General features: G+C 37.4%; 6 protein-coding genes across 9 annotated transcripts; 3 read left to right on the top strand and 3 right to left on the bottom strand.

Moving 5' to 3' along the window:
- Positions 1–5,165: 5,165 nt before the first annotated feature.
- LOC128205908 (uncharacterized) lies at positions 5,166–23,252 on the top strand. The gene is made up of 5 exons (XM_052907965.1): positions 5,166–5,417; positions 19,452–19,536; positions 19,796–19,824; positions 22,514–22,624; positions 23,229–23,252. The coding sequence occupies exons 1-5, from the start codon at positions 5,265–5,267 to the stop codon at positions 23,250–23,252; spliced, it is 402 nt and encodes a 133-aa protein (XP_052763925.1). The 5' UTR covers positions 5,166–5,264.
- Positions 23,253–32,083: 8,831 nt separating this feature from the next.
- On the bottom strand, positions 32,084–33,298 carry LOC128205906 (protein PIF-like). Its single transcript, XM_052907964.1, has one exon. It carries the CDS (start codon positions 33,296–33,298, stop codon positions 32,084–32,086), a length of 1,215 nt encoding a protein of 404 aa, XP_052763924.1.
- A 6,257-nt stretch (positions 33,299–39,555) lies between these two features.
- Positions 39,556–41,400, bottom strand: LOC128206960 (protein PIF-like). The gene is made up of 2 exons (XM_052909716.1): positions 41,358–41,400; positions 39,556–41,158 (listed from the first exon to the last, which is right to left on the bottom strand). Exon 2 carries the CDS (start codon positions 41,151–41,153, stop codon positions 39,939–39,941), a length of 1,215 nt encoding a protein of 404 aa, XP_052765676.1. The 5' UTR covers positions 41,154–41,158; positions 41,358–41,400; the 3' UTR covers positions 39,556–39,938.
- A 9,002-nt stretch (positions 41,401–50,402) lies between these two features.
- Positions 50,403–52,452, bottom strand: LOC128206381 (protein PIF-like). 2 transcript variants are annotated; one of them, XM_052908780.1, is made up of 2 exons: positions 52,344–52,452; positions 50,403–52,165 (listed from the first exon to the last, which is right to left on the bottom strand). In XM_052908780.1, exon 2 carries the CDS (start codon positions 52,158–52,160, stop codon positions 50,952–50,954), a length of 1,209 nt encoding a protein of 402 aa, XP_052764740.1. In that variant the 5' UTR covers positions 52,161–52,165; positions 52,344–52,452; the 3' UTR covers positions 50,403–50,951. The 2 variants fall into 2 exon arrangements, with proteins under 2 accessions (XP_052764740.1, XP_052764741.1); XM_052908781.1 differs by having other exon boundaries at positions 50,403–52,162; positions 52,344–52,387.
- A 5,247-nt stretch (positions 52,453–57,699) lies between these two features.
- LOC128205905 (U1 small nuclear ribonucleoprotein 70 kDa-like) lies at positions 57,700–58,176 on the top strand. The gene has a single exon (XM_052907963.1). The coding sequence runs from the start codon at positions 57,700–57,702 to the stop codon at positions 58,174–58,176; it is 477 nt and encodes a 158-aa protein (XP_052763923.1).
- Positions 58,177–60,599: 2,423 nt separating this feature from the next.
- LOC128205635 (phosphatidylserine synthase 1-like) lies at positions 60,600–109,487 on the top strand. 3 transcript variants are annotated; one of them, XR_008256298.1, is made up of 15 exons: positions 60,600–60,796; positions 79,856–79,870; positions 80,889–80,980; positions 90,155–90,199; positions 90,607–90,725; positions 92,110–92,268; positions 92,595–92,746; positions 95,632–95,773; positions 96,613–96,725; positions 97,572–97,637; positions 99,167–99,266; positions 99,456–99,515; positions 101,982–102,006; positions 102,412–102,477; positions 103,104–103,171. XR_008256298.1 is itself a non-coding variant. In XM_052907439.1 (14 exons), the coding sequence occupies exons 1-14, from the start codon at positions 60,648–60,650 to the stop codon at positions 103,206–103,208; spliced, it is 1,383 nt and encodes a 460-aa protein (XP_052763399.1). In that variant the 5' UTR covers positions 60,601–60,647; the 3' UTR covers positions 103,209–109,487. The 3 variants fall into 3 exon arrangements, 2 of the variants coding, with proteins under 2 accessions (XP_052763399.1, XP_052763400.1); XM_052907439.1 differs by lacking the exon at positions 101,982–102,006 and having other exon boundaries at positions 60,601–60,796; positions 103,104–109,487; XM_052907440.1 differs by lacking the exons at positions 79,856–79,870; positions 101,982–102,006 and having other exon boundaries at positions 60,603–60,796; positions 103,104–109,487.
- The last annotated feature ends 814 nt before the right edge of the window (positions 109,488–110,301 follow it).

Raw genomic sequence — 110,301 nt, 5'->3', positions numbered from 1 at the left:
TAGAATACTTTGGAAAATTTTCATATGAAACGGATTTGTATTTTAAATTACATTTACCTTTTCCATATGCAAAATTTAGATGTGTGGTGCACTTCTACGATTTAAACAGGTTGTTACCGGACTATTCCAGTAACAGAAAGGGTGTTACCTGTCTGATATAAATATGCTCTTTTTCATTGTTCGAATAACACTAATCACAGAAAGGCAAAGAACGGATAAAACAATATGATTTGTTCGTTTTAAATTTTGATAGTCGAAAAGTTGTAAAGAAGATTGAACTCTTGTTCATCCAACCGGATTCACTAGGGCTAACGCCAAAGCAGTTTAAATGTTGTCTCCTCGAAATACCATGTTGTGTAGAAGCATTATGTCAATAAAAATGATTGTTTATAAATTAATATTAGTATCAGTAATATGTGTATGTGTGTTAGGGGGATGCCAATACGACAAACAAAAATTACCTACTTTTTTTGAAGGGGAGGATGGCGGGGGACAAATATCACCAACCATTGACCTACGTCTTAGTGTTGTTGCAATCCGCATCTTAATTAGAGTGAGAGAACCATATAATGCGATTTTGTTCAACTCTCACAATTATAAAAAAGTGTCTCATAAAATAAACATTGGCGAACACACAACGACCGCAACAATAGTGATGTTTCGAACAAAGTTATTTTTAAATTTAAAATATAGTTTTCTGTAGCCTTTTACTGTCAAAGTCATTCAGTAAGCGCTCCCTCTGATGACATACTTTTGAAATGAACATTTCGTTTTAGTTCCGTTGCTGTGTTCCACCTCCCTCTTGTAAAGAATGGCCATCATAAGTGTTTGTGTGATAATAAACAATAATACAATGAAAAATACATGTCGTAGACCACATTTTAAGATGAACTTTATCATATAAACCTTATTTTTACCATCTAGATTGTATATATAAACAGTCTTACAAAATAACTTTAATTAATTTAAATCACAAGTATCTCATGACCAGGGTATGGTCATGCGTTGCAGTGACACTCAATCAAATCAGTCTTAAATGTAGATCTCACTCCCTATTGCGAGTCTGAAGCGAATTGATTAAACAGATGTGTATGGTTGAGGGTCATGTCGGTTCTGGGTAGTGTTGAATTAAAGTAATAGTGTTCTTGGGCCATGGTAGTTTGGGTCTTAGTAGCTTGGGGCCATGCGGGTTATGATACACAGAGGTATTGTTGGTTGTGCGTTATGGTAGTTTGGGGTCATGGTGGTTGTGGGTCAAGGTAGTTGTGGGTCATGGTAGTTTTGGGTCATGGTAGTTGTAAACCATGGTAGATAAGAGTCATGGTAGTTTTAGGTCATGGTAGTTTTGGGTCATGGTAGTTTTGGGTCATGGTAGTTTTGGGTCATGGTGGTTGCGGATCATGGTAGTTTTAGGTCATGGTAGTTTGGCGTCATGGTAGTTTTGGGTCATCGTAGTTTTGGGTCATGGTGGTTGCGGATCATGTTAGTTTTAGGTCATGTTAGTTTGGGGTCATGGTAGTTTTGGGTCATGGTGGTTGCGGATCATGGTAGTTTTGGGTCATGGTAGTTTCAGGGCATGGTAGTTTCAGGGCATGGTAGTTTTGGGTCATGGTAGTTGTGCACCATGGTAGTTTAGAGTCATAGTAGTTTTAGGTCATAGTAGTTTTGGGTCATGGTGGTTGCGGATCATGGGGTCATGGTGGTTGCGGATCATGGGGTCATTGTGGTTGCGGATCATGGGGTCATGGTGGTTGCGGATCATGGGGTTATGGTGGTTGCGGATCATGGGGTCATGGTGGTTGCGGGGGATGATATTTCGGGGTCATGGTGGTTGCGGATCATGGGGTCATGGTGGTTGCGGATCATGGGGTCATGGTGGTTGCGGGGATGATATTTCGGGGTCATGGTGGTTGCGGATCATGGGGTCATGGTGGTTGCGGATCATGGGGTCATGGTGGTTGCGGGGGATGATATTTCGGGGTCATGGTGGTTGCGGATCATGGGGTCATGGTGGTTGCGGAGGATGATATTTCGGGGTCATGGTGGTTGCGGGTCATGGTTCTTTTGGGTCGTGGTGGTTGCAGGTCATGGTTCTTTTGGGTCGTGGTGGTTGTGCGTCATGGTATTTTGGGGTCATTTCGGTTGCGGGTCATGATTAGTTTGAGGTCATGGTGATTGTGGGTCATGGTGGTTAAGGGGCATGGTAGTTGCCGGTCATGGTGGATGTTGGTCATGGTGGTTGCAGGTCATGGTGGTTGTGGGCAATGGTAGTTGCGGGTCATGGTGGTTGTGGGTCATGGTGGTTGTGGGCCATGGTAATTTTGGGTCATGGTTCTTTGTGGTCATGGTGGTTGCGGGTCATGGTTCTTCGGGGTCATGGTGGTTACGCGTCATAGTATTTTGGGGTCATGGTGTTTGCGCGTCATGGTAATTTGGGGCCATGATGGTTTCTTGTCATGGTAGTTTGGGGCCATTTTGGTTGCGGGTCATGATTAGTTTGAGGTCATGGTAGTTTGGGGTCATGGTTGTTGTGGATCATGGTAGTTTGGGATCATGGTTATTGTGGATCATGGTAGTTTGGGGTCATGGTTGTTGTGGATCATGGTAGTTTGGGGTCATGGTTGTTGTGGATCATGGTAGTTTGGGGTCATGGTTGTTGTGGGTCAGGGTAGTTCAGGCCATATTAGGGGCATGGTGGTTTGTGGTTATTGTTGTTGGTTTAGTGTCAGGGTGTTTACGGGTCATGGTGGTTAGTTTTGTTTTGGTTTGGTTAAGTGTCTTGGTGGGTACGGGCCATGGTGGTTTGGGGTCATTGTGGTTTGGTTTAGTGTCATGGTGGTTACGGGTGATGGTGGTTAGTTTTGTTTTGGTTTGGTTAAGTGTCATGGTGGGTACGGGTGATGGTGGTTTGGGGTTATAGTGGTTTGATTTAGTTTCATGGTGTCATGGTGGGTACGGGTGATGGTGGTTTGGGGTTATTGTGGTTTGGTTTAGTTTCATGGTGGGTACGGGTGATGGTGGTTTGGGGTTATAGTGGTTTGGTTTAGTTTCATGGTGGGTACGGGTGATGGTGGTTTGGGGTTATTGTGGTTTGGTTTAGTTTCATGGTGGGTACGGGTGATGGTGGTTTGGGGTTATAGTGGTTTGGTTTAGTTTCATGGTGTCATGGTGGGTACGGGTGATGGTGGTTTGGAGTTATTGTGGTTTGGTTTAGTTTCATGGTGGGTACGGGTGATGGTGGTTTGGGGTTATAGTGGTTTGGTTTAGTTTCATGGTGGGTACGGGTGATGGTGGTTTGGGGTTATAGTGGTTTGGTTTAGTTTCATGGTGGGTACGGGTGATGGTGTTTTGGGGTTATAGTGGTTTGGTTTAGTTTCATGGTGTCATGGTGGGTACGGGTGATGGTAATTGGGGTATAGTGGTTTGGTTTAGTTTCATGGTGTCATGGTGGGTACGGGTGATGGTGGTTTGGGGTTATTGTGGTTTGGTTTAGTTTCATGGTGTCATGGTGGGTACGGGTGATGGTAATTGGGGTATAGTGGTTTGGTTTAGTTTCATGGTGTCATGGTGGGTACGGGTGATGGTGGTTTGGGGTTATAGTGGTTTGGTTTAGTTTCATGGTGTCATGGTGGGTACGGGTGATGGTAATTGGGGTATAGTGGTTTGGTTTAGTTTCATGGTGTCATGGTGGGTACGGGTGATGGTGGTTTGGGGTTATTGTGGTTTGGTTTAGTTTCATGGTGTCATGGTGGGTACGGGTGATGGTGGTTTGGGGTTATAGTGGTTTGGTTTAGTTTCATGGTGTCATGGTGGGTACGGGTGATGGTGGTTTGGGGTTATTGTGGTTTGGTTTAGTTTCATGGTGTCATGGTGGGTACGGGTGATGGTGGTTTGGGGTTATTGTTGTTTTGTTTAGTTTCATGGTGACATGGTGGGTACGGGTGATGGTGTTTTGGGGTTATAGTGGTTTGGTTTAGTTTCATGGTGTCATGGTGGGTACGGGTGATGGTGGTTTGGGGTTATTGTGGTTTGGTTTAGTGTCATGGTGTCATGGTGGGTACGGGTGATGGTGGTTTGGGGTTATTGTGGTTTGGTTTAGTGTCATGGTGTCATGGTGGGTACGGGTGATGGTGGTTTGGGGTTATAGTGGTTTGGTTTAGTTTCATGGTGTCATGGTGGGTACGGGTGATGGTGGTTTGGGGTTATTGTTGTTTGGTTTAGTGTCATGGTGGATACAGGTCATCGTGGTTGGGGTTTATTGTTGTTTGGTTTAGTGTCATGGTGTCATGGTGGGTACGGGTGATGGTGTTTTGGGGTTATTGTTGTTTGGTTTAGTGTCATGATGGATACGGGTCATCGTGGTTGGGGGTTATTGTGGTTTGGTTTAGTGTCATGGTGGATACGGGTCATCGTGGTTGGGGGTTATTGTGGTTTGGTCTAGTGTCATTGTGAATATGGGTCATCGTGGTTTGGAGTTATTTGGTTTGGTTTAGTGTCATGGTGGGTACGGGTCATCGTGGTTGGGGTTTTTTTTGTGGTTTGGTTTAGTGCCATGGTGCTTACGGGTCATTGTGGTGTAATGCTATAATAGTTAGAGGCAATGGCGAATTGGGGTCATAGTTGTTTAGGCTCATGGTGGATTGGGTTCATGGGTTGATTTGGATCATAGTGGCTCTAGCCATGGTACTACTATGGTATGTGTGTTCCTTTAAACACATGCTGTTTGTATTTGGTAAAATCTGACACACTGTATCCAACGGTTAATCTGTTCGCTTTTTATCTAATAAGAGATGATGCTTTGTGTATTAAAATATTTCTAATATACACTTGTTTAGAGAACCAAACATATGTTATTTACATTATAGCCTTTGAAATTTCAATACAGTTTAGGAACGAATGCACGTGCGTAAATGACTTGTTATTCTCCAGTAATTCTATAACATAATGGCCACACGCATATTGTATGGTATTTATTTCAAATTTTGTATGAATATGAATTATACGAAAACAATAAAACAATTGGTTTAAAAATAAATATTTTGATTTAAACCGTTTGTTTCTTTAAAAAGTTGTTTATCAAACGAAACTATACATATAATCCTTATAATGGTAAACGGAAGTTTTTTTTCAAAATATTAGAACCTTCCCATCTGTCATTCAAACATTTTGTTTTGTATACTGTTTTGTGGTTGTTCGTGGAAAAGTGACTGGACATAGCTGCACCAAACTAAGGTTTTAATTATACGGAGAATTGACTTGTGAACATGGCCAGTGGAATAGAAAATACCGACAATAAGGTCGCACCGACCGATTTGGACAGCGAGTTCAATGATGAAATAGTGACCTGCAGCCATTGTTGGAGAGAGGCTAAACGTTCTTCGGGAGAAACAAGCATGTCAGAGGCTTTACTTCAGGAAGTAAGCTTTACTAACAGACACATTATGTAACGATTTACCTATTACTTATACATGTACTTTCTGAGTCACACACTATTTTTTATTCCGCAGTACACAGTTATAAGAACAATTAAACAGTATTTAATGAAAAACGAACTGGTGATTTGAATGAAACGCTACAATAATCTATATATGGCTGTATTCAATAACTAACACAAGACAATAAACAACAAAAATAAATAAATAATAAAAAAACAATCCTACATGACCTCCATGATTGGTGAAAACTGACTCAAGTCAACGCCTTATTGACTCACTTAACCCGCGCACAACGTTTATGTGAATGCCGTCCCTCTCTTCCTGAAAATCAAGTGGCATTTAGCGATCCTTTTACGTTGCGTGGCTGCTGCGAACACTGACGTCTGACGTAAACGACGTCCAAGGACACATATGTTCTATTGGGTAGCAGTCAGGTTAGACACCAATCTCATTAAAATCATATCGTGACATTCACTTCATTTCATTACGTTATGAAAGTTTCATCAAAACGACACCATTCTGAGCATACGAATTTGCTATATTTTGTAAAATTGCCATATACTCACAGCTTAATTCGGCCATGACGTTTGGAGAAAACTTCAGCTTCGTGTCTGCCTTCGACGCAACGAGCAATTTCATTGGCTAGTAGAGAGGTCAATCTGAGGTGACCCCTTACGCGAAGTCCTCAGATCCACAAAGCGTAACGTTGTGAAGCGTGTATTGTGGATCTAATTTTAATGAGAATGGTTAGACACAGGGCCACTGGAGAGTCTATACGCCGTAAACGTTGAAAAAGTTTCTGGCAAGCCTTGCTGTATGCGGACGTGCGTTGAATTGCTGAAATATTGACTCAGGGCGTTGACGTACCATAGGCACGACTATCGGTTCAACAATCTGGTCTATGTACTCTCGTACAGTCACTTGGTCACTTAGACTAAATAGATGTCAAATTTGAATGAGTGATTGATTGCGTCCATACCGTTACACAACCGCCACTCAAATTGTTATATTGCTAAACGCAGTCATGTGTATTGCGTTCCTGACGCATCTGTTTTATGCATCCGTGAGCGTTCGGTAGATTTAATCGTGATGCATCACTAAGTATCGAGAAACGCTATCGACGAGCACGATTGTCGACCGCCCACTAACGTCGAACTTGACCGTGACGTTGCGTGAAAATCGCGATACGGTCTCCTGCAGTGTATGCCCCGTCCTGCTATTGCCTAGACTTGTTAAGAGCTTAGATAACGTTGTCATTTGAAATGCAGCAACAAATATATAAGGAATTAAAATTGAGTGTGTTGAATTGATAAACATATCACATGATTCATATAAATTAAGGAAGGTATTACGTTGTTTCTTACTTAAAGGACCATCTCATAAAAGAATTTAAACACTTCTCAATCCTTCAATTAATCTAAAAGCTGCACTCTCACAGGTCGACAGTTTTTGGGTTTTTTTTTAGTTTTTGTCTCAGAATCAGCAGATTTTGGCATCAAACGTTCAATTCAGTCATTTAGAATAACTCACAAAAGAACAGATCTCAATTGATTGGAAATCTGTCGAAAATTAAATATTTCTCAGAGCGTTAGATGCCAAAAAAGCATTGATTTTCGAGCCAAAATATAACAAATGGCGATCTAATCTTTCTTCAGCAGTCTTGAATTACTGATTTCCAAACATATATGCAAAATTGGCACATTCAAAGGCAAAAATTTAAAAAAAGTTGTCAAAACGGTAAATATGTGAGCGTGCAGCTTTAAAGTACACTGGGAAGTAAAGTTGCGATCTCCTAAGTCGTAGAAGTAATTATGTTTCTTAACGATTTCCCGACAAAGTATACTCATTAAAAACTACGATATGAACAGTTAAGAGACCATGAAAAAGAACTCCGCGTCCGTGATTCTAGAACTGTCTTTTAACATGTTCATCATGTTTGCTGACATGCACGGGATGATTCTTAGCCACGCCGTCCCAAGCCATATGACCGTAAATGCAGATTACTATAGCAAGGTAGGATTATTTCTTTTATACTTGATAATAAGTTGTTATTCAATTTTTGAGTTTTGATATAAATATCACTATGTGGTTCAAATATTTCCTCATGTTTGAAGTAAAAACTATTTAATTGCTATAAGTAGTCAGAGATGCCTCTTGAGATCAGATTGACCTACATTTTTTCTTCTTTATCTATATAAAGCGGCCATTTTGGATTGAGGGAAAAATGAGTCGTGTTTTGAGACCGCTCTTGCGTAACCGGATCGAACCGGCGCAGACGAATACCGACGTTATTGCAGACGATGCTTTTTCCACGTTATACCAAATAGTACATACCGCCCGGGTTAAATTTATTAAAGCAAACGAATTGTCTTTATGAGTTTAGTAGGATAACGGACGTTATTTTTAATGTTTAACTGCGTAGGGATATTTATTTTGCGGAGCTGCTTAAATCAGCATAGCGAGGTTAAGTATGTATTATATTCATAACGAGTTTCAGTATGTCCGCATCTTATAGCAAACGGCAGAGTAACATGTTCAGACGTGTTTATCTATTTCAGAGTGTTGTGCAATCGTTTTCATTTAATAACCATGTTAGTAAATAGTAAACTTCATTCATACTGCAGACACCAAACAGTCAACATCAGCTCTTTATACACTGCGCTTTTACCTATATTTTATCTGAGTGCCCTAAATGTAAACTTCATTGCTACATCGGACATTGAGCGTTAAACATCTAACAGCGAGGAAAGACGTCTTTTGGTAAGTGCACAAGTATTTTATCAATTGTACAAATCGTCCAATCAGAAACCAGCATGTTATAGGATAGTAAACAATTCGTTCAGTCGCTGTTTAACCATCATAGAGTTAACATAGGTATTTTAGTAAAGCGTTTAAACCACTTATTAAAGGTAGTGTTTACAAGCAGACGATACACTGCTCAATGACAATGTATTTGGTATTACCAATGTAAACAGAGTCTGACTCAATACAGGTAGTTTATGTATGGCTCGGAAAGATAGATTCCTTATTTCAAGTTATTAGGTGTAACTTTATAAATCAATGCATTGAGTCTCATGGAAAACAAAGATATAACAGTTTAAGCATTTATTTACAGCATATTTATAATACATAACATACACTACATATTTACAACAGTATATGGTATACATTCATGATATACATACAGTATTTAATATAACAAATTACCTATTCATCTTAATCACTCGCTTTAATCCAACTGTTGAATTTACGAGGGTAGAACTTCCATTTGACAAAATACTGTCGATTTAGTCCTTTGCCTTTCGTTTTCAATATTTTCTCAATTTTGAATGTACTGTTTGGATCGTACGAGATTCTCTGTAGCTCACTTTGATAAAATGTTCCTTTAATATCTTCATCTTGTAAATCACGTAGTCTATTAACAGGTAGTGTTCCTCTGTGGTAACGTTTATACACTCTAAACACTTGGCCACTAAATGTCTCGTCATACGCTCGAGTAAACGCAGTTTTCAGATGACTGATGCGAACGTAGGCGCCAATTTTAAATTTGAAAGGTTTAAGTTTCTTCTTTCTGGTGCTTTGGTTTTGTGAAAAATACGTTGCGAGTCGCACAGTTTCTTGATTGGTGTCTTTCACGTCCACAGGTCTCATCCCAATGGTTCGATGATAGGTGTGATTATAAATCTGCAAAATCTTGCAACACCGGTAAATATGTGGCCGTTTCCTTATACGAAAAATAGCGCATAAGGCGAGTCTTGATGGTAAGAATAGCTCTTTCAGATGTGGAAGCCTTGGTTTCGTTTTGGGTCGGAAAATATCGAACTTCTTCTTTCTTCATGAGATCTTGGACCTTTTTGGATCTAAATTCCTGACCTGAAAAAATAAAAGAACATGTACAGTATTCTGGCAACACCAAAACTATTGTCTATTTAACAACTGTTTTTAAATTTTAACTAATAATGAGTAAGGAAACATACCTTTATCAGTAATTAGTTTTGCAGGGGATCGTTCTGAAGAATCGAATATCTTTTGAAAGGCTTTAGCCACTTCCTCCCCGGTCTTGTATTTTAGCGGCTGTAACCACACGTACTTGGAGAATGTATCGATCACCAACAAGATGTATTTGAAACCTTGGTTCCAATCGGCAAATTTTACCATGTCGATTAAATCGGCCATCCATAGATCGTCTTTACCGGCGCTCACGACATGATTTCTTTGAAAGCGTCTTCTAACCGGTTTATGAAGACCGTATGATTCCTGGTCGTGTAAGAAACGTCGTATTCGGTGCATGCCGATGTTAAATTTTCCTTCATTTTTCACCACTTTGTAAAGTTTCTGCGGTCCCGCAAATGCTGCTGCGTGTTCAGTGTTATAATATATATTCTTTAAATATTCCTTCCAATCATCCATGTTCACCGTGCAGTGTCCACAACAAATGAACATTCAAAAATAATCGTATCTATTTATACTGCCTCCTCCTCGCTGACGTCAGTTTCATCCCCACTTTCTTCGGATAATGCCACATCGAATAAATCCTCAAAATATTTCTTGTGCTTTTTTACAACCTTTGATACCGCGGAAGTGGTGCTATGTCCCTTCGAAATCATTTTGTCTATTTGTGACATAATTTTCTTGTGCATGTCACTGTTTCCGAGCGGAAGAATATATCGATCGATCAAAGATTCGTATATATCCAAAAAAAACTTTTCGTCATTGGGTTGTATGCTCTCATCAGCTAATTCCCGCGCTTTGTTACTGTCCTCGCCATTGTCTATAAATTATTCCACCACACGGGTATCTCTTGCTCGCTATCGCTTATATCATCGTGGGGGCGTTTCTTAGACTCCCTGTGTTCGGGACACCAACCATTTTTAACGTGTCTCTGCACGTCATGCGTGGTATCAAATAACTGCCCACAATCGTCGCAAGCTTGTCCTTTATCCATATTTTCTGGCTCTTCCGCGATGTTATCCGTCTGAGTACTCGTTGATAAATGACCAGTATCTCGCAAATTTGCCTCATTTATAGTTTTTTCACCGGTCACGTGACTGATTGCATTCCATTTCGTTGATGAACCGCATTTCAATCTTGCATTTTCTGGGGTAAACGGCTTTAAATCCACCAATAAATGTCCGTAAGGATACTTCGTAGCCTTTGAAAACTGTTTCATGAATAGGTCAGATTGCCCGGGATACATTTGTCTGGCCAATGTCATCACTGATTGTTTATCCACGGGGTTATTAAATAGGACTAAATAATGGCTATTTCGGCGCTGAGTCGGGTCTTTGTTGCCAAATAAATTCTGGTTGATTGAAATCACGGATAAAGACCTGTGGTGGGAACCCTCTGTGAATAAATCTGTGACCCGCTTGTCCCTGCCAGCTTCGGAGAATAAATCGTCCAATATCAACAAGTTATTGATTCTCGAATTAAAGAAATCATCGTCTTCCAGATCGGTGGGAATGCCTTGAATAAACTCCACTCTCGGTAACACGGTCTCCTTGATAATCGAGTACAATGGCTGCCATCTTTTATATAGCCAAACTACGCGCTGAACGTTTGGCGTTATTTTTGTGTTATGATTTTGCAGCAAATCACTAACCATCGTCGTTTTTCCACAAGCTGTTGGCCCAGAGATCATCATAGTAAATGGATGTTGAAATACAGCATTATTGCTGTCTTCTGATGGCTGCGGTAGTGGTGGCGGCGGAGAAGTTTGTATATTAACTGTATGTGAGGGCGGGAATAGTGGCGGCGCTCCTCCATGCGCTCCTTGTGCTCCTAAATGCGCGCCTCCATGTGCTCCTAAATGCGCTCCTATATGCGCTCCTATACGCTCATGCTCTCCTGAAACTTCTACATGCGCTCTTATGCGCTTATGCGCTCCTCTATGCGCTCTTATGCGCTCATGCGCTCCTAAATGCGCTCCTGGGTGGGGGTAAATCTCTTCATAATGGAACTGTTTCTGGTGTCTTAACATATTGTATCTACTGCAAAACGATTTGTTACACACTGGGCAAGTAATATTATCCATGTTGACTCTTTCGAAGCTTTCTTACTAATGACGCGATACTGTTTATCACCCTTATTTATACCAAGTTTCAACTAATCAAATGCTTTCATCCAATTCTTAAAGAGTATAAAACGCATGTAGTTATCAGAAAAAAATCAGTTATATTCTGTGAGTCGAAACGATAAGACAGATATTTGGAATAATACAGTGGTAAAAATAATATTTTTATGTTGTCTCGCCTGGGTTTTGTAGTCTCGCCTGGGTTTTTTGTAGTCTCGCCTGGCTTTTATTGTCTCGCCTGGTGTCTTAATATTTTGTTTTGTAAAACAAGAAACAAATGCTGAAAAATATGTTTTGTATTTGATGTATATAAACTCGAGACTAATATAACGAGTTTATTCTTTTTTCAGGACATGGCAGTTCACGCGTGCGAAGAGTGCGGGGCTAACTTCCCGAAATTGAGTCAACTACTCAAACATAGACGAGTGCAAAATCACTGGAAGCACAAGTGCGAGTCGTGTAAAAAGTCGTTTTCAAGAAAACAGAACTTTGATCGACATATGGCGAGACACAAGGATGAAAGAAACCAGCACTGTCCAGAATGCCTCAAAGTCTTTAGGAGGGAAGATGCTCTAAACGAACATTTGCGCCAAGAGCATGGCTGGACAGGTGGAGCAAAACGACAACATACCGACCAGGAAGGTGGTGGGGCAGCTAAGCGAAGAAAGTTGGACGAAGAAGACCCGAAAACATTTTATAACATTGAGAAAGTAGCTGAACGAAAAATAGAAAAATTCAAAACAATGGCAACGTACTACAAAGTGTTTATGAAAGACTTAGAAGTAGAAGGACTGTCAAATATTTTGAAAACATTGAAACAGATTTTCCGGTCCATACTCGATACCATTACCGAGGACATACCCGAGACGGATCTAGTACGGATATCCATCGACAATCCGGAGTTAGATTTCCCCATCACGCTCGAATTTATGCGGCGCGGCGAACTGACAGTGGACAAAATATAATCGCAAATTGAACGAGTGCTCCAATCTTGCCAGCAGTTTGTCGTAGACGAAGCGTTTCGCATTGACATTGTGCATGTCCAAAATCCTTCTGGAAAAGGGTATAAAAGAAAGCCATTTGTAGATTTAAACAAAATGCTACAAAACAAACGTAGTGTGATACAGATAAAGAACAATGACGAACTATGTTGTGCACGCGCCATTATAACAGCGATTGCGCAAATAGAGAATCATCCACAGTGGAACAGCATAAGGCTGGGTCGTGCGATACAGGGACAACTTGCAGAGACTTTGCATCAAAAGGCGGGTGTTCCATTACAAAGATGTGGCATTGAAGAAGTGAAGAAATTCCAAGCTGTATTACCCAACTATCAAATCCATGTGTTGTCAAAGGAGCACTTCAATGGTATTATATATGACGGCGTGGAAGGCGGTGAACCCATTTATCTCTATTATCACGATCAACATTTTGACGTTATCACCAAGATGACTGGATTTTTAAACCGAAGTTACTTCTGTGAAAGTTGTAAGAAGGGTTATTCTAACAAAGAGAAACATTATTGTAACAATCCATGTGTTTACTGCCACCAGTTACATTCAGAGGAAGAGGACAAATGGACATTTTGTTCCAAATGTAACAGGAATTTCAAGAGTGACGTGTGTTTTAAAATGCATTTAAAGACAAGTGATGCGGGCAAAAGTACGTGTAATACTTACTTCAAATGCGAGAATTGTGACCAAACTATTAATATGGATAGACACAAGAAAGCGCATGTGTGTCATGAAGTTTATTGCAAAACTTGCAAGGATTTTGTCACAGAAGACCACATGTGTTATATGCAGCCAGTAATAGAAAATACTTCGTCATGCGAACGGAACAAAATTAAAAAGGACAAGGTTGCTTCATACATATTTTTCGATTTTGAGTGTACGCAGGACGAACGATTGCAATGTGAACAAGGATACACTAAAGGACAGAATGGCAAATGCGGGAACTGCAATAAGTCTTGGTGCGGTTCTTTTGAACACAGACCGAACTTTTGTGTCGCCCAGAAAGTATGTGGAAAATGTCTGCAAAACCCAGTATCACCACAGTCAACTTGCCACGCATGTGGTAAAAATGAACAAGTGTTTCGAGGAACGGAGACTACAGATAACTTTTGCAAGTGGCTGTTCTCAGAGGAAAATGCAGGAGCCACTGTCATTTGTCACAATTTTAAAGGGTATGACAGCTATCCTATTCTCCAATATCTCCATGACAATGCCGTCCTGCCGAAAGTGATTACGACCGGCTCCAAGTACATGTCGATCGAGGTACCTTGCTGTAACATTCGGATGATAGATTCCCTTAACTTCATCCCAATGGCACTTGCTGCTATGCCGGGGTCTTTTGGTGAAACAGAATTGGCCAAAGGGTACTTTCCGCATTTGTTTAATCGTAAGGAAAACCAACAAGTTATATTACCCTGCCTACCGGACCTCAAGTATTACACGCCGGACAGCATGAAGCCAGAGGCTAGACAAGCTTTCCTGAACTGGTATACCGAAAACAAAAACACCGTGTTTGACTTTCAGAAAGAAATCTTACGTTACTGCCGATCCGATGTGGACATTTTAAGAAAGTGTTGCCTGAAGTTCAGGTCTTTGCTTATGGACTTAACCAAAAAGGGGGACAATAAAGGAATAGATCCTTTTGAGAAGTGCATTACGATTGCTTCAGCATGCAATCTCGTGTTTAGGACAAACTTTCTTGCTCACGAGAGCATAGCTATTATTCCACCACACGGGTATCGACCGGAAGAAAAACAGTCTGTAATGGCTTACCAATGGTTAGCATACATCTCACACCAAAATGAAATTAACATTCAGCACGGTAGAAACTATGGTGAGAAACAGATAGGCCCATACAAGGTAGACGGCTATTACGAAGAAAATGGCGACAAAGTAGTACTCGAGTTTCATGGGTGCTTCTGGCACGGGTGTCCAAAATGTTTTTCCAAGACAACACTTAACCCAGTCAGCAACCTAAGCATGGGTGAATTGTACAACAGAACGATGGAAAAGAGAGCATTTATTGAGGAACAGGGTTTCAAATATGAATGTAAATGGGAGTGTGATTTCAAGAAAGAAATGGATACAAATGATGAAATGAAAGACTTTATTCATGCTTTGGAATTTGTAAGCCCATTAGAACCACGAGATGCTTTCGTTGGTGGACGAACGGAAGCTTTTAAATTGTATGAAGAAGCTACCGCCGATAAACAAATAAAGTACTACGATGTTACATCACTTTACCCCTGGGTAAACAAAACGGGGAAAATACCTCTGGGACATCCACAAATTATAACAGAAAACTTTCAAAATATTTCCGCGTATGAAGGCCTCATTAAATGCAAGGTTTTGCCACCTAAATCTCTCCACATACCCGTCTTACCTATGAAGTGTAATGGAAAGCTGATGTTCAGTTTATGTCGCCTGTGCACTGAGACCTATCAACAAGAGAAATGTCTTCACAGTGACACTGAGAGAGCGTTCGTTGGTACCTGGGTTACCGATGAGGTAAAAGAAGCCGTGGCACAAGGATACACCATAGAACATATCTATGAAGTGTGGCACTTTGATGAGGTTTCCCAGTATGATCCAGAGACAAAACAGGGTGGCCTTTTCACCGAGTATGTAAATACATTCCTCAAAATAACACAGGAGGCGAGTGGTTGGCCAGACTGGTGCGTGAATGAGGAAACAAAACAAAGATATATTAAAGAGTACTACGAGAAAGAAGGCATTCTACTCGAATATTGTAAAATCGTTAAGAATCCAGGGTTGCGTTCACTAGCCAAGTTAATGCTTAATTCTTTTTGGGGAAAGTTTGGACAGCGAACAAATCTCACGCAATCATCCTATATATCTGACCCTCTTGAATTCTTCGATATGATGACTAGTGACCAACAAAAGGTGAAAAATATACACTTTGTCAACAATGAATCTGTCAAACTAGAATGGGTGTACAACGATGACTTTGTAGAGCCCTCCGCAAGAACCAATGTCATAATTGCGGCATACACCACATCACAAGCTCGATTAAAGCTCTACAGTTATTTGAAGCCTTTGGATACACGAATGACCTACTGAGACACTGATTCGTTGGTGTTTACAACACGCCCGGGGGAATGGGAGCCCCCTCTCGGTGATTATTTGGGAGATCTACCTGACGAGGTGCCAAGAAATACCATCACAGCGTTCGTTACTGGCGGGCCAAAAAATTACGCGTATTCCCTTAGGCATCCGACAAAAAACGGACACACTTCAATTTGCAAAGTGCGGGGCATTACTCTGAACTTTAAAAATTCGCTAGATATCAATTTTCAAACGGTTAAAGACATGGTCACTGGAAAGGGCAATGTTTGTGTGACGGTGATAGACGAAAACAAAATAGCAAGAAACCCCTCGACAGGACATATCATAACTAAACGAGAAAATAAAGACTATAAGATCGTGTTCGATAAACGTGTCATTGGAAAAGAATACCTAACACATCCATATGGATATTAAATTATGAAATACCTTTGCTGTACATGTACATATCAAGTAATTGTATTATAATTTCATATTGTTTATAACGTTTTATGTGTCACATTGTTATTACATTTAATGTGTTGTCATATAAATGGTAAAATGCCTTGTTTTAATGTTGCTATATAATGTTATGCATATATGTAAATAAAAATATTAAAATGATTCAAGTTTTGTTCAATTCACTGATTTGCAAATGTTTACTTCCTGAAGCGATAGAGCATGTTAACCTCATTTGACCTCAATACAATAATAAACACCACCAACAGAATGAGTTTTAGCCTAGTTCTCACGTATGTACATTCCTGAGCGATGAAGTGTTAACCTGACCAAGTTGGTAGTTTACTATCGTTCACCGCTGATTTAAGCGGTTAGTTATCTGTTGTACGTTGTATCTTATTCAAGTTTGACAGTATTATTGATTATGCTTTAATAAAGAGGATTGCACAATCGATTGAAATACATAAACATGTATGGACATGTTGAAACTCGTTATGAATATAATACATACTTAACCTCGCTATGCTGATTTAAGCAGCTCCGCAAAATAAATATCCCTAAGCAGTTAAACATTAAAATAACGTCCGTTATCCTACTAAACTCATAAAGACAATTCGTTTGTTTTAATAAATTTAACCCGGGCGGTATGTACTATTTGGTATAACGTGGAAAAAGCATCGTCTGCAATAACGTCGGTATTCGTCTGCGCCGGTTCGATCCGGTTACGCAAGAGCGGTCTCAAAACACGACTCATTTTTCCTTCAATCCAAAATGGCCGCTTTATATAGATAAAGAAGGAAAAATGTAGGTCAATCTTATCTCAAGAGGCATCTCTGACTACTATTAAGCACTTTATGTACCCCTTATTAATTTTAAATGAACAAATATTATGTGTTTTTTTTTTAAATATGTGATAAAATACTTTTTATCTAACGTAATTTTGTAAGTTGCATATAGCGAATCGTTTCTTGTCACACTTATTATCACACGTAATGTCTTTTTCACTTGAACAGGTACTCCGCCGGGACCTCGTGCACGCATTGCAGAAAAAGAGACCGGGGATTCCCCTCGAGAATTTCATTTTGCATATGGACAATGCATCGTTCCATACTACATAGACGACACGTTTCGAGAAAATTTCACACCCACCATATTCCCCAGGTTTGGCACCTTTTGATTTTGCCATCTTCCCGGCAATTAAAACACAATTAAAAGGAAATCGTTTCGATTCGCTGACAGATCTACGCACGGCAACATCACAAATTATCAAACAAAATGACTCTGAGTGGTATAGGGACATATTCTGACATCAATGGATTCATCACCACCAACGGTGCATCCAGTGTGACGGCGATTATTTTGAAAAAAACTAGGATGACGTCGATTACGCTGTTAACGTCATTCCAATGCATCCGGCGCGCGCCGGGTCTGCGTTAGTGACCTTGTTCAGAGCCCTGTAACTTTTGCAACATACGTACAATTTTCATGAAATTGTCAGTGTTTGTAGCGGATACTATCCGCGTCTTGTTAATGTATATTTTGATGCATAAATATTAAACCATATTGGTTATGTGAGAACAATCCTGTTTATTTTGGATCATCCCTCGTATTCCCGACGATTGTTTAATTATCGAATGTCACTGAATTATTTTCTTTCCAAAAAAATATTTTTGGATTTTTGTCTTGAGCCTATGGTTTTGAACGTTTATTTAATGACGCTGTCGGAAAATTCATCCAGTGAGGGTGATAGCCTTATTAGGTTGAGGTCATATTCATGACAGAATTTAACCGTGGGTAGAGCTACGCTTGTTCTTTAAAACGGATAAGTGTAATGCTCCCCTTTTAACGCCCCCCCCCCCGAAAGTTATGTTAACATTACATTGAAGTTTAAGACCAGTCTATTGACACCTTTGCCGAGTTCGTTGCTAGGTGATGAGCTCGCTAGGTGTAAACACATGGTCGGCAGTGGGGGTGGTAAGATCGTAACGTTAGCAATATTCAGCAAAATACTGGTTTAATTGATTTTCATCTGTTTTAACTAAAGCAGACAACTTCAAATATGTACTTTTCGCGTACATTTAATTACACAACTGTGTAGATCAACGGTCTGTCATATCTGGGAAAAGCACTGCTAAGACAAACATTTCATTATTCCAGCTTTAGTTTGAAAGGAATGATATATATACCTAACCCCATGCAAACATTCAGTGGGGAAACATGCAGGATTGCAAACAAAATGGAGGATTCAAAAGGAAAATTAATGATTCTGGTAGCAACTTTTCCCAGGCACAAGAAGTCGAGAGATAACCATCCAGTTTGAAAAAAAGAAGAGTTTATACATGCAGGCTCAGTTACAACATACCCATACAGGCCTTATTTGAAAAATACATAAACATTTGGATACGAATCTATCGTGCATTTGTAAACATTGCATCCTACCTTCAATCTGTTTTGATTTGTTATTTTCTAAAGTCTTTGAAGTATATTTATGTTTTTAAATTAAGATGCCAATCGAAGAATATGCTCTTCGCCACATACTGGATGTATACATTTCTCAAAATTTAAAGAAACAGTCCACTTACCAGACAAAAAGTGCTACCAGAATATTTTCCTTAAGAATCCGCCATTTGTTTGCGTTCGAAAATTGATCTCTCTCGTAATGTTTGCATCAATTTTTCGCACCGAGATAGATTAATTATTCCTTTCAAACTTAAGCTGGATTAAGAAAAGAATGAAAAGGTAACAAATGCCCCCCCCTACTAATACCTGGTACCTACGTTGACCTTTGAGCATTGCAATTTTTGTGCTGAAAATGGGGTAGATTTTTTCACCTGGTACCTAGGTTGCACCCGGAGCAATCTGTGTGCTGACAATGCTTCAAGGTATTTTTATCTGATACCTACGTTGGTATTCAAGAAATATAATTCGCGTGCTAAAAATAGTGCACGGTTTTTGTAACTTGTTTCTACGTTGATCTCGGAGCATTGAAATATGTGGACTGACAATATTCCAGTGTATTTTGTGTGTGTGTTTAACGTTATCCCCTAAGCATTGCAATCCGTTTGCTTACAAGGTGAAGGATATGTATAGCTAGTACCTACGTTGGCCTCTAAGATTTGCAATATGTGTGCTGAAAATGGTCACGGAAATTAGTATCGGGCACTTAAATTGGTTAGAGCATTACGAACTTAATGACATAAGAAGGCATGAAAATGGTGTTTTAAAGTGGTTGACTCATATTTGAACGTGATAAGTGTGCTAATGTTTGTTCAGTTTTAAATCACTTTCTTTGCGTTGTTTCCAATATAAAAGCGAAGAAGCCTGAGGAAAACAGTTTCTATAACGCCTAAGGAAGCCTTCCGATATGGCATAAATCATCGCTTTAGGAGCATACATTTCACTTTTCAGGGGCTCGAAAATGCTAAGAAAATATGTAGTTGTTTTGAAACGATGATTGACAAAGCACATATGAGAGAAAACCCAGGCCGCAAAGGTATGTGATTTATTATAATTTACTTTTTGATTAAAATATAGTAAAACACAGAAATAGGTTATGTAAAACTTGTTTTGGGCTCTTTCGTTCAGTTACTTTTGTGGCCTTGCATTGTGCCTTTAAGCAAGGTATATTCTTATACATGTGACTTCTGGGCTTGTTCCTTTTGGTTTGATTGTATTGGTGTAAATGCCGCAGACACACCACATTTGGTAACTACTGCGTTAAATCCCTATAACAAATCCTTTTCGGTTTTCAGATCGCCAAGACAGCGGCATTGGCTCTAAGGTAATACTCAGTTTTATGCACGGTGTACATATCACGCGGTTTTAACTTATCTAAAATCATTAGGAACGTGATGGCTATCACTCAAAATTAACAGTCCGACAAGATCGATTTTCACTCGTTTGTTGCCAGATGCACTTTTAAGCGACACATGTATGCTAGATTGTATGGTTAACAAGGGCACATTATTACTAAACACTGTAGTGTAGCGGAATGATTACTTTTAAAATGGCGCACAATTTGCTCGTCTGATTTTGTAGCTTCGTTCATATTGATTAACAAAAAAACATGTCCGCCCGCAAAATGTTCGAAATACGCAGCCATATTCTGTTTTAATATGGCTTAAAATAGCGTAGCATGTACGTCGTGTTTATAAAAAAAATATGCAGGCTTGTATGCTCATAGTTTCAAACAATGACTGCATCGTATCTTTAAAAAAATGTTGCATTAGGTACCCTGAATTTTATTCATCCGTCTGTAGATAGAGTTGGGATCTCTTATCATTGAACTACTTGGGGTTTTCCTATAAGTTTTATTATTATTTGTTTTATTATTAAGTTTCCTCGAGTTATAAGATTTACCTTTTACGTTTTTTCGTTATTCAGGATTGTTCTGAAAAGAGTCAGGTTTGTGCACGTAAACTGGTTTAAATCCCCAGTAAATTTACATCTTACTAACCGTTCCACGGCGGAACCTAACATTTCTTGATAAACATACCTAGATTTTTATATAGTCTATATGCACTGTGCTGTTTATGGAGTTTTCCTGTTGTCCCATGTTTCTGTTGCCATTAAACGGGGTTTATGTTTCAACTTTTGGCCACTGAGCTTGTTTCTGTAAATTTTCACATACATATTGTTCACGCAACGTTAACTTCTACTCTGTTATGACCTTACACTACTAATCTAAGGTACATTTCCATGCAGAGCTTGTTCTATGCAAGAGGTTAGCTTATTCTACTAAAGGCAAGCTAGTTCTATTAAAGATGCTCTAAATGCTTCCATTAGTATCCTGGCAATATGTCGTTTCGAAACTAAACTGTACTTATTGAGCATAATATATGTTCCTAACTAGCTCAAAACAAACATAAGACGTCAGCAAACGTTCGGCAAGACAAACTTAACCAAATATGCTATTGACTGGCTTTAATCGAACTTAGTAGGAACCAACCTGATTTGTTTTACTTATTTTCAAAATAACTTTTACCCACACATTCAAAACACTGTATGAACCCTTGGTTATATATGTTACACAGACCAACACGCTCCAAACACGATATACATCCTGGCCTCTATATGTTACACTGACGAACACACTCCAGTCTTGCTTATATGTGTACCATTGACACACACACACACATCAAAGCCTTGTGGCTATGCTTGACATTGACTTACAGACTCCAAACACTCTAAAAAAACATGCAACAGTATTTACTACTCTAAAAACCGGTCCGCAAACAAACAACCCTATTCATCAAAGAAGGAAATTACTGTTGAATAAATGAGATACAATTTTTGCAAATATACGCGTGTCACTTGATCAGTGTTAAAACCAAAATATGTATTATCATATCATTATCATTATGGTCTCGGCTTGGGGCAAAATATTTAGCCAGGGCTTTACCCAGTAATTATAGAAGGGCAAGGTGCTGCAGAAAAACGACACGGTGCTGAAATAGAAAAGGACATGTTGATTCAGTTGGTGAAGAACATGTTTCAACTACCAAATATATTAAGTTGTGTATGTCATGTATAGTCATATAAAATAAGTAATCTATCAAACACAAATGCTGGTCACCATGCGGGCGGAAGGGTGATACCAAAAATGATCAGAGTCCATCACCCTACTTGAACTCTTTAGTTAAATCTCTACTGAGGGAGACGCAAAGTCCGATAAAATTATGAGTTATAATAAATCAATGGTCCAGAGGTGAATACCTAGTTTATTTATCCAGATGTCCTGTGGTCGAATCCTGCTGCCTACCTAAACTTGCATTCTCTTTATATGTCTTTGTTTGTTTGTTTTCAATATAGAATTCATATCGTTTTCCTTTTTCTTTCGTCAATGATAAGCTTTGCAAATATATTTATATTCGATAATTTTAATACTACAATGAACAACTGTGGGCCTTTAGAAGCGTTTATTCTTTCACAAAACTAAGGAAATGTATATGCTATAACCTTTTTTCCCTCTTCGTTGTTTTCATTTTTGCCACTTCTATGTATTCGATTGTTCTACTATTTAGTTTTTGTAAGTCGATATCGTGCTAACTTTTATTTCTTCTGTCTAAATCTGACTCATTCCTAAAACAAATAAAGCAATCAAATCGAGTTGTTATAGATATATCTTAAAAAAGTGCGGTAAACGGCAGTATTGCAAAAGATACTTATTTAAATAGAACTTTTTATTTTAAACAACAACTAATTTTATAATTGTTCATTGTCTAAAATTTACACATATTTGTTATCTAGACATGCAGAAGTTTGTTATGCATATAATTTTATATACCAACAGGCCATTGGAAATGGTTCCAAAATATTTCAGAGAACAGAACAATGATTTGAATTAAACCTTTCATTTACGGTTTCCTACCAAGTTAACGTATACAAACAAATTTCTCAATAGAAATAACCCATACTATGAAACATAATCGTCAACGACAACATAATTATCAAATAGGTTACGTTTTCAGACATCCTTAGAGATCATTCATCCAACAGACGACACTGCGGAATTTGGCTCCCGCCTTTCTGCCAGTCATGTGGTGGCAACCAGCATGTCACGTGCATGCATTACACTGGATGTAAGTTATTGTACTGGTTTTTTAAGGTGTAATAGCCCTAATATCAAACATGATTAAAATCTCATTTCTTATAGTACAGTGTAGATACTCTTTCTTTAAACACAACCCTTATTGGTCATTTTCCAATAAAAAATGCACAGGAATCTTGACATCCTGCTGTGTCACCAGGGCAATAAACAGGGGATGTACAGCAGGGGATTAACATAACAGACATTCCATAAACTAGGCCTTAAAATGAACAATGATTCAATGCAAACGTTTGACAAGAGGTCATTTTAAGAGTGTGACATCATGCTGCAATGAATTTAAACTTCATTTTCGCCACTAACGATTTATAGCTCACAGTATTTGATAAGGCCAGCCAGCCAACTCAGACAGGAAGTTTATCTCTAGTAGCTGGTGCTGTACCATCCTCACAATGCTACATGTACATCTTTCAATATATATTTACAACACATGCAATTTTGTCGTTCTAAATAACATTGCAAAGAGTAAAAAATTAAGATTCATAAATATAAATCATTCTTTTTTATCAACCTATTTGCTTTCAGCCTAAAGCTGGTTATGGAAGAAACATCAATTATTTTTGTTCTCCTTTTTTCAGGAAAAGGAAGAACCGACGGAATAATAATTTCCGGCACTACATCTAACACTTAATATCATTTCATCTTTATACTGTAAGACTCGTAGACGTTCTTCATGATACATGTAGCTTAATACATGTTGAGACAAATTCGTGTTGAACTTTCAAAATCCGTTTCACTTCCTAGTAGTTTCAAAAGTGTTTATCTACCTATAGTACAGGGGGAAACTGCAAACATATATTCAAACTACACTATTGTAAATCGTAGATGTCATTAATGTCATTAATACATATTATTTTCTGAATTGATATCGTCATAACTACTGTTTGCAATCGAAGTTATTGAAAAGTTGTACCGCCCAACCCGCGGCTTCGATCAGTCAGTTTCAATACTTCAAAGAGTTTCGTCTTTCATCTCGACGTGCTTGCTAGAGACACTCAAAGTTGCAATTGTATTTTGGGTTTCAAAATAGACCGACGCAAACAATACAATGAAATACAATGACTTTTACCGCCTTACGCCGTAACGTGATCCTTCTGCAGCCTTGAGACAAAAGTTAACTCGCAAATAACTACCTTCTATTCGGTATTCCTCAGCAGCTATCAGTTTCATCACAGAAACCCGTGTCCCTGAAGACGACATATGCAGTTTCTTTATCGAATTATTGAGTGATGGCATTTTAACATTCACCAATCGACAATATGGCGGAAATGTGACATCACGGCCAATGTTGCTATCAGCAGCCAATTGTATAAACAGATTTACCCAGGGATATATTTTACCAGCGGTAATCTTTCTGGTAAATTGACGGTAAGCAATTGTATAAAACAGAATCAAGATTTTACCGAGCTATTTCCCGCGGTAATATTTACCGTCCTCCAAGAGGTGGGTAAATGGATTTACCGTCTCAGTTACCAGAATCAAGATGGCCAACCAGACATAAACAAACGCTCGATTCACAACTCATTTCGTCGATTTTAAAGACAAATTGAAGCTTCGTGAACAGAAAACTGTTCCATTACATCCATATCAATAATATGAATGACCAAATATATGAAATGCTATCAAACACTCACTGATGTTTGTTTTTTAAGAACTGACCCGATTAATATGCACTTTGATTCATTTTGCTGTTCGGATCTTACTACGTGTGTAATAAAAATCATTAGTGATAGTGATTAGTGATAATTAGTAATATTGTTCTTATTGCCTATCATCATGATTATTATTTTTTTGTAAAAAATATATAATCTTAAAGTTAACTTTTGTGAATTCTGTACATATACATTTAGCTCTTAGATTAACTAAAAGTGTTTATTTTGTTCCTAAAAATTTTATTTATATAAACCATTTATAATTGAGCACCTTTCATAACCTGGGTTCCTTATTCTTCAAGATCTTGAAACAGGTGCGACGATGTATCTTGTCTTCTGTAACCTCTTCAATTACTGGCGTTTGCTGGGGTTATGGCGGCAGTACACTAATAAAGGTGTGGTTGGTTCGCAGTAGATATGGATTGACCTAGTTACTTGATCAACCATACCTTTGTACATGACTACTTTCGATTACCCCAGGAAACTTGGCAATATAATGAGTTCACAAGATCAGTCGTAAAACGAATGTTGACTAAGTTTCACAAAGTTAAAAGTACTACTTCACTTTATACATGTTAACCAATTATAACATGAAAATGAAATGATTGATGTTTTTTAATTGTTAATAAAAATTTGACTTGAGTAAACATGGCAAAATATTTATATGTGGGTTAAAACAGAAACTCCAACATGTATGTGTACAGAATTAGAATGGAGAGGAGACATGTGTACCTTTGTGCAGATTTCAAGTTACAAATATAATAGTATGTTGTCAAATTTGCAACCTTTTGAAAATCATTAATGAGTAAATAGCCCAAACATGAGTCTATACCTGCTTATGTTAGAACATCTCATATATGCATATATATAAGATCTGTAACCGCGTTCTACTCAGGATGATATCAATGTATGTGATGTTCGTTATATATGTGTTTTTTATTAACTTGCCTACTTGTTCTATATATATCTGCGACCAACGATTGATAGCTTGATATTTGTATATATACATGTATGTTATTGATGTACTCTCATTCACCGATGGTCATTAGCATCCGTTATAAAGTATTAAAACTTCACACAAATACTTGTATTAATATATTGCATACTGCATTATTGTAAATCGTAGATGTCTTAAATGTAAGTAAAAATATTCTTCTCTGTATTGATCTTGGTGTTCTTAATGATTGTTTGCAAACACCGCAAAAACACTGCTAGTCGATCCGTTAAACAAAGCATGATTGGTTTGCATCGTGATGATAAAATGCCTTCCATTACGTTGCCATGACACCCAGGGTTTTTCATGAAACCATTTGTCATTAATGAATCTAAAAGAAGACCACCCAAAATAACATTCCTGTGACATTTGGTTGAAATTGTCCCAGTAGTTTAGGCGAAGAAGTTGTTTCAAGGGAAATGTTGACGACAGACGGACGACGACGAACGACGGACAATCATCCTATCACAATTGAGCACGTTGTGCTCAGGTGAGCTTAAAAAAAGTAATTTTGCAATCAAATTTACGGGACAGAAATTGAGATGTCATCAACTGTTCTTGGTGACTTCTATGACCCGGATAGCGACCCAGAAGATCTAACATTCGAAGAAGAAGACTGATTTGTCAATAACGTTTTAGTTTATTTGTTCATTTCACACGTCAGAAATCGTGAAAACAAATTCAAGAATTGGTAATGGTAAATAAATGAACCTTATAAATCGGTAAAATGTCATGGTTCGTTTAACACGCAATGCATAGAGGTTTTTAAAATTGAAGAGCGGCGACCTGTTATAAGTTATGAGTGAAGGTGTCCTTGACATCTTTACCAAATAAACAGATTATAGGTTATTGTTCCATTTCAGGTGTTGGTCTTAGGCAGTATCCTCATTTTGATGTTTAGATCACTGACACAGGGAGGGGGACCTGGGGCAAAGTGATAAACGGCTCTGTCTACCAATTTATGGTGTGCATGATCGAACTCATACTAGTATAGCACTGTCTGTTAATGTTTTCGTCAGGCCGTTTTTTTCATAGTAATATACTCGAGTCACTACCCTTTCAATGTAAAATATCAGTATAACACTTGGGACATATATTAACGATCAAACGCCAACTTGCATTAGTAGACAGTCATGGAGAATGGCAGTGTGTCTTTTCTAATACAGAACCTAATGAAAATAGATGAAACCCCACGTAGCCTAGTAAAAAACATCTTCTATAACAATTATTCATGATGATCGGCCAAAAAGTGCAGTCTTCATAACACATCTTCAAATTATTCAAATTAGTCTAGATAAATAAAACAAAGATGGCACGTACCCAAGAGAAGACAACCAAGATACAGAGGAAGTGGTGGGGGCGGAGGCAGAGGTTACCCTATTGCCGGAAAGAATGTTCAACCAACCTTCTATATACTTTAAAGGACACGTGCAAATGAGTTACCCAACAATGTTACGACATGTGGTTTGCAGCTTGAACATGTAGAAGGGCCACATAAGTAAAGAAAGCCTGAAAGCCTATGTGCTCAGATAAATTGTCATTCTTATTAATGATGTTGAAATTAGTTTTTAGACAAGGGTAGTTCTGTAAGTGTTGATGCAAAATTTTCAACAAGAACATTTTTAACTATAATTGATAAAACCACAGTTTGTTCCATTATACGTTACACCAGATGCTTATAACGCCTCAAGCATCACTGTCATACTTTATACCACTATTTCGCAAGAGTTCTGGGATGTATGTAAAAATAACGTTAAGGGCACAATATTTACAAAAAGTTAACACATGGTATCTAAGCTTCTGGTGTATGGCCATCCGTGTTAAGCGAAAAGAGCAAAAAAAGGGTACGAAAGTAGTGGTTAAATGTGCGTTTTCAATAAAGATTAATTCAAGGCCCAATCAGTGCACGGATGTGACAAGAATATATAAAAAAACAAGATTGCCCGGCCACAACTGCTATGTTGCACGATACAAATGAAGATACACTACAACCTTTAATAGACGTTACATCATCATTAATATGCAAAATATTAGAGGAATGGTGAGGTTAGTGTTAGCTTCAATAATTTGTCAACAAGGATGTTAGGGTGACTTCCAGACGAAAACTCCTTTAACTTTGCTTTCATTTTTCCAAAAGTATTACTATAATGTAACAGCTTTTATAAAGGATGATCGTTTGTTTCAGTGTTAAAGAATCAAGACAAAAACATCACAACAAAGAGCAAGAATTTTTCTAACAAATATGTTGAGTAACGGGAGCGAATTAACTATTTCTAATAAAATTCTGTATGAAGAGGTTTCGAATTAATAAACAAATTAAACACTAAAAATAGTTTATTTCAATGTAAGATGGCTAGGAACAATTCCCATCGTGAACATTAGATAACTGACATACATGTATATAGATAAACACAAATACCAAGCTTAATCGAGGCCAATTTCATTTAATAAATAAAATGCATTTAAAAGGTTTGATTATTTTCGCCACTTTTTTTAGATATATTTTTTAAACTTTCAAAATTGAGATACTGTTTGGAACTGCCCGCAGTCAGTGATAAATTGGGTATGAAGACAGTTATTCTCATAGTTGTAAACCTATTTGGATGCTTCTGATTTACTGCGATCATTCTGATTTATTTGGAATTATAAGGAAGTACGACACGTTAAGGATGTATGATGAGGAATGATGTATGTAATGTCAAAGAGAATGTTTAGAACGAGAGAGAGAGAGAAACGAAGAAGAGGGGTGTGTATAAATGGAAAAGAGGTGTGTGTATAAATGGAGAAGAGGCGTGTGTATAAATGGAGAAGAGGCGTGTGTATAAATGGAGAAGAGGGGTGTGTATAAATGAAAAAGGGGTGTGTATTAATGGAGAGGAGGGGTGTGTATAAATGAAGAAAAGCGGTGTGTATAAATGGAAAAGAGATGTGTGTAAAAATGGAAAAGAGGGGTGTGTATAAATGGAGAAGAGGCGTTTGTATAAATGGAGAAGAGGGGTGTGTATAAATGGAGAAGAGGGGTGTGTATAAATGGAAAAGAGGGGTGTGTATAAATGGAGAAGAGGCGTGTGTATAAATGGAGAGGATGCGTGTGTATAAATGGAGAAGAGGGGTGTGTATAAATGAAGAAGGGGTGTGTATTAATGGAGAGGAGGGGTGTGTATAAATGGAGAAGAGGGTGTGTATAAATGGAGAAGAGGTGTGTGTATAAATGAAGACGGGGTGTGTATAAATGTAGAGGAGGGGTGTGTATAAATGAAGAAGAGGTGTGTATATAAATGAAGAAGAGGGGTGTGTATAAATGAAAAAAGGAGTGTGTATAAATGAAGAAGAGGTTGTGTATAAATGAAGAAGAGGGGTGTGCATAAATATAAAGAGGGGTGTGTATAATTAGAGAAGAGAGGTGTGTATAAAAGGTGAAATGGGGTGTGTATAAATGAAGAAGAGGGGTGTGTATAAGTGGAGAAGAGGGATGTCTTTGAATGGAGAAGGTTGACCGGTTAGCGCAGTGGTTAGTGCACTCGCTTCTCACCTAGGCGACCCGGGCTCGATTCCCGGACTGGGCGCATGTGAGTTTGGTTTGTGGTCACCAAGTCGGACAAGTGGGTTTCCTCCGGGTACTCCGGTTTCCCCCACAACACAAGACCACACTCTCGCGCAATATCGTGCCAATGAGAGTGATTAATATAAGTTGCAATACCTTGTTGCACAATCGTTGTAAATCAAATAAGTTTAAACTCAAGAATGATGAGAGAAACAGAAAAGACTGTTTGCATTGCATGCGCGCCGATCTATGCAAAAATATTGATTGCTCTGTGAGCCAAATAAAAGGAAGAAGAGAAACCAGATCTCGTACCATGTACGACCACATAAACGAGAGGTGGAATGTGATGTTGGTGGGTAAAATGTTGTTAAAATTAAATGAAAATTAGAATAAATTTCTGGAATTTCCCAATAATTTTGCCAAATTTTAAAATAAAATTACACAATTTACTGTATTTAATAGATCACATTTTGCACAATGTGATTGTTCAATACTTTAAGTATATAATATGTGGTGGGTGATATGACACAAATCTACCAAAACTATTTCTGGGCATGTATCCCCCATTGCTTTTATTTTCCCTGGACTAATAACTTGTTTCATTATCGGATAAATTTTGCAAAATCAATTAACATTTCGACTAACTTGAGCCAAATCCAAAAAAAATGCGGGTTTCAACAATTGCCTGCGAATACATTAACACATGGCAGTAACATTAACGGTTAACCATCATAGAGTGGTTGCGAAACACAACGTGTACACGCACGCGAATCTACACGACCATATAAAAGATGCAGTTTTATTAAAAAATCCTTCGCGAAATTCCTCTTTAAACTTATACTTCTAGGCTCGCATAAACAACTTTCCTCCTTTTCCTCATGCTATCGTACATTTAATTATGAACGTGTACACTGCACACATACGTAGATGGATTAGTGCTCAAAAAGAAGTCCACTCGTACACGTACCCGTACACAAGAAGAAGTTCGTTAGTACACGTACCATTACACAAGAAGACGCATACCCGTAAATAAGAAGAAGTCCACTCGTACAAGTAACTTTACACAAGAAGAAGTCCACTCGTACAAGTAACCTTACACAAGAAGAAGTCCACTCGTACACGTACCAGTACAAAAGAACAATTTTAACACCATTCTAAGATACCTTTTAGGTTTATTTTAATACCACCATTTATTAATAGATTATTCACGATATTTCGATCATCTTAAAGATTTAGTGTCGTTTTAAGTTTCAATTATCAATAATACAAGGAAAAAAATCAACACTTAGTCAATGCAAAATAAGTTTATTTTTCAGAAATGCATTTTATTGTTCAGTTAAACTATGTTAGGAAAAGAGATGAACTATTTAGCAAGCCAAGACCTTTTAAAGTTTTTAACAATGAAGTAAATAAGTAATAAATAAAATAATAAATAAATAAATGAATAAAACATGCAATGAGACAAACACATGTAGCAAAACAAGCAATAATAAATAGCATTCACAATTTGTCAGGTTTAACTTGCTCATAATGGAGAATACGTAACGGAAAGGGACTATATGACAAAAAATAAGAATCAAAAAATATAAATACGTACAAAAAATTTAAGAAACTACTTTAACCTTACTTAAACGCTACCGAAAATATTCATTTTAAAGTCATAGACAACTTATATTAAGTAAGCAGAACCAGGCGACAATAACTGTAGAAAGAATTGGCCAGTACTGATTGCTACCCAGGAAATGGACACGAGTGTGATGTGATTCGAATACCAGTCTTAGTATTTTCACTATCGAGCTAAACTTGGTTTGAACACTTATAAAAGGGTGAGGAAAAATATAACAGAAATAGAAAAAAGTATTACATGTAATCACCTCGACACAGTTCAGTGAATATTACACACACATATACAGGCTCAGCTCATCAATGACTCCAGTGTTCTTGTAGCATCCGTGACCACATACATGTACGCATGTACGATGGTGGCTCCTAAACCCAGTGAGTAGGAAAGACAGAAGAGAGAAGACAGATCTCGTACCATGCACCGAAAGTTCCGGTACAAATTCGTCCAAGATTTGAAACCCTGGGAGATTGTGTCAAAATATAAAAAAATTGAGGTTTAAACGACAGATTTCTATTTTCCTTTCCGTGGTAGTGTTATTCATATAAATGTTCGCTGTGGTGCACAGCAAACCTACATCTAATAATTTGGTATTTTTAGAGCTTCTTTCTGGAGCGATAATTCTTAAAAATTGAGGTTATCGTCCTATATTAGCGATTTAGTAATATTTTTATGTCTTCCGGTTTTGTTTTGCTCAGTCTATTTATATTATTTATAAATTGAATAGATAATAAATGTTTATTATAATAACAGTGCTTTCCTGTAACGTGTATCGCATTACAATAAAAGGTGAGAAAGGATGGCGATGCACGAACTCGTATTCAAGAAGAAGTCCGTTCTGACACGTGCCCGTACACAAGAATACGTACCCGTATACAAGAACATATTTTTCGTTATTCTTAGGAACCTTGTACGTTTCTTCAAACACCAAAATTGATTAATAGATGGTTCACGATTATGTCGATAATATCCTAGTGTTAGTTACGTTTGAAGTTTCAATTATCAATAAAACAAAGAAAATATCAACACATAATAAATGAATAAGTAGTTCATTTTTCAGAAATTTATTTTATTGGTCATTAAATCTATGACAAGAAAGAAAATTGAACTATTTATCAAGCCATGTCTAGTTAAACCTTTAAACAATGAAGTAAATTAATAAATAAATAGATGAATAAAACATGCAATTAAATGAGACAAACACATGTAGCAAAACAAGCAATAAATCACATTTATTGTCTATAAAACTGTCCTTTGTAACTTATAATTGGGAAATACATATCGGAAAAGGAATATATGGATTATGACAAAAACATGAATCACAATCTCTTTTTAAACATACGGTAAATCTAAGAAACTACTTAAACCTTACTTAAATGCTGCCGATAATATTCATTTTTTAAAGTCAATAACATGGTAGAAAAATGCCACATATCTACAGAAAGGACACCCGTACTTATTGCCACTCCGAAAATGGACAGGGGTGTTATGTGATTCGTATGCCAGTTTCAGTATTTTCACAATCGAGATAAAAATTTGTACACTAACATAAAGAAGAAGAACAAGTATAATATAAATAAAAACATATCACATGTCATCACGTCGACACAGATCAGTGAATATTATACACACATAGACAGGCTCAGTTCATCAATGACTCCAGTGAAGTTCAGTCCACGGTTCGCATCCGCGCTGCCAACATGGAGGGCGCAGTGGACCCGACTGATGCCACTTCCATTTATCATCATGGTAGTCTTGATCCCGTTGACCTGACCAGAGAGGATGCCATTGTGATATGTTAATACAACGTCCTTCTCATTTGTGAATGCCGGCTGGTGAACGGCCAATGTCCTTTCGCCCAAATCAGTTCCCACTGTGAAATATACATATTTGCTGTCTTCCGTAAGCAGAATGGACGGGGTGATTCCACAGTCGCTGTTCGATACGATCGCCTGGGTCTGCGTGAGGCTTTCGTGATCGGAATAGTACTTCACATGAATGGTCAGACTCGCCATGCCGACATTCGTGTAACGCGGAATTATAAGTTGACTTCCCTGATCAGCTTCAAAAAAGGCCTTGCCGTCCATTACTTCAACATTTTCACTTAAAATGTAGTTGGCAAAATAGGACTGGTCTTCGACACCGTTCTCGAAAGAAAGGAAGAGGTCAGGCTCGCACTTCTGCTGTACAACCACTCGCAAGGTACAACCGCAGTCCCTTTGTACAAACAGGAGACTTTTGGGACACCCTCTCTGGATCCAGCCCCATCCCTCGATCCACTCCTCATATACGTCCAGTTCGGCGGCCACCGGCCTTTTATTGTAACAAGGACTTGGTGTGGTGGTCATTTTCATTGTATCTTCGTAGTATTCGTTGAAACATTTATCATAACACTCGTGGCCGCCATCAGTTGAATCGCAGTTGCCAGTCATGCTATTGAAGTAATAACCGATCGGGCAGCACAACGGTACGGAGTCACCATTCTTGCATTCCCAGTAACCGCGACAGTTCCCCACCCCCAGGCGTCTAATATAGTTAGGCCGTCCGTAACAGACGTCTTGCGTGGCGCCGCAGGTCGAGTTGGACGGGAGAACGCATGTCAGGAGGTCTTGATTCCACTCCGTGCCGAAGGCGCACGGTTGAACCGTGCCGTGGACGACGCCCTGTGCGTCTTCAGCGCAGTGTACGTATTTGGTACAGTCATTCAAGAACCCCGTCAGGCCAACGCCGTTCTTCAGGGGACATCCGTCGCAAAGCCCCGAAAAAGTTGGGGCTGTCTGTGTTCTGTAGACAATTCCAAACAACAGAACGGTTATTGTCAGACCTTGATGCACCATTGTAACTGAAAAATGAATGGTCACATTAATATCATCTTCCAAATTTAAGTGTAATATTCGAATGAAACTATATATTGTAAAATAGCTATCCTCCGAAATGTATGCCCAATAATTGACTGTATCAAAATAAACAATTCTATTCGATAATTGTGCAAAAGAAAGTATTACTGATTGACTGTAATATGACTATCAAACTTCCTTACCTTTTCGGATGTTTATTTATTATGTTTTTAATTTTATGTTGTGCTCTTATCCAGTTCGATTTGTAAAGTAACTGTCATAGTTCTTTATATACACGAAGGATAACCCCAAGCGAGGTGCGGAGCCGCAAGTTACGTCAAACGTAACAAATAAATAGGCGTTCAAAACAGATATACAACGTTCCCTACTTTAAGATATAGTAGTATGTTACATTCAAATACTTTTGGCTTTTAATATTTATTCTTTAAAAGGGCGGTTCGAACTGACTGGTAGTCTCGTGTGTGTGGTTTTAGCAAGTTGTTGTGCATTTAATGAATGAATCAATTGCAATATGACGAAGTAGGTCCGCGAGGCTATGATATTCAAAACAAAACAATAAACAAACAGAAATGCTTTATATTAATTGTTCTGTTCCAGTGAATTATATGTATTGCCGTGCAATTTTGCGCGTGTTCGAGTGAATCATGCTAACGTTCCCATACACAGCAACAACAACTAAAGCAACAACAACAATGTGGCAGAGACATTATTCACATTGGGTGGATTCGGCGTTCAAGATTGCTACCTTTAATTGTCATTTCAATAAAAACGTTTTGTTTGAATATAGGAACTTTCATTGAATAAGAACAAGGATAAGCATTTATAAATGCACCAGCTAAACGACGAATATAACAAAAGTCGTTTTATAATTAACAATAATAATAATGGAAAATATGTTGTATGAAATATCATCACGTCCTTACAGAAGAAATATGTCGACAGTTAAGGCAGCTCATGAAATAAGGCAGACTGTAGCGCTCTCGGTACGTCCACGATCATGACACCGTCGTGCCCTCACACTGTTAGATTCCTGACGTGCATCTGGTGTCAATCACCGTCCACTCTCGGCACTTCCATGACTGTGACGCCGTCGTGCCCCCACACTTCTAGATACCTAGGCTAATGAAAAGAATACAACAAACATACAGTGCATACGGCCCACTTTCCGTATCTCAGCGGTTTTCTTCTACCCTTACCACAAGCGGATCTATGTGTGGGGTAAACTCGGCGCCGCGGCGCCACCTGACCCTTAAATCGTCCAAGTTAACTTTTTTATTTTAATTAAAGAGAAAAAAGTAATTTAATACACCCAAAATATAGTAGGGGCAAATCCCCAACCCCACGCCCCCCACGCACACCCCTACCAACACTTTAAACAAATATATTTCGGCTCTGAGAAAGGGTCGCAAATCAAAAGCAAATTTAGCGTGGTAATGTCTATAAAAAGGGAAATAAGAATAATTTACATGGTACTGTATGAAATATAGATATATCATAAGATATGAAAAGTATATTGGCCGTGGAAATGTCTTCAGAATATGAAAAGTACATTTGCCGTGGAAATGTCTATAGAATATGAAAAGTACATTGGCCGTGGAAATGTCTTCAGAATATGAAAAGTACATCGGCCGTGGAAATGTCTACAGAATATGAAAAGTGCATTGGCCGTGGAAATGTCTATAGAATATGAAAAGTACATTGACCGTGGAAATGTCTATTCGGCTGTTTTCTTTTTTTTCTTGACTTTACCGGCGTGGGTTCAAACCCAACTAAAACCAAAATACTTTTTAATGCTTAAACTGTATATTTTCTGCAATTTCGATATCGTAGAGTAAAATAATGATAAAATAAGTGCTTTCAGATGCACTACGGGGGAAACTTTCTTTTGGTCCAAAACCATGAGCGAGTCACTTTAACATTGGGCAATATAGAATAAGTTAACAAAGTAAACATAGGAATTAATATATAGGTACACACATGTACATTCAACTATAATTTTTGGATTTTGTAACCCCAATTGTTAATCTTATGATGGGTCATCATTTTGATTAGAACTAATAATTTTAATAGTACATGTATATGTAGGGATTTTTAACATTACTGAAAGGAGGATAATTAAAGGTGTTACTATATATGATTATTATTACAAGTTAAATATAAGAATCGCTTTGTAACCACATTTACGAAACATAACTAGAGGTTTTTTACGGCAATATGTTAATATGTTTTTCGTTCTAACAGTATATATAGATCAAATACGGTATTATTAATGGTTAATAATTTATAGTCAATGCAGCTACAGTCAGTGTTATTAATTACCGCTTATGTGTATTCTAGTCAACGTATGCACGTATACACCATACTATATAGCTGTTTGAACTTTGCTGATACTTGTGGAGACTGATGGATTTTATGCAGCGAGGATGAATACAAAAGAAAGCATTTGTAGCTTTCCGTGAACGCGTGTTATTTAAATCCGCCCTTTTGGAAAATGCCTATGTGCGTAATTGATGAAACCTGCGTTATTTCTTGATCACCATAAATAATGCATATTTGTGGGGACTGGGCGGGATTAAGGGCGTACGATGACGTAAGATTTGGCGACATTAATATCTACGCACCAACTTTTGCAGTATCCATACATAATATTGACTTTACGTTGCAGCTTTTATGGGGATAACGATAAGCGTGTGATATCGTCGGCAAGTGTTGGGCTGCCGCAGTTGACAGACATAAGCCGAGAGCAATGGTTTTATGTCTAAGTCTTGTAATATCGAGAAAAACGCGATTGTCAAAACTGGACAAGACTCCCCTTGGCGCACGTTACGTTCTACGTATCTGAAAAACACGTACAGTATATTTGAGTGATTTATATGAATACTTGATGACACTTAGTATTTTACCTTTGAGCCCAAGTCCACCAAAGTTGTAAAGTAATGAAAGGTATCGCACTGTAATCTGTTTCTTGGATAAAAAGGGGTGTGGTCACACAACTCAGACCCTTTTGGAATCCGTTTTGTTGTGGGTTTATGAAGATGTTTCTTGTTGACGACACGGGAGAATTGATCCCCTCGGCCATAACTTTTTCGAAAATTATACATAAACAATTAATGATAAATGCCTGTAGCTGGAAAGGTGACGTTTGTATTTGCTTTTATCATTTATACATGGATAGTAACGCTGGTTTTCTAATCTACTGGTATGTTTTCCTGCGTCAGGACTGAATGGATTTAATAGAAGTGTAAGCGCTTTTATAACAACAAACTCATCAAATAACACATGCCCATTTATAAATCCATCATGACCAAGACGTTTTCTCTTAACAAGGGATTTGATTTCTTTGCTCACTTCAATTAACGGGAGTGTCAGTGGTGTAACTGATTTTCATCGGAGTTAAGTTCGGCTTATCATTTTCGTATAAGACTTCAGTTTGACACATGTGAACAAACGTTTACCAATCCGTGAGCGGACAGTAATGCACTGAAAATATACATATTCTTTTTGACAAATATGAACACATGTTTACCAATCCGTGAGCGGACAGTTATACACTGGTAATATTCATGTTCAGTTTGACAAATGTGAACAAATGTGTGCCAATCCGTGAGAGGACAGTGATACACAGTCAATATGCATATTCAGTATGACAAATGTGAACAAATGTGTGCCAAACCGAGAGAGGACAGTGCTACACTGGGAATATTCATATTCAGTTTTGACAAATGTTGGCCAATGCCCGGGAGGACAGTGATACACGTTGTATAAACAGTCGGTTTACCAACTATGCACAATTGTTTGTCAATCCGTTTCAGAACATTTTATTACTTTGAAACTTTCTTATGAATATTTAAGAAGTGACTGGAAATTAAGTTGAAAATATAATGAAAACACTTGAGGGTTACTCCTGTTCAACCTGCAAATAGAATGTAATTGCCATTCAAATAAAATGATAAGATCTGACTTGGTGTTTTTCTTTTTTGCCTTTAACTTTCACTTAAACTAATTAGTATTGCCTTTCATTTAATTGCCACAGAATCACTGGATCAAAGATTTGCTGTCTGCTTGAGGGGCGTCTTTAACCAAGCTTATAATTAACTTGACGCCAAACACCCAGCTGTGTACACAAACTCACCAAATGTAGAATAGTCAGTGGAATTTTTCGCTTTTAGGAAAAATAACAGTTCTGAAAAAGTTAGCAATTCCAAAGTTATTGTACCCATTTAGAGTACTAGAATCACCTTCACATACATTTTTAAATGATATTAAACAAAAAATCTTTAAATATTTATGGGACAATAAACCTGATAAAATTTCGAGAAATTAAATTATATAAAGTAATGAAAATGGAGGTTTAAAAATGCTAGCCATACTAAAATTCGAATGTGCAAAAGAATCAAGTTGGGTTAAAGGACTGCTGTTTCACAAAATGGGTAAAACATATGACCGAGCTGGGTGAAATTAAGTCGACGGTCCTTCGACGGTCGCATTACATTGGGTCAACCCGGACCCAAAACATCAACATCACGAATGAACACGGTACAACACGGAGCCAACACGAATTACCCCAGTAATACCACGGCAGTGCCACGGACCTCCCAGAATGACCTGGACCATCCAAACGAACACCATGTCAACATGGATGACATACCGGACCATCCAGGATCAGCTGTGGATTGTTCCAGACACAAAACGGGGTAGTCCGTGTCCAACACGACATCTCAGATCGCTCAGGGGCAACAATGTGTCACTACGGACCTTCCCGGAGCCAACACATGGGCGCTACGTGCACATTGATGGACTACCACGGATTGAAAAATCCTCCTTGATGGTTCCGGACGGTACCGGATCACAACGGCAGTTTTAAACAATTTAAAATTGTCAGGGTGGTATCCCGGATCATCAAGGATTTCCCGGTTCCAGAACAACATGGACCCAACACGGACCCAAAACGTACAGTCTGGGAGTTCGATAACACTGCAGTTAAAAACAATACGATTTTTTTGCCAATAAAATAACATATAAATAAGCTTATAACATTATTTTGAGTTAATTTGTTATGCAGATTAGTTGTAAAAGCATTGGGTTGGTTTTAGATTTTATCGTGCAATATCCATAGCTAATGGACTTTTAATGTGTTCTTAACATTTGTATGTTTTATTCTTTCTGGAACAAAATATCTCGCAATCTTTCATGACCAATAAAGCTCGTTTGTAATATAGTTTTGTTTCATTTTTGTCCATACACATAAGACCCTTTCAAATGATTGCTACCAACTATCCAGAATGAACATACAAGTCACGTACTTGGTAATCGGTGACCCCAAATATTACATTTCACAAAAGATTCTGATGTACACAAATTTCAGAAGTTCAAACTTTTGTTTACTATTACTAAAACTAATATAGTCTTAATTTTAACTGGTAGCATTTGACCAATTTGACCTTATCCATTCTTGGCCAATTGCATATTTAGTAAACTTGCTCAATATACGTATTTGAAAATTCAATCGGCCAAATCTTGAATTATGGCTTTTTGATTGTTATTGCTTTCTGTCTTACCCGATCATCTTTCAGTTCTGATGTTTTTGTATTATAGAGTAATGGCATTGATCTTTTCAACTCCTAACTATGTGTTTGTTCTTTTTTTTAAATTTCAATTGTTTATATCAATGTTTTAATTATTATCAACATCGCTGTAGTCGTCAGAAGGGTTTATAACATGGGGGTGGGAGGATAAAACAGGTGGAGAAGGGAGAAAAGGGAAAGAAGTCTGAAGAAGTCAAGAAGGAGTTCAATATTACGTTATTCTTAGTAACCTTTTACGTTTGTTCAAATACCACAATTGATTCATAGATGATTCACCATATTTCGAGAATCTTTTAGTTTTAGCGACGTTTGAAGTTTCAATTATCAATAAAACAAAGAAACTATCAACACTTAGTCAATGCAAAAGTATTTTATTTTTAAGAAATGCACTTCATAGTTCGATAAAAGTATGACAGGAAAGAAAGGTGAACTATTTAGCAAGTCAAGTCTGGTTTTTAACAATGAAGTAAATAAATAAATAAATAAACAAATAAATAAATAAATAAATAAATAAATAAATAAATAAATAAATAAATAAATAAATAAATAAATAAATAAATAAATTAAACGCAATCAGTAAATGAGACAAACACATGTAGCAAAAAAAGCAATATATCACATTTATATAGTCTATCAAACTTAGTCCTGGAAACTTATAATTGGGAAATACTAAATGAAAATGTACTTATATGAAACTATATGGATTATGACAAAAAAACATTAATCAATATATACTCTGAACGTACCATAAAACTTCTAAAAAATTACTAAAATCTTACTTAAACTTTACCGAAAATATTCATTTTTAAGTCATAGACAACTTATATTAAGGTAGCAAAAGCAGACGACAATACTTGGCCAGTACTAGTTGCTACTCAAGAAATGGACTTGAGTGGGATGTGATTCGAATACCAGTTTCAGTATTTTCACTATCGAGCTTAACTTGGTTTGATAACTTAAAAATGTTTGAAGAAAATTATAAAATTATTACATAAAGAATTACATGTAATCACGTCGATACAGTTCAGTAAATATTACACACACATAGACAGGCTCAGTTCATCAATTACCCCAGTGAAGTTAAGTCCGCGGTTCGCGTCCGCGCTGCCAACATGGAGGGCGCAGTGGACTCGACTGATGCCACTTCCGTTTATTATCATGGTATTCTTGATCCCGTTTACCTGACCAGAGAGATTGCCATTGTGATACGTTAATACAACGTCCTTCTCGTTGGTGAGCGCTGGCTGGTGAACGGCTAATGTACTTTCGCCCAAATCAGTTCTCACTGTAAAATACACATATCGGCTGTCTTCCGTAAGCAGAATGGACGGGGTGATTCCACAGTCGCTGTTCGATACGATCGCCTGGGTATGCGTGAGGCTTTCGTGATCGGAATAATATTTCACGTGAATGGTAAGACTCGCCATGCCGACATTCGTGTAACGCGGAATTATAAGTTGACTTCCCTGATCGGCTTTAAAAAAAGCCTTGCCGTCCATTACTTCAACATTTTCACTTAAAATATAGTTGGCAAGGTTGGACTGGTCTTTGATACCGCTCTCGAAAGTAAGGAAGAGGTCAGGCTCGCACTTCTGCTGTACAACCACTCGCCGGGTACAGTCACAGTCCCTTTGCACATACTGGAGACCTATTGGACATCCTCTCTGGATCCAGCCCCATCCCTCGATCCATTCTTCATATACGTCTAATTCGGCGGCAACTGGCCTTTTATTGTAACAAGGACTTGGTGTGGTGGTCATTTTCATTGTATCTTCGTAGTATTCGTTGAAACATTTATCATAGCACTCGTGGTCGCTATCAGTCGAATCACAGTTGCCAGTAATGATATTAAAGTAATAACCGATCGGGCAGCACAACGGTACGGAGTCACCATTCTTGCATTCCCAGTAACCGCGACAGTTCCCTACCCCCAGGCGTCTAATATAGTTAGGCTGTCCATAACAAATGTCTTGCGTGGCCCCGCAGGTCGAATTGGACGGCGGAACGCATGTCAGGAGATTTTGATTCCACTCCGTTCCGAAAGCGCAAGGTTGAACCGTGCCATGGACGACGCCCTGTGCGTCTTCAGCGCAGTGTACGTATTTGGTACAGTCATTCAAGAACCCCGTCAGGCCAACGCCGTTCTTCAGGGGACAACCGTCGCAAAGCCCCGAAAAAGTGGGGGCTGTCTGTGTTCTGTAGACAATTCCAAACAACAGAACGGCTATTGCCAGACCTTGATGCATCATTGTAACTGAAAAACGAATGGTCATTTTAATATAATCATACAATTTTAAGTGTCAAAAATAGAATAAAACTAAATATTTTAAAACAGCTATCGTCCATAATATATGCCCAATAATCAACTGTATCAAAATATACAATTATGTTCGATAAGTTTACAAAAGAAAGTATTACTTATTGACTGTAATATCGCTATAAAACTTCCTTACCTTTTCGAATTTTTATCAACTCTGTTTTTAATTTTCTGTTGTGCGCTTATTGAGGTTGATTTGAGAAGGAACTGACATTGTTCTTTATATACACGAAGGATAACCCCAAGCGAGGTGCGGAGCCGAATGTTACGTCAAACGTAACATTTATATAGGCGTATTCTATATCGCGTTGACGACAGCAGATTTAACCATGCGTTTCAATACAGATATACTCCGTTCCCTTCTTTCAATTATAGGTTACATTCAAATACTGTGGCTGTTAAATTTCATTCATTAAAAGGGCGGTTCAAACTGCCTGGTAGACGCGTTCTTGTGGCTTGTGTTCTTGTGCATTTAATGAATGGACCAATTGCAAAATGGCAAGGTGCGTGCGCGAGGCCATGATATTCAAAACACAACAACAACTAAACAAAAATGTTTAATAGCTGGGACACATAACCAATTCCTACTCCAAGTTTATAGTAATTGTTCTGTTTCAGTGAAGTATATTTATTGCAGTGCAATTTTGCACGTGTTTGAGTGAATCATGGTAACATTCCATAAAAAAATATCAACAATAGCAACAACAACAACGTGGCAGAGACCATAAAGCTGATAAATCAAAGACGGCGTTTAAGATTGCTACCTGTAAATTGCCAATTCAATAAAATGTTTTGTTTGAAGATATCAACTTTTCTTGAATACGAACAAGGATAAGCATTTATAAAGGCACCAGCTTAAAGACGAATATAACGAAAATCTTCTATAATTAACAATAATATCTAAAACCTGTGGAAAATATGTTGTAAGAAATTTTCAAATATCACAAAGTCCTTACATAAGAATTATGTCGACAGTTCAGACAGTCTTGTGGAATAAGGCAGACTGTAGCGGGAGAGTTGTGCCGCCGCAGGCCGGACGTGTATCTGGCCCCAATTTCTTAAAATATCTTAATTCCCTTATAACAGGACCAAGCTCAATATTTTGGGTGGGTATAATTTGTGTAATATTGATATTCTGAAGGCTTTTTGGACTTTAAAAGAAAATTATCGTTATGTTAATCATGATTATTATTTTTTTCTGTAGGAGATTTCAAGATTAAGTATGACATTTCACTTAATGAAATAAGCTTCTTAACACAGTTACGCTTAAGAGATTTCTAGAAATCGGGACAAGGTGTAAATCTCCGTCCGCTCTCGGTACTTCTACGACCGTGACGCCGTCGTACCCCCACACTGTTAGATTCTAGGACGTGCATCTGGTGTCAATCTCCGTCCGCTCTCGGCACTTCAACGACCGTGACGCCGTCGTGCCCCCACACTGTTAGATTCTTGGACGTGCATCTGGTGTCAATCTCCGTCCGCTCTCGGCACTTCTACGACCGTGACGCCGTCGTGCCCCCACACTGTTAGATACCTGGACGTGCATCTGGTGTCAATCTCCGTCCTCTCTTGGCACTTCAACGACCGTGACGCCGTCGTGCCCCCACACTGTTAGATTCTTGGACGTGCATCTGGTGTCAATCTCCGTCCTCTATCGGCACTTCAACGACCGTGACACCGTCGTGCCCTCACACTGTTAGATACCTGGACGTGAATCTGGTGTCAATCTCCGTCCGCTCTTGGTACTTCCACGACCGTGACGCCGTCGTGTCCACAAACTGTTAGATATCTGTAATATGTTATAATGAATGCTTTTTGTTACCATGATTAATATGTGTTATTATGAATGCTATTTATTATCGTGAATGCTATGTGCTATCATGAATGTTATGTGTCATCCATCGTGAGTGCTATGTGTTATCATGAATGCTATGTGTTATCATGAATGTCATTTGTTTCCATAAATGCTATTTATTATAATGAATGTTATTTGTAACCACGAATGCTGTGTGTTATAATGAATGCTATTTGTTACCATGAATAGCATTTGTTACCATGAATGCTATGTGTTATCATGAATGCCATTTGATATCTTGAATGCTATTTGTTTTCATGAATGTTATTTGTTAACATGAATGCTATTTGTTGACATGAATGCTTTCTGTTTTCATGAATGCTATTTGTTATAATGAATGTTATTTGTTACCATGAATGTTATGTGTTATAATGAATGCTATGTTATCAAGAATGATATGTGTTATCACGAATGATATGTGTTATCAATAATATTATTTTTTATCATGAATGATATTTGTTATTACGGATGCTATGTGTTATCTCGAATGATATATGTTATCATAAAGGCTATTTGTTATCCTGAATGTTATTTGTTATCATGAATGCTATGTTATCATAAAGGCTATTTGTTATCCTGAATGTTATTTGTTATCATGAATGCTATGTTATCATAAAGGCTATTTGTTGTCATGAATGATATTTGTTATTATAGATGCTGTGTGTTATCTCGAATGATATATGTTATCATAAAGGCTATTTGTTATCCTGAATGTTATTTGTTATCATGAAGGTTTTTGGTTTTCATGAATGCTATGTTATCATGAAGGTTATTGGTTTTCATGAATGCTATGTTATCATGAAAGTTATTGGTTATCATGATTGCTATGTTATCATTAAGGTTATTTGTTATCATGATTGCTATGCTATAAAGAAGGTTATTTTTATCATGATTGCTATGTTATCATTAAGGTTATTTGTTATCATGATTGCTATGCTATCATGAAGGTTATTTTTTATCCTGATTGCTATGTTATCATGAAGGTTATTGGTTATCATGATTGCTATGCTATCATAAGGGTTATTTTTTATCATGATTGCTATGTTATCATGAAGGTTATTTGTTGTCATGATTGCTATGCTATCATGAAGGTTATTTTTTATCATGAATGCTATGTTATCCTGAAGGTTATTTGTTATCATGATTGCTATGCTATCATGAAGGTTATTTTTTATCATGAATGCTATGCTATCATGAAGGTTATTTGTTATCATGATTGCTATGTTCCCTATGACCGAGATAGGCTCCGTAACGTCCTTTCACTAACAATTGGCCGAGTACAAACCCCAGTCCGTCACTTCTGCCACGTGCATCAAGGTGTGTGCAAACTAGAGCCACAAAGATGCGGACACGTACGTCGGTACGTCTAGTATCACTGCTTAGTAAATGTAAAGCTACAGTTACACCAAAGCCAGACGGGGCGGTCCGGGATGGTCCTGGGTGAAATTTAGTCCACGGTCCTCCGGTGGTCGCATTACATCGAACCAGCCCGGTCCCAACACGGCGAGATATAATAATGGATGAATACGGAGCCAACACGGAATCACCTGGTAACACCTCGGCAGCGCCACGGACCGTTCCGGAATGACCACGACCATCCCGGGACAACACTAAGTCAACACGAATGACATCCTTGACCATCCCGGATCAACTATGGATTGTACCGGACCCAAAACGGGGAAGTCCGTGCACAACACGACATGTCGGATCGTTTATAATCAACACTGTGCCACTACGGACCTTTCTGGAGACGACACGGTCGCTACACGGACCTTCCCGTAAGCCTTAAGTATTTTCAATAAAGTGATACATATATTTTGTGGTAATGTCATAACATTGTTTTACTGTTTTTGAAGAGAAAACACATGTTATAAATATATCACACGTGTTTTAGCTCGACTATTTGAAGAATAAGGTGGGCTATACTCTTTGCTCTGGTGTCGGCGTCCGGTTAAAGTTTTAGGGCAAGTTGTGATTTTCACTTATACGTCCAATACCCTTCATTCAATTGACTTAATACTTCACACAGTTGTTCAGTGCCATCACATAATGAGGTAAGATAACTCCATATCATATTTCATACAAAAAATGGCCCCTGATGGACTATGGAACTTAGGTTAAAATTTTAGGGCAGGTTGGGATATTTATTGATAACTTCTATACCATTCATTCAATTGACTTAATACTTCACACAATTGTTCAGGACCATCACATAATGAGGTTACATAGCTCCATATTATTCTTAATACAAGTTATGGCCCCTAATTGACTTAGGTTAAAGTTTTTGGGCAAGTTAAAGTTTTAGGGCAAGTTGGGATTTTAATAAAAAATATTCTATACCTTCATTCAATGCACTTAATACTTCGCAGAATTATTGACGACCATCTTACAACAAGGAACATAACTCATGTTAGCCCTAAATAGAAATTACTACCCTTGAATGTTATTTTTATTTTTAACTCTTCTTTTAATTTCCTTTGAAAGGCACATTTTTATATTCCTAACCACATTTTCATCAAGGGAAGACAAGTTATTTGAATGACCTGTGTCATTGTTCGGGCGGGCTGGTGTTAGGGCAGCGTCAAAGTCACCTTATAAATGTATCGAATAATTTTAGCTAGGTTTGACATAAAGAAACCAGACTTGGTATATGCAAAGAGTTTATGGAGACCTTTTATGGGAATGCGTTTGAGGCCCTTATGATCAAGGTCAATGTTACTATTAATAGAAAAAGGGTTGGTTATGAATAACTTTAGTAAGGTTCTTCATATTGGTACCAAATTTGGTATAAAGGAAGAGTTTATTGAGACCTTTCTTGAGATTGTGTTTTTGTCCCCGAGAGTTATGGTCTAGGTCAAGGTCAAAATAGAAATATGGTAAGTACTGAATAACTCAAGTAAGTGTTGACATAGTGTGACCAAACTTGGTATATAGGACAATTTTATGCAGAGCTATAGTGGATGCTTTTTGGCCTCCTAGGGTCGAGGTCACTGTTCTTAAAAATAGATTACTGTTACAGTTAAGGCTGACATACTGTGACCAAACTTGATATATGTAGGAAGAGTTTATAGCGCGGACACGAGTATGTGTACTCTGGCATTTGAATATCTCGTGTGACCTTGATCTTTGAGTTATGGACCCTGGTCAAGGTCACTGCTCATCGTCTCAATGAGGACAACATTTGCACCAAGTAATATGGTAATCCATCAATGCATAGGTAAGTAATAGCACGGACACGAAATGTTACAGCCAGACGGACAGACATACTGACAAAGTGTTTCTATAATCCCCTCCCCACTCCATGGCGGGGGATTTAAGATTTGATATTTATGAAATAGTGTACTTCCAGTTTTGCCATTGTTGTGTTTTACCATTATGTCAATATGTTAAGTTAAAGTTGTGACAATATCTTACAGTCATCATTTATGACTTTACAGATTCGTAACATTATTTAATAACCTCATCATAATGATAACTTATCTAATTATGTACAAAACATGATCCTAAAATCAGAGACATTTGTCAGTATTATCAACTCCGAGCGCTGATGTTGACATAATGCTTTGTAGATATCACTATGCTTTTTGCTAAGTTTAATTCCCATTAATGTTTAAATAAATTTCTTATATGTACATATATATTCATCAATGTTCTGTTTTTCAACATCTCACTTAAACAGTTACAAAATATTAATTTACAAGAAATACTTGTATTTATATCACTATGTCAATTTGCCATGTCACCCTTCTTTACTACCTGTTATGCTTAAAACTGCACTCTCACAGATTTACCATTTTTACAACTTTTTTATTGTTTGTCTTGGAAAGTGCAAATTTTGTGTAAATATCCAAAACAAATGATTTAAGATTACTGACAAAAGATCAAATCACAGATTTTTATATTTACATTTGAAAATAAATGTCTTATGGCTTAAGCTTTACTAACAGTTTAAGAAAATTGCATAAAACATCAATTTTTGAACTTAAGCATAAAAATCTGCAATCTTTTTTTGTCAACAGTCTTATAAAACTGGTTTCAATGGATGTTCGCAAAATATGGCTCGTTCCAAGTCAAAAAAGTAAAAAAGGTGGCAAACGTTCAATCTGTGAGAATGCAGCTTAAACTTTAATGAATATATCAATCAATGTCTCATTTATAGGCAATGGTTCTCCATTTATAAACATTAGAAATCATAATGCTTAAAAAAGTATGCCTGTTTCAACTTCTCAACTTACCCTGCTTTTTTGGCATGACCCTTAACCATTCCATTGTGTGTTGTTGTTTTTTATTTTCGTGATTAATGGCTTTTCAAACGTTAAAAAATAATGGCCTTTTGGCTATCAACCATATCAGCAATGCCTATACTAATAATATAAAACTCCAGACATATCATTTATAGTTTTGGGTCTGACAACTTTCAACTTTTAAGTTAATAATTCATTTAACAAATACACCTTTTTTCAACCCAATTCATTCCAACATAACAACTGAAACTGAGTCTTTTTAAGACCCCCCCCCATGTAAAAGATTTTCATCACCCTATAAATAGTTTCATTCAAATACTGTGCATTTGCATACTAGGTACATATTACTAGGTTTTCATGTATTTTCATTTATATTATTTTGTTTCATACCTGTTCTATTTCATTGCTTATGTCTTCTTGTATTGACATTCAACAATGTGAATATTTCAGTGAAATAATGGCAGCATGTATGTTTAGTATTGTATAAATTGTCTGTGTGCATTCTTATTCCATGTATTGGTCATAATGTATATATTATTTCTATTGTTTATTACATTTAAGTACAACTCTACCATTCCCAGCATACATACTAACTCTGTATATTTTTGTTATCATGCTTGTCAGTCTTTGCTGTATACAAAATGTATATAAAATGTCATATTGCTCATGTTCTTTCTTGTTTGTACATATGTTTACATTTCAGTAATACTCAATGCAGTATTTATTCTTATATTTAAATGTCATATTTTAAAGAAGTGAGAAGTTCTACAGGCGAAATATCATTACACATTTCCACAAAACTTTGTACAAATGCTTCACTTTTCATGTATTAAAACATATTCCTCACTTTATTTCATTGTAACCTGTAATTTTCAGCACTTTCTTCATAAATACTTTGTGTCATTATATTTCACATTAAGTGATCAACTCCTAGTCATACCACTATCAACCTGCATCACATTCTGCTCATCATATGCTTATATATTATGCCTTAAAAGTGCATAATGCATGTTGATTACAAAATGTTTATTACCTATAAGTGTCATTATATGCAAAACTTGTTTCCTTTGGACAACTTAAAACTTTCTTTACCTAAACTTTACCTTCCTGTTGTATCATTGTATTCCTATTGTGTCATTGCCTTTCTTTTGTTTTAAAATGTGCATACTTCTATTACATGTGACTTGAGTGTTGACAAAAATATTAATTTCTATTTCAGAACCGTATACTTTCTTTTCAATATCTTAAAAATACTTCTTGTAATATCTTCTCTTTCGATTTAAACAATTCTGTCATTTCGGCTATTACCAATACCAACAATGCAAATACTGATAGTGTATTATGTATGTTCTGTACATTATGTTCTTAAGTATGTTCGAAAGCTTAAAATATGATTATTTTTTATCTCTGTTTTCTAAGTCATTACTCTGTGTCCACATACTTTCCACATACTGTGTCCAAAACAGCTTTCTTGTTCCATCCTGCATGCCTATAAATCATCTACGCCACAGAACAAGGAAAATGACATAAATAATGATGATCACACTTCTTTCTTTCAGCTGAAGGATTAAACCAACTTCTATTAGTTTATGTTAAATGTATTTTTTTTAATTGTGTTAAAATCTGTTACATAAGCAAACAGTTTTATGTGTTGTTGTTTTTTCAGTTAGAAACAATGGCTTTGTAACACTTATACCGGTCAACTTGTTTCGCGGATTATTAGAAAAAAGTAAACATTGTTTTAAGCAGATGTCCTTAATTAGTTTTTTGGATAAACCTTTGGTGCTTCTCTTGTTTAAAGTCAACATTTCACCAAAGTACAAATTCTCAACTTTACGAACTTTGCCCAGAATTTACCAAATCATGTTGGCATATTTAACATTTCAACTATCATATCAGCCACTCCAAATGAAAACCACAACTGTGGCCATGTTGTATTTTATAAATAAGTGTATATTGATACAGTTCATGAATAAAGTTATTTAATACAATTATTTTTTTGTCATAGATGTACCATCAGTTGTACAATTATTATTGTGTTACGTTTAAATTTCATTTCAAAACAACCGCCCAATTCTGTCATCTTTTAAGTAACTTCATTTCACTGACATCTACAATCAATGTTAGCCCTTACTTTATTTACTTCGTTCTGACCCTACATATTGACTTGCATAACCAATAGTTGGCCGGCGCTAACATCCAATTGCTGCATTTTGTAGCAACTTTTGTACTTGTGACGTTAATTAGTCTGTCACGCCGATGTCAGCGTAGGCGTGAAAACACAACAAATTGAGGAGCATGGGTCGTCTGCAAGCGGATTCGAAAATTACATCAACTTTTTTGTGCACAGTTTCAAATTGGAAATAAAGATTGATAAATACACGTGAAAAACGTATTTGGGACCGAATATTTAGTTCGAAAAATCTATTTATTCGAAATAGTAAAGTTCGGTTAAAACATTAATTTTTACATTGAATAAAGAAGGAAAAAACATCGGGACCGAAAAAAAGTATGAAATACCGATTAATTCGGTTTATCGGTGTTCGAAATAGCGGTGTTCTACTGTAGTAATGGTTTTATGTCTTCCGGTTTTGTTTTGCTCAATCTATTTATATGATTTATAAATTGAATATATAATAAATGTTTATTATAATAACAGTGCTTTCCTGTAACGCGTATCGCATTACAATAAAAGGTGAGAAAGAATGGCGATGCACGAACTCGTATTCAAGAGGAAGTCAGTTCTGACACGTGCCCGTATACAAGAATACGTACCCGTACACAAGAATACGTGCCCGTGCACAAGAATACGTACCCGTACACAAGAATACGTACCCGTACACCAGAATACGTACCCGTACACAAGAATACGTACCCGTACACAAGAATACGTGCCCGTACACAAGAACACGTACCCGTGTACAAGAACATATTTTTCATTATTGTACGTTTATTCAAATACCAAAATTGATTAATAGATGGTTCACGATTATGTCGATAATATTTAAGTGTAAGTTACGTTTGCGGTTTCAATTATCAATAAAACAAAGAAAATATCAACACATAATAAATGAATAAGTAGTTCATTTTTCAGAAATTTATTTTATTGGTCATTAAATCTATGACAAGAAAGAAAATTGAATTTATCAAGCCATGTCTAGTTAAACCTTTTAACAATGAGGTAAATAAATAAATAAATAAATATATGAATTAAACATGCAATTAAATGAGACAAACACATGTAGCAAAACAAGCAATAAATCACATTTATAGTCTATAAAACTGTCCTTTGTAACTTATAATTGGGAAATACATATCGGAAAGGGAATATATGGATTATGACAAAATCATTAATCACAATCTTTTTTTGAACATACGATAAATCTAAGATCCTACATAAACCTTACTTAAACGCTACCGAAAATATTCATTTTTGAAGTCATATACATGGCACAAAACATGGCTCATATCTACAGAAAGGACACAAGTACTTGTTGCCACTCAGAAAATAGACATGAGTGTGATGTGATTCGAATGCCAGTTTCAGTACACGTACAAAAAAAAGAAGAAAAAGTATGATATAAATAGAAATAATATCACATGTAATCACGTCGACACAGTTCAGTGAATATTACACACACATAGACAGGCTCAGCTCATCAATGACCCCAGTGAAGTTAAGTCCACGGTTCGCGTCCGCGCTGCCAACATGGAGGGCACAGTGGACCCGACTGATGCCACTTCCATTTATTATCATGGTATTCTTGATCCCGTTGACCTGACCAGAGAGGATGCCATTGTGATACGTTAATACAACGTCCTTCTCATTTGTGAATGCCGGCTGGTGAACGGCCAATGTCCTTTCGCCCAAATCAGTTCCCACTGTGAAATACACATATTTGCTGTCTTCAGTAAGCAGAATGGACGGGGTGATTCCACAGTCGCTGTTCGATACGATCGCCTGGGTCTGCGTTAGGCTTTCGTGATCGGAATAGTATTTCACGTGAATGGTAAGACTCGCCATGCCGACATTCGTGTAACGCGGAATTATAAGTTGACTTCCCTGATCGGCTTTAAAAAAGGCCTTGCCGTCCATTACTTCAACATTTTCACTTAAAATATAGTTGGAAAGGTGGGACTGGTCTTTGATACCGCTCTCGAAAGAAAGGAAGAGGTCAAGCTCGCACTTCTGCTGTACAACCACTCGCAGTGTACACTCGCAGTCCCTTTGCACATACAGGAGACCTTTCGGACACCCTCTCTGGATCCAGCCCCATCCCTCGATCCACTCCTCATATACGTCAAGTTTGGCGGCCACTGGCCTCTTATTGTAACAAGGACTTGGTGTGGTGGTCATTTCCACTGTGTAGTATTCGTTGAAACAGTTATCATAACATTCGTGGTCGCTATCAGTGGTATCACAGTTGCCAGTCATGCTATTGAAGTAATAACCGATCGGGCAGCACAACGGTACGGAGTCACCATTTTTGCATTCCCAGTAACCGCGACAGTTCCCCACCCCCGGGCGTCTATAATCGTTAGGCTGTCCGTAACAGATGTCTTGCGTGGCGCCGCAGGTCGAGTTGGACGGCGAAACGCATGTCAGGAGGTCTTGATTCCACTCCGTTCCGAAGGCGCATGGTTGAACCGTGCCGTGGACGACGCCCTGTTTGTCTTCATAGCAGTGTACGTATTTGGTACAGTCATTCAAGAACCCCGTCAGGCCAACGCCGTTCTTCAGGGGACATCCGTCGCAAAGCCCCGAAAAAGTGGGGGCCGTCTGTGTTCTGTAGACAATTCCAAACAACAGAACGGCTATTTCCAGACCTTGATGCACCATTGCTACTGAAAAATGAAGGGTAATAAATTTAAGTGTCAAAAGTCGAATGAAACTATATATTTAAAAACAGCTATCGTCCGAAATATATGCTCAATAATTGACAGTATAAAAATAAACAATTGTATTCGATAATCGTGCAAAGTATTACTGATTGACTGTAATACGACTATAAAACTTCCTTACCTGTTTGAATGTTTATTTATTCTGTTTTTAATGTTCTGTTGTGCGCTTATTCAGTTCGATTTGAGAATGAACTGTCACAGTTCTTTATATACACGAAGGATAACCCCAAGCGAGGTGCGGAGCCACAAGTTACGTCAAACGTAACAAATACGTATATAGGCGTTTTCTAGACATCGTTTATGACAACAGATTTAACCATGCGTTTCAAAACAGTAATACACCGTTCCCTTCTATAAAATATAGATTACATTCAAATACTGTGGCTGTTAATGTTCATTCTTTAAAAGGGCGGTTCAAACTGCCTGGAAGTCGCGTTCTTGTGGGTTTTAACATGTTCTTGTGCATTTAATGAATGGACCAATTGTAACATGACAAAGTGGGTGCGCGAGGAAATGATTTTCATAACACAACAACAAACAAACAGAAATGATTTATATTAATTGTTCTGATTCAGTAAATTATATTTTTTGCCGTGCAATTTTGCGCGTGTTCGAGTGAATTATGGTAACGTTCCCATAAACAGCAACAACAACAAAAGCAACAACAACAACAATGTGGCAGATACAATATGCACATTGGGTGTATTCGGCGTTCAAGATCTCTATCTTTAATTGATATTTTAATAAAATGTTTGTTTGAATATATCAACTTTCCTTGAATAAGAACAAGGATACGCATTTATAAATGCACCAGCTAAACGACGAATATAACAAAAGCCGTTCTATAATTAACATTAATATCTAAGACCAGTGGAAAATATGTTGTATGAAATATCCTCACGTCCTTACGTAAGAATTATGCCGACAGTTCAGGCAGTTCATGAAATAAGGCGGACTGTAGAGGGAGAGTCGTGCCGCCGCACACCGGACCTGCATCTGGTGTCAATCTCCATCCGCTCTCGGTACTTTCACGACCATGACGTCGTCGTGCCCCCACACTGTTAGATATCTGGGCTAATGAAAATATAAATACAACAAACATACAGCGCATACGGACCACTTTCCATATCCCTGCGGTACCCTTTCTACCGTAACCACTTGCGGATCCAGGGTTGTGCACCCGCCAACCCCCCTTAAATACTTTACTTTTAATTTTAATTTAGGAGAAAAAAAGTAATAAAATAACTCAAAATGCCCCATTTCGGACTTGAAATTGTTAAAATTTTCTAGGGAGCGTACGCCCAACCCTCACCACTCCATGCCAACACTTGAAACAAATGCATTCCGGTTATGAGAGAGGGGCGCAACTCAAAAAGGTTACACCCCTAAGTTACGCTCATTCTAACGTCAATTCCTGGAGCTGCCCCTGGTTCCGCAGTATCGTGGCATTCCGGGAGATACATGGGTCAGTTTTGATTTTTTTTTTTAGTATTTAGTATTTATTAAGTGTTTAAATTTTTAATTCGGGGCTGTGTTGTCAAGTGATGAAAACGATTTGTGTGGATTATTGAGTAATTCGTTCGTGATTGTGGAGGACAAGACATGTTACAGCAAGGATGTCTTAGACACGGTGTAACGGCAAGGACACTGTAAATAAATACAATCTCACTCATCACCACTTCCGGTCTGTTTTTTACGTGTCACAGGATATCCCGAGTTCCAGGTCACGTATGCGGAAGGTACAAGTAAAAGATGTTCATTTGAGTATAATATGTGTAAACGAAGGCTTTCAATTGCGTTTCTTCGTTGATTGTTGATCGAAAGTGGTGCTCTTTGTTATCCTGAATGCTATGTGAATGCTATGTGTTATCCTGAATACTATGTGTTATCCTGAATGCTATTTGTTATCATGAATGCTATGTGTTATTCTGAATGCTATTTGTTATCACGAATGTTATGTGTTATCATGAATGATATGTGTTATCCTGAATGTTATGTGTTATCCTGAATGCTATGTGTTATCATGAATGATATGTGTTATCACGAATGTTATGTGTTATCCTGAATGCTATGTGTTATCAACAATGCTATTTGTAATCCGGAATGCTTTGTGTTATCACCAATGCTATTTGTTATCATCAATGCTATTTGTTATCACCAATGATATGTGTTATCCTAAATGCTATGTTTTAACATGAATGCTTTGTGTAATTATGAAGGCTTTGTGTTATCACGAATGCTTTTTGTTATCATGGATGCTTTTTGTTATCATGAATGCTGTTTGTTATCATGAATGTTACTTGTTATAATGAATGCTATGTGTTATCACGAATGCTACTTTTTATCACGAATGATAAGTGTTATCCTGAATGCGATTTGTTATAATGAATGCTATATGTTATCACGAATGCTATGTGTTATCATGAATGCTATGTGTTATCATGAATGTTTTGTGTTATCACGAATGCTTTTTGTTGTCATGGATGCTATGTGTTATTCTGAATGCTATTTACTATCATGAATACTATTTGTTATCACGAATGCTATGTGTTATCCTGAATGCTATTTGTTATCACGAATGCTATGTGTTATCCTGAATGCTATATGTTATTATGATGCTTTGTGTTATCACGAATGCTATTTGTTATCATGAATGTCATTTGTTATCACGAATGCTACAATACTTTGTGTTATTATAAATGTTATTTGTTATCACGAATGTTATATGTTATCATGATGCTTTGTGTTATCACGAATGCTTTGTGTTATCATGAATGTCATTTGTTATCACGAATGCTATTTGTTATCATGAATGTCATTTGTTATCACGAATGCTATTTGTTATCATGAATGTCATTTGTTATCGTGAATGCTTTTTGTTATCACGAATGCTATTTGTTATCATGAATGTCATTTGTTATCACGAATGCTATTTGTTATCACGAATGCTATATGTTATCATGATGCTTTGTGTTATCACGAATGCTTTGTGTTATCATGAATGTCATTTGTTGTCACGAATGCTATTTGTTATCATGAATATTTTGTGTTATCATGAATGCTATTTGTTATCACGAATGCTATGTGTCATCGTGAATGCTATATGTTATCATGATGCTTTGTGTCATCACGAATGCTATGTGTTATCCTTAATGCTATATGTTATCATGAATGCTATGTGTTATCATGAATGTCATTTGTTATCACAAATGCTATGTGTTATCATAAATGCTATTTGTTATCACGAATGCTATTTGTTATCATGAATGCTGTTTGATATAAAAATTGTTATTTTTATCATAAATGCTATGTGTAATCGAGAACGCAATGTGTTATCACAAATGCTATTTGTTATCATGAATGCTTTGAGTTTAATAACCGTTTCCAAAATCTGATTTCGTTTAATTTGCTTCAGCTCTCAAAAACACACGATACCTGTGTGGAAGGATACAAGCATCATATCTGATAAATAAAGATCGTTAAAAAGATCCAAGACGTTTAATAAAGTATGTCGTTTAGTTCTTCGATTACTTAAAACAAGCACCATGGCTATATGCACGGCAGGGCTGCATTCCTCTGCAACATGTTTCTTATAGTGTACATCTTTCACATAATTAGTATTAGCAACCCTGGTGATGATTTTCAATGGGTTCACAGTGTCAATCCTATATTTTGTTAATTAATTGTGATGAACGGCTTGTAGGCAAAATTCACGAGTTTGCTTGTGGCGAAATATAAATGGCTGTGCGTAGAAATGATAACAACAACATGAGCCTATCTGCAAAATCGGTAGTCCGTAAATTCGCTAATTAAAAGGTGAAACCCATAAGAGATTTTGCTTACATGTTAACACAGTTTTAATCAGATTTCAATAAAGTATATTCTTAAACAGCAAAATGAACAGCCTGACAATAGTGTTAAAATAATAACATAATTCGATGACTTTGTATTGTCAAGAAACAATTCGTCTGCACAAAAGGGGTGTTCATACGCTTATTATAAGTAACATTGGTTTGACTTTTATTTGGTGTCAAACTGCACGTAGTTATGGATCATCGATTTGTTAAAATACTCGAATATTATTCAATCTTTTGTAAAGGACACGCCCCTAACCACATGTCAGTTGAGCGTCCATACAACCGAGATAGGCTTCGTGGCTTCCTTCCACTACCATTTGGCCGGGTACAAACCCCAGTCCGTCACTTCTGGTGTGTTCCAACTAGAGCTACGAAGATGCGGTCACGTACGTCAGTACGTCAAATTCCACTGCTTAGTAAATGTAAAGCTACAGTCAGCCAAAGCTAGACCCACCCCGGATAGAAGCGGAACGCCCCGGATCAAGATGTAATCCGGGATGGTCCTGGGTGAGATTGAGTCGACGGTCCTTCGACGGTTTCATTACATCGGACCAGCCCGGACCCAAAACGGCACCACGGCACCACGCTACCGCAACGTATCAACACGGATCAACCGGTTGCCAACAAGGAAACCCCCGTTAACACCACGGCAGCGCCACGGACCATTCCGGATCAGTTAAGGATTGTTCCGGACCCAACACGTTGTAGTCCGTGTCCAAAACGACATGTCGGATCGCCCAATATCAACACTGCGGAGCCAACACGGTCGCTACATGCACCTTCCCGGACAACCCCGGTTTGAAAAATCCTCCCGGGTGGTCCCGGACGGTCCCGGATCAACACGGCAGTTTTAAACAGTTTAAAATTGCCGGGGTGGTATCCCAGACCATCCAGGACTATCCCAGTCCCAGAACAGCCTGGACCCGACACGGATCCAACACGGACAGTCATGGAGGTCGATGTCACTGGAGCTTAATATAATACGTTTTAGGCCAATCGAAGAACATGTGGATAAGTTTATAACATTATTTTGAGATTGTTTGTAATGCAGATCATTTGTAAATAAAAGTATTGGGATGTTTTTAGATTTGATCGTGCAAGTTCCATAGCTAATAGACCTGCTGGAACAAAATATTATATTCGTGACCAAAAAAGCTCATATGTAAAATATTTTTGTTTCGTTATTTTCCATACACCTAAAAACCTTTCAAATGATTACCAAACACCAAAATATCCAGAATGCGCATACAAGTCACGTACTTGGTAATTGATGACCCCACACATTACATTTCACAATAGATTTTGATGTAAACAAATTCAGAAATTCATACTTTTGTTTACATTTTGCAATGCTAATTAGAACTACTAGAACTAATATGGTCTTAACTTTAACTGGTTACATTTGACCAATTTGGCCAATTGATTATTTAGAAAACTTCCTCACCGCAAAATAAATCGGACAAATCTCGAATTTTGGCTTTTTTATTGTTATGTTTTCTGTCTTACCCGATCATTTTTCAGTCCTGATTTCATCATATTTAAAATTAATTTAAATATGTTGTTTATTTGAATGCTGTAAATATTATCGACATCGCTGTCGGCGTCAGAAGGGTGGATAACATGGGTGGAGAAAGGGACAGGGGGAAAGGGACGCGGGGTAGGGAGGACAGGGGGAGAAGGGAGGGAGAAGGGGACAGGGGAAAAGTGACAGGGGGAGAAGGGAGTACTGGGGAGAAGGGAGGGAGAAGGGGACAGGGGAAAACTGACAGGGGGAGAAGGGAGTACTGGGGAGAAGGGAGGGAGAAGGGGACAGGGGAAAGGGACAGGGGTAGAAGGGAGGACAGGGGGAGAAGGGGGGACGGGAGGGAGAAGGGGGAACGTGAGGGAAAAGACAGGGGAAGAAGGGAGGGAGACAGGGAGACAATGGTTATGGGGAGTAGGGGGGCAAGGGGGAGAAGGGAGGACAGGGGGAGGGAACAGGGGGAAAGGACGGACATGGGGAGAAGAGGGGATAGGGGGAGTAGGGAGGGCAGGGGGAGAAAGAAGGATATAAAAGTTGGAGAAGGGAAGATAGAACAGTTGGAAAAGAAAAGATAGAACAGGGAGTAAGGGGGGGGGGGGGGGGGGTGAGATGGTAGGATGGAAGAGGGAGAAGGGACAATGGTTAAGGTGAGGGAGAGTAGGGATAATAAACGGAAGAAAGATTAGAGAGGGGAAAATGATGGAAAGAAAGCAGAGGAGATATAGGAAACGAAGTATATAAAGCAGATTAAAGAGGTAGGTTTGAGGAGGGAAACAGGCAAGAAGATGAGTGGAGAAGGATGGTGCGAACTTGGAAGACTAAGAGTGAAAGATAAGGTATGGAGAAGGGTAAACGATAATAAGAGGTAGAAGTAAAATGGAAAGTCATATGAATAGTTCTCGAATCATGCGCGACCACATACGCATGAACCATTGGTGGCTCCATGAGCCAGTGGGAACGACAGAAGAGAGGAGACAGATCTCGTACCATGCACGACCACACGTACGAGTTGTGGCTTTGAGAGCCAGGCTCGAGAACCAGCACCGCTAGTTCCCGTACAAATTCCTCCAAGATTTGAAACCCTGGAAGATTATGTCAAAATACAAAATTTGGAGGTTTAAATGACAGATTTCTATATCCCTTTCCGTGTAAATGTTATTTACATAAATGTTCGCTGTGGTGCACAAAAAACCTACATCTAATAATTAAGTATTTATAGATATTCTTTCTGGAGGATAATTCTTCAAAATTGAGGTTATTGTCCTGTTTTTGCTATTTAGTAATAGTTTTATGTCTTCCGGTTTTCTATTCTTCAGTCTATTTATATTATTAATAAACTTAACAAATAATCTATAAATAAATGCATTATTATAATAACAATGCTTTGCTGTAACGCGTTAGGGCATTACAATAAAAGGTGCGAAAAGATGGCAATGCACGACAAAAGGTTTGAAACTTAATTAAGTTGCATATCGATCGTACATGTAAAAGTGATGTTTCTACTACAAATTTAGAATAGCTTTTGAATATGAAAAGTGCTTGCTTTTTAAATGAAACAGTAACGTCACAAAGTATTCAACATGCAAAGATGATATTGTTAGGTGTTGTTGTTTTTTAAAAAACTGATATAATTTTAGACTGTTTGCATCGGGAGTGTGTTTAGAATTTTTAAACAATATTTGAAAAAAATGTGAGACTGGTGATGCTATCTTATATCTGTTAATTAGACAGGCATATCAGATTTAAAGTGTGTACCTTTTTAAATGCTTTATCATCTTATGAAGATGTTGGTTAATTGATAAATGACTACTTGGGGGCGAAAAAAATGATACAGACAACGAAGAAAATAAAATAGAAACCTCTATAAAGCTGTAAACCTGTGCATTTTAATTAACGTCATTATTACTGTATCGATTCACCCGTGAATACATGATGACGGAGGTCATTGGTAGATTCCCATGCTGGTCTCCATGAGGGCAGAAGGGTGCCCATGCTTGTCTCCATGAGGGCAGAAGGGTGCCCATGCTGGTCTCCATGAGGGCAGAAGGGTGCCCATGCTGGTCTCCATGAGGGCAGAAGGGTGCCCATGCTGGTCTCCATGAGGGCAGAAGGATGCCCATGCTGGTCTCCATGAGGACAGAAGGGTGCCCATGCTGGTCTCCATGAGGACAGAAGGGTGCCCATGCTTGTCTCCATGAGGACAGAAGGGTGCCCATGCTTGTCTCCATGAGGGCAGAAGGGTGCCCATGCTTGTCTCCATGAGGGCAGAAGGGTGCCCATGCTTGTCTCCATGAGGGCAGAATGGTGCCCATGCTTGTCTCCATGCGTGCAGAAGGGTGCCCATGCTTGTCTCCATGAGGGCAGAAGGGTGCCCATGCTTGTCTCCATGAGGGCAGAAGGGTGCCCATGCTTGTCTCCATGCGTGCAGAAGGCGTAAATTAAATTAAAATTAAAATTAAAATTAAAATTAAAATTAAAATTAAAATTAAAATTAAAATTAAAATTAAATTAAATTAAACTTTAATTTAATGTTTATTTAATGTAATTAATTTTAATAAAAAAAAAGAAAATTAGTTATATTGTTTTGAAACTTAAGTTGTTATTACTTCCATAACTCTTGAGCAAAATCAATAGGCAAGTGGCAATATTAGTCACGAATATCTTCTTATTTTAATGTACTGAAAAAGAATCACTGAAAATAATGGCCCTGGCATCACTACGAGTTAAATGTCTACGTGCACATACTGGGTATATACATATGGCTTCACCCCTTAGAATATATTACAGTTGAACAAGGCCCGAACTCCACTTTTAAAAATGTCTGCTTAAATTAAACTGGAATGAATTTATACTTTTAGCTATTCCACTGAGTGGGAACATCAGTACCCTGCCAAGGGAAGTAGCCATTGTGTGGGGTTTGAAAAGCCAAATGCTTTATTCTCCCTTTGATATTATATAATTGACAGGTTCATAATTTATGCCGTGTCACGAGGTCACGCTGGTTCTAAACCGAGGTCCCAGTCTCTGTAGCAGACAGCAGTCAACAATGGAGTTAGGAGAAGACGAAGAGGACCATTTTAGGTTTATCAACGAAAAAGGCGTGGATGATATCAGTTTGGAAGTGTTTTATAAGCCACATACGATCACTTTATTGACTGTTTCTATTGCTGGACTCCTATACAGCGCCTTTACGAGGTGAGTGTGATGCAAGCGAATTGTTGTCATTAGTGGCGTGACAGGTTGTCATACATTTTCGCGACCAATGTCAAGTTCTTGAAAATGTGTTCTGCAGGAAATCAGTTTATCTCTGTCATGGTTAAGGCGTTATATTTAGAATCATTTATGAGACAAAAAACACATATGTAATGATTATTTATAGGTTTTGGTGGAAATCAGTGAGGCTATATTAAATTGATTTTATTTGTTATTATCATCTGGGAGTAAGATTACATTATTGGTCCCAGTTATCATTCATGTATAACATTTTGTTAGAATCAGCTGAGGATTTGGGTATAAACGTTCATTTTGATGGACAAAACCATTTATAGAATCAGGCAATACAAACAATTTCATATAATGTTATTGATTAGATTGGTGATATTTTAAAAACGATAATGCTAGTGATGTTCCGATGATCGATTATAATCGAAAATCGATTGGTTTGGCCTGAAATCGGCGACAATCGATTGTAGCTGGTTTTAATCGATCATCGAAAAAATAATTGAAAAAAATATAAGTATGTGTTCGGACGTTATCTTTAACAAAATGGCAGATGAAGGCCACAATGAGCAAGTAAAAATGAACTTTTTTTTATATAACACATAATTACTTCAATCATAGACATAACGTATACCAGTATGCATATAATGATTAAGAGTTTAATAATGTGCATGAATAAAACTTCACTTAAGGTTTTATCTAGTATTTTAAAAAATCGATTGTACTATCGATAATTGGTTACTTGAGTGGAACCGATCATCGATTGTAGAATTGGAACCGATTCACAACACTAGATAATACACACAGGTGTCATAATAATGCACCAGTCTATTTTAAAGAGATGACCAGGATAGCGGGGCAAATTGGCATTATTTACCTGTCAGGTGGCCCCACAGTGAATGCGGTGGTTTTGTTTTTTTGCGCCAAAAATAGAAGGGTGTGGGCCTTACCTAGGATGTCCCCAGGGTGGGAGGGGCATTTGGCGGGGATTTTACCACCAGTTTGTTCCCGCAGGACAGGGATTTTACGTGGGATTGGCAGGACTGAAAGTCAAAGTCCCTGCTATTCCCCGGGCTTAGGGGAGGGGCGTCACTGGTTACAATTTACTGTTGCATAAAAAATTATGGATTTCAATAAATATCCTTGAATTTTATTTAAAAAAAATATTTTTATTTTAAACATTATGTAAAATAATTATATACTTTTTTTTAAATAATACTCAAGGCTATTTATTGAATTTCTTTATAGTTTCTATCTAAACAATATCCAAGGACTGAAGGGCCATAATGTTCAAGCTTAGTAATGTGACGGACACCTCAGGATATACAATGTACATGTAACAACCTGGTATCTCGTGTTTTCAGTGGTCTCCTGTATTTGATGGAACCTTGAAATTCACCGGAAAAGGCATTGTTTGGCAAGAATTTCCCCGGTTATTGGTGCTCATGATGTACATGTAAACAAAAGTGTGACGATGACCTTTGGAAAATCAAAAGAAATCGAGCGCATTCATTTAAAGTTTTGTAAAAGAATCTTAAATGTACGCATTAATACTTCCAATTGTGCTATATACGGGGAACTAGGCCGTTATCCCCTGTATGTATTACGATATATTAGAATTTTAAAGTATTGGTTCAAAGTTATTGAAACAGATAATATTATAATCAAGGAAATATATAATATGTCTGTTAAAGACTGTCAAAATGGTAAACATAATTGGGTTACTGATGTTAAAGATATTCTAAGCAAACATGGCTTTGCATATGTGTTTGATAATCCACAGCTATATAATGTTAATACAATTGTCAGTCTATTCAGAGACACATTAATTGATACATTTAAGCAAACATGGGGTAATGACAAAGCTAGAAGTAGTGTTCTAAACCTGTATAATAATATTAAAACTACATTAGACCTTGAACAATATTTGAACATTCTACCGCATGACTTACGATTTTATATTACTAGATTAAGAGTGTCTGCTCATTCATTAAGGATCCACACTGGTAGATATACTAATAACAACATTCCTAGAAATGAACGTTATTGTACTTTTTGTAATTCAAATGATCTAGAAGATGAATTTCATTTCATATTAATATGTCCTTGTTATAATGACATCAGAAGGAAATACATTAAAAAATATTTTTATATCAGACCAAGCATGTACAAGTTTATAGAACTGCTTAAGTCAGACAACAAAAATACTGTATTTAAATTATCCAAATATATAAAAGAAGCTCTTAAACATAGAACTTCCATTACATATAGTGATTAGTTTATATCAGCTCATCCTCATGTTTTATCATTTGCATATATTTTTTTTTACCTATGGACAATTATTCATATCTACGTATAGACATTGCCTGTATCGAATCTGTATTATGTGACATGTTGAATTCACGTTATATAAATGTATTTATATTGTATGACTATGTACCTTGTTGGTATACGTCGAATAAAATTATGTTCATGCATGTTCATGTTTATGTGTATTAGAAAAAAAATAATTCTGATTGTGAATCTAAACTGGAAATTAATATTTTCAGCATAGGATATACAGCTGAGGATTGTGAATTAAGCTACTTTACAATTATACATGTATAGGGAAACATAAACATTTCCAAATGATTTAAATTGTTTCCCTGAGTGCCCATTATTTTCCCTAGTACCATACCATGATAGGCCTAGTTTAAAAACTGTATCATCTTTTGAAGTAGGCCATTGAATTGTATATTGTAATTTATCTGAAATGTATAGTAATACAAATTATGATATCATCGAAGTTACTGTTAATGTTACTGTAACTGTTGTTTCTGTTGTAGTTTTTATTCAAGTTTTTAAAAAGGAACATTTAGTCAGCACCCAGTCTACACTTTTTGTAATACTTATGCACCAGTCAATTGTACCCCCCCCCCCCCCAGGTCTGGGGGTATGCCGCGGAAATGGGCCGTTTTTTTGTTGTTTTTTTATTCAAACATATACAAAAAAGGCACTTCATACAGCTATACGTAGAAAATATTTGACATGTATATAAAAAGTATCTTACATATGAAGAACCAATTGTTTTGCGATTTTCTGATTTAGAAAAAAGGGGGGAAGATTGGGCGAAATAAAAAAAAAAATGAAAGAGAAAATACCCAATTTTTTTTTTGAAATAATAAGAAAAGGAGAAGAGACAATCTGGCTTTCTAAAATGTATTAAATGTATTATATATCTAGTGATTATAAAAGAAAAGCCCATTTTTGCAAATGGACATTTAATTTATCTTTCATAATAGCTATTTCACGTTCAATATTGATTCGAATATATAAGTATTTTTCAAAATTTCGGAAGTAAGGAATGGTTTCTCTGTTTTTTGAACAGAAAATGTAGAATTTTAGAAGTATAACTGTGAAGTTAATGCAGCTATAATTTCTTTCAACGGTTATTCCTAATAAAACATTTTTTTAGATTTAGTTCAATTCTAATATTTTTTGAGTGGAGAAAGCGTTTCAAATCATTCCACAGGTCTTGTATGATATGACATTCCCAGAACATGTGGTTTATTGTTTCCTCAAAGTTGGAACACAAGTTGCATAAACTAGAATTGGATAATTTTCATTTAAATAGATATTCATTTGTTGACCAGTATAATTCTGTTGATTATCTTAAACTGAAAGGCTCGTATACATGTGTCGATTGTTGCTATATATGGCAGTGAATATACTTCCTTCCAATTAAGTGTTTCATTTAAAGAGTTTTCCCATATATGTTTATGTTTTATTTCAAAAGTGTTATTTTGAATAAGTTTATTATACAGAAACTGCGTTATCTTTTTTGGGGTCTTAATTTTTTCCAACATCGAATTTTTTTCAACCAAAACTGAAATATCTGATATTTTTAGTTCATTTTTCATATATTGCGGTATATTATTGATAAGTCGTAGATACTTTAGATAGTCACGATTGGGGATTTCGTATAGAAGTTGCATGTTATCAAATGAAAAGAACTTTTTAAATCTAAAGTCGAAGATGTGTTCGAGATAGAGTATCCCCTTATCGTGCCATTCTTTATTATATATTGTTTCATTGTTTCATTATTACATTTTAATTCGGAGTTATTCCAAATTATGACTTTTCTTATGTGTGTGTTGGCTTGCTTCTTTTTTTTTTGTTCCAAGATGTAAGAATGTTTTGAAAAAAAATGTTTTGACCACATAAAATTTTGATATCGTTTTCATACAGATTACAGTCAAATATGATATTTCCACCCTTTTTGTAAAGTATTTTTACCTTTCATGTGTCCCCGCAATGCCAGGTGAATGCGGTGGTCTTGTCTCACTTTAAATATAGCGGGGAATGGGCCTTACCTAGGGTCCCTGGGGTGCGGGGGCATTTGTTGGGGATTTTACCATCTGTTCATTCCCGCAGGGCGGGGATTTTAGCCAGGGTTGGCTGGACCGAAAGTCAAAGTCCCCGCTATTCCCAGGACCTGGGAGGGGCCGTGGTTACAATTGACTGGTGCATTACACAAGAACACTGGCAAATATTGATTTAAAACATTTAATATTGACACCAGTTTGTGGTTTTGGTGATACTCTTCAACATTCTGATTTACAATCTCCTGATTACACAAGCCAATATTTAAAAGTTTGCTTGAATGTTTGAAGCTATATTACCCAAAAGATTTTGAACTTTAACTTCATCACTCACTTTCAAACATAGTGGAAGAAGGCCTCTGATTGGCTGACTGAAAGGTCATCAGAAGGTGACCTTTCAATATGTCCAAATTTCAGAACCTCTGCTTGTTCCAGATCCTCATGCAAAGGATATCAATGAACGCAAAAGTGTTATTATGTATAAACAATACTGGGCCATTGTTTAGAACTTGGTCAAAGTTAACAATATTGTTAACCTCATCATTGTTTACTTTAAAATCTGTACTGCTCTGATAGTTAAATGGGTGCGCTTTACAATTATTGTGATCGGCAATAATTTCTAACAAGATTTAGGACAAATGTTTCAGCTGTACTGTTAAATTTAAATTTTTAACCACATTATCCAATATTTCATGTTTAAAAGTTAACAATGAACTTGTTAATCACGTTGTTAACTAAAAAATGTTCCGAACAGACAACCAAGTTTTGATTTAAAAGGCTGCTGTCTTTGAATTTTTTATTTCTAAGTGTTTTAGTCTAACCATCATGGTATTATTGTAACTCTGAGTAAATGACAACTATGGGAAGTATTGATACACTTGTGACTACTATTATGACCAGAACCTGGAGACCAGGAGTACTGTAGCATGTAAATTATTGATTAGAGGGGTATACACTGTCATTAATGGGATTCAGAGGGGACTGTTTTCTTTCTTCTTTCTCAGATAATTTGTTCAATGTACACCAGCTGTGCTGTGCTTTTACCCTCTGCAGAATGTTTTTTTCCTTTTTAGCTCCACTGGCCGAAGGCCATGGAGCTTATGTCGTCACAGATTGTCCGTCGTGAGTGCGTGCGTGCGTGCGTGCGTGCGTAAACTTTTACTTTAAACGACATCTCCTCTGAAACTGATAAGCGGATTTTGACAAAACTTCACAGGAATGTTCCTTTGGTGGTCCTTTACCAAAATTGCTCAAATGGTTCCGGTCCATTGCACAATATGGCCGCCAGAGCTAAAAATAGCAAAATCTTTAAACGACATCTCCTCTGAAACGGTTCGGCAGATTTTGATGAAACTTGACAGTAATGTTCCTTGGGTGGTCCTTTATTAAAATTGCTCAAATGGTTCTGGTCCATTGCACAATATGGCCGCCACAGCTAAAAATAGCAAAATCTTTAAACGACATCTCCTCTGAAACGGATAGGCAGATTTTGATGAAACTTGACAGAATTGTTCCTTGGGTGGTCCTTAACCAAAATTGCTCAAATGGTTCCGGTCCGCTGCACAACATGGCTGCCAGGGCAAAAAAATAGAAAAACCTTTAAAGAACATCTTCTCAGAAACCGATGATCAGATTTTGATGAAACTTAACAGAAATGTTCCTTGGATGGTCCTTTATCAAATTTGCTTCAATGGTTTCGGTCCACTGCACAAGATGGCCCCCAGAGGTAAAAATAGAAAAACCTTTAAACGACTTCTCCTCAGAAACCGATGATCAGATTTTGATGAAACTTGACAGAAATGTTCCTTGGGTGGTCATTAACCAAAATTTGTTAAATGGTTCCAGTCCACTGCACACCATGCCAGAGCTAAAAAATAAAAAAAACTTTATACGACTTGTCGTCGAAACCGATGACCTTTTTTCGATAAAACTTGACAGAAATGTTTGTTTGGTGCTCCTTTACTCAAATTACCCAAATCATTTCGGTCCACTGCACAACATGGCAGCCAGAGCTATTAAAGTAAAAAAATTTTTTAAATAACTTCTCCTCAAAAATTGATGATTGTATTTCTATGAAACTTGACGAAAATGTTCGTTAGGTGGTCTTTGCTTGAACCTTTTGGCCAGTGGAGCACAGGCACTGATGTGCCTCTTGTTTCTTAAACCGTTAGTCTAGTTCGGTTTTTAGGCATTTTTGAAGGGAAATTTGAAAATCGATGATCTGATCTTTTGTCAGTAATCTTATATCACTGGTTTGCATCTTATATCACTGGTTTGCAGATTAATTTACTAAAAAATTGACTCATTCCAAGATGAAGAATTAAATAGTTGTCAAAATGGTAAATCAGTGAGAGTTCAGCTTTGAAGGGACTTGCTCATGGCTTGTAAAATGAACTTTTTTATTGCAAAATAATTGCAATTTTGATATCATAGAGTAAAATAATGATAAAATCAGTGTTTTCAGATGCATTACCCTTAAAACAACTTTTTGGTCCATAAACATGAGCGATTCACTTTAAAGTGATCTTTATCACTCAGACACAGATTTCATGTAGGCAGCCATGTTTGTAAACTTTGTTGGAGATGAGTTGTTTTACTTCTTATAATGGACAAATTCCAAACAGCAACTGGCAGATATTTATTTGAACAGAATTTTATAAACCCAGGCCTAAAGTTGACCATTCAATTTTGGATATCAGTATCAATGCTTTTCGGCATTGAGCAGTTAACAAAAGAACTCATTTTTTTTAACTGATTATCATATGTGTAAATAATTATAAGATAAATAAATAAACGAAATATTTAATTTTGATATCTAAACCTATTAAACGTAACTAAATCCCTTAAATGATGGCAATATTATTTGTACATTTTATTAGTGTCTTTCGTTTAATATTGAAGCCTTTCAACCTTTAAACAGTATCTATGGCTACGGGACTTGTCCATTATATGATTATATATGTAATACTTTCCCACTTCAATGGTTTTCCAGTTGTTGTTGTTTTTCATTTTTACAATAAATAATGTAAGATAAGGTTCCTGTCTCTGATTGAAGTGTAAGAATAGAAGTTCTACTTATAATTTCTGTTATGCTTCAAGCATCATTACTTTTACAGCACTTTGTCAGACATCATGAGATAAACATGCAGTTTGGGTGATCTCCACTGTTTCCATATATGCATGCATTCATTATAATTTTACAAGGAAATTGGTTTAAGGCAATATATTTCCTAGCAAACCAAAAACACTTGAAGAATTGTAAAATGAAACAAATACTTGTAGAGAATCTTTTCAGGTCCAATGAGAAGTTAAGTTGTTCACAAGAATGTTGTACTTGGTGATTTTAAGTAAAGATGCTACAGTATTGATAGTTTGATTCGATTCTTCCTGATATTTTATGCGGTAAAACCACTATAAATGTGAAATTGTAGCAATGGTTATCTAGAGGAAACCAATGTTAATGTCATAAATCAATCCAGTGCTCCAGCTAGCCCGTTTTTCAATGGCGCAGCGCCCTTGCCCCTTTTCTTACCGCCCTGCCCCTTTTTTGAGTAGTGCCCTTTTCACAAATGCTCTATTAGCGCCAATTATCCCGTAAGTGCCCTTTTTACTATTTAAATCATTATTAAAGATCGGCAGCCGCTGTCATAATTGAGACAAATTACGTAATATGTCACCATGCTGCCCCATTGCCGACTGCTTAAAATATGCCGTACTGCCCTTTCATCTTCCCATGTGCCTTGACCAAGTCATATGACAGCTAATTGTGTATTTGTGTAGTTAGCAGACGACCTGTGTTTTCATAACCGGTCATCTTTTAATCCGATAATTAGGAAAAGCCAAATAGGGAACATCGGCAGGAGGCGGAGCTATTGAATACCAGCCAATCAGAATATACATTGAGAACTCGTTTATTCAATGCTGAAAGTTCGTAAAATGCTATAGAAAATGTGAGGGGATGGTGAAAAATGTTGTCAAGCACAATTAAATATTTTAAAATAATTGTTTATTGTGTTGTACAGACGAGACTCGCCATTTTAAACAGTGTTGATTTGAAGCAGACGGTCACTGCCGATTTATAAACACAGGAAAAGTGGCGCTAACACAATCAAATACATCACTTATTAAGTAAATGTTTTGAAAGTTTATTTCTAAAATATTGATGATGAAAATTTCTTTGTTACCCACAAAAATATGTTGATGCTTTATATAGTGTTTACCTATCATGTCCACGATCTTGTCAAAATTCGCCGAAACCGCCATTTTGTCAGACCGAATTTCGGAGTTATTATGCCCCCCTTCGAAGAAGAGGGGTATATTGCTTTGCACAGGCATGTCGGTCGGTCCGTCGGTAGACCAAAGCTTGTCCGAGTGATAACTCAACAATTCCTAGACGTATGGTCATCAAACTTCACATGAAGGTTGGGCCTGACCAGTAGATGACCCCTATTGATTTTGGGGGTCATCGGGTCAAAGGTCAAGGTCACAGTGACCTTTAATGGTAAAATAATTTTAAAGCTTGTCCGAGTGATAACTCAACAATGCCTGCACCCATGGCCCTCAAACTTGACATGGAGGTTAGGCCTGACCAGGAGATGACCCCTATTGTTTTTGGGGGTCATCAGACCAAAGGTCACAGTGACCTTGAATGGTAAAAGGTTGTCCGAGTGATAACGTGACAATGCCTGCACCCATGGCCCTCAAACTTGACTTGGAGGTTTGGCCTGACCAGTAGATGACCCCTATTGTTTTTGGGGGTCATTGGGCCAAAGGTCAAGGTCACAGTGACCTTGAATGGTAAAAGGTTGTCCGATTGATAACTCAACAATGCCTGCACCCATGGCCCTCAAACTTGACATGGATGTTGGGCCTGACCAGTAGATGACCCCTATTGATTTTAGGGGTCAAAGGTCAAGGTCACAGTGACCTTGAAAGCAAACTCGACAATTCTTGGACCTATGGTCATAAAACTTGACATGAAGGTTGGGCCTGCCCAGTAGATGACCCCAATCGACTTTGGGGGTCATCAGGCCAAGGTCAATGTCACAGTAACCTTTAACGCAAAAGAGTTAACAAATCTTCCCCCACTGATATCTCAACAATGCCTGAACCTAAGATCATTAAACTTGACATGGATGTTAAGCCTGACCAGTAGATCACCCTTATTGATTTAGGATTCATAGAGCCAAAGGTCAAGGTCACAGTCATCTTGAATGGTAAAAGGTTGTCCGAGTGATAACTCAACAATGCCTGAACCCATGGCCTTCAAACATAACTTGGAGTTGCATCTGACTTGTAGATGACCCCTTATGATTTAAGTGGTCATCGGGTCAAAGGTCAAGGTCACAGTGACCTTGAACGAAAAAAACTTGTCTTGTGATAACTTGACAATGCCTTCACCCATGGCCCTCAAACTTGACATTTAGGTTTCTGGTGACCAGCTGATGACTCTGGATTTTGAGTTCATAGAGTCAAAGGTCATGACGGTCATAACACACTTTATCCTCACACTTTAATGGTCATAATCTTAAAACAGCAACAAATCAGCTGTCATTTCGGTCCATGCATATTTCATTCAATTGTCCATATAATCCTGACAACATGGCGCTCAGGGGGGGCATAATGTTTGACAAACATCTCTTGTTTTATCAATGTTCTATGTTTTATAAGTGACTTTTTAAGCAAGGGCAGTGATTTTTATTGTCATTTTATTCTAAAACATCAGCATATTAAACATTATTTTACTAAAGACAATTAAATAACAGCCAGGCTGAATGTAACATGATTTTTAGGAGAAATATGTGACATTGCACTAAAGATGAGTCAGTCAAGTACAATCACACTATACCACAGACAATAAGACAAATTTTAATTTTGATATAAAACACACCCTTCTAAATTTTGAGAAAAAGACCCATTTTGTTCAAGTCTGAAAATCATGGAAAATGATTTAAATTGAGTATGAAAACAAAACAAATTCTAGGGTGAGACCTCCCCCCCCCCCAAAAAAAAAACAACACCTTGTGACAGGGGTGGACCCCTCCCATAACCACCCCCAATCGCCCCTACACGACTCATGTAGCTTGCCCTTTTCAAAACTCCACCCTGCCCTTTTCAAATCCTGGCTGGAGCACTGCAATCTCCTTTTATGTGATATAATACACGAAACAATAGGACTTGAAATACACATACTTTTCAGCTATACACCTTGTCACCACTCTTTTTTTGCTTAGTATTTATTAACACTTATTACAAATGTTCATTCCTGGAAACAAGGCCATGACAATCCTTAAAAATATTTAACAAGCGTTCACTTGACATTTACATATTTCTCAATGGGTAGGGTTTAACATTTGACATTGTTTACATCTTCTGGAGTGTCAGTGAAGGTCTGACTGCTTCATGTCCATTGAGCTGTAGTAGATGTGTTGGCCTTGTATTGTTGTGTGCCATCTGCAGCCTCTACTGGGGGTCTGACTGCTTCATGTCCATTGAGCTGTTGGAGATAAGGTGTTAATTTTCTCCTGGTCAAACTTATTATTTATGGATTATTTATGGGCTGCTAGTTAGGCCATTAAATTCCATCTGAGGGCCAAGAGGGAGTAATTAATTAGTGGCACTTGTGTCTACTTTAAATGATAGTGTCTGTGGGATTGATACTGATTGTTCCAGGCCTTCAGTTACTGATTGTTCCAGGCCTTCAGTTACTGATGGTTCCAGGCCTTCAGATACTGATGGTTCCAGGCCTTCAGTTACTGATTGTTCCAGGCCTTCAGTTACTGATGGTTCCAGGCCTTCTGATACTGATGGTTCCAGGCCTTCAGATACTGATGGTTCCAGGCCTTGAGTTACTGACTGTTCCAGGTATTCAGGGACTGGTGGTTCCAGGCCTTCAGATACTGATTGTTCCAGACCTTCAGATACTGATGGTTCCAGGTCTTCAGATACTGATGGTTCCAGGCCTTCAGATACTGATGGTTCCAGGCCTTCAGATACTGATTATTCCAGGCCTTCAGTTACTGATTGTTACAGGCCATCAGTTACTGGTGGTTCCAGGCCTTCAGTTACTGGTGGTTCCAGGCCTTCAGATACTGATGGTTCCAGGCCTTCAGTTACTGATGGTTCCAGGCCTTGAGTTACTGACTGTTCCAGGTATTCAGGGACTGGTGGTTCCAGGTCTTCAGATACTGATGGTTCCAGGCCTACAGATATTGATGGTTCAAGGTCTTTAGATACTGATGGTTCCAGGCCTACAGATACTGATGGTTCCAGGCCTACAGATACTGATGGTTCCAGGTCTTCAGTTACTGATGATTCCAGGCCTTCAGCTACTGACTGTTCCAGGTATTCAGGGACTGGTGGTTCCAGGTCTTAAGATACTGATGGTTCCAGGCCTACAGATATTGATGGTTCAAGGTCTTTAGATACTGATGGTTCCAGGCCTACTGATATTGATGCTTCAATGTCTTCAGATACTGATGGTTCCAGGCCTTCAGATACTGATGGTTCCAGGCCTTCAGATACTGGTGGTTCCAGGTCTTCAGTTACTGATGGTTTCAGGTCTTTAGTTACTGGTGGTTCCAGGTCTTCAGTTACTGATGGTTCCAGGTCTTCAGATACTGATTGTTCCAGGCCTTTAGTTACTGGTGGCCCCAGGCCTTCAGTTACTGGTGGTTCCAGGTCTTCAGTTACTGGTGGTTCCAGGTCTTCAGTTACTGGTGGTTCCAGGTCTTTAGTTACTGGTGGTTCCAGGTTTTCAGTAACTGGTGGTTCCAGGTCTTCAGTTACTGATGGTTCCAGGTCTTCAGTTACTGGTGGTTCCAGGTCTTAAGTTACTGGAGGCGTCAGTTACTGATGGTTCCAGGCCTTCAAATACTGATGGTTCCAGGTCTTCAGATAATGATGGTTCCAGGCATTAAGATACTGGATTATTCGAGGCTTTCAGATACTGATGGCTCCAGGCCTTAAGATACTGATGGTTCCAGGCCTTCAGATACTGGTGGTTCCAGGTCTTCAGTTACTGGTGATTCCAGGTCTTTAGTTACTGGTGGTTCCAGGTTTTCAGTAACTGGTGGTTCCAGGTCTTCAGTTACTGATGGTTCCAGGTCTTCAGTTACTGGTGGTTCCAGGTCTTAAGTTACTGGAGGCATCAGTTACTGATGGTTCCAGGTCTTCAAATACTGATGGTTCCAGGTCTTCAGATAATGATGGTTCCAGGCATTTAAATACTGGATTATTCGAGGCTTTCAGATACTGATGGCTCCAGGCCTTAAGATACTGATGGTTCCAGGCCTTCAGATACTGATGATTCCAGGCCTTCAGATACTGAAGGTTCCAGGCCTTAAGATACTGATGGTTTCAGGCCTTCAGATACTGATGGTTCCAGGTCTTCAGATACTGATGGTTCCAGGCCTTCAGATACTGATGGTTCCAGACCTTCAGATACTGATGGTTCCAGGCCTTCAGATACTGATGGTTCCAGGTCTTCAGATACTGATGGTTCCAGGCCTTCAGATACTGATGGTTCCAGACCTTCAGATACTGATGGTTCCAGGCCTTAAGATACTGATTGTTCCAGGCCTTCAGATACTGATGGTTCCAGGCCTTCAGATACTGATGGTTCCAGGCCTTCAGATACTGATGGTTCGAGGCCTTCAGATACTGATGGTTCCAGGCCTTAAGATACTGATTGTCCAGGCCTTCAGATACTGATGGTTCCAGACCTTCAGATACTGATGGTTCCAGGCCTTCAGATACTGATGGTTCCAGGCCTTCAGATACTGATGGTTCCAGGCCTTCTGATACTGATTGTTTCAGGCCTTCTGTTACTGATGGTTCCAGGCCTTAAGATACTGATGGTTCCAGGCCTTCAGATACTGATGGTTCCAGGCCTTAAGATACTGATGGTTCCAGGCCTTAAGATACTGATGGTTCCAGGCCTACAGATACTGATGGTTCCAGGCCTTCAGATACTGATGGTTCCAGGCCTTCATATACTGATTGTTCCAGGCCTTCAGATACTGATAGTTCCAGGCCTTAAGATACTGATTGTTCCAGGCCTTCAGATACTGGTGGTTCCAGGTCTTCAGATACTGATGGTTCCAGGCCTTAAGATACTGATGGTTCGTTGTCTTCAGATGCTGATTGTTCCAGGCCTTCAGATACTGATGGTTCCTTGTCTTCAGATACTGATGGTTCCAGGCCTTAAGATACTGATGGTTCCTTGTCTTCAGATACTGATTGTCCCAGGCTTTCAGATACGGATGATTCCAGGCCTTCAGATACTGATGGTTCCAGACCTTCAGATACTGATGGTGCCTTTTCTTCAGATAATGATTGTCCCAGGCTTTCAGATACTGATGGTTCCAGGCCTTCAGATACTGATGGTTCCAAGCCTTAAGATACTGATTGTTCCAGGCCTTCAGATACTGATGGTTCCAGGTCTTCAGATACTGATGGTTTCAGGCCTTCAGTTACTGGTGGTTTTAGGCCTTCAGATACTGATGGTTCCAGGTCTTCAGACACTGATGGTTCCAGGCCTTAAGATACTGATGGTTCCTTGTCTTCAGATACTGATTGTCCCAGGCTTTCAGATACTGATTGTTCCAGGCCTTCAGATACTGATTGTTCCAGGCTTTCAGATACTGATTGTTCCAGGCCTACAGATACTGATGGTTCCAGGCCTTCAGATACTGATGGTTCTTTGTCTTCAGATAATGATTGTCCCAGGCTTTCAGATACTGATTGTTCCAGGCCTTCAGATACTGATGGTTCCAGGCCTTAAGATACTGATGGTTCCTTGTCTTCAGATACTGATTGTTCCAGGCCTTAAGATACTGATGGTTTCAGGTCTTCAGATACTGATGGTTCCAGGCCTTAAAATACTGATGGTTCCTTGTCTTCAGATACTGATTGTCCCAGGCTTTCAGATACTGATGGTTCCATGCCTTCAGATACTGATGGTTCCAGGCCTTCAGATACTGATGGTTCCAGACCTTTAGATACTGATGGTTCCAGGCCTTCAGATACTGATTGTTCCAGGCCTACAGATACTGATGGTTCCAGGCCTTCAGATACTGATAGTTCCTTGTCTTCAGATAATGATTGTCCCAGGCTTTCAGATACTGATGGTTCCAGGCCTTCAGATACTGATGGTTCCAAGCCTTAAGATACTGATTGTTCCAGGCCTTCAGATACTGATGGTTCCAGGTCTTCAGATACTGATGGTTTCAGGCCTTCAGTTACTGGTGGTTCCAGGCCTTCAGATACTGATGGTTCCAGGCCTTCAAATACTGATGGTTCCAGGCCTTAAGATACTGATGGTTCCAGGCCTTAAGATACTGATTGTTCCAGGCCTACAGATACTGATGGTTCCAGGCCTTCAGATACTGATGGTTCCAGGCCTTCAGATACTGATTGTTCCAGGCCTTCAGATACTGGTGGTTCCAGGTCTTCAGATACTGATGGTTCCAGGCCTTAAGATACTGATGGTTCCTTGTCTTCAGATACTGATTGTTCCAGGCCTTCAGATACTGATGGTTCCAGGCCTTAAGATACTGATGGTTCCTTGTCTTCAGATACTAATTGTCCCAGGCTTTCATTTCAGATACTGATGGTTCCAGGCCTTCAGATACTGATGGCTCCAGGCCTTCAGATACTGATGGTTCCAGACCTTCAGATACTGATGGTTCCAGGCCTTCAGATACTGATTGTTCCAGGCCTACAGATACTGATGGTTCCAGGCCTTCAGATACTGATGGTTCCTTGTCTTCAGATAATGATTGTCCCAGGCTTTCAGATACTGATGGTTCCAGGCCTTCAGATACTGATGGTTCCAAGCCTTAAGATACTGATTGTTCCAGGCCTTCAGATACTGATGGTTCCAGGTCTTCAGATACTGATGGTTTCAGGCCTTCAGTTACTGGTGGTTTTAGGCCTTCAGATACTAATGGTTCCAGGTCTTCAGACACTGATGGTGCCAGGCCTTAAGATACTGATGGTTCCTTGTCTTCAGATACTGATTGTCCCAGGCTTTCAGATACTGATGGTTCCAGGCCTTCAGATACTGATGGTTCCAGGCCTTCAGATACTGATGGTTCCAGACCTTCAGATACTGATGGTTCCAGGCCTTCAGATACTGATTGTTCCAGGCCTACAGATACTGATGGTTCCAGGCCTTCAGATACTGATGGTTCCTTGTCTTCAGATAATGATTGTCCCAGGCTTTCAGATACTGATGGTTCCAGGCCTTCAGATACTGATGGTTCCAAGCCTTAAGATACTGATTGTTCCAGGCCTTCAGATACTGATGGTTCCTTGTCTTCAGATACTGGTGGTTCCAGGCCTTCAGATACTGATGGTTCCAGGCCTTCAGATACTGATGGTTCCAGGTCTTCAGACACTGATGGTTCTAGGCCTTCAGATACTGATGGTTCCTTGATGGTTCCTTGTCTTCAGATACTGATTGTCCCAGGCTTTCAGATACTGATGGTTTCAGGCCTTCAGACACTGATTGTTCCAGGCTTTCAGATACTGATGGTTCCAGGCCTTCAGATACTGATGGTTCCAGGTCTTCAGATACTGATGGTTCCAGGCCTTCAGATACTGATTGTTCCAGGCCTTCTGTTACTGATGGTTCCAGGCCTTCAGATACTGATGGTTCCAGGTCTTCAGATACTGATAGTTCCAGGCCTTAAGATACTGATGGTTCCAGGCATTAAGATACTGATTGTTCCAGGCCTACAGATACTGATGGTTCCAGGCCTTCAGATACTGATGGTTCCAGGTCTTCAGATACTGATGGTTCCAGGCCGTAAGATACTGATTGTTCCAGGCCTTCAGATACTGGTGGTTCCAGGTCTTCAGATACTGATGGTTCCAGGCCTTAAGATACTATTGGTTCGAGGTCTTCAGACACGGATGGTTCCAGGCCTTAAGATACTGATGGTTCCAGGCCTTCAGATACTGATTGTTTAAGGCTTTCAGATACTGATGGTTTAAGGCCTTCAGATACTGATTGTTCCAGGTCTTGAGTTACTGATGGTTCCAGGCCTTGAGCTACTGATGGTTCCAGGTCTTCAGTTACTGATGGTTCCAGGTCTTCAGTTACTGATGGTTCCAAGTCTTCAGATACTGATGGTTTCAGGCCTTCAGTTACTGGTGGTTTTAGGCCTTCAGTTACTGATGGTTCCAGGTCTTCAGTTACTGGTGGTTCCAGGCCTTCAGTTACTGATGATTCCAGGTCTTCAGATACTGATGGTTCCAGGTGTTCAGTTACTGATGGTTCCAAGTCTTCAGATACTGATGGTTTCAGGCCTTCAGTTACTGGTGGTTTCAGGCCTTCAGTAACTGGTTGTTCCAGGTCTTCAGTTACTGTTGGTTCCAGGCCTTCAGCTACTGATGGTTCCAGGTCTTCAGTTACTGACTGTTCCAAGCTTTCAGGGACTGGTGGTTCCAGGTCTTCAGATACTGATGGTTCCAGGCCTACATATATTGATGGTTCCAGGTCTTTAGGTACTGATGGTTCCAGGCCTTCAGATACTGATGGTTCCAGGCCTTCAGATACTGATGGTTCTTGGTCTTCAGTTACTGATTGTTCCAGACCTTTAGATACTGATGGTTCCAGGCCTTCAGATACTGATGGTTCCAGGCTTTCAGATACTGATGGTTCCAGGTCTTCAGTTACTGATGGTTCCAGGTCTTCAGATACTGATGGTTCCAGTCCTTCAGATACCGATGGTTCCAGGTCATCAGTTACTGATGGTTCCAGGCCTTTACATACTGATGTTTCCAGGCCTTCAGATACTGCTGGTTCCAGGCCTTCAGATACTGCTGGTTCCAGGCCTTCAGATAATGCTGGTTCCAGGCCTTCAGCTACTGATTGTTTTAGGCATTTAGTTACTGGTGGTTTCAGGCCTACAGTTACTGGTGGTTCCAGGTCTTTAGTTACTGTTGATTCCAGGCCTTCAGCTACTGATGGTTCCAGGTCTTCAGTTACTGACTGTTCCAAGCTTTCAGGGACTGGTGGTTCAAGGTCTTCAGATACTGATGGTTCCAGGCCTACAGATATTGATGGTTCCAGGTCTTTAGATACTGATGGTTCCAGGCCTACAGATATTGATGGTTCCTTGTCTTCAGATACTGATGGTTCCAGGCCTTAAGATACTGATGGTTCCAGGCCTTCAGATACTGATGGTTCCAGGTCTTCAGATACTGATGGTTCCAGGCCTTCAGATACTGATGGTTCCAGGCCTTCAGATACTGATGGTTCCAGGTCTTCAGTTACTGATGGTTCCAGGCCTTTACATACTGATGTTTCCAGGCCTTCAGATACTGCTTGTTCCAGGCCTTCAGATACTGATATTTCCAGGCCTACAGATACTGATGGTTCCAGGCCTTCAGATACTGCTGGTTCCAGGCCTACAGATACTGCTGGTTCCAGGCCTTCAGATACTGCTGGTTCCAGGCCTTCAGATACTGCTGGTTCCAGGCCTTCAGATACTGGTGGTTCCAGGCCTTCAGCTACTGATATTTCCAGGCCTACAGATACTGATGGTTCCAGGCCTTCAGATACTGCTGGTTCCAGGCCTACAGATACTGCTGGTTCCAGGCCTTCAGCTACTGATATTTCCAGGCCTACATATACTGATGGTTCCAGGTATTCAATTACTGGTGGTTCCAGGCCTTCAGTTACTGGATGTTCCAGGCCTTCAGATACTGCTGGTTTCAGGCCTTCAGCTACTGATATTTCCAGGCCTACAGAAACTGATGGTTCCAGGTATTCAGTTACTGGTGGTTCCAGGCCTTCAGTTACTGGTGGTTCCAGGCCTTCAGATACTGATGGTTCCAGGCCTTCAGATACTGATGGTTCCATGCCTTTAGATCCTGATGGTTCAAGGATAGGTACTGATGGTGCCATGCTTTCAGTTACTGATGGTTCCAGGCATTCTGATTTGATGTCCCTTGGATTGTTTATTGATAAAATGATGGTTCCTTATTTGGGCTTTTTCTGAAGTACCCAGGGGTTCGACTATTAGACACATTCCCAAAGCAAAATATAAGATACTTTTTCCAATCTTCAGAAAAAAATCGCAATCAAAAGTAAAAAAAATATTTTTTTATCAAAGTCTTTACCTGTACTGGTTCATTTTCAAGTTCCTTATAAATTATGTGGTGTAAAGTTTTGGGGACAATTGAATTTAGAAATCATTGATTTTCCTCACATTCAGAGATCAGTATGAAATATTATTTGTCATGATTTATTGCAATAGATATTTACACCCCAAGGCCATTCTGGTTCTTTAAAAGGAAAAAGAATTTAATATTTAATAATTTCCTGTTTCACAGGAGATTTGACTGCTTATTCTGTAAAATTTCCCAATTTCGGCATTTTCAAAGGGTCTTCTACCCAAAATGGGCAGAAAAAGCCCTGCTTACCTATTTTCCTGTTTTTCTTGACCACATGAGACTGACATCTGAATCATAGACACTTTAAACAATTGTTAAAATTAATTATTAACACTTTTATTAAACAAAATTTTAATTAATTATTCCTCATCAAAAGTAGAGGGATATTGTTTTTTAAATGTAATTCATAATCAATTGTTTGATTATATAAAGCATCACCTACATGTATGATGTAGCTGTTATACTTAATACATATTGTTTTATTTAGTGAAGAACCAAATGGGTAATTATGTATGTTCATATGATTTCCAGTTAATTTTCTAGTTTTTAGCCCCTATATTCCAAATAAATTGGAATAAAACTTTAATTGTTTTGGATGCCTTTGTTAGTGTTCCTTACACCCATCATAATGTTCATGAATGTTTGTTCATATTAAACACTTTTGTGATTATTATCCACTATATGATACAGGGGTTCTACAGTTCTGGATTAATTCTGAAATCAGCATTGAGAGCCTTTAACTTCAAACCATTGTACAGTTACAAAGTCTTGTAAAGTCTTGTTTAATTTCATGCTCTGGCATTTGCATCAAAATCAGTAGCAGGATATACCCTGAAAAGAACATAAATTACCTTGGAAACATTTCAAAAAAGGGTCATCCAGTAAGGCCCTTTTGGGCATGAATTCATCATACCCAGTACTCAAACAGACCAAGACCATTTTTTCCAGATTGACAATTACCAGCTGTAAGAATCCCTGTACATGTATAAAACCTAATTATCATTTATTTGGAATGACCTTTGTTATCTGAGTGTCACCAGTTAGGCTCACAAACTCTAGGAACAGTAGTGACTTTCACTTTTGTTATGGGTTAGTTTTTGTAATTATATAAATTATTCTTTGTTGGGACTTTTGACTTATTTAATTCAGTGCATCAATGAGTATAAAATATTTATTTTTTGTAATCTTTGTTTGCACAGGTTTTTATACACCTTCTCATAGAACAGAATGTATTATAGTTTCACCTGCGGTGTACAAGCCAGCTGGCGGCCTCCATTGCGTTGTCCAATCAATTACTAAAGAACCCTTTCCCAATCATCACCAAATTTAGTCAGAATGTGTATTGGCATAACATCCTGGACAAGTTCAATAACCAGCCAAATTGCTTAAGTCACTTGAAAGTTACTGCCCTTTAATTATAGAAAGTACCTAAAATCTATCATGACCGATCAATAACATCATTGCACTAAAGACTCACATGAAATGATGTACATGAGCCTTCATGTGTTGTTGTTTTCCAGGGATGACCAGGTGCAGGAGTCGAACCTGTGGAGTGGTTTCTGCTGCGTCGTATTCTTCTTTCTCGTCATCTCGGTACTTGCGTTTCCCAACGGTAAGGCTAGTTACATTTGCATTACCAGTCTTCCAAATTAAGATTTTGTTGGACATTAGCCTGAATACTATAATTATGTTCATTTAGTATTAGATTATAACCAAAGACTACATATATATCTAAACCTAACAAAATCCAGATCCTTTATTAGCCTGGATAGACTCTATGATTTAAACTAAGTGTGCTAATTTTGGTCATTCACCTATGCTTAGTCAACAGTAGCCAATTGTATAATACTAGGATTAAAACGTCCACATGTTATATTTTGCACATTGAAATGATTTGATTGGTTAATAATAAATTTTAGATTACTATTGATGTAGCTACCTCTGACCAAACCAAAGAGTTCACAAGTATTTTACAGTTGGTTCCTGGCCTATAACTGCGCACCTTACAGGTCAAATGAAATTATTCAAGGCAAAATGTTTACTCAAGTCAAATCTCAATCTCAATCTTAACTTATTTTACCACATGAAAGGGTGGTATGATTCAATGTCTTGTATCTTTCAGGGTTCTCAATAACTTTTCAGTGAACAGGCCATTTATAAAAAGTAACAGGCCGAAATGGGGGGGGGGGGTCCGGGGGTCCTCCCCCTGAATTTTTTTTATGTGAGCGCGTCATTTCCTGCAGTCTGGGGTTATTTGAATGCCTTTTAAATCACCCCTTTCAAGTGCAATTTTATAAGTAATATCCCCTAAATATGCAGATACAAGTACTGCAGAGCAGTAGTTGTATCAGGATCTATATATATCATAATGCAATTATATTTATTTACAAAATTTCAACAACAAAATATCAATTTGAAAATTGTATTTTCAACACCATATACAATGTATTAACAAAACTACAATGCAATTGTACTGTGAAAATACATAAGGCACATTGAATTAATAAGAACAGTATTCATTACGCTTAACCCTGTTATTAACACATGTCACTGTCCTCAGTTTTACTAGACTCGGTATTGGCACTGCAAGGAGTGTTATCACCATATCCAGCAGCTGGACCAGTCTGGTCATTGTGAGATGTTGTACTGCCTGAAATAATATAAAAATGCAGGAAATGGCACATTTTACATTTCATTAATACCACTTTAACTTGGTACTGACATGACAGTTTTAAAATGTCAGTAAAATTTACATCAATGTCTCTTAAAATAAAAAAAGGAAACAATTCACTTTCAATAAAAAATTAGTCAATGATTAGCTTGCTGCAAATGCAACTGAAATCAAAAGTACACTATCTTTTTTACGTTTTTTTGTTTTGTTCAAAACACTTGCAATCAATATGTTTTCTTATAAATGGGACACACTGTCTAATTTTGATATCATGTAGTTGCAAATTTGTATTAAAATTGAAGTTTAAGCAAAAATTTAAAAATTTACCTTACCCAACCCACTTTATATTTGGTGAGTCTTTAATATTGCTACGATTTTTTCATACAGAATAATGATAATGTTAATAGAGTAAACTTACCTCCTTATCAAATCTTCGTAATAATGCATCTTGTATGGAATAAACAACGATCAAAACTTCAAACAAAATAAACGGTGGAAATCGAACGTGAAACAATAAACAGAACAAGAAATTCATAAATGTGACTGTTTTATTTCATTTTTATCTTATACTCACTCGACACAGGGTGAAAGAAATCGTGTATTTTTCTTTTCTTCATTTTAACTAGAATGAGACGCTTGCTTCCAAGCGTTTAATCAATCGTCTATCTACACGGACTAGTGAAGTTTATTAAACGGCGCCGTAAAGAAATATGCGGGACCGGGCGAACGCTAATCAAGTCGTCGTATTTAAAAGGCAATAACTTTTTTATTCGTTGACGGATTTTAAAAATTTAAATTGTAAACGATTTGGGAACTTTTAATTTTTGTTACTAGGCGATTTTGAACCGGCCCAAATGCCATTTGAACCGGTCATTTTGGCCGGCGGCCGGTTCTTATTGAGAACCCTGTCTTTTTGAGATGATTTGGGATTGCCATTTGAGTCTTAGTATATTTGTGATGTTGGTACCTGATAACAGTTGATAATTGAACCTATAGCATTAATAGGTGCAATGGTCAGGTAGTTGATAATAAAATGAATATTAGTGCAATGGTCAGGTAGTTGATAATAAAATGAATATTAGTGCAATGGTCAGGTAGTTGATAATAGAATGAATATTAGTGCAATGGTCAGGTAGTTGATAATAGAATGAATATTAGTGCAATGGTCAGGTAGTTGATAATAGAATGAATATTAGTGCAATGGTCAGGTAGTTGATAATAGAATGAATATTAGTGCAATGGTCAGGTAGTTGATAATAGAATGAATAATAGTACAATGGTCAGGTAGTTGATAATACATGTAGAACCTATAACATTAATAGGTGCAATGGTCAGGTAGTTGATAATAGAACCTATAACATTAATAGGTGCAATGGTCAGGGAGTTGATAATTGAACCTATAACATTAATAGGTGCAATGGTCAGGTAGTTGATAATAGAACCTATAACATTAATAGGTGCAATGGTCAGGTAGTTGATAATAGAACCTATAACATTAATAGGTGCAATGGTCAGGTAGTTGATAATAGAACCTATAACATTAATAGGTGCAATGGTCAGGTAGTTGATAATAGAACCTATAACATTAATAGGTGCAATGGTCAGGTAGTTGATAATAGAACCTATAACATTAATAGGTGCAATGGTCAGGTAGTTGATAATTGAACCTATGACATTAATAGGTGCAATGGTCAGGTAGTTGATAATAAAATGAATAATAGTACAATGGTCAGGTAGTTGATAATAGAATGAATAATAGGTGCAATGGTCAGGTAGTTGATAATAGAATGAATAATAGGTGCAATGGTCAGGTAGTTGATAATAGAATGAATAATAGGTGCAATGGTCAGGTAGTTGATAATAGAATGAATAATAGGTGCAATGGTCAGGTAGTTGATAATAGAATGAATAATAGGTGCAGTGGTCAGGTAGTTGATAATAGAATGAATAATAGGTGCAATGGTCAGGTAGTTGATAATAGAATGAATAATAGGTGCAATGGTCAGGTTGTTGATAATAGAATGAATAATAGGTGCAATGGTCAGGTAGTTGATAATAGAATGAATAATAGGTGCAATGGTCAGGTAGTTGATAATAGAATGAATAATACAGGGATGGTAAAATTCCGGATTAATCCGGAATTCCGGATTTAAGGCCTCACGGATCGATTTTGAGATTAATGTAAATCCGTTGAGTTTTTTCTGGGGGGGGAGGGGTACAGGGAGCGATTCTAGCTCAGATCGAACAATATGGGTACGAAAGGTGAGTTTTCCGGAAGTGTAAAGCCGGAAATTATCGAACCTATTTACGTCTTGGCAGTCGAGCTATATGATTGGTTAAGCTAGCATCGAGTGATTACGGAAATTACCGATGGGACTAGAAGACAGCAGCGCGTTCAGTAAAGATGTTTGCGGCGAACGTTCGCTATTTGGTTTCCAGCTTAACGTGTATGCGCTGCGTTGCAACAGGGATACAAAACAAAACGTTTGCGAGCGTTTTGTAAACGCTCGCCTGCAGCGCGTTCAGTAAAGATGTTTGCGGCGAACGTTCGCTATTTGGTTTCCCGCTTAACGTGTATGCGCTGCGTTGCAACAGGGATACAAAACAAAACGTTTGCGAGCGTTTTGTAAACGCTCGCCTGACTGAACGCACTGCTGACTGAACGCACTGCAGTATCCGGATATGACAGACGACGAAGACGAATAAACGAGTATTGGAAAAAAACGACCACCACCAACTTCTAAAAACATCGATTCGTCGATTTAAAGGTATATTTGCTTTTTATTTTTAAGAGAAATTCCCGAAACGTTTCTTTTTAAGTTAATAGAATGTGATCAAACTGAGAATGGCTTTTGCGCATGTAGCAATATTTCGGACATCGCGATTCGGATTGTGTCATAATCGATTTTTATTTTACAAATTTTATTTGGCCGATTGAAGTTTACGCTGTTAAACCATTTCTTTATTGTTCCCATAATGTTTGAAGCATTGTTCTCAATAAGAAGTGGCTGTTGACTATAATGGAAGGTTCAAATGAAAATTTAAAAAAAAAATGAATACATATTTTGTAGTAGTAATATATATTAAGTAGGAGCAGTCAGTTTATTTTCTATTTGAGACAGTTCAACAAAACTTCTTGAGGACCCAGTTTGAGTGAGATTTAATTTCTATAGTTGTAATTTGAATTTCCAGGTATGTTGATGGTTCCAAAAGTCAGGGATGATGAACAGACACCTCGCCAGTGCATCCAGTTGTTCCTGTCAATGACTGACAATTCAATGCAGAGGCCATGATACTTGGATTTATGGCTGAACATGACCTTCCATACTCCCTGGCACCACATGTAGTGAGTCTTACTTAAGACACTTGCCAAAGATACAAAAGCTCTCAGCGAATTAAAACTTCAAAGGTGTACAGCATCATATAAGATGACTTAGGGAGAGGCAAGCCATTTCAATGATGAACTTGTGGAGGAGTTAAGTGAAACTCGGTTTTGTTTGAACTTAGACGGGTCAACAAACACAAACAATGAGAAAACTGTTGCAGCTATTTTTCTGCTATAGAGAAAGAAATAGTGTTGAGACATTTGGCCTCCTTAAAAATCACAAGGGTTGATTCTGAATCATTTTTTAAGGAATTTGAAAGCCTGTTTGAGAGACTTGAACTGACGTGGGACAATCTGGACAATCTAATTTGTGTGCTACTGGACTCATGTAACACCATGAGGGGGAATTTTTTTGGCTTTGAGACCAGAATACGTCAACTTGTCCCTCACCTCATAGACATTGATGGCGACAATGACCACAACGGCTCACTGCCAAAGCATTTACCGTCCCGTTTGGATATTATTTGGAATAATAATTAATAATATTATATTCTCATCAAATGTGCAGATAATGGAATAAATACTCTTTATGATATACAAAAATTGAATAAATAACACTTTTACAATAAACATTTGCAAGCTTGATAATTGATATGTTGTTCATTATTATAATTCAAACATCCCACAGTGTAGACTGTTCATACACAGGCATTTGATCATAGCCAGTTGAGTTTTATGGGAAGTGGACAACTGAACCAAAATGTCAGGTACATGTCTTATGCCTGTGACTTCAGGTAAAAAAGTAAATTTAACTTTGTTTGAAGACAAAGGTGTTTAACTTCACTGCTAAGATTCCTGATAATTGTTCTGATTGCGGATGTCTCCTGTTGAACATAATTATATCTACCAAACTGAAAGGTGTACTCCTTGAACACTATTCTAAGGCAAAAAAGGGTATGAGAAACCCTGAAATACTGAAAGCTTCGGGGGGCTTTGCCCCCCTTGTCCCCCCACCAGGGCTTTGCCCTGGACCCATCGGGGGCCTTTAGCGGCCCCCTGAACCCCACGCAGACATTTTCAGGATTGGCAACTTGGCTCTGTTATCATCCCTGATAATAGGTGCAATGGTCAGGTAGTTGATAATAGAATGAATAATAGGTGCAATGGTCAGGTAGTTGATAATAGAATGAATAATAGGTGCAATGGTCAGGTAGTTGATAATAGAATGAATAAAAGGTGCAATGGTCAGGTAGTTGATAATAGAATGAATAATAGGTGCAATGGTCAGATAGTTGATTATAGAATGAATAATAGTGCAATGGTCAGGTAGTTGATAATAGAATGAATAATAGGTGCAATGGTCATGTAGTTGATAATAGAATAAATATTAGGTGCAATGGTCAGGAAGTTGATAATAGAATGAATATTAGTGCAATGGTCAGGTAGTTGATAATAGAATGAATATTAGGTGCAATGGTCAGGTAGTTGATAATAGAATGAATATTAGTGCAATGGTCAGGTAGTTGATAATAGAATGAATATTAGTGCAATGGTCAGGTAGTTGATAATAGAATGAATATTAGTGCAATGGTCAGGTAGTTGATAATAGAATAAATATTAGTGTAATGGTCAGGTAGTTGTTAATAGAATGAATAATAGGTGCAATGGTCAGGTAGTTGATAATAGAATGAATATTAGTGCAATGGTCAGGTAGTTGATGATTGAATGAATATTAGTACAATGGTCAGGTAGTTGATAATAGAATGAATATTAGTGCAATGGTCAGGTAGTTGATAATAGAATAAATATTAGTGCAATGGTCAGGTAGTTGATAATAGAATGAATAATAGTGCAATGGTCAGGTAGTTGATAATAGAATGAATATTTGTGCAATGGTCAGGTAGTTGATAATGAATGAATAATAGTGCAATGGTCAGGTAGTTGATAATAGAATGAATAATAGTGCAATGGTCAGGTAGTTGATAATACATGTAGAACCTATAACATTAATAGGTGCAATGGTCAGGTAGTTGATAATAGAACCTATAACATTAATAGGTGCAATGGTCAGGGAGTTGATAATAGAATGAATAATAGGTGCAATGGTCAGGTAGTTGATAATAGAATGAATAATAGGTGCAATGGTCAGGTAGTTGATAATAGAATGAATAAAAGGTGCAATGGTCAGGTAGTTGATAATAGAATGAATAATAGGTGCAATGGTCAGATAGTTGATTATAGAATGAATAATAGTGCAATGGTCAGGTAGTTGATAATAGAATGAATAATAGGTGCAATGGTCATGTAGTTGATAATAGAATAAATATTAGGTGCAATGGTCAGGAAGTTGATAATAGAATGAATATTAGTGCAATGGTCAGGTAGTTGATAATAGAATGAATATTAGGTGCAATGGTCAGGTAGTTGATAATAGAATGAATATTAGTGCAATGGTCAGGTAGTTGATAATAGAATGAATATTAGTGCAATGGTCAGGTAGTTGATAATAGAATGAATATTAGTGCAATGGTCAGGTAGTTGATAATAGAATAAATATTAGTGTAATGGTCAGGTAGTTGTTAATAGAATGAATAATAGGTGCAATGGTCAGGTAGTTGATAATAGAATGAATATTAGTGCAATGGTCAGGTAGTTGATGATTGAATGAATATTAGTACAATGGTCAGGTAGTTGATAATAGAATGAATATTAGTGCAATGGTCAGGTAGTTGATAATAGAATAAATATTAGTGCAATGGTCAGGTAGTTGATAATAGAATGAATAATAGTGCAATGGTCAGGTAGTTGATAATAGAATGAATATTTGTGCAATGGTCAGGTAGTTGATAATGAATGAATAATAGTGCAATGGTCAGGTAGTTGATAATAGAATGAATAATAGTGCAATGGTCAGGTAGTTGATAATACATGTAGAACCTATAACATTAATAGGTGCAATGGTCAGGTAGTTGATAATAGAACCTATAACATTAATAGGTGCAATGGTCAGGGAGTTGATAATTGAACCTATAACATTAATAGGTGCAATGGTCAGGTAGTTGATAATAGAACCTATAACATTAATAGGTGCAATGGTCAGGTAGTTGATAATAGAACCTATAACATTAATAGGTGCAATGGTCAGGTAGTTGATAATAGAACCTATAACATTAATAGGTGCAATGGTCAGGTAGTTGATAATAGAACCTATAACATTAATAGGTGCAATGGTCAGGTAGTTGATAATTGAACCTATGACATTAATAGGTGCACTGGTCAGGTAGTTGAGAATAGAATGAATAATAGTGCAATGGTCAGGTAGTTGATAATAGAATGAATAATAGGTGCAATGGTCAGGTAGTTGATAATAGAATGAATAATAGGTGCAATGGTCAGGTAGTTGATAATAGAATGAATAATAGGTGCAATGGTCAGGTAGTTGATAATAGAATGAATAATAGGTGCAATGGTCAGGTAGTTGATAATAGAATGAATAATAGGTGCAATGGTCAGGTAGTTGATAATAGAATGAATAATAGGTGCAATGGTCAGGTAGTTGATAATAGAATGAATAATAGGTGCAATGGTCAGGTAGTTGATAATAGAATGAATAATAGGTGCAATGGTCAGGTAGTTGATAATAGAATGAATAATAGGTGCAATGGTCAGGTAGTTGATAATAGAATGAATAATAGGTGCAATGGTCAGGTAGTTGATAATAGAATGAATAATAGGTGCAATGGTCAGGTAGTTGATAATAGAATGAATAATAGGTGCAATGGTCAGGTAGTTGATAATAGAATGAATAATAGGTGCAATGGTCAGGTAGTTGATAATAGAATGAATAATAGGTGCAATGGTCAGGTAGTTGATAATAGGATGAATATTAGTGCAATGGTCAGGTAGTTGATAATAGGATGAATATTAGTGCAATGGTCAGGTAGTTGATAATAGAATGAATAATAGTGCAATGGTCAGGTAGTTGATAATAGAATGAATATTTGTGCAATGGTCAGGTAGTTGATAATGAATGAATAATAGTGCAATGGTCAGGTAGTTGATAATAGAATGAATAATAGTGCAATGGTCAGGTAGTTGATAATAGAATGAATAATAGGTGCAATGGTCAGGTAGTTGATAATAGAATGAATAATAGTGCAATGGTCAGGTAGTTGATAATAGAATGAATAATAGTGCAATGGTCAGGTAGTTGATAATAGAATGAATAATAGGTGCAATGGTCAGGTAGTTGATAATAGAATGAATATTAGTGCAATGGTCAGGTAGATAATAGAAAGGACATTAGATGCGATGGCCTAGCACAAGTGTTTACAGCTTTCCTCTCCTTGGTTTTTGCTTTTCATGTGTTTTATGGAGGATGGACATCAGGGATGGTATTCAAGATGCAGCGAAAGTCAATATTATGGTCCTATGATAATGGCTTCATTCATGAACAAGTGCTGCTTAATACAATATCAAATAACCGGTTACAATACACTCACCCAATCCGAAATCTTCTTAAATCAAATTAAAACCAATAATGAATTCCACCGTTGTTCTGGCATTTACTAAGAGAATAAGAATAAGCAGCAATTTACGCATGCTTCCATTCTATCAGGTGTAAATTGAATGTCTTAATTGAGTGAATTTTAAATAAAGTTCAATACATACATTTCACTAATGTAGCCAGCTGCATTCAAGATTCTTCATGCACATAGTTGCAACTGTTCTACTTTTACATTCAAAATTTGAATTCAAGAGTGCATATACCCAATTGTGTTTAATTTCAGGCCCATTCACCCGACCCCATCCAGCGATATGGAGGATGGTGTTTGGTAAGCTTTCCCATTTACCCTATTATATTGTCATCTATCCATACTTCTTTGCAATTGTTTCTGAATGCTGTCGGTCAAGCATTTTAAGTCCTCAACACTTGACTGCAAAGTCTGCAAACTTGTCTGATCCATTTCAAGTCTAAAGTATGATTCATCTGTTAAAAAAAACAAAACATAAAATAGTTTATTATAGACAAAGAAAAGTCCTTTTTTGGTCTCATCGAAGCTGGCATGAAACAATACTTTCTGGAAATATGTTGTGTACATTATAGGGATTATTCTATAACAATCAAAAGGTATCAAATATGATATAACACATGAAGGTAAATAACATATAGTGTACAGTTTCTCTGTATTAAACAAAGTATTTAAACTTCTGGCCTGTCATTGGGCTCCCTGTTGTACAGGTCTGAGTGTGTTATACTTCATGGTTCTGCTGTTTGTGCTGTTCCAAAACCGCCGTGACGTGCGCACCATGCTGGAGTGGATCTACCCGGACTTGGTCAATAATACACTCACTGAAAAGGTGATTTAAATCATTCAAACTATAAAAGTTTCAGAGTTTATATAGGTTTGCATTCACTATTTTCTGCATTATGATCTGACCATTCTCTTGCAGTAACTATTGTATTACATTCTTTCAAATGAAATGCAGGAGGACGCATGTTTGGTCTATTGCAAAATGTTTGTGAAGTTGTAAAGCTTAACAATTTAGGAAGGATTGTTTGAAACTTGGTACACCTGATCACCATGATGTGTACTAATGCCATAACACAAGCATTCCTGAGTCATACACAAATGTTCAAGAGTTGTGTATACTAACACTGAATTTTATCTTCAAGCGAAAAAGGGATTCGTTGAGAGCACAGCTTTAAAAGGGAATGTATGGATAAGAATAACAATTGTTTTTCACAGTCTGCATACAGATTGATTTCAAACATTGTAAACAGAACATTGAAACATCTTATAGATTTTGTAATAACCCATAACATTTTGGAATATCCCATATTGATTTAAAAAATTCCAGAACATTTTGAAATATCTGACACATGGAGTTTACTGATGATAACATATTTCCAAGTCACTTTCATTATCAAGGGCGGTTGTAATCCAATTCAGTGTCATATAATTTGGTTCAAGGCTGGGATAACTTGCATACTCTATGAAATGTGCAACTCTTTACCACCAATTGTGACATGTGTTTTTAACAGAATGGAATCAGTTTTATCAACAGTCTTATGACAGTCAAACACAATATTGCTTTGAAAGAGCATACTAAAATGGTACAGTCTGTCCGTCGGGGCTAGGGGTGATTAGGGGATCTTTCTTTTGGGGTTAGGAGTTTATTTGGTTATGCTTTTCTATTGAAAAAAAATACATGATTCAGGGGCTATTTTCAAAGAAAGAAAAAACACATAAAAAAGAGTGGCTCAACTTCTCGTGTCTGAACTGTTACTGTCCCTTGTATGGTCAGATTTTAAAATAATTTGCCACATAACTAGTTGTGTGCAAGACCCATGTACCTACCCATGTACCCATGTAGTTTTTGTTTCCTTTGGAATGCTGCTTATAAAGACATAGGGTATAGGTGGTCGTGTCTGGGCTCTAACTTTTTTGTATGGACAGATTTTAGAATAATTGCCACAAGACGAAGTGCAGAGTACACGACCCATGTTCCTACCTTTAAGGTCCTTCTTTCCGAATGTCAGGCTCAATTCCTGTTCTTTATCAACACATTTCACTGCTATTTTTTCCCTTTCTAAATGACCTTTTAATCACACTTGAATACCACATCGGGGGCATTCACTTACAGTGACTGCTCTCGTATATTATTCATGTTAATAACCATATACAAACAAACAAACATTTTCCATGTGACTTTATAGCTGAAGATTTGTTCTTGTTTCCAGGAGTATGCGGTGAACTGTTCAGATATCACATTGAGCCGTATCTGGATCCACATGGATGTGTTCGCCTTCGCCCACTTCTTTGGCTGGGCAATGAAGGCCCTGCTCATACGACACTACGGCATCCTCTGGACCATCAGCATCATGTGGGAAATCACAGAGGTGGGGTATACATACATATTTTTATGTCACCGGTTAACCAGGTCTACAAGAAGGGAAAACTACGTTGTTCGCATCATTTTCAACAGAAAGACGAATTTTGCAAAAAGCTTTAAAGTTTTTTCCAGATCTGGTTTGATTGCAATATACTTGGGGTCATAAGATAAGAGAAATTTTATTTCCAATCATGGGTCATGTTATATGACATGTTAATCACAGTTTACATAATGCAGAAAATAAATTGAAACAATAAGGTAACGTATTTAGTGAATAAATATGGGGGTCATATGTATCAGATCAAAGTAAATTGTTTGTTTTGTTTGTACCAGATCGTGTTTTCCCACCTGCTGCCCAACTTCAAGGAGTGTTGGTGGGACTCGTTGCTGCTGGATGTGGTCGTCTGTAATGGGCTCGGTATCTGGATTGGCATGGCGCTGTGTCGCTCCCTGGAGATGAGAAATTACCACTGGGAAAGCATCAAGTAGGGACCCAGGGGTTGGGATTGTGTTTGGGGTATGAGAGGGCTTGTAAAGAAGGGGTGGCTGGGGTTAAGTAAGGATTGGGGTTTGGGGCTAGGAGACGGTGGATGGAGTAAACGTAAATGTCTGTTTCATATCAAGACAAAAACTTAAAACCTTAAATAACATAGATACGAAGGGATGAAAAAATTTCAAATCAGAAATCCACAACATTGACAGTGTATAATGATGCTACCATACCTAACAATATTTATTATTACAATACAGAATGATTACATATAAATTCTAATTGTAGAATACGACAAAATTATGTAATATAACTAACTTTTTTTAACTTACCATATCCCGAGTTTCCACTGACAAGATTACTAAAAAGAGGCGATGTGAGTTATGTCCCCCTGAAATTAATAAAACACTCATTTCTCCCTATTGATTTATCTGAAGAGCTAAATTTGGCTTGAAATTGACTTCGAAAAATTGTCAGAATACCATAGATAGGATGCAGGCATTTTTTTCTACATCAATGACTTCACTTGTTTCTTTGACAGAAATACAGGCCGTCAACCAATTCCTATATTTTCCTATATTTTTGAGAAATTTCCTATATTTTTCATAACCTCCTATATTTCCTATATTATTTTGGATTTTTTTCCTATATTTTTCTTAAAAAGTGGTGCTGTTGTGTTTGAAATCATTCAGTTTAAAGGGGCTGTTCTCCGTATGATGAAATAGCAAAAAAAAGAAAATTGTCGAAAACTGATATGAACATTGTATTGATGTGTACAATGCATTGAAACTTACTAACTGAAGTACCAAATAGTTTATAATTATTTTATTTTTCGCAGTTTTTTTCATATTTTTCCATTAAAAAAGATTACTAGGTATGTCTACCTAGTAGAATTCATTCCTTATGCTTGATTGGCCAGTGACTAGCCCCTAGTTGATGTTATCACGTGATATTACCAATTTAGGTATATAGCTTAAATATTCTAAACGTTTAGGTTAAGCTTTGTAGCACAGTGGATACAACACTGGACTGCAATTTTGGCAACACTGGTTCGAACCCGGCCTCTGACCAGATTTCATTTTTACATTATTTTATTTTTACAATTACAATGTCAAAGAGAAAAACATTTTATTAAATGATTGTCATGAGATTTGTTACAGAAAAAACTTTTATTGGTGCCAATCTTGTGTACAGTCCCTTTAAAACTGTCATTGTCCTCCAAACCATCACCATCATCCAGAATTGCTGTTGTACACACATGGTTATCTATTTGAACACCTTTGATGAAGAGTATGCCAAACACCAAGTCTTAAAGGTGTCCACTTTGATGACCACAGTTGTGTTGCTGCAGCATATTCTACCTTGATAGAGAGGTTTAAGGAATGTGGGTTAAGTGAAACACAAATTTTATGATTATAGCCAATAAATAAGTAAGTAAATGTTCACTTACATACCTCTTAATGTCGATTTTCAACCTTAAAATTCCTATATTTTGCCCAGAAAATGCCAAAACCTCCTATATTTTTGGACAAAATTTCCTATATTTTTTCCTATATTTTCACCAAAACTTGGTTGACGGCCTGGAAAAACAATATTATGGCGATAAAATGTCATTCGAACAAATCACGTGTTGGTCTTGTAGTGTCAGAAGTAGTGTGAAGATGTTATGTTCATCAGAATGCAATTGAAAGAATAGGTGCTAATCTAAGGAAGCATTAGGTGTGTAAATATTAGGGATGCAAACGAATGACAAAATTGATATTCGAATATTCGGTAATTCTTTCGATCGAATATTCGAATACCAAAATGATCCTTTGAGAATTTTAGTAAACTAATATTCACTAACGTAATAGCCAGGGCCCTGGTACCCTTCTTTGTCGTATTCGGTACAGGCGACGGACACCTATTATTCCACAAATTAGCCTCTGAATTTCTCCCTTTTCAGAATATATCCCAAGAAAAAGCGATATATTTTAAACAAAAAAACCGAACTATATCAATTCCTCTCCGTTTACTTTTGTAAACAATGCAAAATAAGATCGGGGAATTTCGTTTTTTCCCGGTTAAATGACAATATGCGCCAACGTGGTACTTGCAGCCTCGGGATTGATGTTTACGAAATATATTTATAGAAAACGACACCAACCATGCCCAAACGTCGATTTTGACTGATGTATTTTATATAAATACAGGACAAATATACTTAAACGTTAAACCATACAATTACTTTTCAACGCAAGAGCGTTGTAACGAAACATGGAAAACAGTTTAAAGCACATAACTAGCACATGTCCTTCGAATCATCAAGGCGATTTGCGCAATATCGCCAAGCTTGATTAGCAGTGAAGACAACACATTGGTATAAAGGCCGATCTTAAATGTTCGAAAAATAATTGGAATGTGTCTGATTTCACTTGTCTAACAGTCAGTAAATACAAAATTACGGGAACTGTTTATAGTTCCCGGCGATATATCCGATATGGCGCATGTATAGTGTCATAAGTTCACACCTCTGGCATAACGGGTCCATCGTTGTAAAAACAAGACAGACGAAGATGACAGTTGTAGGCAAAATGTTTATTAATTTAATTCAACAAAAACATCGAATATTCGAATACCTATTTTGACATTTGAATACCAAACGTTCGATCGAATATTCGAATATTCGTTTGCATCCCTAGTAAATATCAATCATTATATATCCTCAAATTTCAACTGTTGTTCAATTGTGTTTATGTTCCCAAATTGTATTTAAGCATTTATAACATGTATATTTAAGACAAATCTTGAAATGTCATATGTCCTAGCTGTATTTTGCGTGAGCAGCAAAGTTTAAGTTGGGAACAGATGTAAAATATAACATGTATATATTGTGTTCAGGGACATCCACACAACGACGGGTAAGATCCGGCGTGCGGTTCTCCAGTTTACTCCGGCAACCTGGACCCACGTACGCTGGCTCGACCCAAACTCTGGATACATGAGATTCGTGGCTGTGACCATGCTTATTGTTATATGGCAGGTGAGACAGTTGTCCGCTCCATGACCATGCTTATTGTTATATGGCAGGTGAGACAGTTGTCCGCTCCATGACCATGCTTATTGTTATATGGCAGGTGAGACAGTTGTCCGCTCCATGACCATGCTTATTGTTATATGGCAGGTGAGACAGTTGTCCGCTCCATGACCATGCTTATTGTTATATGGCAGGTGAGACAGTTGTCCGCTCCATGACCATGCTTATTTTTATATGGCAGGTGAGACAGTTGTCTGCTCCATGACCATGCTTATTGTTATATGGCAGGTGAGACAGTTGTCTGGTCCAGGCTTATATTCATTATCATCTTGCGTCTGAGAACTTTAGACTCTGACCAAGAAAACTAAATCTTTTCAATTTAATGGTTCAAAATATCCATAATATAAAACATTTTGACAAAAAATGAGTGCCTGATTGTAGAACAGAATATTTGTAACAGACACAGCAATTTTGACCATATTCGCTTCTGTGATAGCATTTATACAACAGAATTAAAATTTTGCTTATCTTTGTCCGAATCTCAGAACTCAGACTCTGGAGGTTATTGAATACAGCCAATGCCCTTGGTTTGGTTCGAGGATTTATGCATCAGAGTTATGGGCGGTGCTGCACCCCATCTATTTTTAGTAGCACCTTTCTGCCCTCGTTTAGACCAGCATGTTCAACCTGTATAGAATTTTATGCTTAAGAGAGTCAAATATTTCTTTTGTTTTGATTAAAACTTATATATGACTATGAATTCATACAAACTTGAAATATTTGTCTGTTGAAACCTAAAAACAACTCCTAACATTTCTGTCATTGATGACTTCTATGCATTTAAGCTTGCGGAGTTGAACACGTTTTTCCTGAAGCACATCTTGGAGATCAATGCCCATCACCCACTCAACTGGCTCCGGCTTGGACTAATATGTTCTGTGTCCGCCCCCACCATCAGGTATTCATTTAAGCTTGACTGTTTTTGAAGAAAGAAAAAATTGTTTCAGCCTTTGTATCCCAAATGAGAAAGTCTGAACATTTTTTAACTTTGTCCAGTTGAAACATCTATATGGAATGTATTATAGATGTTACCATGGACATTAAATATCTGGCTTTTATGATTATAGTATATGCCTCATAAAAATAAAATGGACACGCCGGTATTGTCACAGCCTTGTTGTGTGCCATTGTTTTGTTACCATAGTTACCAATGTCTACATGCAGTAAATAAAACAAAGGTATACCTACTCCAATCATGCCATATCCCCCTGGTTGGGGGGGGGGTACCCGGGAATTTAGATATATCCCCTTGTTTCTCAATTGAGGATCCCCCTGAATTTATTTTTACTTTTATATTTTTTGTGTGTGATTGGGGAAAATTGTAGTCTAGATCTCTCTGTTCAGTACTCTTTTTTACATTTTATAATTATACTCAGTATAGTGCTATTCAGTTATTAAAAAGAAATGCAAAGTTCAAAATATATTGCTTTCAGAAGTAGAACATTACTAGAACAATTGCTTATCAGAATCCTTGGGAAGCTTAACAGAAAAATGGCATATATGAGATATTGACACATATTTTTAGACATGTAAAAGTTCACTGGGCTATTGTCAAAATCTTCGAGGTTTCTTTACAAAAAAAAACAGTGGAGATCTCCAGAAATATGTCATGCGTGCTTCTCCACCTGCCAGGCAGTGACAGGGGGATGAATGAATATTCCAATATGAACCATATCTTACACCTACCATCACTTGGGAACTAATCAATTTGGGAACTAAAACTGTTATTATAAAATATTTTCAGGCAGTTTTACGTGTATGTGACAGACACGAGGTGTAAGCGGGTCGGGACTCAATGCTGGGTATTCTGGTAAGTGCACAGTCATGGTTGATCATCTTAATCAATATACATGTACCTAAGTACTGGCTTTTGAATATCAAAATTATCCGTATGATTATTGCAGCAGTATTCCCAGGTCAGGTACTGAACTGGTATCAGTGTTTGATGATGTTTGATACCCTTTCAGTCACCTTGTAAGGGTCAATACTTACCCAGTTGCTAGAGATTACTGAATTGAACATGGGATTACTTTTTTTTTTTAAAAGGCAGTGTCACTTACCGGTATATTTCTTGAAGTCCTAAATTTTTAAATACCGCAGGTGGTATAACGGAGGTAACTTAACAAACTTTCAAAATATTTTAAAGATGCAGTCTAACTCCCAAATAAGATTTACCACAATTAATACTTTGTTTTATATTCCAAATAGATAAATGAATGTAGAAAAAAATATTCTTATGAAGGATGCCGAGTTTAATTGAAAGAAATGTGCATAAAACACGGTATTTCTACCTTATAGAACTATAGTAGATCACAGTAAATCTTTCAGCATTCACCAATCATTTAATATTTTTGCGTTTTCTGTTTTTAAATACACGGTTACAATCTTGTTATCGGTATTAAATATTTTCCATAAATGCATTATTTAGTACGTAGTTAAAGGTTTATCAGTAAAAAATGATCTTTGTTATACATTTGTATGTATTGATTTAAGTGTAAAATTTTGAACTGCTTTACTTTTTGGAAAAAAAATAATGATTAAAAAATGGAGTTTTCATGATAAAAAAGTATCCATAATTCAATTGTAGAATATACATTTAGCATTAACAGTATTTTCCATAATAGGTTCATTAAAACCCTCGCATAGGGTGCTATGGAAACTCTGTAAACCTCGTGGGATGTACCTATCTTACACAAGCGGCCATGGTAGATGCTTTTCTTAGGCCTCAGTTAAACAAAATATAATAATAAAAGATGTATCTTTTTGCTGGAACTCTTAGTGAAAAGTGAAAATAATTCATGTATAGATATGAGATAATTGGTGGTTGTCATAGATCCACGTAGTGATTTAAAATATGTAAATAGTCAAATCATTCTTTAAATAGTTATGAGGAAAGTACAGCATTATTTCTTGAATGCAGCATGAAAAACAATTTTTGGTGCGTTTAAAGCGAGAAATGTTTTATTTTGATTTTAATAATTGCCACAAGACGATGTATGTCCATCATTATATTGTTTTCATTGACATTAATGTAAACACAATTTAATTGCAAAAAGTTATGGCAGCCATTACCGTTTAACGTGATATCCAAGGTAATTAACTGCAAGATGACTAAAAAGAAGTAGTTCCATACAGTTTCTATTTTATCTTTGCCTGCGGGCAAGGATTTCCAGCATGGCCAAATATTTGGATGTACCAGACATAACTGGGATGGGAGAAGACATTTTCTCCAGCTAAGAATTAAAACAGTAATGAAAATTGATGAATTTACGGTACAGTTAGACTTAAATGCTACTGTAATAAGTATTAGATTAGTTATAGAGTATGTACATTTTTCAGTGCAATAACATTGACTGAGGCTATAATCTGTGTGAAGTTTGGTCGTGAGTTGTTTCAACAGACAGAGATGATGTACGTGCTCTCCTGGCTTATTATTCAGGTGAGATTACTTTCTTATAGGTGAAATGCCAAGGCATACTAGATCTGACTCAAAAGTCTTGAAGGTGTGCTATAAATGTTCAATTAAATGAATTGAGATGTCCTGTTATGGCACTGCAGTTGATGCAGATCGCATTGGTGATCTAAACACCTTTGTTGTCAGCTTCTACATGTTTATATCGTGTTTCAGATGTTCAGCAGCTGCCTGTGTGTGTATCTGTGTGTTGTCTACGCCAGGAAGTGCTGGAAGGTGGGTAGGGTAATATGTGCATGTGTAGTTCACTGTCTCTTCATCTAGCATAGCTTAAACTTTTATGAACTTTTAAGTTTACTCAACAATAATGGCTTTAAATGACTGCACACTTTATTTTACCTGTGACTTACGGTTTCAATTTAGACTCGAGTGTTTTTCAAGGCAATAATTGTGAGGTATTGTCATACCATTGGTGACATTGATGGAAGCATTTTCTTCACTGATATTGGATATTTATGGAGCATGATTGACTAAGAAGAGATATATAAGAGTTGATGTATAGGCTTTGTGTACAAAGGCTTGTATGATGACACAGGCTTGTATGATGACACAGGCTTGTATGATGACATAGGCTTGTATGATGACACAGGCTTGTATGTTGACATAGGCTTGTATGATGACACAGGCTTGTATGATGACATAGGCTTGTATGTTGACATAGGCTTTGTGGACAAAGGCTTGTATGATGACACAGGCTTGTATGGTGACATAGGCTTGTATGTTGACATAGGCTTTGTGGACAAAGGCTTGTATGATGACACAGGCTTGTATGTTGACATAGGCTTTGTGGACAAAGGCTTGTATGATGACACAGGCTTGTATGATGACATAGGCTTGTATGTTGACATAGGCTTTGTGGACAAAGGCTTGTATGATGACACAGGCTTGTATGATTACATAGGCTTGTATGTTGACATAGGCTTGTATGTTGACATAGGCTTGTATGTTGACACAGGCTTGTATGATGACACAGGCTTGTATGTTGACATAGGCGTGTATGATAACATAGGCTTGTATGTTGACATAGGCTTGTATGTTGACATAGGCTTGTATGATGACATAGGCTTGTATGATGACATAGGCTTGTATGATGACATAGGCTTGTATGTTGACACGGGCTTGTATGATGACATAGGCTTGTATGTTGACATAGGCTTGGATGATGACATAGGCTTGTATGTTGACACGGGCTTGTATGATGACATAGGCTTGTATGTTGACATAGGCTTGTATGTTGACATAGACTTGTATGTTGACATAGGCTTGTATGATGACATAGGCTTGTATGATGACATAGGCTTGTTTGTTGACATAGACTTGTATGTTGACATAGGCTTGTATGATGACATAGGCTTGTATGATGACATAGGCTTGTATGTTGACACAGGCTTGTATGTTGACACAGGCTTGTATGTTGACATAGGCTTGTATGTTGACACAGGCTTGTATGTTGACATAGGCTTGTATGTTGACATAGCCTTGTATGTTGACACAGGCTTGTATGTTGACATAGGCTTGTATGTTGACATAGGCTTGTATGTTGACATAGCCTTGTATGTTGACATAGGCTTGTATGTTGACATAGGCGTGTATGATGACATAGGCTTGTATGTTGACATAGGCTTGTATGTTGACATAGGCTTGTATGATGACATAGGCTTGTATGTTGACATAGGCGTGTATGTTGACATAGGCGTGTATGATGACATAGGCTTGTATGTTGACATAGGCTTGTATGTTGACATAGGCTTGTATGTTGACACAGGCTTGTATGTTGACATAGGCTTGTATGTTGACATAGGCTTGTATGTTGACATAGGCTTGTATGATGACACAGGCTTGTATGTTGACACAGGCTTGTATGACACAGGCTTGTATGATGACACAGGCCTGTATGATGACACAGGCTTGTATGATGACATAGGCTTGTATGATGACATAGGCTTGTATGATGACACAGGCTTGTATGATGACATAGGCTTGTATGATGACATAGGCTTGTATGATGACATAGGCTTGTATGATGACATAGGCTTGTATGACATAGGCTTGTATGATGACATAGGCTTGTATGACATAGGCTTGTATGATGACACAGGCTTGTATGATGACATAGGCTTGTATGATGACACAGACTTGTATGATGACATAGGCTTGTATGATGACATAGGCTTGTATGATGACATAGGCTTGTATGTTGACACAGGCTTGTATGATGACATAGGTTTGTATGATGACATAGGCTTGTATGATGACATAGGCTTGTATGATGACATAGGCTTGTATGATGACACAGGCTTGTATGTTGACACAGGCTTGTATGATGACATAGGCTTGTATGATGACACAGGCTTGTATGATGACACAGGCTTGTATGATGACATAGGCTTGTATGATGACACAGGCTTGTATGATGACATAGGCTTGTATGATGACATAGGCTTGTATGATGACATAGGCTTGTATGTTGACACAGGCTTGTATGATGACACAGGCTTGTATGATGACACAGGCCTGTATGATGACATAGGCTTGTATGATGACACAGGCTTGTATGATGACACAGGCTTGTATGATGACATAGGCTTGTATGATGACACAGGCCTGTATGATGACATAGACTTGTTTGTTGACATAGGTTTGTGTTCAACTTTGGTCAACAAAGTTTTTATTTTTATTCAGAGTTTGTTACAACTAAGTAAGAAAGGTAATCAAAATACATATGGCTTTGTGGCTTCAATGTTCTGGCAGGCAACTACTGCACCTCAAGCACAATTATGTACACAATGTATACTGTTGTTTGTGTGTAGTGATGTAGATAGCGCTTATAGAAGTATAATTCTTTCCTTTCTCACTGTGTACTTACTCTTTCAACTGATAATCTAGGCTCAAATCTCTTATACTCAGAATATGGTAGCTGGGCTTGTTTTGTATATATTTGTACTTCTGACAACTTTCATGGCCAAATAGTAGAGTACTGGTTCTGATTTTGAGGACCAATTTTAATTTTGAAGCCTTCATTTTAACTTTAAGGCTCACATTTTATCACACCAATCACTAAATAACCTCAACCCTCACTGCCAGTCTATCATAACCCTGTCCTGTATTTCAGATATTTGAGGATACAGCTGAGAAGTGTGAGTACGAGTCCTCGGAACCTTCAACCCCTGTGCACCAGGTATTGTCTTGTGCATTTTGTTATTTTTCACACCAGTTTTTGAATGGGGCCATGGTCTTTGGAATTGTGAATAAAGCAACACTAAGTTGTGAAAAAAACGAGACCTTTTATCCAACAATTATTGAATATCATTTAAAATGAAATAAAATGTAGAATTAATTTATAACTTCTATGCTAAAATACATCTATAGAAAAGAATTTTACAAACTCCATTGACAAAATGATGAGAATTCTGCTACTACTTTTTGTGAAAAAATGTATTCAAAATTGTGAATAGAATCCCGATTTAAGCCCCATTTTAGGAAGAGAGAAAACACTGACCCTTCATGTCTTCCATTGTATAGTTTGACACAATCATAATCGATTACGGATATTGCCATGTGCCTCTGGTGAGGATTGAACCCACAACTGCTCACTCCAAATGCAGACACTACTTTCCCACTATATAAACTAGATTTAATGATACAGCACAGAACAAAATAGATACATGTATGGACTATTTATAAAACAGAAGATACATGTATGGACTATTTATAGAACAGAACAGCTACATATGTGGACTATTAATAGAACAGAACAGATACATGTATGGCCTATTTATAATACAATTTTCATTATACTTGTAGGTGAGAAACGGAGTACAGAAGGCCGCCAGACAGACAGCAGCAGGGTCACCTAAGTCGTATAAACTCCGCAATCGCCAGAAGGTTGCAACCAACGGACATCTCTGAGCAGTGTGTTCAAACACTGCCGATTGTTAAACACACATTTGAACATAGTCATTACCCTGAACTCAATGTCGATAAACTGTGAGAAAATATCAGCTTTCATCCAGCTCATCGGCTGACATGGGCAATGGTCATTATTTTGTGTGCAAAGTTTTGCAATTATAAGCGAGCCAGGAAATCGAAAAATGTAAAAAATATAGCACTTTACAAAGTTTGAAGGTTTTGCTTGGTATATAGTTGAAGACATCTGCTCTATAGTGTGGTTTAAGGAGTGTAATATCGTGCTGAAACTGTCATGGTTGTTTGTTTTTTTTTAAATGTGTGAGAGAGATTTTAATAGTATGATTTTATTACCAATAAAGCCTAGCTGTCAGTTCTTCCCATATGAAATTAGAATGTGGGAAATACGATGTTAAACATACTGGTACATTTTACATAATGCACACATGTTGCTTCACATCTTCAGTGCTAGAAAGGTTAGGTTAATACCTATCAGGTAATACAATTTGAATTGATAGTGCTATTAAAAATGTTGAGGTGTAATTGGTAAATATAATCAAAGGGAGGAGTTTTACTCAAGATACTGGTCTAGTCAAAGGTCAGGGTAGGTTTGTAGTTACTTGTAACGTTACTTACTTTCCACTTACATTCTTTTTAGCTTATTTCAAGAAAAAAGTCAAGGTCTTTTGACCATTGGTGTTGTTGCCACAGTTGTCTCGCAAAAACATCTAACCTTTGCCGTAACCCTGTCTCATAATTAGCACGTCGCTGGTTGTCATTCAAATATTCAAATGAACAATAAGGGCATTATATTCAGTCAATGAATAACAGCACTTGTTTGCATAATCCAATGGATAATATTGACCCCCTCTGTCACCACGCCCTCAGACAAGTGACCGGGCTCCCATTCACATCATGCTAATTGTGACGTTTGTCCACTTGTCCAGCGGAATAACCCCACTAGATGAGCGTGGATGTTGGCTCCGTGGCGCTCTTGTTTGTTGAGTCGGTAAGCTGACCTTGACCACGGGATTACATGCATGTACCTGTTCTTGTCAATTGTCTCAATCACAGGGTTTACAACATTATTTGTCTTTTTTAATAAAATGGTCCATTTGGTTGTGGTAAATAATGAACAAATCATCATGAAAATATACCGGCGTTATAAATCATTGGGACACTTTTTATGGCCTACAAAGATGGAGTTTCTATGTATAAGATTTGTCTGAATTTGTTTGAATATAATCTCATTATCTGTGTAGTGTGATTTTTTTCATTTAGTTTTTTTTTTATAATTTATAATTAAATGTTTTCTTATACTTCACTTACATAATCATTATGTACATGTCAGACATATTGCTGATTCTTGTTCCTTAGTGTTTGAATTATATTCCCCACCAGGGTGAGAGTGGGCTAGTGGTATTGGTGTCAGCCTGGGTGAGAGTGGTATAGGTGTTCGCCTGTCACCCTGGAACTTGTGGGTTCCATTGCCACTAGGGTGAGAGTGGGCTAGTGGTGTAGGTGCCCGCCTAACACCCAACAGCTTGTGGGTTTTATACCCACTAGGGTAAGAGTGGTCTAGTGGTATAGGTGCCCGCCTCACACCCAAAAGCTCGGCATTTGATCCTCACCAGGGTTAGAGTGGTCTTGTATGATAGGTATCCGCTTCCTACCCAACAGCTTGTAGGTTTGATCCCCACTAGGGTGAGAGTGGTATAGGTGCCCGCCTCACACCCAAAAGCTCGGCATTTGATCCTCACCAGGGTTAGAGTGGTCTTGTATGATAGGTATCCGCCTCCTACCCAAGAGCTTGTAGGTTTGATCCCCACTAGGGTGAGAGTGGTATAGGTGCCCGTCTCACACCCAAAAGCTCGGCATTTGATCCTCACCAGGGTAAGAGTGGTCTTGTAGTATAGGTATCCGCCTCCTACCCAAGAGCTTGTAGGTTCGATCCCTACTAGGGTGAGAGTGGTATAGGTGTCCGCCTTACACCCACGAGCTTGTGCGTTTGATGCCCACCAGGTTGAGAGTGGTCTAGTGGTATATGTGCTTGCTTCTCACCCAAGAGCTTGTGGGTTCTATCACCATAAAGCGTACTTTTATCTAAGCCACTCAAAATGTCCACAAGTACCGGTTTCTAACCAGGAAACAGACTCAAGCGTAATTCTATAAGATATCATCTCTATTGAGCTAAAAGGAATAAGAATAAACTAAATAGTGACAGGATTAGGACATTTCAAGACTTCTCTCTGTTAAAAGTGTTCACGTTGTCTGCATAGCTTTGATGTTTTATTGCATGTTATGTGTTGTGTGATACAATTTGTAAGTCATAATAACTTTATTTAGTTCATTTAGATATTGTTCCGTGTTCACAAAAGAAGGATTAAATGCTCAATAATTAAGCAACTCATTTCACTGAAGAAACATCTGCATTTTTAGAATTACATATAGAATCATGGAGAATCAAAATTAATTATTGAGTCCTTTTTCTTTACAAATAATAATGAATTATTGCACAATTATTGTTTACAAGTATCTATATTTTAGACATAATGATGAATTCTTACATTAATGTCTTGGTGACTCACTGTCTCATACAGGTCAGAGGATATGTGAGCTATCTGGGTTGGTTAGCCCAGGGTGTCAGACTTGCAAGCTGGGGTCATAAGTTTGATTCAGGGACAGGTCACTTACTTTTCTGAGCCTGTGATGGATAACATGGAGCCAGAATTCATGTGTTGCTTTAGGATTGACAACTGTATAGTTTTGATCAGTGTAGGCATTTCTAATTTTAAAAGCGAACTTTCTAGACTAAGTGTTTGTGGTCACATTTTTACTCTTTTGAATGGATCAAGCTTTTGTTATTCTTGTAAGATATTATGTGATTAAACAGTTTTGCCAAATGCTTGTATGTATTTATTGTACATGATTTTGAGGATGATTTTAGAGAGTTTGCGCAACATCGCTTGTACTTGTTTGTGAAATTGTATGTGTACTTGTATGCATATTTCTACTTGTATGTTTACTTATTCTTTATTTGTATGTGTATTTTTTATGTATACTTGTATGTGTTCCTACTCATGGATGTAAATGTTCCAGTTAAATTCAGTTTTTATTCGAAATTTTTAATTTATTTTGTACTTGTTGGCTCCTTAAACTTGCATAAATCACTTCCCTGGTGATTGTGTATATGTGAGAGACCCTAAACAAGTAACTGATGGAGCAAGCAAATGATTCTTTCAAATGGTACTGACATTGTATGGGGTCTCAAGGCATCAACATTCAACTTTACGGTTTATGGAGCTCTTAGAGAAGCTAACTTGCTGATTTGTTGAGTGGGGGTCAAGTGTATAAAACTGGAGAAGTTATCCACAGAATATCTATTAGTTAGTTTGCACTTTTTTTAAGAGATATATTGTATATCTTATCTTAACTTTGCTATTTTAGGATTAGTAATAAGGTGTGCAGGATTTGTACCCTTCACCATTTTTAAGGCAACATTGTGTGTGTGTAGTATGAAAGTGTTCACTTCATGTCGGAGATTTCATGTACAGTGCAGATCTGATCTGATGTCCATATATAGAGTCTTAGATACAGGCAATATTCATACAATGTACATGTTGGTGTTCATACAACAGTCTGTGTTTTTGACATGATTGTTGCTTTAATAATAATTGCATCTTAATTGAATGGATATCAATTAAGTATTTTTAATATAATTTACGGATTTCACACGTCAAATTAGGGGTTATTCAGTATAGATGTAATTTACTTATGGTAATCACTTGGGCAATGTACTGCTAAATTATTTGCCAAAATAGTTGACCAACAATTAACTAGTTTCAAAAAAAAATGTTTTTCCGAAAATTTAGAATTAATTTCAGTGGAAAAGATACTGTAACTCATCAGCGTGTGATAATTATTAAGAATTGGTTTAAAATATACAGAAATAAATATTTATTATTATAGTTTCATGATTGTACATGTATATAAAGCCAGTATTATGTTATTGTGATCTTCTAAAGCATGATCTTCCATTGTTGTAACAATCACTCTAGCGTGTCTAGCGTGTTAGGTAAAGGTTTTTGTCATACTAGTGATCAATTTTTACAGCAACAAACATGATTCATTAGATACAGCTTTCAAAATTACTTCATCCCCGGTATGTCAGAGACCCCGTATTCATAAATCATCTGAGTGAGACTGTTTAACTTCATGAAAATCTAACATTTGACAATGCTTATTTCAAAACACTGTACTTTTCATCAAAGTTATTCATATGCATATGTTCATTGGACAATTTTCTTACTTGTTTTCATATTCTTGGGATGCAGAAATGTGTTTGTCTGCTTTCAACTACGATAATTAGAAAAAAAACTACTAACTTGAATATATTCATGAAGTTGTTTTATGAATACGGCCTCACTGGTGATTTAATAACCAATTTCCATTCTTGGTTATTGTCAGACTTCTAGTTATCGACGAAGCTTAGAGAGGGTTACCAGTAAACCAAGTCCATATTCACTGATGTCTTGAGTCTTAGTTTGAGGCTCCTGCTCAGGAATGTGAATTTTTAGGGTTTAGATTCTAAGCTGTATGAATTTAATTTATCTATTCATTTTCAAGGTTGTACCGGAACTCCGGGACATGTTTGGTTGTAAGTGGAAACTTAAAAATCTGAAGAAAAATCATTAAGCAGCGACAAGAGTTGTTGTTGTTGTTATGTGTGTTTTTTTTTACTTTAGTACTAGATTGAGCTCAGATTTGACCACAAATACACATTCAAATAACTAGGATATTTCAATTAAACACCTTTAATTTACACATCAAAGGTAGTTATAGCCTTCCGTAGCAGGTAAGAGTGATTGTATGTTTAATGTGTTCAGTGTTAGTAAACATTAGGTAGTCCAACTTGCCATTTTAACAAAGTTATTTCATGTTTATTTGGTGCCAATTTTGACTTACTTCTTATTTTGGTAATTAACTGAGTACACAATATTAGTAGCATCTTATCAACTTTGACAGACATAATGGGCTGATTGTTCAGAGCCTCGTTAAAATAAATAACGTTGTTTAAACACCATTGTTGTTTAATTTCATGTTTGAAACTTTGGAAGTTTTACGATACACTTATGATCCACAAAAAAACACCTCATGCAGTCCAATCTAGCAAGATTTGAGACAACTGTTCTACCAGTACTTGTTGATAACGTTGTTCTGAACAATCTGGCCATCGATAAATTAAATAAAAATTGGGTCTTGAAGTGTTCTTTTTTTACTTCATTAATCTTTGTCAAATTATGATATTTTTTTTAGTTTAGTTTAAGAACTTATTTTTTACAAATTTCAGTGTGTTACAATGAATGCTTTTAGAAAATCATCAATAATTCCAAGCAATCATTTTAATTTGTGGTGAGCATAAGCTTATTTTGCCAATAATCTTTTTGGAGGAAACTATTTCTTTACAATCACATTTATCATTATGGATATCCCTGACTTGCGATTACATTTCATCCAAACATCATCATGTATAATCAAGACATCCGTATGAAGTCCACGTTATAGTGGACAGATCTGCTTTTACAGTTATTTTCTATTTAGCTCCTACACAGCTCCATGTAATCTTCTAATTATTGTAATTGTGACATTATAGAACGTGGCCATGAATACAAACACTCTTAGAAAAATATAAATCTTGATTGATTGATGAGCGTCTTTATTGTTTCACATTTTATTTGGCAATTTTTGAAAAACTGTTGGGTACAAAGAAACTTTGAAGTCCATTTTTATATTATAATGTAGATTAGATTATTTATTATACTTGTTTATGTATGGGCATAATTACATGAGAGATCACTTCCACTTTTGCTATAGCATGTTGATATTCACTGAATACTGCATTGCAATGTAAGATAATTATTCCTTCAATGATAACATGCGGACCGTAGTCCTCCCCGACGGACATGATATATTGTGTTGTTTTACCATATTTTTAAAATCTTATTTACACTTTGACGTTATGAGAAGATTACATGTTCTTGGGAATGTAACATTTGACTCTGTATGTATGAACTACAACTGCAAAAATGGATCTTATTGTTAATGTTTAAATAATGGGATGATTATCGATGATCTAATACACTGTACTTCCAGATAAGGGCTGAAATAAACGATGTTTGAAATAGTTCTGCATTTTGTGACCAACGTTCTTGTACTGTAAACTTGTTAGTCAATGATTTTAATATGACATTTTATTCCTGTTTTAATAAATGTAAAACAATTGATGGGCTGTTGCCCCTACTGTAGTTATTAGATGGGTGTGTGTGGGTTAAATCCCAAATTGTGGGTGATGTATTATATAGTTCAAGGCAGCCAGTCACAGTTTCACATAACTGTCAATAACCCAATCCTTTGGATGTAATCCTAGCTGGCTATTCTACTTTGCAAAGATCTTCCCAATTGCTGCAATGACCTAGTATATTACTGCCAATATATTTACTATCAATGCCGAGTTACAGTCATATGCTTTTATATATCCCATTACTGCCAAGATTGATCTCACTATACATCCAAAATATAGCCCATTACTGCCAAGATAGTCTGCTGCTTCCAGGATGTATCCCATTGCTACCAAAATGTATAAAGCCCTTAACTGCCTAAACATATCCCATTGTTCCCAAGATATAATCTATTACTTCCAAGATATATCCAATAACTGCTAAATTGAAATACATAAAAAATATCTCATTATATAGCCCATAACAGCCAAGATATTGGTAGTTGCTGCCAAAATATTCAGAATTTTACTACTTCTACCAAAAAGATATAGCCCATACCTGCTAAGATATTGGTAGTTGCTGCCAAAATATAGCCTACTGCTGCCCAAATATTGAATGTTAATACTTCTATCTTAAAAACGATATAGCCCATTTCTGCCTGTCAAGATGTAGCCCATTACTGCCTGTCAAGATGTAGCCCATTACTGCCTGTCAAGATGTAGCCCATTACTGCCTGTCAAGATATAGCCCATTACTGCCTGTCAAGATGTAGCCCATTACTGCCTGTCAAGATGTAGCCCATTACTGCCTGTCAAGAT

This window comes from Mya arenaria, chromosome 10 (assembly GCF_026914265.1).
Source record: "Mya arenaria isolate MELC-2E11 chromosome 10, ASM2691426v1".
Taxonomy (NCBI): Eukaryota; Metazoa; Mollusca; class Bivalvia; order Myida; family Myidae; genus Mya; species Mya arenaria.
The sequence above is the reverse complement of the archived record's forward strand: the minus strand, read 5'-3'. Positions and strand labels throughout refer to the sequence as shown.

Excerpts from the sequence above, each read along its gene's own strand:
- LOC128205908 (XM_052907965.1), top strand. The coding sequence starts at position 5,265 with ATGGCCAGTGGAATAGAAAATACCGACAATAAGGTCGCACCGACCGAT. Across the intron at positions 19,537-19,795 it reads AGAAAACCCAGGCCGCAAAG|ATCGCCAAGACAGCGGCATT; the intron begins GTATGTGATTTA and ends TTCGGTTTTCAG. Across the intron at positions 22,625-23,228 it reads GTGCATGCATTACACTGGAT|GAAAAGGAAGAACCGACGGA; the intron begins GTAAGTTATTGT and ends TCCTTTTTTCAG.
- LOC128205906 (XM_052907964.1), bottom strand. The coding sequence starts at position 33,298 with ATGGTGCATCAAGGTCTGACAATAACCGTTCTGTTGTTTGGAATTGTC.
- LOC128206960 (XM_052909716.1), bottom strand. The coding sequence starts at position 41,153 with ATGATGCATCAAGGTCTGGCAATAGCCGTTCTGTTGTTTGGAATTGTC.
- LOC128206381 (XM_052908780.1), bottom strand. The coding sequence starts at position 52,160 with ATGGTGCATCAAGGTCTGGAAATAGCCGTTCTGTTGTTTGGAATTGTC.
- LOC128205905 (XM_052907963.1), top strand. The coding sequence starts at position 57,700 with ATGGGTGGAGAAAGGGACAGGGGGAAAGGGACGCGGGGTAGGGAGGAC.
- LOC128205635 (XM_052907439.1), top strand. The coding sequence starts at position 60,648 with ATGGAGTTAGGAGAAGACGAAGAGGACCATTTTAGGTTTATCAACGAA. Across the intron at positions 95,774-96,612 it reads TGCTTATTGTTATATGGCAG|CTTGCGGAGTTGAACACGTT; the intron begins GTGAGACAGTTG and ends TATGCATTTAAG. Across the intron at positions 99,267-99,455 it reads TCTCCTGGCTTATTATTCAG|ATGTTCAGCAGCTGCCTGTG; the intron begins GTGAGATTACTT and ends ATCGTGTTTCAG.